Source organism: Crocuta crocuta, unplaced genomic scaffold (genome assembly GCF_008692635.1).
Source record: "Crocuta crocuta isolate KB4526 unplaced genomic scaffold, BGI_CrCroc_1.0 scaffold884, whole genome shotgun sequence".
NCBI classification, from domain to species: Eukaryota; Metazoa; Chordata; class Mammalia; order Carnivora; family Hyaenidae; genus Crocuta; species Crocuta crocuta.
Window position 1 is genome coordinate 2,015,834 of NW_027529549.1, and position 142,449 is coordinate 2,158,282.

Below are 142,449 nucleotides of genomic sequence, written 5' to 3' on the forward strand. Positions count from 1 at the left end.
ATCATCATCCATCAATCTATTTTAAAAGCTGGCAGGGGGTATTTAATGCCAAAATAAGCCAAAATGGCTTCATCTTAGAATAAAAGATGGCCCTTTAGGTGACCAAAGAAGTCTTCCTTAAAAATCATGACATTGCCCCTCAGTTTCATATTCACCTACAATTCATCACACAGGCAGGTAGGAAGCAACATCCTTCTATCAGATGGTTTTTCTGACTAAAAATTTTTAAAACTCAGAGACTATGGGTGCTCTAACCAGATACAAACTCTTTTAGTTTCTCTGAAACCATCAAATTCTACAATAGAATTATCCCTTCTAGGTAACATTTGACCAAGTGCCTCTTCCACCAATCAACACTACCTTCAATAACAAAAAGAGCCAGCATTCAGTGCTAGGCACGGTAGCAAATAATTCATATACCTTATCCTCTCAACAATCAGAAAACATAGACACCATTGCTATTCTCATTTTACAGAGCTGGAAGTGGAAGCGCTTCAACATGACCTAGCAGAGCAGTCAAGCCAGAATTCAACCACGCAGGCAGCCCATCTCCAAATGCTGCCTCCATAATCACTACCCCATAATGCTTTAAAAAACAGAAAACCTGTCAGGTACTAACAAATTATTTTAAGAAATGTTCTAATACCATCCACTTACCCAGGAAATTTATCCTGTATGAATGGGTGTTTCATTTGGTTTGGTAGAGAGTGAAGCCATTTATATAACTAAAACATGTATTGCATCGTTTTTCCACCTTAATTTTTCATCGTGTATGAGGAAGAAAAAAAAAAAGAAAGGAAAAATCTCAGGAAAATGTCTGATAGCAGTAATGAGGCTTTCTAAGGGCCCTACAATGTTGGTAATTATAGTTTACAACAGTGTGGTGAAAATCACCACTAGATCACTTACCCTTGTCACAGGTGTTAATATCGTTTGTTCCCAACGTTCTCGTGTGACTACTAAACACTTACAAGTAACTCCAGGCCTAAATATCATGTTTGCAAATCCTGTCTCTGTGTGATGGACCTCTTGCTTGGCAGTACCTTACCCAGTCTTTGCACTGAAACCAGGAGCAGGGAGTGATGGGGGGAGGGGAGGTTTTGAAGGGGAGGCTGAGGGTGAGACACTAAAAACCTGGGTGCACAATCTGCCTGTTTTGTTTGGTTACTGACTAGGTTTAATTTCAAATACCAGCCCCCCTCCCCATTTGATTTTGGTTCTTCTGTTGTTTCCACCCAATATTTAGGCAGCAACATGAGCCATAAAGTTTGGAATGGATCTCAAATTTGGGGGATGGCAAGGCTAAAATGTTTGGCCCAGAGTGCAAACTGCCACTTATGTGGCTGAGCCAGGACAACCAATGTAAACATGTAAGTTAGTCCAAATATACACACACTCGTTTTTATTTTAAAACTCATTTTGCATCTTAGTAATTTCTTCCTTAAAAATAGCCAAGGAACCCTACTGTTTTGGCCAATTTTTTTTAATAAATTGCTATTTTGAAAAGAAATCATAATCATCCATGCATGTGAGACAGACCAATGACATGCTATTTTCTAGCACTGAAAAAAAAGTTTCAAAATGGTACCTAGCAGCAATCATTAAAGTCAATGATCTCCATAAAATGCACTTTCTACAAAGTGCTTTATAATAAACAGTGACTTAAAATTGAGACAGAGTGGCTTTTTTTTGCTGAGTGCCATCTGATCAGGTATTTCCTGCAAAGAACAGGAATTAGATCTGTCCTTCCAATCTTTGTCATGCTAGGCATGGAAAAAAGATGCTACTTCTCGAGTCTACAGATTTTTACTTGAGTCTCATCTGAGTTGTGTGTTTGTGTGTGTTGATGCTAAAAGAAGCCAGAGAGATAACCTGTTCATCCGTCCCCATCTTGCCCCCAGACCTTGTACTGATGAGTGAATCTAAGGCCCAAAAAGGGGACAGTTGCTTTTGTTCCAAGCCACACAACCAGAATCAAAACAAAATCTAGGTCTCAGCATTTCCTGCATTCTTCCCAATACAAACTGGTAATTAATGTGTATTACATACAAAATGTAAGTCTAAGACAAATACAAGGCGGCAAAACAAATGCAAATCTATAAAGATCATCTATTTTCCTTACCTAAGAACTAAAGAATGTATAGCAATGGTTCTCAACCAGGGGTAATTCTGTCCCCTGGGAGACATTTGGCAATGTCTGGAGATATTTTTAGTTGTCACAACTGGAGAGGTGAGGGTTGTTACTGGCATCTAGTGAACAGAGGCCAGGGATGGGGCTAAACTTCCTATGATGTCCAGACAGGCCCTGTGATGGTGAATTTTATGTGTCAATTTGACTGGGTTACAAGGTGCCCAGATAGTTGGGTAAACATTATTCTGGACGTGTCTGTGAGGATGCTTTTGAATGAGATTAACATTTGAATCTGCAGACTGAGTAAAGTTGATTACTCTCCCCAGTGTGGGTGAGCCTTGCCTGATCTGTTGAAGGTCTGAAGAGAACAAAAAGGCAGAATAAGGGGAACTGTTCTCTCTGCATATCTTCAGGCTGGGACACCAATCTTCTCCTGCCGTGGAATCTAGATTCAGACCAGAACTATACTATCAGTTCTTCTGGGTCTCTAGATTGCCGATCACATCTCTTGGGACTTCTCAGCCTCTATAACTACAAGAGTCAATTCCTTATAATAAATGTCTTCTATATATCCTACTGGGTTCTGTTTCTCTGGAGAATTCAGATAATATAGGCAAACTGTAGGTGCTAAGGCTGAAAAATTCTGACAGATAAGAATGCTGACATCTTTATAATAAAGATGCTTGTTATATGAACCATAAAATTTATCATTTCAATCACTTTTTGGTATACAGTCCAGTGGCATTAAGTATATTCCCAATGTTGTGCAACCAGCACAATCCACCACAGGACTCTTCTTCATCCTTCAAAACTGGAACTCTGTACCCATTAAATAATAATTCTCCACTCCCTACTTCCCTGCCTCCAGTCTCTGAAGACCTCCATTCTACTTTCTGTCTCTATGAATCTGACTACTCTAGGTACTGCATATGAATGGAATCATACAACATTTTTTCTTTTGTGACTGGCTCTTTTCACTTAACATAATGTCTTCAAGTTCATCCACACTGTAGCCTGTGTGTCAGAATTTCTTTCCTTTTTAAGGCCGCATGATATTCCATTCACACTTCGTTATCCATCTATATTGATGGACACTTTGCTGTCTTCTGCTTTTGACTACTGTCAATAATGCTACTATGAACATGTGTGTGCAAATATCTCTTCAAGACTCTGTTTTCAAATCTTTAGGTAGATACTTGGTAGTAGAATTGGTGGGTCTTATGGTTCGTTTTTAAATTGTTGAGGACCAAAGTAGCTCAGTCAGTTAAGCATCAACTCTTGATTTCAGCTCAGGTCATGATCTCACGGTTCATGAGATCAAACTCCACATCAGGCTCTGCGCTGATAGCATGGAGCCTGCTTGGGATTCATTCTCTCTCTCTGTCTCTCTCTCTCTCTCTCTGCCTCTCCCCATCTCACATGCATGCATACTCTTTCTCTCTCTCAAATAAATAAACTTTAAATAAATAAATTCTTGAGAACTATCATACTGTTTAGTATGATACATACATACATACATAGTAGCTACACCATTTTACATTTCTTCAAGTGCATTTTGAATTGTCAAGACCACCAACTTCTGAAGGTTACTACTATTTACTTCTCTCTGCTCTACTTCACTCCTGTATCTTGGTCCTTTCACAAAGCAGGTAGTGAATCAATATTTTTAAAATTGGAGTACCTTTAAAGAAACCCTAGGGAATGATATTTTAATTACGATGAGTCACTTTCCATTTTCCTTGAAGTACAATTTCTATAATACATCTTAACCAGGATGAAGGGGTGTGAAGAGACATGGAAAACAAAAAGAAATACATCTGTATGCCCAGCAGATGACCCTTCCCCAAATTCATTCTTTTTTTTTTTAAGATTTATTTTTAAGTGGGGTGCCTGGGTGGCTCAGGCAGTTAAGCATTCAACTTCAGCTCAGGTCATGATCTCACAGTTTCTGAGTTTGAGCCCCACTTCAGGCTCTTTGCTGACAGCTCAGAGCCTGAAGCCTGCTTAGGATTCTGTGTCTCCCTCTCTCTTTCTGCCCCTTGCCCACTTATACTCTTTTTCTCTCTCCTTCTCAAAAATAAACATTAAAAAATAAATAAAAAATATTTTATTTTTAGGTAATCTCTACACCCAACATGGGGCTCAAACTTACAACCCCAAGATCAAGAGTCACGTGTTCTACTGACCAAGCCAGTCAGGCACGCCACCCCAAATCCATTCTGAAAGCCACCTCTGACTCCAGTCTATAAAACCTGATAGACTTAATTCCCATATAATTTTGAGTTATCTATGTGGCACCTCCTTTGAGAAAAAGTCAAAATATTTTTGAGATCTCATACGTACATGCACCTTGAAGATTCTGGTTTTATAAGGCACAGTACTACTACTGAGTGTTCAAATTTGGTCATTTCCAGGAGTTAATTCTTAGAGAAATGTAGTTTGACATACTTACCTATGGCACCACAGGTCCAAGATGTTCAGAAAGAGTTTGAATTCTAATTAATGCATAATTTTGTTCCCAAAGACCTTTAGGCTTGTCCTGATTTTTAACTAAAAAGCATGGTTAACATAACTACATAAAAGAGGGAAGAGTAATGAGGTCATCTTTCACAAACCTAGAACTGAAAGCACTGGCTCCTAAAGTGTGCTCTCAGGGTGAGCAGCATCAGTATCACCTGGGAATTTACAAGAAATGCAAATAACTGGGTCCCAACCCAGGTCCACCAAACCAAAAACTTGAGGAGGGGGCGGCTGAGTTTTCCTCAGCCTACCTCCTGGTGATTCAAATGCACATTAAAGGAACACAGTTGTCTAGACCTTACACAGCACTTTTACATCCTGCTATTATTTGTATTTCACAACGACCTTGTAAAGCAGGCAGGGCTAGGTAGTGTCCCTTTTTAAAAATGGGGAAACTGATGTCCAGATCACTGGACTTTGTCTAAAGTGACACAGCTAAGGCAATGGAGAGTTAGAACAAATTAGTTTTAGTATTATGTGTAGGGCTAGGAAAAAACTTGGTATCACATAGCCATGCAATCTCATTACATAGATGAGGCAGGTAGAACCCCAGAAGGCTTCACCATCTGAATAAGATCACAGGGCATCATAACAGAAAGTTCATTCTCCAACAAACCATTTCAGCTGAGCAGTGAGCCTCTGATAATAAGTACCTCCTCAAACGATATGAATTGGCTTTTTTCCCCTGAGGCGTGTATAGTAAGAACTCAGTTTGGGGCCTACCAGATCTTTCACAAAAAAGCAGCAAGGATGACTAAGTAGCTCTCATCATTAAACAAAAAGTCACCTTTGATAAGACAACTGGATAAGAAGATTGAGGACACTGGCAAGAGATTGAAGTAATGAATGGATAGTGAACCTTAATCTTGCCAGAGAAAGGAATGAATAAATGGAGAGAAAGTAATGAATCAAGAGACGTGAGGACATCATGAGGTTGAAAAATTAGCCTAGTGACAGGCATGGAGAAACTGAGCTAACAGCAACAGGTATGTGGCAGTTTTGGATACTAGCAAGGTCCAGGATGCAGCCATGAGGAATGGCCGACGTGGCATTGAAATGGGGCTCACCAATATGTTGGAGAGAAAAAAAGTGAGAGGTAAGAGCATTGAGAGGATTACCCATGTGGGGTAAATAATACAACCTATCGTAGTGTAGAGGTGGAAGAAATGAGAAGACCATGAGCTCAACACCTAATTCTTTTCGAACAGGGACCAACAGAGAAGCCACTAGATGACTGTACTAGCAAGGCATAGACTGTACTAGTAAGTACCAGAACTGCTGCATCCCACAGGACAAACAGGGGTTGTTAAGTGAAAAGAGAAGCTTAGTGATCTACCAGCAGCAATGATGAGTGGCAAGAACTTCAATGCTAAGATCTTAATGGTGTGGGAAGATAAGTAACACAAAACCAAAAGGCTGCAGGGTAACAGCGTCCTCAAGGAAGAACCAGTGAAGAGGCTGTGGATGTAGGAAGGAGTATCAACATGAGGAGAGTTTCAAAGAACATGGAGCAAGGATTAGGGATGGAGAGGAGGAGTGGAAAATCAAATCAGAGGATAAGAGGCATAAAACCCATTGCAACACCACGTCTTCTGGCAAGTCTACAATCACGGCAAAATTACTTACTTTCCCATGGGGATGAAAATGCTATCTGAAGATTCTAGTACCTAACAGACTGAATATCTTTAAACAGTTTGTTCAACTGAAACTGCAGCTACACAACTAAGTTACCTAGGTTATCACAATAATGTATTTTGGTCTATAATTTTGGGGACCTCACCTTTCCATTTTAATGTAGGGGTCCTACAGAGTTCTTTAAACCTGCCGAGGATGTAATCACTTCAAGACATACCTGAAAGTGGGTAAGGAGTTAAGTGTTAGTATGGCTATGTTGCCAATAAAGAAAGAGAGAAATTGAGCTTTCTCAGGGTTATGTGGAGCAAGACGGAACCAGGCCTGAGAAGACTCTTAAATGAATTGCAACAGTGGCTCTCAAAGACCAAGTCAGTACTCCAGGCTGTTGGCAGACACTACAATGCAGACAGGGGTCATGGTGGTTCTGTCCTAGGCCAATGAAGAAGAGAAGGCTCCAGAGGGAAACCATTTATTCTCATTAACTTATAATCCCTGGAAACTCAACCCTCTCCTACTTGAAAATCCAGTAAGAAAAAAATTCATTGGGTAAGAAGCCCAGCTGCTAGACTCTTGTCCCTTGGCTTCAGTTTTAGGTATTAGGGGCCACCCAGCCAAAAAGAAAGGGAGTTCACACAGATTAAACATTTTCTGTGTTTCAGGCACTGTGCTGGACATGTCCATGCTCAATCATGTATTTAATCCTCACGACCATTCTGAAAGACAGGTATTTTAAACTCCACAACTCAGGGAAGAAGCTCAGAAAGGTTAAGAGACTTGCCCAAGGAGCCTGGACACAGTGCTTTGTCCCCTACACCAGCATGCTGCAAAAGATAAAAAGGAAAATGCAGAATTTTACTGGGGGAAATCATGGCTGACCCCAGGGACCCCAAAAGCATATCCGAGTAGAGTAGATCCTGAGAGCTGATCTCTGTGCCCCTCTTCCAGCTACACCCCATTATTACACATCCATTTAATACCAAGGCACATGGAGGAGTCATCTCCAGTTACATTCCTACCACTGAATGCTGGAGAGGCCAGAAGTCTGCACTAATGGGTAGGTGGTCTCTGAGACCCATTTGTCTCCCCTAAATAGTCTATATATCAAAATAGCTTGAGACCCAGGCAACACCATTGTGCCTTACCAATTACTTACTCTGCAACTTTAACAAGTCATGGAATGTGGCGAACTTAAAACTGGGGAAAGTTGAAGCAACTTACAAATGTACATATTAACAAATATATAACTTCAGTGTTGGAATCCCATACATAAAGAGCTGTGTAAAATGTGTACAAATATGTATTACACACACACTCACACACGTTATTATTAAAGGGAGAACTGGTACAGCCCGAACATTAAAATCATCCTTTCATGATAAATTCCAGGGCATATTCATAACAGGAGTCAGACAGATTTTGTTTTCCACCACATAGTTCTATAAAAATAAACTGTCATCACAACATCCTTGTGGTAGTAAAAGGCCATATTTGCCTGCAGTTAAATCCAACAGCAGCTGCTCTATGGAAAAAGACGGCCCAATAATTGGCTTCTTTCACCTCTGTTAATCACGAACAAAAGTGTCATTCAGTTTCAAAATGGACAAAATGCTCCAATGGATGGTCAGCTAGCTGAGCCAATGGGGTGGAATAACAATAACCCTGTAGCATTTTCCTTTTTCCTTTTGTTTGGGCTTTCAAAGCCCTTAATTAAGACCTGCACAAAGCACCCCCACAGGCTTTTCTCAATGAGGCATTACACGCCTGTTTTCTTGTATTTAAAGAAAAAAAATAGCAGGGATTTTCTGAAACACATTAAACAGAATACACAATTTCCATTTATTTGCAACTGAAATACTGTTAAAATTTTAGAGCTTAAATATTATCATCAGTAACAAAGCAAGTTCTTTCCATTTCAGGCTTGGGGAGTGGACAGTGAATGAGGGGTTGTTCAGAAGGGAGGTGGGGAAAGGAGGAGCTGGGGGAGGAGAGGAGAGTGCCAACTTGAAGAAGCAGCGCAAAACCATTTCCCCAGAAATAAAACTGTTAGCAGACATAATTTAGAAAGATCTAGATTGATCTCTCAAACCTTTCAATAGCTTAACGTACACACACTGAAAGAAACAGCAAAACTCGTGAGACATTATTCAAACAAACAGCTAGACAACAGAGATAAAGAGTAATATGAGTCGTAACTGAATCTGCTCTTTACACATTCCTTGAAAATCGCATAGAAAAAGATAAAGTACTTTCACAATTAAACAATCTCTGTAAGAACTCTGTACAGTTCTATAATAGATTTCTGCCTCTGAAGTTTTCTTTCCCCCCATCTTGGCCTTCACAAAGCTTCACGTAATTACGGTGGATAAGAATCAGAATGTCCAGCTTTAAAAATATCCATAGCCTAATTAACTTTTCATTATTCAATTTTCTTTTTGCACAACTTAAAAAAGGCTGTTGTGTTCATTTTCAAATGCTCTGAAATACAATCTTTCCGGGTTTTAGGCTGTTCTGAAAATATCTAGGTGTGCCCTTAATTTGTTCCTCCCTCCCCCTCTCACAAATATCCTGACTGACAGCTTAATGTGACAGCTTTCTTGCCACAATTCACCAAAGGGGAGTGGCAGGTAGGGTTCTTGGAGAATAAATACCTAACAAAGCCATCATTCTGGAGAGTTACTTCCAAACTGTCAATCCAATCCATCAAGTGGAATGTGCGCCACTATTCTCTTGTAAATGTGCTTATTTCAAACAAGGCAGAACTCCGGCAGCTGCCCCACAGAAGACTGAATGACCCAGCTCAAATGTCACCTCTGCTGCGAAGCCTTCCAGCTTCTCAAAGCAGAGTAAGTTCCTTTCCTTTTTGCTCCCACAGCCTTTGTTCATCCCACCTTATGGCACTCCCACACTGTATCCTGTGTTTAGGTCTGTCTTTTCCGCCAAAGCTGATCCCCCATGGACGCTCGTGAGCCACCGCGGTGGAGTGGAGGGTGACGACGCAGGCTCTGGAAGAAACTACTTGGGTTCCAGTCCTGGTTAGAGATTATAAAACATATGTCCTTGGACCTGTTACTTAAACATTTTGTGCCTCAGTGTTGTCCGCTTAAAATGAGAACAAATGAAGAGTACTTTCTCCTATTGATGTGATGATCCAGCAACAACGTAAACGTGAAGCTCTTTGCCTGGCACACCAAGAGTGTTAGAAGAGGAAGCAGAGTCCGCATCTTTTCTCCCCCAATGAATACAGTAGCGCGGCTGGAAGGATGATAGGCACAGGCTCCGTGTTTGTGGTAACAACTTTCACTGAGCAAGTTATTAATAAAATGTCACCAGTTAAAATACAATTTCCAAAAGAAATTGTTCCATGTCCTTCAATCTATTCAACTATGTAAGAGTATGTTTCACGCAAAGCACAAATATAGGCAAGGGAATAGCTACGAACATGTTAAGTGAGATTTGATTCCTACCCTCAGGGAGCTTACAAGCAATTCTGAGCATGAGGCGTTGGGAAATACATGTCTGTTACATGAATAGCTGATCGTGTTTCACAATATATTTGACTAATGTGCATTTTCTCAACAGTGTATTAAGCCATCACATATTTAAACTTTTTTTTTTTTGAGAGAAAGAGAAAGCAAGAGCACACAGGTGGGAGAGAGCCAGAAAGAAAGAGACACAGGATCTGAAGCAGGCTCCAGACTCTGAGCTGTCAGCACAGAGCCTGACATGGGGCTCAAACACACAAACCGTGAGATCAAGACCTGAGCTGAAGTCGGACACTTAACCGACTGAGCCACCCAGGCGCCCTTAAACCATCACATATTCAGAAGACCACGTACAACCAATGGGTCTCATTTAGCTAAGAGAAGAGAGTAAGAGTTGAAAGATGTTATATTTTACATACTTCAATGAACCCTATAATTCTTACTAATTTTCCACATTGATAAAGCGCAAGCACTGGGTCCAGGTCCATGCCCTCTGGTTCTGTGAAAATGGTTATTGCTCTCTGGAGCACTCTGAGGGTCAAAACTACTTATGCATGAAATCTTAAAATCTGGGTCATGAACAAATGTGTGGCAAAATCAGTGTTTCCATTATACTCTTTTCAAAGACTTTATTATCATTAAAAAGAGAATTAATTTGTTTAAATGTTGCAAATTTAGGCAGACCTGCTTTAATGAAATCACGACTAATTTAAAACCCTTACTGACTTCAAATTATCCAGAACTGCAGTTGTTCTTTAGTTGAAAAGAATGTTACGGAAACAAAATGATTTTGCTACATATTTGTTCATGACCCAAATCCTTTTGTCAACAAACACTAATTTCATGAAAATCTGAATAACGCATGACAGCTGTCTGTACATATTTGCATTTGACAACATCAAGGCACATTTCTGTATCCTGTTGTTAGAGAGTAGCAACAGACCAACAGAAATTGGCTCCTTAAGCCAACAGCTAGAGTAAGCTCCCTGAAGGCAGGTAGGGGCACGGCCTCTTACCTCCTCTCACCAGACTAGATCGCAAACAGACACCTTTTCTCATGCTCTCGTGGATACTTACAACAAAACCAACAAAATCCACCATGATAAATTTTGGTTGCTTTTCTTATTTTTCCATGGAAGCATACAAACGTAGGAGGGAAATCTCATCTAGGTGACAATATCTAATGATTCTAAGTTAACTAAGTGGTAACAACAAATCAATCTATGTCAAGAGCCTATCTTAATCCAAGAGAAAGTGGTATCCATCCTCTGAACACTGTCCAGATACTTACTGGCTGTCTATAAAATACTCAATGCCTACTTAAGTATACTGAATCTTTAACAACCCCTAGAGTTTAAGAAGGATAGTATTGAATGTATTATTGTATCAGAATAAAGCTTAACAGAAATCTATTTCAATCATTGCATGAAATTTTGAAAATATTGTTTATGAGCAAAATTCTGTTACTTGAGACAGTACTTACAGAAATCAAATCAAATAGCAAATGTCTGGATTATCCTGAGTATTTTAAACTCTAAAAAATACTTTAGGAAACATATTACAGAAGGGTTCCAATTGTTTCTGCTGTGCTTTCTGACCAATTCTTCAATAATTGCAACTGTTTTATTACCTACCCCTCTCCTTAGTAAGTATTCCTTCAATTTAGTTCTTATGTTAACAAAATTAGATGCTTCTCCTAAAAATTGATAATTTAAAGCAAAAATGTCTTTAAAGCACAGCAAGTGAAAGGTGGAATCTGGTACATAAAATACCTCCTATAAAAACATTTTTTTACGTTTATTTATTTTGAGAGAGACAGAGACAGCATGAGTGGGGGAGGGGCTGAGAGGTGGGGGAGAGTGGAGGGGTAAAGAGAGAATCCCAAGTAGGCTCCACACTGCCGGCACAGAATCTGATGTGGGGCTCAAACCCACAAAGCTGGAAAGCTGGAAGATCATGACCTGAGTCAAAACTAAGAGTCAGACGCTTATCTGACTGAGCCACTCAGGTGCCCCAAACATTTTTAATTAGTGTGATGAATGCAATATTATTCTACTTCCTAATGAAGTAGCTGTACCTCTAACAGACTGGCATGTAAGTATTTTTATTGTAAAATATCCAATTACTCTATGATGCCATTGTTATTCTAGATCTTCTCTGAGAAAAACAGAGCAGTTAATATTGTTCAAGGAAATGGGAAGGGATAGAATTTTTTTTTAATATTTTATTTTTTTTAATTTTTTTAATGTTTTTTTTTATATTTTTATTTATTTCTAGGATAGAGAGAGACAGCATGAGCAGGGGAGGGTCAGAGAGAGAGGGAGACACAGACTCCGAAACAGGCTCCAGGCTCTGAGCTGGCTGTCAGCACAGAGCCCGACATGGGGCTCAAACCCACGAACCGCGAGATCATGACCTAAGCTAAAGTCGGATGCTTAACCGACTAAGCCACCCAGGCACCCCGGGAAGGGATAGAATTTTGAAGCTGGGTGACAGGGGCCTTAGGGGTAAAGTGCTGAAACTATGCTGTTTCCCCTCCTTCCCCAAAAATGGTATTAACTAAGCCTTATAAAATGCCTATAAAGACACAGAAATATTACTTTACTTGAAACAAAGCCCTGGGTAGAATTAATACTTTCAAACTCCTCCTGGCAGAATATTTTCAATTCCCTTGCAGAAAATAGACACTTTTAATTCCACAAACCTCCATTTGGAAAATGAAACAGGACTTCCCGTAATGTTGCCGGGAAATAAGAAATACTCTCATGGAAAATTTTTCTCTCATCTCCATCCTTTGCTTTAGGGGTCTAGATCAACTATGCCTATATTAAAAGGTAACTGAAATGAAACAAAGACATCTCTTTGCCAAGCCTGGCAAATTTCATCAATTTTAATTTCATCCAGCAAGTCTGAGCCTCATATTGACAGAGACACCTTCTCCAGTGACTTCTTCTACACTGTAACTATCACTGCATGTGTAACTATCATTGCACATGACTGCCTTACAAAAACACTTCTTTAAAACACTAAAGTTTTTTTTTTTTTTTAGGAACCTAATGTTATACCCAAAGTTGGCATAAGAGTTCAGTTAAAATAAGGAAATGTTAGATTGAGAGAGAGAGACCAGAAGAGAACTCTTCAGTACTGTTCAGTCATGAACTTTTCTTCTTGTAACCTTCAGATACATGTATCACCTCACTGCTCTAATGAAGAGCATCAACCAGTCACACCACCCAAGCACTGAGGCCTCAGTCACTATGTCAAAGGTATAAATTATGGCCCAGAGACAGCTCCAGGCACTGCTAAGCTTGGAAATGCTTTCTGAGCAACAATGTTGTTCCAAACAAACTAAATGCTTAAGAGGCTAAAGGACAGTGGAGGCAATTATTGGAAGGAAATTTCTCACTAGGCCAGAAAGGAATAATTAAGTCTTTGCACGCTAACTCACATCACTGGGGTTAACAATGAAGTAATCAAGTGTAAATGGTGACAAAGCCCATCTATAGGACTCATGAAAGGAAATTAAGGTTGTGGGTAATCTAGACTATTGTTGCTTAAATACCACAAAAATTAGTCCCTAAAACTTCATTCATTTACCCTCTCTTTACACAAATGTGTGTGCTTTTTGTGGGAGGCAAGAAATTGGTTAATCCAGCAATTAAGGCAAATATACTGAATCATCAGAAGTAAAACACCACTCAGCTACTAATTCACAGGCAGAGATCCAACATCATGCTAGTTAGATTATACTAGGCGCTCAGAAACAAAATGCCTCCATAATAGAAGAGGCAGAGGGGTTTTCTCTTCAAATACACGGCTAAAATCCTTGAAATGGTAAACCCAGTGCATACTTTGTATCTTACACTTCTCTATGCTGCAGGACATAGAAGAGTTCACACACACACACACACACACACACACACACACACGGAGGGGACTTGAGGAAGGGAGCTAGGGAGAAAGATGCAGTACACAAGCATAATCTCCCAACAGCTGCTTAAAAGCAATTAAAACCAGCTATGTTCTAAGGGAGCTATTAATGTTGACTCAAAAGTTAAAAGATCTAGATTCAGACTCTAGTTCTGTAACCTCTTTATCCTCTCACTTCAGAGACTCAGTTTCCCCATCTTATTTTTTAAATTATTTTTTAAAACTTTTTTTTAAGTCTATTTACTTTGAGAGAGAGAGAGACAGAGACAGAGAGAGAGAGAGCAGCGCATGAGCAGGGGACAGGCAGAGGAGAGAGGGAGGAGAGAATCCAAGCTGCTTCCACACTGCCAGCGTGGAGCCCAATGTGAGGCTTACACCCACAAACTATGAGATTATGACCTGAGCCGAAACCAAGAGTCAGACACTTAACTGACTGAGCGACCCAGGCTCTCCCCTGCCCATCTTATTTAAGGAGTGAGGCCAAGACAAAGATTTTTCAAGACCTTAAACTGATTTAGTGTGTTGTTTTTAAATAAAACTCAGCAAAATTTGAAAAACTAGTAGAGTTCCTATGCATTCTTGACCCAGTTTTTCCCTGTGACAACACCTCATGTAACCATAATACATTAGCTAAACCAGGATATTTACTTTGGTGCACTATTAAATACAGATCCTACTCAGATTTCACTACTTTTTACATGCACTCATGTTTTAATCACATGCACAGTTTCAAGTAGTCAGCACTACAATCATAAGAAACTGCTCCAAGGGGCACCTGGGTGGCTTAGTCGGTTAAGCGTCTGACTTTCGCTTAGGTCATGATCTCATGGTTCGTGGGTTCGAGCCCCGTGTCGGGCTCTGTGCTGACAGCCAGCTCAGAGCCTGGAGCCTGTTTCAGTCTGTGACTCCCTCTCTCTAACCCTCCCTTGCTCACGCTGTCTCTCTCTCCTAGAAATAAATAAAACACTTAAAAAAAAAAAGAAAAGAAACTGCTCCATTACCACAAAAAAAAAAAAAAAATCAACAACAACAACAAAAACATGGGCACATTACTCTACCTGAAATGAAGCCCTGGATGGAATTAATGCATCCAATTCCTCCTGGCTGAGTATTTTCGATTCTTAGAAGAAAACAGACACCTTCAATCCCACAAACTTCTACTTGGAAAATGAAACAGAACTTCCCATAATGTGTTGCCGTGAAATAATAATAATAATAAAAAAAAATACTCTCAAGGACAATTTTGTTCTCTCTTCCATTCCTTGCTTTGGGCTCCAGATCAACTACACCTATATTAAAAATGAAGCAAAATAAAATGAAGACAGCCCCTTGCCACTGCTACTCCATCACTCCCTCCTGCTACGCCTCCAAAGTCACACTGCAGTCCACTCACCTCTAACCTACCAACCACTGACCTGTTCCCCATTTCTAGAGTTTTGTCATTTCTAGAGTGTCTTAAATGGAATTGTATGCCATGTGGAACCTAATGAAACTGGCTTTTTCACTCAGCATAATACGCTCACGATCTATTCATGTTGTTGCATGTATTAATAATTTGATTTTTTTTTTAGTATTTTTAATGTTTTTTAATTTATTTCTGAGAGAGAGAGACAGCGTGAGCAGGGGAGGGTCAGAGAGAGAGGGAGACACAGAATCCAAAACAGGCTCCAGGCTCTGAGCTAGCTGTCAGCACAGAGCCCAATGTAGGGTTCGAACCCACAAACCGTGAGATCATGACCTGAGCCGAAGCTGGAGGCTTAACCAACCGAGCCACCCAGGCGCCCAATAATTTGATCTTTTATTGCTGTGTACTACTCCACTGCATTGGCATACCAGTTTATTAAGGAATGCTGATTTTATTCTTTTTATGTTTTATTTATCACAACGGGGTGAGGAGAAACTTTTTAAATCTTGTTTTGCCATTGCTTAAGATGGTTCATTTTCCAACAGATACTATTTTAATCAGTAATTATCTTAATCACCCCATTCAAACCTACCCTGCTTAGTGAGACCCCTTCACCCTGCTTTCTTTTTCTTCAGTTCCTAATATTACCTGACCTCATATGTTTGTTATGTTTTTTTAAACTTCTAATGTTTATTTTTGAGAGAGAGACAGAGCGGGAGACAGAAAGACAGGGTGTGAGTAGGGGAGAGACAGAATTTGAAGCAGGCTCCAGGCTCTGAGCTGTCTGCCCAGAGCCCAACATGGGGCTCAAACTCAAGAACCAAGAAATCATGACCTGAGGTAAAGTCAGATACTTAACCACCTGAGCCTCACAGGCGCCCCTTACTGTATTTATTTCTTAACTATCTACCACCACCCCTACCCTATACCATGCCAGGTAAATTACAGGTATTTTACCTGATAACTCTGTCTCCAGAACCAACAACAGTTCCGAACACATAAAGCACTTAATAAATGCTAAATTAAATTTTTAAGTATTGACTTATTGCCTCAATAATTATTACTTTAAAGCTGAAAGACTACTAATTCAGGGTACCTGAGTGGCTCAGTCAGTTGAGCATCCAGCTTTGGCTCAGGTCATTCTCTCACAGTTTGTGAATTTGAGCCCCACATCAGGCTTGAGGCTGCCAGGGCAGCGCCCACTTTGGATCCTCTGTACCTCTCTCTCTGACTCCCCCTCAGCCTCCCTTGCACTCTCTCAAAAATAAAGTTAAAAAAAAAAAAGACTACTGATTCCATGAATCACGATGCAAATACAGTATTAGTAGCTCTCAATAAATCGGTTTGAACTGATAAAATCTGTGTGAAAGCTTTTTATTCACCTCCACAAAATATATACATTTCAACAAAGTACTGGGCCCATGAAAAATTGGACAAAGCACAAGGAAAAAGCACAGAATATCTTACCATCTGACAAGCTTAAGCCACAAGCAACTGAAGTCAAGAGTCTTTTCAAATGTTAAAGGCTTATATCATCAAAGAAAAGGCCACCTTTTCTGATAATATATTTTAGTCTTTTTTTAACATTTATTTTTGAGAGAGAGATAGAGTGTGAGTGGGGGAGGGGCAGAGGGAGAGGGAGACAGAATCTGAAGCAGGCTCCAGGCTCTGAGCTGTCAGCACAGAGCCTGACATGGGGCTTGAACCCACGAACCGCGAGATCATGACCTGAGCTGAAGTCCAGCGTTAACCTACTGAGCCACCCAGGCTCCTCTCCTTTGTTTTGTTTTTAACATACTGTGGAGGGCTACCAATGGTTCTGGGCAAGACATACGACTAAATGTAACTGGACTTCTGCCCAGTTAATGGAGAATTTAAACCAGACCAACTGTTTTCTACCAGTCTTAAAAGAAATGGACTGAGAAGGGAGGAAAGGTCTAAAAAATAGAAGATGCTGGTGTTACCAATTTATGTAACTGAAAGGTTTAGAAAATAATAAATAGATACCAGGTCTAAAAACATGTAAAATATATATCCTTGGGAAAAATGGCCTTTTCATCTCCCCCACAGAAAGAAAGACCTAGCCCCTTTGATGAGTGGCCCATAACACCCAGAAGAGTGTTAGCCCCACAGTACCAGATGACCTTTAAGATTTAGAAGGGTCCAAGTCTATAGTCTAAGAGGCTGAGAATATGTCAAGCAGAGAACAAAACAGATCCAACCTCTCCAGAGAGAACGAATTCCTCATCTATAAAATGAGCAGTTCATAACATCCATGACACGCAACATAGATGAACGCCTACATCTAGGAGAAACACGGCAGAACACTGTCGTACGGCACTCAACCAAATAACGTTGGCCTGAAAAACCAAGATCCTACACCCCATTTACAAAACTTCGTTCATTACCTATGTGACCTTCCCCTCTGTGGTTTCTTCATCTAAAATGGAGAGAATAATGGCATGTGCTTTAGAAGGCTATTAACAGTATTAAATAGATAACACATGTAAATCACTTCACATAATGCCTGGTCCTCAATAACATTTATAATTATTAGCATCTAAGTTAATAACAAGTTGAAGATGATGGTTTATCTGAACAGAAAGCCAGACCATAAAGAAGACCAAGACCGCAACATGAATTAGATGAAAAAGGAAAATGCTTCCCGAAGAAGACCTTTAGAGTCACCCAATAACAGTCCAGCTGGCTGTCACCCCATTCAAAGTCAAAACTGTGGCCACAGATTCAATCACGAACAACTCTGCTGCTAAAGAAAAGAGCACACAGATCCAAATAGGAGCCCATCCAGTCTGTAAAATATTAACAGCTTAATAAACATCAGCCCGCACAATCAACAAACACAGTGTTCAAGTCAACTAAAGAGTACCAACTAAATTAATACCAAGTTGGCTAAATGAAATGCCTTGGGGGGAAAAAGGCTCATGGGTGATGCACTTTTATGCTGACTTGCCTATAAAAACATCTTCAACAGGAGAGGCAGGAAATTCCAGTGAGTGAGAGGGAGCAGCTATATGGAAACCATCATAAGCACACACTTCGCTTTTTCATTTACTTCATGGTCTTGGTTCAAAGAGGCACATTCAGACATTTGCTCTGTGAGAAGCAGGAAAGTCAGTATGCTAATGGAGCCTCATATACCATCTAAGTGAATTCCACAAAAGAAACAGCAAGTCAAAAGGCACACAACTGATACTTATTTTGCTGACACAGAAAAACACTATTGACATAGAAAATGATGTGAAAGCTTTCAAACAAAATGCAAAAGGCAAAGAGACTGACACATACTTTGCAAAAAAATTTTGCTGTGAATAAAAGATAACTTAATTTTACACAGTAAATAGATTGTTTCCTGTAAGTTACTCCTAAACCAACTCACAGTCTCTGACTGTATGCACATACATGTAGGTGTCTGTGTGCTTTTGCCGGATACTTTGTGTTCGGTTCTGATCTTTACCCCCTCCCCCGCCATGAGAACCTGTGGCTCCTCACCATTTTGTTTCTCATTTTACCTTCTCCTCTTCTAATAAACTGTCAACTATCCAAGTAAACTAAAGGAGCTACAAACAAATAGTGAATGCCGGAGCTTCACAAACTACCACCCACTAACCATGGGACGTTTGAGCAAGTTACTGAACCCTTTTGGGTCTCCAGATACACAGCTATGAAATGTGAACCATGTCAGGGACCTAGGATGATTACCATGCAAATTACAGTTAACACATGCAACACACTTGATACACAGTAGGCCCAGCAATTCCCTACCAAATTTCTATTTTTTTGAATCAGACTTTCCAAACATGGACATGCTAAAAATCCAAAATTTTGTCACCGTAAACAAAATGCTCCACATTGAGAGCAGTTCTCCACGAGTTCTTGGGGATATCAGAGTAACTGTCAGATACCAAAAAGGGGGCTAAGAATTCTCTTTTGGGGCACCTGGCTAAGTCACTAGAGCATGGCACTCTCAATCTCAGAATTATGAGTTCAAGCCCCATGGTGGGCATAGGGCTTACTTAAAATAATAATAACAACAATAATAATTACACTCCTTTAAAAAGTAGAGCCATTTAAACAAAATCCGTTTTTAACAGCTTTTGCTATTACTAATATGTATCACGCTAATAGTATATTGAGGCTATAAGTAATTAGTAGTATCAAACCTCACTATAGCTCTAAGACATTAAAACCTAAACCGACATTTTATTAACATACACTTTCAACGTGACCCAGGATCTCACTCCTAAGTGTTTATAAAAGCGAAATGAAAACCTATGTTCATACGAAACCTCTGTGTAATTATATTGGCTTTATTTATAACTGCCAAAAACTAAAAGCAAGGCAAGTATTCCTCAACTGGGAAATGGACAAATCAGTTGTGGCACATCCATATCATGGAATGCTCCTCAGCAATAAAAAGGAATATTATGTAATAATATGTGTGGCAATATGAGAATCTCAAAAGCATTATGGTAAGTGAAAGAAGCCAGGCACAAGAGTACATTCTGTTTCACTCAATTTCTAGAACATTCTGGTAAATGCAAAACAATAGAAGAGACCCAAGGTAGAAAAGAGTCTACCAGATGCCAAGGACTAGGGATGGGGAGACAGGAGGACTACAACATGCATGGGCAGAAGCAAAGAGATGGAAATGTTCTAGATCTGGACAGTAGTAGTGGTCAGATTACAGGATCCACTTCAACACCGGCAAAGCTATACACAAAAAAAGGTGCATTTTAGAATTGAGAGGTTTGAGGAGAGTTTTCTTATGAATTCAAAGCTATGAAAGTTAGTTAAGTAGTCAAAGAAAGATGGAACACACAAGATTAAACTAGTTATTTTAGGATAAGAATATGAAGGCACTAAAAGAAAGCAGAGGACCTCAAATAGACTCATTTGTGAAGAACTATAAACCCTAAGCTTTTAAAAATGTAACCTGCCAAAAGCCAACACATTGAAAAGAAATCTATGCTACTCAAGAACTAAAAAAGGAATTATACTTATGAGAAACCGTGAAAGGCAATAATTCCTTTCAGCGCACTGTTTTACAATTAATGTTTGGTGATGATACCAAGAACCACCACAAATTCCTTCTAGATATGATGTATACATACATTACAGAAAAAAATGTATACATACATTTAAGTATTTGGCTATAGTTGGGTAATATAGGAACTTTTATTTCCTTTTTCATAAATCAACTCCCATCAAAACCAGCCCACATGTCTAGGAAACAATAAAACTAGAATTTCAGGCTGGGGTAACTTAGTAGAAAGGACCCTGACGAAATGTATGTCATTATCTCCTTCACCAAAGTCATGAATCCTCTCATCTTGGGATGTCACAGAGTTTTGTTTTTGTATTTTCTCCTTCTGGAATGCCACCGCAGCCAAGGCTGTGCCAAGGGCAAATTCTTTTAACACAGAAGAAGGCAACTGATTTACCCCTCTTCTTCACATTCTTGGCCCCTCCTGCAACCCCCGCTGATAAGCTTCCACACTGTAGATTCAGATGCCACAAGGCAAAGCCTCTAATGCTAGCAGAACTGAAACACAGTCCCCAAGTAGAAGGCTGGTACTTTGCAAGAGAAACGTATAAAGGTCAGTGCAGCAGTACTTGGCTAGTAGGCAATGATCAATTGATCTTGAACTGACAATAAGATAAACATAGGGGCAGACAGTCCTCAAGGCACGTTCTACTGGGAATCAAGCATCCTCCTTCCAACATGTATATCCATTAAACACACCATGTATTAATCCTGGGAGAACAGCATCCAAATGTCCTGAATGTGCGTGCACACACGCACACGCACACACACACACACACACACACACACACACACACACACACAAGTTCCCTTTAGTGAAATATACGATTAAGTTGGAAACCCACCATGGAATCAGGTCATACAAACTTAATTCAAAATGATAGTGGAAACTGATTTATCCAAAACACAAGAGTCCTTTTCCACAGAATGTAACGGGGCTTTGGAAAACACATCTGATTGCTAGCAGCACAGCCTGTGGTTAGCACACAAACTTGCCAACCTACCATGAAGTATGAAGCCTTCTGCTGCATGCCCTCACAGCCCCAGACTGTTTGCAAAGGCCAGGAATGAAATATTCCATATGTTTTCTTTGTCAGTGACATGGCTATTGAAAGCAAGGCCACGGTAGTCTCCCTGCTGAGGGACTGGGTCAAGCTATTCATGTGTAACCAGGCAGATGTCAAGATGGTAATGAGAAAAACATCCCAAACATTTTTTTTTTTTTTAAGGAGAGGGACCCCAAGTAGAAAATGCACAACTGTATTTGAAACACTCAGACAATCTAAATAGGTTGTGAGCGCCGCTGCATATGTTAGCTGCTGCTCTGGCTTTATCATTCATTTTCAGATCAGGTCTGGATCAAAACCCGGAAAAGTTTTTAAAGTTTCTGAGAAGGATTTAACTGCTTAACAAGAATGCCATGTAACTTTTTAGAAATACAAAAGATCTTAAAGAATGTATTCGGGCTCTAAAACTACCTTTATGATAATAAGCTTTTCTTTATCTACAAACCTCAAGCATTAATCTCAAATGTAAAAAGGAATAGACAGGTATCCAAATAACCAATAAAATGCCATTTTCAAAGTACTTGAAAAGTTCTCTCATAATCTGATTATTTCTAGAAAGAAAGTGATGTGAAGAAACAAGAATGTAGCTAAACTGTCAATCTTGAGTAAATCTTATCTATCCCCAACATGGAAAATGATCTGAGAAACTACAGAAGGCACACTTTGGCATGAGGCTTCCCAAAGATTTAGGCATGGCTTAATGAAAATCCAGTGTTCCAAAATCTGGAAGTAGAAAATTTGAATCTGAAGATCACACTGACACTGCCTAAGGTTACACGCCTATTTGCTGTGCAGAGAAAAAACTGTGTTCCTTGTTAGGACAGCACCTTTCTACCTGACCAGCCATCTGAGGAAACCAGGGCTGGATCACAGAGACCCAGAAGAGCCAACACGATTTCCCCTGAGCTCTCCCCTCAGGAGAATCTCTAAGTCCTTCCCTCACCCCGCAAATCAGGCTCTCTTGTTAGAAAGGGAGTAGCACCACCTATGATAAGGGATCTTGACAAAATGTATATACCACTTTCTCTCCACCACGATCTTTATGGTTTTTTGAATGAAAAAAATCTGCCAGATACATAGACTTTTTCCCATCAGCACAACAGCTTACCTGTGAAGTCTACAATACCTGTGGACCTGGTGTACATTCAAAGAACCAGAGAAGTAGGATTCACACACACATGCAATGGGTTAGTCGCTCCCAAAATAAAGGACAATAAAACGGGCCCTCACAGTCACTCAAACAGGTCATGCTGAAGCTTCCTACGTGTGACCCTTGAAGATAAAGCTACCTCTTTTTGTAGCTGGAAAAGCCAACGTTCAAAGTGGCTACATGACATGCCCGCACTGATTGGGAACTCAGGGGTCAGGATTCCCTGTGCCATACTCTCAAAAACAAAATCATTTTTGAAGGCCTATTCATAAAGACAGTCCTATAAAAAGAAGACCCGGGAATAGTGACATAAAGAGCTGGATTAGTGACCAGGGACTCAAAATGACCTTGGAAAGAACAGAAGGACAACAAGAAAATTTTTCGTTCTTACAAAGATAGGAAAATATTGAGATATTTTAAAAACTGGATGAAATGAAAAAAAATTAAAAATTTGTAACTAAATAATTAAATAAGTAAAAATTAAATAAACTAATCAAATGAGATGAACTAGCAGAAGTAGCACAGAAAGGATGAAACCTGATTATGATAAATGGCTAAATATCAGTAAGCCCCTAATATGAATTTTTTAAAACATGATACTAAAGTACTGGAAGTGTATTAAATTCACTTAATATCCCCTAATTAATTCTGATCACACTGTATACAAATTATTTCAGTGCTTCAATTTATGTGAGACAAAGAGAGTTGAAGAGAATTAATGGGGAGCTATCACTTTGGAAAATGCAAAGACTGGGTGGATCTAGTGCCTAAAACAGAAGAGTATATGAAGAGTCTTTAAGAACGATAAGAAACCTAAAGGGTAGTTGAGATTGTTTTCTTACCCCCCCAAAAAGTCAACACTTTTATATATATATATAATACATATATNGGGCTTGAACTTACAACTCTGAGATCAAGAGTCTCATGCTCTACCGAGTGAGCCAGCCAGGCACCCCAAGAGTTGGCAGGCTTTAAAACAGAGTTCCTAAGGTATAAATCATTCAAGAGCTTGTGCTCTCTTGCTCTGGAGAATTCTCCCATAGAAAAGCAGTTATCTGAGATAGCTTCCACCACACAGGAAGGGTGACAACCTAGAATTGAGTGGTGACCACAGGTCTCCTCTCTCCTGGGAAAATCTCATCTGCCGAACCCNGTTTCAGAGAAAAGACTGCCAACTTGGAAGCACACGCCCTATCCCACACCTTGAAAACAAGAACCCTGACAGGAGTGAGAATGAGACCTCCATGTATCTTCCTGGAAAACAGTTCTAATCAAGCTCTTTAGGGATGTTGTGATGTCACCCACTTGTACCAAGTTACTGTCTGCAGTTCCTACTAGGAGCTGCTTGTGTGAACTTCGCCGCCTGAGGGGAATGGAGATGTGAGACTCATTCCTCCGCCCAGCCTAGAACAGCTCCGAGGTAAAGCAACTGTCTCTTGGCCAAGTTTACATCACTCTTCTTAGGAGGGAAAATTTTTCCTCAAATAAAACCTTAAAAATGTACGGGACTATGAAGACTTAACTCATGATTTTTCTGGATATGGGCTTCTAAAACCTGATTCCTGCATCAAATATATTTTGTTGTCTGGGTGCACTAAGATTTTCATTCTTCCAATGGTCAACTTTATATTTAAAACTTTGTTAAAAAAATAAATAAATAAAAGTCTACATTCTATTGTTAAAATGGAGGAAAAGAAAAAACTAGCCAATGGGACTTACATAATCTTTTGCTTGTCTTGATTCTGAATACTTTAACACAAATTAAATATGAAGGATAAAGTGTCATCAAATAACTTGAAATATATTAGATATGCTTCCTCCACAAGTTTCTCAGTAGCACAGATAACCCAGCCGTCTCCTAAAACATCTATGGTTTATATTTCCTTATAAANTTTTTTTTATGTTTTATTTCTGAGAGAGAGAGAGACACAACATGAGCAGGGGAGGGTCAAAGAGGGAGGGAGACACAGAATCAGAAGCAGGCTCCAGGCTCTGAGCTGGCAGTCAGCACAGAGCCCAATGTGGGGCTCGAACCCACGAACCATGAAATCATGACCTGAACCGAAGTCGGTCGCTTAACCGACTGAGCCACCCAGGTGCCCCATTTACAAGGCTATGCTCACATTCTTATGGGCCAACATGTTGCCAGAGGGGTGGTCCGATGCCTTCGCCATCAGGTCTTTCAGTACAGAAATGCTAGGAGAACCAGAAAAATATATTTTTCAAAGACGTTCACTTATTGGACGTGGACTCTTATAAGGGCATTCTGGAACCTCAGTCATTTGCATCTAAACAAAGAGATGCCCGATGCCAAAGCTTGCTGTCAACTCAGTACCTAGGGGGAGTGCTTTTTTGACAATTAGTAGAGGTAATGGTATCAAAACACACTTTAGAGACTGAAAACAACCACCCCAAACCTGCAGAATTTTAACTTCATTACACTTAAAGAACCACGCTAAACACGGTGCCAGCCGTCTACACTGTTTAACAACAAATACTTGTCTATTGATGGGTGAATACAGAGTAGACTACCTCATAATTACATCTTGCCATTTAAAAGGGGGTATTTGAGTACAAACTCGCTAAAGTCTTTACAAATTGAGGTTATTAAATGTATATGAACTATAAAATGACGATCTGTCTCTTGCTAAGCCTGATTTCTAAACTCAATTTGTAACTCACCCCATTTCAGACAGTAGGGCTGCTACCTGGCCTAGTTTGACCAACAAGTACGTAAACACAAAAGAAATGCCTAGAAAAGCAGACGAATTGGCCATTTGCGTGAGAGTACCTACCGATTTGCTAAATGCCCTGGTATTTTATTCTTTACTGGCAGAACTTAAAAGTAGAGGATTTTATCATCTTAATGAAGCTCTGAAAAAACTACAGCTCACTGAACGAAGTTGGGGGCAAAAAGGAAAAAGTTATCCATATTCTTTTATATATGTGAAAAGCTGTTAGCATTGCCAAAAACTTAAGGCTGCCCGAGACAGTCAAGGGCAAGCTGGATAACACCCTTCTAAAGCCAAAACCTTGAGATCTAGCTTTTAAAATTAAAAGAGCAAAGCTGTCTTATCAAGTACACTCTGAGTCATATTAGTTACATTTTTCAGAGTGAAAGGCACATCTGGCAGGGTTTAACTTTTAACCCAGGTATACCAACAAACATTGTACTTTTATGGAAATTTATATCTTTTTTATAGAGAAAAAGTGAGAGTCATAGAAAAAAATTCAATGAATCACTAAAGGATTCCTAGAACTTTACTTGCTTAATAGTTTACGCAGGTTCAGAGAAATTCAAAGCAGTGAGAGAACTTGTGTAGTTCAATATCCATCATGTACTGATCAGAAAAATGGGAATGAAAAGATAGGTGCAAACAGGGAGACCAGAAACCAAAATCCAAACTTGCAGGCTGTCTGTACTTTTGCTATTATAAAGATGACTAAAATAAGTATTTGAGAGATAGACTGACAGAGGCCAAGAAAATGCCCAAACTTGCCTGGATCCACCTACCAGTACAAAACTTTGATCTTCCCTAAGAGATTAAGTTGTCAAATGTTACCTTACAATTCTAATGCTGAGAGCCAAGTGCCTGGACTTTAAATGCTTGTGATACCATAACTGTCACTAGCAGTTGGTTCGACTAGAAATCATAAAACATTAGTGGTTACTGCAAAACCTTTAGGGGCACCAAATGAGAATTATGGGTTCAAGTCCGAGGTATTGTTCAGACCACACCCAGCACATTGTTGCCTCCTGAAGGCAGTGAGCTCCCCATTCAATGGAAATATTCCAGGAGAGTTGGGACAACTGGAGAAGTTTCCCGGGTGGGTGAGCGATTCCATGATTTAGACAATATACTTCCCTTAACACAACGGAGAGGATGCAAGAAATGCATAAAAAATAATAATCAAATTCAAGAGAAAGAATCTGGCAGTAAAGAGTTGTTTATTTCCTTGTTCTACAGGTGAAGAAACCAAGGCCCTGAGGGGTTAAGCATGTCACCCATTCAAGGTCACTCGTGTGATTTATTGACAGGTCTGGAAACCAGCTCTCCATATGCCCAGCAGAATGAGCTTTCTTCTCTTTTATTTAAAGAGAACCCAGCAGTTCACCAGAGAATACAGTAGACATCGGAGGAAGCAAAAGAAAATACTTTCAAATGATACTATTAAGAGGAGAAAGGTATTTGGTGTAGTGGGGGAAAAAAAGCACATCTTAAGGAAGAATCTGAGATGACGCTTCCAACAGAAGAAAAAGCAACAGATTAATTTTAAAAACACTTCAAGGCCTCTCAGGTAACTGTGAATTCCTTACGGAAAGCTCAATAACCTGCCCAATGTACAGGGTACACACATGCTGTGAAGGCTGGAGAGATTATGAGTAATTATATGGAAGTGAGGACATTGAGTAACTTTTTGTACAGTATCCAAATTACTGAAACCGAACGATTTTATTTTCCAAGTGTTAAGCCATACCCACAGGAAACAAGCAAGGCTATTCTACCCTAGCAAAGCGCCTTAGCCAGTCATGCATTCTGCAACAAGTCTCCATGGCAAATTTCCTAACACACACTTCTAAACACAAAGAACTCCTCCTCCAAGTGAGTGGTAATGAAGACGCTTGAGCAACTTCACCTAGAATGAAATCCTGCTGCTCCTGGGATCTTTTACGAGAGGATCATAATATTATCGTCACCTTGCCATCCTAAAATTATAGAAGAATTATAAAATCAGAACTTCTGGGAGCTACAAGCAGTCTTTGATGTAATCTAGCCAATCTAATTATTTCATTTTTCAGATAAGGAAATGGTTACTAAATAAAAAAAGAAAAGGAAAAAAAAGGGAGAATGACTTGCCCAAGGCCACATAATCACTTAGTGGCATGGTAAAGACTAGGCCCAAGGGATCAAAGCCACAAAAACAGCCTGTGTAATGTTAAAACTGGTCACCAGACATATCTAGGATGTGGAAACCTGTGCTATGGGTCTATGGCTCCCAAATGTCTAGGCAACGACACATAAACCAGAAGACACACATGTGCAAACCCCTCCCCACCACCTCTGTGACTTCATCCCTTTCTCACCATAGTTCAGATTCTGGGAGTGTAGGTGATTCAAAGTGATCTATTACCATTAATATATGAATAACCTTGAATCCCTCCGATAAAATAAACTTTGGAATTTTAATACTAGTAAGATTACTTCCCTCAAAGCACCTCAGGGTGAATTGTGACAAGCCAGTGCATTGTGACACAGGATTGAGAACTGCTGTTGCAAAACATAAATAATCACTACAGGTGCAGCAAATAGTGTGAACACAAGAATCCCATCAACAGTACTGAGATTACGTGTGCCTCTGCCCCCAGACTCGGATAAAGCAGCTTTCAGCAGGAAATAGACACTGTTGGACTGAACAAGTTTAAACGAGCCTGAAGGAGAAGCAGCAGGTATCCTCTCTCTGGGGCCTTCTCAAATCTGGACAAAAGACTAAATGCTGAGAATGCTGACTTTGGCAATCCTGTGTGGGAATGATGTCTGAATTCCAAGCCCCGATTCTTCCCTCAATGTGGCCTTAAGTTCCTCTCTAATCACTGCAACATTTTTAAGTGCCTCCTGTGTACCAGGCTCTGTGGACTCCAAGTTGAATAAAATAAAAGCTCTACTCTTTGTCAGTCTAGGGTCTCCAAGGTGGGATTCAATTACCCCTGGCAGAGGTGAGGATGCTACATACAACACTGAGCCATGAGACAAAAATAAAAGCACTCTTATTAAGCAATCAGTCCCATCTTTTTAACTTGTATCTGTGTAATTTTACATACAATAGGCATGGGTGTACATACATGTTCCAGAAATTAGGAATGGGTAAACAAAAGTTTCGGACCATGGATCTAAACCCTTGGTGTGTAACTGTAGCTCACTAAGGCTATAATGGGACAACAGATCAGACATACCTGGGAAAAGACCCCAGCTGATCCCAAATCAATTGCAGTGTGCAACCAACAGCACCTGCCCGTCTTCAACATGGCCTTGAACTAGCTGGTTTCCCAAAACGCAAACACACTGCCCTTGAAATGCCCTTTAAATGGAGTAATCACATAATATATACTTTTGAGGATGAAATGAAGAGTACTGGGAATCGAATAAGGAGTTCTCTGTATACTCTGGCTATAGGTCACAAGTGGAAGAGGAAAACGTTACACATTTGTTCACCACAGCAGCTCAGGAAGTGCCATGATGGTGCTAGTTTAGGCAATCTAATCTGGACAGGCACCAATGATTTCTGTTTCCCATGCCTTGAATGGTAAGTTCTGTAAAGGCTCCAAATCGAGAATAGAGCATTTTACTACCTCCAGGGAGTTCTCAAGGAGGATGCCCTACAGGCAGCAGTGTGCTCTCCTAAAAATGTAATATTTCTTTGTGGTTTTAGGTTCTAATGTAAAACAGTCCTTTTCCTTATAGGACAAGCCTACCCATCAAAACTGGAAGAACCAGGGGTGCCTGGGTGGCTTAGTTGGTTGAGCGTCGACTTTCACTTAGGTCATGATCTCACGGTTCGTGGGTTCGAGCCCCGCGTCGGGCTCTGTGCTGACTGCCAGCCCAGGGCCTGGAGCCTGTTTTAGTCTGTGACTCCCTCTCTCTCTGACCCTCCCCTGTTCATGCTGTCTCTCTCTCTCTCTCTCTCCTAGAAATAAATAAAAATATTAAAAAAAAAAACTGGAAGAATCTACTAAACAAGGTCTTTACAACTGGTCAAAATAGTGCAAACATGGCTTTCTATGCACAGAGAGGCTTGAGTGGCTTCCAGTAAAGAAACCTCTGCTGCACGAACTTCTACGTTTCGTGAGAATGGGGGACGGGTGGGGGGAACCAGTCCTATCTCCTCTACTCAATCTTCTTTCCCTCACTGCTCCCGGCTCCCACGCAAACCTGACCGAGGAATGTACCTGCTTGTGGGCAAACCGCTCTTCGCTGCAAAATTAATTTCTTTCAGTGAAAAGTCAAATTCCACCTTGCTGGAGGAAAATGACTTCAAATACATAAAGAACACACTAGGCAGGAAAAATAAAGAGGGGGAGCTGGAGGCAAAGAATGAGACAGGTTTGGGGCAACAGGCTGCAATCCTCAATAAAACCCCACCGGCAGAGAGCAACCAGCTGAACGCCTTCCACCACCCACCTGGAAATACAGCAATGCTCTGGCCGGCACAGAAAGGATTTCTTTGCAGGGTCAGTTACTCCTTTAAAATTGTTTACTTCTCAGAGTTCCCTTTCCTTGGTTTTAAGGTAAAAGGAAATTCCCTTCACCCAAGGACCTCTCAGAATCCCTTCCTCTCTCAAACAGTTCTTTCATGGCTCTTGATTGAATCACTCTGGCCACGCAACACCAGAGCAAGCACACACACCAAGCCCTGCATTCAATTACCCTATTCTTTCTCTATTGGTGGCCTTTGCCTATACCACCTACAACACCTATTTCAGATTCCTCTGCTTTTCTGAAGGCAATGTCTAAAGCCTCAGGTCCCCCTTGAGGAGGGGGATTTTAGAAGTCAGAGCCATCTGAGTGGTGTTCCCAGCCCCAGGCAGCTCAAAATTAAAGTTGTGCTGATTAAGGTACAGGAGAAAACTGCTGCCTTCCATTCTGGTTGGGCAGAGACTATGCTCTGGAACTTTGGTTTTCTTCCAATAGCCTGTACTTCAGGTCAGCGTTCCTTCTTTAAAAGGCCTAGTTGGGTAAGAAGAGTGTTTTCACCAAAAGAAACCTGCAGTTTCCCCCTCTGACTTGTTTTTACCCGATTCCCCCGCGCGATCCAGAACCCTGGGCGTTAGTCGGTGAGTCCAGAGTGGAACTGGACCGAGGTGCCAAGTCGCTCTACCTGGATGAGGCCAACCTGGAAAGGGATTCGCCCTGACTGAGGCACAAGTGTTTCTTCTCCCCACATGCTGGAACCCTTGAAGGCTCCAGGTGTTTCCCCACGAAGCGTGCCTAGGTCTGCAGACTCAGGCCAAGTTCTAGGCGCCCTCAGCCTGCTCATTGCAAAGCTCTCGCCAGCTGAGCGGGGCCCCGCGTGAGAAGCGAAGGTCTCCTGAAAAGGCTGCCAGGGGCGAGCGTTTCCAGATTCCTCCCTCCTGCTTGGCCCCAGATGCACTTGGGAGGCTGGGGGACGGGGAGGGGTGACTGTGCCCCCCAAAAACCTGAGAAAAAGAGCTACTCGCGGCTCGGACCCGGGCTGGCACAGTATGTAAAGCCCGCCGTGCAGGAATGAGTGCCGAGCACCCCACACACACACAGGTGACCCGCGTCTCCGTCTTCGGGACACTTGTGGGTGGGGTGGGATAGAGCCNTCCCGCCGCAGCCGCTCTTCAAGGTTGCGGAGCGCAGCCTTCAGCCATGCCGGCCCCTGGCCCCAGCCCCCGCCCGGCTCTCGGACAAACACCCAGGCTCCCGCTCGCTCTCTCGCCGCCGCCGCCGCGGCTCTATCGCCTCCCGTCCCTTTCCCTTCTAGGGTTGCACGCTCGGGTTCCCAAGCCCCCAGCCGCTGGGTTATGCAAATCACTTAGGTACATGTAAAACTAACCCTTCTCCCGGAGTGCCATTGGCCCGCGAAGGTCTCGANGAGGGGCGTGTTTATCGGGCGTGAGTGACAAGGTGGCGGCGGCGGCGGCGGCGGCGGCGGTGCTGGTGCTGGTGCTGGTGCTGGTGCTGGTGCTGGTGGTTGGTGGTTCAAGGCAAAAATCCCTGATTTGGCTAGATGTGTGTGGCAGGTTGTGGATGGAAGGTAGAAGGATCTGAATATGTAGAGTATTTTTCCCTCCCCCACCCGTCTTCTTCCCTCTGCGGAAACTGGATCTCCTAAATTGGATGACCTGAAAAGTAGAACTTGCCTCCAGCATTCAGTTAAGTTTCAAATGACTCTCCACTGTTCCAAAGGGTGAGGATTGTGGGAGCTGTGGAAATGGAAAAAAGAATTCGAAGAGCAGGGGGTAAGTCTCCCTTAATCTGACATGTATAGGTGTTAGCTGTATACTGAAATAAAGCAGTGGCCCTCCACAAGCCTCTCCCTTCACCTGAGATCTTTATTCCTGTGTTGACACCCACAACATAGTAATGCGGGTGGCTACATCTGAGCAATTAACCAGCATCATTAAAAAGTTTTGGTGATCTCAATTCAGACTGTTTTCTCACGTGCTGTAAAATCCTAAAACCCAGGAATCTTGTAAGGGGCAAAAGAGGTGATGTTTCTGCACACAGGACAGTTTCTCCAGACAAGAAAACATTTGAGTGCTAGATGACTACCACCGAAAAGCTGGCAGCAACTTTGGTGTCAGGTAATTATCAGCATTCCTTCCTCTTGTGGACTTTTGTGGCTTAACAGACCCTGTAGAATCATTATTTGCACCAAGGTTTGCTTTATGGGCCCCTCATTTCTTACTTTCTACTATGCCTTCAGGTTATTTTACTTTATATTAGAGACATTTTTCGTGAATACCTCTAAGGCAGACAGGTTTAAAATGCCACTGTCATAAAGCTTACCACTCATGTCACCTAAGTAAAATTAAGGAAAATGGAAGTAAATTGATACAGACCTAAGAAGTTTAAAAGGAAACCTTGCCATTATCTTTGCATTTGAGAGTTTATCTTTAAAAAATAATGCCCGGTTAGACACATGACTAATATATAATAAATTTATTTATATGCTAGAGAGTCAATAAATACAAATATGCCTTGACTTTGAGATTTTAAGAATGATGTATTTCCTCTCATTGTGGGTCTGAAAGAGAAGATAAAGACAGATGGACAACCCTCTGGTTTTATAGATAAAAAATCTGAAGCTCTCAGAGACTGTGCTCTGCCTAAGATCATCACAGAACAAGCTGCGCTCCTGTCTCCTTGTCTGAGGCCCTTGGAGCCTTCCCTAAATTGGTGCCCATTGTCTAAATCATTTCCATTATTTTCTAGCAGCTTTAATGAGCAAGTGAAGTGAGGCAAAATTATAAATTTTGTTTCTTTAATCAATCCTTTTAAGACTGCTCTTTTATAACAATGCGGAAAGGTGACAGAATTTCTCTTGCCAATATTTCACTTTCTTATACTGCCTTAAAATGAGAATTATATATTATACTGATTTATTATTATTATTATTATTTTTGCCCAAATGTAGAGACTGTATAACTCTATGTAGAGGCTCTGCCTGTTGGGCCAAAATGCCCCATTACATAAAAATGGGGAGGTTGTGGGGGCTCTCCCATAATGTTATAATGATTTAAAGTCCTCAAACATACATAATTTCATTTTGTATGAATTACTTCTGACTTACAGAAAGAATAAAAATTGGAATTCACAGCAATCAGCTTAAGAAACAAAATGTTACCTGGGGTGCCTGAGTGGTTCGTTGGTTAAGCATCTGACTTTGGCTCAGGTCATTTCTGCCTTGTGAATTCAAGCCCCACATCAGGTTGTCTGCTGTCAGCACAAGGCCCATCTCAATCCTCTTTCTTCCTCTCTCTCTGCCCCTTCCCTGCTTGAGCAAGCTCTCTCTCTCTCTCTCAAAAAAAGTAAATTAAAATAAATATTAAAGAAAAAAAGAAACAGAATGTTATACATGTCTTCAAAGCTCCCTTTATGTTTCTCTCCAATCTTTTTCCACCTGGAAAGTCAGCTACTTTCCTAAACTTTGTAATTAATTCCCATGCATATTTTCAGCATTTTCATGCTTTTCCTCTGTGTCCCTAAGTAACATACAACATTGTTTTGCAAATATAAATAATATCATTCTGTACTCCTGCGCAACTTGCTTTTTTCATGCAGCCTGTCATCTTTACGAAATACGCGGTTATTATGAGCTCATTCTTATTACTATACATAGTGTTCCATTTAAAAACTGTACCCAGTATATATCCTTTCTATTGTTAATATTAAGCTTATTTCTATTTTTCTAACAACGCTGCAAGAATATTCTTGTATCCTTTGTTTAGACCCCCAAAAGTTTCTCCAACGTGTATTTCCTTTATATGTGTGTGTATGTGTTTGTGTGTATGTGTCTAGGAGTGGATTATATGCACTCACCATTATTGGATGTTGTCAAATTGTTTTCAAACGTGATTGTACTTCCTTGTGCTTCTGGCAGCAGCAAATAAGAATTCCCATTACTCTATATCCTACCAACACCTGATATCGTAAGACTTAAATATTTGCAGATCTGATGCATATAAAATGCAATCTCAGTGTAGTTTAAATCTGAATTCCCCTGATTACAGCTGCATCTTTTCATGCACTTATTGGACATTCCAGTGTGCTCTTCGGTACATTGCCTATTCGTTTCCTTTGCCTATTTGTTTTCTGTTGGGTTGTTCATATTTGCTTTTATTGTTTAGGGACAGATAGTAAATATTTTGGGCTTTGTCAGCCATATGGTCTCTGTCACAACTATTCAGCTCTGTCATTGTAGCATAAAAGCTGGCATAAATAGTACATAAACAAATAGAAGTAGCTGTGTTCCAATAAAACTTTTTGGGCAAAAATAGATGTTGGACTAGTTGTGGCCCATGGGCCATAGTTTACCAGCTCTGTTTTATAGGTGCTAATCCCTTATCGAGATCTGATCATTTTTGAAAACCATTTGTAGGATTATGTAAAATTCACAGGGACATACCTCAAAGGTGACCATCTTTTCTTACAAGCTGAGAGCAAGCACTTTATGATTTGTGGTCTCAGAAGTGAACTTGTGCTGATGATTATATTGCAGAATGAGCTTTTATTTTTTTAAATGTTTTATTTATTTTTGAGAGAGAGAGAGACCGTGTGAGCAGGGGAGGGTTAGAGAAACAGGGAGACACAGAATCCGAAGACAGTCTCCAGGCTCTGAGCTAACTGTCAGCACAGAGCCTGATGTGGGGCTGGAACCCACAAACTGTGAGATCATGACCTGAGCCAAAGTCAGACGCTTAACCGACTGAACCACCCAGGCGCCCCCAGAATGAGCTTTTAAAAAGAACCAATTGCAAGCCAAAAAATGACCCTTTTTCTAGAATGAATGTCAGAAAGAGTCCTAGGCACTTAGGATTTATCTAATTTTCCATCTAAGAGGCCCCCCAAATATTTTTGACCTGAGGCAATCACATGACCGATGAAAAACAGCTATCGACTTTATAAAAGCAAAGGTGCCAAACTACCACTCAAAGTTAGAAGCTGAATATGTATACTAAAAATATATGTGTTTTTATATACATATACCTGAGTATCTTTATATACATATACATATATGAACATTTCAAAACATGAGCATTTCAGGGGATAAAGAAAGCATATCACACCCATCAGATATCTGGTATGTATCCACTTTGAATCCTCAAGATAAATGCTATTGTTTGTATGCTGTGATTTCTCCACATTTGCATCTGGGGCTTTAGGATGGAGGAGCTCCCATACTGGCCCAGAGGCTTGCAGTCTTTCTACCTGGGTCTCAGATAGGTGCTTTCACCCCTTTGTCCTTTTCTTCTGTGTTTCAGTGTCCTTAGAGTTGGCCTCTTGTGCAGGGGACCTATTTTGTAGGGATAATTTAAAAGAACAATCATTTTGAAGGACAAAAATAACAATGTAAAATTGTTGACAAATTAAAAACATCCTTTTAAGTTGCACCTGTGGCCAAATTTGGGCTTCTGGGTCCCCTTTCCTCTTGCCACATGTGCAGAACTGATAGATCTTGGAATGTGAGGACCGGCAGTAAGGCTTCTGGTGTGACTGACTGACGGCCATGCTGGAAGCCACCCCTTTTCAAGATGTCGCCAAAGAGTTCTTAGTTTCCTGACGTGGTTGCATGTCCTGGGGTCAGAGGTCCTTTCCGGTAGTTCTGAAGACCCATATTGATCCCAAATTTCAAAACATTTCGATAAATATCAGAAATGTTTTCCTATTCATGCCCAATCCTTTCTAAATCTAATTTTCTTATCCTGACCTTTCCGTTTCAAATCTAACCCAAGAGAAGAATGACACTCAAGGGAACAATTTCTGAATGACAGAATCACATATGGATCCCAAGGCCTGAGCACTACCAGAAGGGAACAGAACTAGGCAAAGGTAAATACCATGACAGAAGCCAGACACTGTAATAGATAGAAAAGTTAAGGTAAAAAAAATCAGAATAGAAATCCAGAATGATCATCACCTATTCACACTGAGAATTTGTTTGGACCAAAGAATTAACACAAAGTTCAGTCACAAAATTGGGCTCCTTTTTACTCTCTCAGAACTCCATATAAAACTTTGAATATTTTAAGAAGACTGTAGCATGAAACATTATTTCAAAGAACTTCATGCAGAATGTCTGAATCCCACAAAACATGCTTATGGAAGACCAGAACTTGGGGGTAACTCTGCTGTGGCCACTGACCTAGCCTGGAAAGCTCTTCTTTGTGTGCATGAATGTATTTGGAAAGAAATCTAGAGAAAGGAGCACCTGATGACTCAGTTGGTTAAGCATTTGACTTTGGCTCCAGTCATGATCTCATGGTTCATGAGTTCAAGCCTCACATCAGGCTCTGTACTCATAGTGCAGAGCCCGCTTGGAATTCTCTCTTTCTCTCACCCTCTCTCTACCCCTCCCCAAATCATGCTTTCTCTTTCTCTCAAAATAAATATATAAACTTAAAAACATCTAGAGAAAATGGCCATAAGAGAATTTAGGCTCAAAGAGAAGCTGTGTGTAGACAGGGAGAGGAGATATCACATTCTGTAGTTTCTTTTTCTTCCTGACCTGGACACCTAATACTGTGTGTCAAAAAAGACACTATTAAACACCTCCTAGATAATTTCAAAACCTTTCTTTTTGTCTAATGATGGTTACCATGACTCTTCAAAATAAGTAGTGACAATCACAATGAAAACTTTAACAATCCTGGGGTTTTTGAAAATGTTTTTAAAATATTTGTTTGAAAAGAAAATCGGAGGCAATGCTTTTAAAACCACAGGCATACTACCAACCATCTGTAATTTTCAAGATTACCTGAGAAAGGAGCAAAGAAAACCACGGAGACTAGATCAACAGTGTTGAACGTTAGGATGATGTCAAAAATGCTATTTTTGGGGTCTGGTTGGCAAAATCTGGTACTATTTATTAAACTCTCTCTTTTTTTGGTCTCATGTTGGTATTAAAATCTATGAACTCAGTTTGTAGAACGCAATGAGGAAAGCTTAAAAATTTTTCAATATGAAAGAAAAAATGGAGCACCTGGAGGTGACAAAGAAACATGGTAACACTGCCAGTTTGCCCCTTTTATGCCAATATAACACAAACTTGTCAAGCTTTTCAACATTTTCTGCATTTTTTTCAAGGAATTTTTACCATGTACCTACTCCTCAGAATCTACCCTTTTAGGGAACAAAAAGGATAGATTAAGGCAGGCCAGTCTACATGTAAGTCACTTGGGGAAGATTTTAAAAATAAAAATTCCACCTCCACTGATTCTGCTATCATAGGTCTGGGATGAGGCCCTGGATTCTCAATACTTAAAAAGTTCCTGAATCTGATGTGGTCTCCACCCAAGTTTATGACTCTCTCCTAGAAGATTGTGAAACTCTGGATCCTTTGAGAAGCAAACACCGATAACAGGATTGCTCATGCAGGAGATTTACCAGGGAAAATGATTCTGAGGGAAAATCGGGAGGGGCTGGAGGGAGACATTTAGAGCCGTGAAACTGAGATGCAGGTTTGACTCCAGGTCAGGAGAGAAGGAAGGACAAGAGGTTGGGTGAGTCTTAGACAAAAGTACAGTTCTATCGAGGTTTAGTGAGACCGATGGGGAGACCCCAAGAGAAAATCACCATTAGAAGAGTCTCATATCTCCTGAGCACACCTGCCTTAGTGCTTTGCTGTTGTGCTCAGTCACTGACTGGGCTCAGCCTGGGGAAAATGTGGTGAAGGATTTTCCAGTAGGGCTGTCAGTTGTTAGCCTCCCTACAATCAGAGGTGTGTTTCACAAAAGAAGATATGACAGGGAGTCCCTCCCTTCAAGCAGCTTCCAATCCAACTTAATTTATGGAATTCAGAAGGTTTAGGATTAGACAGGACCTGAAGACAGTTACCTGCCTGAGGCTGAAGAATGTGCAACACGTGTCTGTTACTCTTGGATATATCAAGGGTTAAGTATATATATTTACGTCCTCACTGGTAGCAGAGTCCATCTTTGAGCAGTTTGGGCTGTTAGCTCCATCAGTGGTGGGTGGGGGGGCAAACTCTTTCTCCTTGATCCTTTAAAATACTCAGAAAGAAATTTGGAGAGCATATGTTAAATCCCCTGATTTAACAGTGGGAAATCAGACCCACAGAGGACAGCTAATGGGAGTGGGAGATCTAGAGCCAGTATCTAGGTCAATTCCTCTTTCCACTCTATAATTGGCTTAACTTGTGTTTGTAATTTTTATAGAAAAGAGAAAAATTTTCACAAATTTAGTATCAAACAAAGCAAGATAATCTCAATGCCTCAGATGGTCATTGGTTTATTTAAGGAACGTGCCGTGTCCTCTATGAAAGGACTTTTCTCTTGATCAAACATCCTGTTTGGGTTCGGGTGAAGATAACTAAGAGGCAGAAAGCCAAAGATAATTTCCAGTCAACTATGGTTGCTCATACTTCGTAGAAGCCATAAAATGATACTAAATGAATCCTCCCTCCACACAGTCCCTGACAACCTATATACTGAATGGTAGGTAGATATTGGTGTAATTTGGTAATATGTAAAGGTTTGTTTTGTTTTCTTTTAGGGTATGTTTGGAAGAGTTTCTTCATTTACAAAGCTTTGAATTTTATAAAATACATTTAAATATTAATTTTGGATTTAAAAGAAAAGATTGGGTACATTTCCCCCCCAAACAATAAAAGAGATTATCATCTCACTGCAGAAAGTCTGCAGAGAGGTCAGGCCTCCGGGCAGGTTGATTTAGCCACTCAGTGATGTCATCAAGAACCCAAGGTTCTTTCCATTTCTTCTCTGTGCTCTTTTCTGTATTGACTTCATCCTCAGGCGATCACATGGCTATAGCAGCAGTTAGGTTCCGAAGAGGGAGTTATTGCATGACACACAGGGTCACAGGGAAAGACATCGGGGTGGTCTGGAGGCAGAAGACCACAGCAAGGGGAGTGCTTAGGCAGGGCTAGATTACAGAACTCAGGAAGAGCCAGACAGAAGACATGCACAGGGCACCATATGGAGAAAGGTTGTGGAGCCTCCATGCCCTCTCTAAGGGTTCTGGTCTACTAGTACTTCCACCTGCTCCCCAACCCGAGAGCCACATCAGATACATTTTTAAGTCTTTGGCCTGGTCTTTAGTTAGGCAGTACTGATAGAAATTTCTAAAATAGAAACAACAGCACTTTGGTGCCATCTTGTGGTAAAATATAAAAGGGAAGGAGAAAAAGATGATCCTTATACAATAATAAACCTGTGAGTTCTATATATTTACAGAAAGAGGGAGGTGGGAATGGTGCGTGTGTGCTGTTGTTGACCCCTTCCCTCCTTAATAAGCTTTAAAATGAAAATGTTTATGGTAAAATTCCAATTTTGCCAATATTTGCAAATTTTAAAAACAGTTTAAATGATACCTTAAAATTGTTTCCAACCATTCTTCTCATAAAATTATTTATACGTTCAGGGGGCCTGGGTGGTTCGGTCTGTTGACTGTCCGACTTCAGCTCAGGTCATGATCTCACAGTTAGTGAGCGTGAGCCCCACATCGAGCTCTGTGCGTGCTGACAGCTCAGAGCCTGGAGCCTGCTTCAGATTCTGGGTCTCCCTCTCTCCTTTGCCCCTCCCTGACTTACACACACTCTCTGAGTTTCAAAAGTGAATAAATGTTAACAAAAAAATTTTTTAAATTATTTATATGTTCATGATTGTATCTTGCTAGGGGGACACCACACTCTCTAGGTCTTAAATCTCAGTGGCTACTTCTTCTGCTTCTACCTATGGAAACACCTACTCTATGGGAGATGGAGTGAGGATCCAGTTTGTCATCTGGGAAGAAGAAGCATTTATGTCTTGGCTCTGCCCATATCCATCTAGTGAGTGAGCAAGCTCTGCCCCTGCAGGATGGAAAGTTGAGAACTGAGTCATGGTCCAGACTAGGTGGGTCAGTCTGGCTAACTTGGGGAACCATACTTGTTTCTCAAGCCTAAGGTGTGTGCACCTGCCCAGTCTTTAATAGAAAGTCAGCTTCATGAAGCAAGGGCTTCATTTTGTTCCCCACTATACCCTTGCCCCCTAGAACATGATTGGCACATACATGATAGACATTCAATAACATTTGTATTATGAAAAAATAATAAAGGGGACATTTTGGTCCCCAATTGCTAACCCATTTGTTTTACTTCCTGCCATATTCAGAACCATTTATTGAGCCCTGTCAAAAATCCACCTCCCCAGATAGTCACAGGGGTGGCTTTCAGTTCACACCATTCAGGTTTCTCTTCAAATGTCATCTCCTCAGAGATCTTTTCTGTCCTCACTTGCTAAAATAGCATTCTTCCATTTTGTTCTCTCAACATTGTCTGCTGTATGCTAGACACTGTTCTCAGCTCTGGATATTCGGTAGTGAACAAAGTCCTGCCTGTCCTCGAGATATTTATGATGTTGGGGAGATGGTGAGCTGACAAAATAGTTAAATACAGATCAGCAGGGGTAAAGGAAATTCCAGGCAGAGGGAACAGCAAGTGTAAAGGCTGCTCATGTTTGGAGACACATGAAGAGTGGAGACAGAGGAGTAAACATTTGTTGTCCTCCACAAAGGGGACCCAGCATGTTAAATAGAAGGAGGTAATAAAAGATTGATGATTATTATCCCTTTCGTATCTTGGTCCTTCCTGGACTAGTTGTTTTAACATCAAGATCAGCTGGCAGATTGTTGTTTTTATATGGTTCCTATGTAAGTTCTTGATATACTTGTGGAATTGTGGAACATAAGCTAATTCCACAAGGTAGAATGAATCACCATACAGTTTCAGGCACCGTGCCAAGGTGACAGGGGTACAAATGTAAAAGACACAGTTGTGTTCCTTCTGGTTGTCATAGAACTTAAATTTTAATGGGAAAAATAAAATTAAGTGCATAATATAAACAAGGTGTTGCTATATTAACAGAGGAAGCGGAACCAGTCTTTAGATGGAGTGAACAGAAGCCTCCACAGAGATGGTGGCTTCAGTTTACACCTGAATGAGCAGCAGCTGGGAGTGGGAGAGCATGAGGGAGAACCTGCCAGCAAGGGGCATCTGGTGTGGGGTAGACAAGTGGGGCTTGAGAGGAAGTAGGGAATGAATTATGCAGAACCTTTTCAATAATGGCAAGATTTTTAGATTCTATCCCAAGCACAATGAAGAATTTTCAGGAGGGAGCAACACAATGGGTTCTGGCTGAATTTATGCTTTGTATCAGGCACACGGGCGCTAAGGAAGCCAGCCCAAATCTTTACAGGGTGAAACACCGCTGGCTAAGGGCAAATTCTCTTCACGTTCTATTTGGAGCAAGGGCTAGTGCACAAAGTGTCTCCTCGGTGCTAATCGTCTCCTGCCACTGCCAACTCCTACAAAGCCCTTGAGTTGAGAAAGATGCAGCCAGGCAACAGCTGGCAGCCTTAAACGAAGGAAAAAGCGAAGTTCCGAGGGGCCAATAAGCCCAGATGGCCATTTGGAGGTGCAAGCTCAGTAACAGAGGGCATAGGAGTTTAAGGAAGTGTTTCAAATACAGAAAGCAAAGAACCCAGCATTCCCCTTGCCCTCAAAGAATGAGGAATCTCATTCTCTTTTAGTCAAAACCACTTCTGACACCTTTTTGTCACACATGCGAGAAGTCACATTTAATTTTGCTTCTGTACCTGTTTTTGGTGGTGCCACTAAAACAAGGATTCTCCTGTGCATTTGTTTGCAAGCGCTGCTGTAACAAAGTACCACAAACTGTGTGGCTTAAGTAAGAGAATTTATTCTCACAGCTCTGGAGACTAAAGTCCAAGATCAGCATGTCCACAGGTCTGTTTTCTTCTAAGGACTGAGGGAGAATCTGTTGATGGCTTTCTCCTTGGTTCTGGTGGTTTGCTGGCTTTTTTGGGGTGTTCTTTGGCCTACAGAAGCATTGCCCCATTCATCTTCCCATGGTGTTCTCCCTGTGCCTGTATTCAAATTTCCCTTTTTAAATAAAAACACTAGCCATGTTGGATTAAGCTCCATCCACCCTAATGACTTCACTTTAACTGGATTACCTCTGTACAGACTCCATCTCCAAACAAGGTCACATTCTGAGGTACTGGGGGTTAGGACTCCGAGGTGTCTTTTTTGGGAAGCACACATTCTATAATATGGATTCATTAAATTCCAAAGTCAAAGTTGGAGAGCATCTAAACTCTGGGCTCAAATGTAGGTCAAATAAGAGATACCAGAAATTAAAATTTCCACCTACTTCATGCTTTCAGATTGCATGTTCTGCCAAATAAAATACAAAATTAAAGTTTGGGTTTTTGTTACCTTCTGATTAGCATTACTACCTCTAACTGCCAAATAAGAGGAGCTTATCAGCTACCAATAGCTAAATTTTCTTTTTATCGTGTTGGTTACAATTCTGGAGACAGTTATCAAATTAGAATTTGTCCATCTTTCCCTCCCTAGAGAAAACATTAACTACACACGCACACACACACACTTTTAAAGGACCAAATCTTGACTGCCCAAAATAAACTTCTGTAGTTGATGAGACTTAGGAGAGCTCTCACACATACCTTACTGACATAAAGCACTGCCCTGTTTAAAATATTAAAATTTAAGGAATTTACAAATCGGTTGTTTTGAATTTACCTTTTGCTTACTATACAGTCTTAAAAATTCCAGCACAGAGGTTACCTGCCACTAAATAAATAAATGTACAAAAAACTGGGTCTCAGAATAATTAACGATAGTGAATGTAACAAAAGCAGAACGTAAAGATATAGAGAATGGGTAAAGATTTAGAGAATTCCGGCTTACAAATATTTTGAAGAAACTTGAGTGCTAACAATAAATGCTTTTTGTTGTACCCCTTGTGACTTAGTACATTTTCCTGCATTTAAAAAATTCATGATGAATTATGCCTAGTATTTGTCTGACACTCATTCCAGCAATCCATTGCCTCTAGAGCTAAGCTCATATCCTTCCTACAAATTGCTTTTCTGATTGAACAAATCCCTTACTTGAACTTAGTATGATTTCCATTCTCATTGTGGCCTCCAACCTCAGACCCCAAAACACCACAAATTTTAGAATTCTATTAGTTTCTTTGATCCAGTGGACAGAAATCTGAAAATTCCTTATAAGTCTCACTCCTTATAAAGTTTTCAAGCATAATTTGTTTCCTAGGCATCAAAAATAAGTTGATTTTAATTATGCGGCCACATATCTTCCTTCAGCTAATAAGGTCCCTGAAGCTTTTACACCCAAATAATAGCAAGCACAAATAGCACTAACTATGCCAGGCACCCTTCTAAGGGTTTTACAGATAATGACCTAACAATTACAGACATTCTTACCACACAGGACAGAGGAGGTAAGTAAGTGATGTAAGATTACACGGTAATGGTGGATCTAACATTCACACTAGGGTAGTGAGCCTGCAGATGCTGTGCTGTCAATCACACGCCAAACTGCCTCTCTCAAAATAACACAAGAGAATTTTTTCTAAAGTTATATTTTATGAGAGACAAAGCAAAATATAGGAAGTCAAAGTTTCAATCCAGTAACCACCATGGATTGTGCTTTTTACCTTATTTAAAAGTTATTTTATACAGAGCTTTCAGAAACACATTTATTGTGTAGTTATACCAATTTTTTTTTCAAATCCAAATAACAAGAATACAAGTTTATTTCAGATAAACCTTAGAATCAGAATTAAGTTGGTAATAAATGAAGTCATCTACTGAAGAAGTGTTAAATCCATTTTGGGTATTTTTTGTTGCCTTACACTAAGGAATTAAAGTAGAAGTGTACTGTTCGCTAATATTTTTAAAAACTATGTCCAGATACAAATTAGTTCGGAAGTTCTTGAAAATTAATGAACAAGCAATTTGATTTTTTCCCACTATTTAACCATTAAAGAACTGCAACAACTGTTGAACAAACATGATTAGTGAAACTTTGGACAATAAAAAGTGTAAAACCAGATTGTTAGGAGACAACAAAATGTAAGTTAGAAAAGTCATAAATGTACATTTATTCAGGAAATACAATTACCAGAGTCCTTGATATTTCAATGATCATTCCACATTATAAAATATTCACAACATGTATTCTTTTAAGTCTACACCAAGTCATGCTGACATTCTTTTCAGATAAGCCATAGCCATTTCTCCTACTAAATGCTATAATATCCATTTTAATTGTAAGTAAAGTACTTGAGCCAAACTACTTAAGTACTTGAACAAAATAACTAAAAAGCTTGGTAGAGGAAGACAATGATTTTTTAAAAACACATCTGAATTCTCAACCTCCAACGAACTTGGCCATTATAATCTAGTATAGTAACGGACAAAGTGGCCATATTAAAACAGCACATAATAACCAATGACAGTATTTCTCATCTGCAGTTTTTAAACATGCTTTCTCAACTAATAAACATTTATTTCTGTAAGTTTTAAAGACAAAGGGGGCAGAAAGATGACAAACATTAAAATCTTACATTTAAACTACTGACAGAAAAAAAACCAACTATAATTACTTCCAAATAATGAATGGCAAGTACCTTTTATTCCTAAAGAAATAACTAAATAAGATAACAATTATTATATTTGCAACTACTTGTCAGTAGCTGTAAATTGAATCTTTCTATTCTGATACTTCCAAATATATTATGCACTTAATTGTGTTTTTCCCCATTAGAATTTAAGTTCATGACAGGAGTGTGATTAGAGCATTTTGTAAAGGAGAAAACAAGTGGTTCTCTACCCTAGATGTCCTTTAGAACCAATTGGAAAGCTTTAAAAAAAAAAAAAGTATCTGGCCCCACCCTCAGAGATTCTCATCTTACTTGATAAAGAATGGGACTCATGTACTAATAAATAGTTTTTAAATCTCTGCAGGAGTTTTAATGTACAGATAAGGTTGGGAATCACTGAATCGAACCATTTTGAAATACCAGAAAATATATGGAAATTGAGTAGTTTATAATTTACAAATCAAAACCCTATTAAATACTTACTATGTGCCTAGTTACGTTCATGAATCACATATTTATTTATAAGATGACAACTCCCTTCATTTCCTTGCTATACTAGACCACCTACTGTACATCTCTGCCACCAAATGACTGAATCTCTATGGTCAAGATTTAAAATTCTGGGATACACTCTGAAAACTGCATTAACAGAAACAAACTACTGCTACTCATGCTCAACAGTAGCAAGCAAAACTACTGTATTTGGCTCCTTTAAGCTATCCTTATTTTAAGAATTATAAATAAGTGCCAACCCACACAAAGAACAGATTGTGGATTACTGTAGAAGAAAAAAAAAACTGCTTACTCAACTTACTAAGTTTCAACGCCAAAAAAGATTGAACTTGGCTGAAAGTTCTGAAACAGCAGAGATACTGAACCAGGAAGCTATAATTTATAATGAAATGTTGACACACCCTTGCAAGCTACTACAGCTGTAGCTATACTAAAAATAGTATTTCTTCAGGATTTACTTACCCTGTAATGCAAGAATACGAGCATAATAATATTACTTTTTTTATATGCACCAAGATCTTTCTTTAATATGTAAAGCTCTACAACAAATACCTCTAATAATTTTACAATTAAATTAAAATAAATTCATAATTCTTCTACTCTACTTTGGTCTCAACATTTTAAAAACATCAATTAATTTTGAAAATACACAATTTAACAACATGATCCTATCGATACAAGCACGTTTTGTAATGGACTAAAGACACATTCGACCATGCAATCCAGTGTTCAATACCTAAATGATAAATAACAATGCTGATTGACTTTTATTCTGAAAATCACTGAAAACTGGAATAATCTGGTAAGACTCACAGTGCTCACAAACATGCAGGAAAAGGTATACGTTTCTATTCTTCCTGAAGGAATGTTACAGAATGCCCACTTTTTTTACACAGGGTCAGTAATTAGGCTAAATTCCTTATATATTTCAAAACATTATCTTCTTTTTAGCATCTGTCACTTAAAAGTCTTGAAAATCATACAAACGTTCCTAGAAGTTGGGACTGAAAATGAACCTCAACTCTTAATTTCCACCTTTAAAAAGGCCTCAGTCACAGTCCTACCCTAGTAGCTGCCTTTCAGTAAGAGTGACATCCAGTGGACAAATCAAAGTGTCTCGCAGACTTCCCAGCATTTCAATCAAAGATCACATCTCTAAATTCAGCCATTTCAATATGAATGAATGCCTACTCATTTTGACTAAGAGCCTGCAGATTCTTACAAACATATCACCTCATCATTTCTACCTATTTTAAGTATATCCTTCTATCTTCTTCCTAAGTTAAATCAACTCTTTTAAGGTGAGCTAGTAAAGAGTGTGTAACTCTTGAGGCCAGTGAGGTTAAAGGTATTACTTCTTCGTCTTCGCTTCCGCTGCTTCCCAACACAAACTAACTGGCTCATCCCTAGGAATGGAAAAACCAAAATATAGAAATATATTCAAATAAAAATAGCCTTAAAAATTTGCAAAAGAAATGAAGCCTGAAACTGTTTCTGCGTTTGTAATTTATGATATATTGTTGAACATAAAGAGATGTAACCAGTAATGCCAACAATCAAATTACACCCTCTTGCCTCACTGCTCAAATATTATGGAAGAATATATATTTTAGCAATGATTGTTTCAGTGTTTAAAAACTTTTATAAATCAGTATAAATGAATATTCATTATACAGTATGTTTAAATAAAAGTAAAAAATTTCCACTCTGTTGAGTTATGATTTACCATTGATAATATATATTACGCATGTGTTCAAAGTACAAAATGCAGCAGTGGTGTTAACACTGATAGTGTAAAGAACTGCTGTAGCTGAGACTGTTATGTTTAATTTCTTGGAAAAACCGTAAAGAAATTTTACAGGTTAAAAAAAATAGAGTAAGCAAAAAAAGAATTGGAGAATTGTTATTTTTAAATAAGCAGCCAAATGAAGAAAAGGTTTTCTTTTCTAAAAAAAGATTAAGAATGTAAAAGTACATTTTAATATTAAAAAAGCAGTTTTAAAAATCTATAACAACTTTATGACAAAATCTGCATTTGAAAAAGGCCAGTAAAAACAGCAGGACAGAACTGCCCTCGTCACCTTTCACTTTTTCTTGTCAGAAAAAAGTGTATGCATCTCTGGAACCATAAATGATGTTAAAATAGGTGTTTATAAAATGGCAAGAAGGATTTCACGGGAAGTTTCTGTTTGTTTTTTACAATCACTGGCACTGAGGCCATCAGTAGGTCACAAGTAAAACTTTTCTAGCTAAAAGCAAAATGGAATATAAAGTTCTGAATTGCATTAGGTCTGTTGCCTGCGTTTTGCTGATCTCATTTTTTCAAAGCGCGACTCCATCTCTTCAAGGACCTTGGGTGTGTACCGCACTACTAATTTAACCTTCCCCTGAGCTGCTTTCAGCAGTTCTACAGCCTTTTCGTGATGTTCTCCTTCAACGCTCTGGGAAAAAAGTAGACACACACACAATTAGTATCCAGGTTTTGTAACCAGCTAGAAATGCAAAAATGTTTAAAATATACAAAAGCAAAAAGAGTTTTAACTTCGTATCATCACAACACTATAAACCTATGAAATAACCTAACTTTATCATTTCAATCAGTGTGAAATCCTCTGCTAAGTCAAATCCAGCAACTGTGGTTTTACCAAATAATTACTCTCAATACCAATACATATGCCCTATTACCTCACTAGGTCTGAAGTAAATTAAGCAGCTGGCATTCTGTACAAAAATGAGGGCGGACTTCTCCAATTTAACGTACTGCCTTAACTACTAAAGAGCTTAATTACTTCATAAAAGTCACACTAAGCGTTGCTAATTTACTTTGGAAAAGAAGCAAAACACACTTAAAGTGCTTTAAAAAGTATCACTGTATTAATACTGACCAGGATTCCCTCAAGGGATTTCTAAACTACAAAGCTTCTTTGGTTTTCCCTCAGCATCTTGTTTCTGTAACTCAAATGCATCCCCAAGTGGTTACAATGCATTACTACAAGTACAAATAAAATTCATCCATACCACTCCATTAACAGAAAGAAGTTGATCTCCTCGCTTGAGGCCCCCATGTCTATCAGCAATTCCACCTGGAATTATTCGAGATATATAGATTGGAGAGTTTTGTTCTTTGCCTCCCATAATATTGAAGCCAAGGCCTTCTTCTGTTTTTGGTAGCTCAACAACTCGAGGATGAGAATGTCCTTCGCTGGCAGCAAATGCAGCGACAGTAGCCTCGAAAAAAATTTCACATTTTAAAAATATGATCTTTGTTTGCTTCAGTTCTTTTGTTTCTTCTTCTAAACTTTTGCCCTACACACTCTTTTAAAAAAATTTTTTTTATGTCTTTCAGAGACAGAGAGCGAGCAGGGGAGGGGCAGAGAGAGAGGGAGACACAGAATCTGAAGCAGGTTCCAGGCTCTGAGCTGTCAGCACAGAGGCCGACACGGGGATCAAACCCACGGACTGTGAGATCACGACTTGTGCCGAAGTCGGACACTTAACTGACTAAGCCACCCAGGTGCCCCCTGTCAATACACACTTTTGACGTCTGAATGCTCACAAGTTCACTGGCAGTTTGGAAGAGAAGGTAAGTTGAGCAGATGGGGCGATGATGACCAGAAAGCAAACCCTGGGCCCATGCAGGAGGTGTTCAGATTGTCAGGTCACTCAGTCCACCCAGCACCCAGAACTTCTGTGCAGCAAATGGCATGCGGGCTTGCTTGGCAGATGAACACGGGGGGATGTTACAGAGAAAACCCCTGACCCTGCACACCAGCAGCCCTGAGCTTTGGGCTGGAATGCCTGGCTCCTTTAAGAGCCTTTGTGCAAGACACAACCTATCTACATAATTAACTGTAAGGAGGTAGGTATCCTTACATGCAATCATTTGGGCTGCTGTACTATCTGTACTATATACTACATAACTAATTAAGGAAATGATTCAATATTGAGAAAGACGGATACATATAACCAACATGAACTTTTTTTGTTGCTTTTTTTGTTGTCAACTACCCAGTTACTCCTAAAACCTCACAGATGAAAACAGAGTGACATCACATCTTCTTTTATACTTTTAAATTTAGACTAATCTACACTAATTCTAACACAAAGTTGAAATTTTTGGTTTCTTTCTGCTTTTAAAAGCAGATAATTAAGTAATCTGTTACCATTTTTCATGATAGATCAAGGTGCATGAGCAAAAATGGGAAGGGGGAAAGGAAGGAAATCATGATTTGTTGAATACTATTAGGTTCCAAGCTCTGAAAGAAGCCCCATTTTACAGATAATAGAACTAAGGTTCAGAAATTCAGGAAGCCGTGAGGTCATATAACTCAGGAATTTCAAGCCAAGTTTCTATGTCTTTTTTATACTGTTCCAAACTGTACTCACGTGTTTAAGTGTTTATATTCAACAGAGAATCACTATTTCCTTTTATGGATCAGTAACTATCAAGGCAAAATTACCTGCTAATGACTAATTCTAGTATAAGTCACCTACTGCTGATACTAGTTTATTCTAACAAGATATGTTGAACACTGAGGTCAATCTGGAAATAATCGGAGGAAGCCACTGGTACAGAAAAGCACATAAGATTTGCTGTATACAGCTCTGAAGAGCCAACCTACTAGTGACATCACCCCACATTTGTAGAGTTAAGATAAAGGAGAAAAGCAAAGAGCAACTCAGGGGAGTACCCAGTTCGAACATTTACTGTTTGTGTGATTTGAGAAAATTAACCAATATAATGCTTCCTCACCAATAAAATCAGGATAATATATATATCAGAGTTTTTGGAAAATTTACATAATGACATATGTATATCATTTATAACAAATACATATTACATGTGTATTTTTTTAATTTATGTTTATTCTGAGAAAGAGAGAGACAGACAGACAAGATATGGGAGAGGCAGAGAGAGAGGAAGAGAGAGAATCCCAAGCAGGCTCCTGTAACATAGGACTCGAACTCACATACTATGAGATCATGAACCTGAGCTGAAACCAAGAGTTGGATGCTTAACCAACTGAGCCACCCAGGAGCACCAAGAGGTGTATTATTGTTTCTGTGCAAGTGTATTTTTAATGCATTATCTAAACTGCATGATAAAATACCTCTTGTAAAGTCAATTAAAAAATGTCTTAGTACTTGAGAAGTTTAGTGTAGCTCAAGAGATACTATATGTTAGTTTTCAAAACTAGCTTATCAAATATCTAATAATTGCACATTTTAAACCTTTAACTTATGTTTTTATATTTTATTTTTGAGACAGAGAGAGAGAGTGTGCACCAAGTGCACATGAGTGGGGAAGGGGCAGAGAGAGAGGGAGACACAGAATCGGACACTTAACTGACTGAGTCATCCAGGAGCCCCTAAACCCCTCATTTATAATGAAGCCTCTTTCAGTAAATGGAAGAAAAAACAAAAACGAAAAAAAATACCTTTGCAGTCGCATTAGCTCTCACTTCAGGACTGCTACTGATGTCCACAGTCTCATAGACATGTTCATATACCTGTAAAACCCAAAGTTATCATCAAGATTTAAAATCTCAGAATATACCATGCTTAAGTTCTAAGTCAAGTTAAGGAGTGTGCCTAAATTTTAGACAAAGTCATGCACCCTGGTAAAATATCATTGTTTTTTTAATATATATATTTTTTATGTTTATTTTTGAGAGTGAGCGAGTAAGAGACAGACTGAGTGCGAACTACAAGAGGGGCAGACAGACACAGAATCCGAAGCAGGCTCCAGGATCTGAGCTGTCAGCACAGAGCCGATGTGGAGCTCAACTCATAAACTGTGGGATCATACCCTAAGCTGAAGTCGGATGCTTAACCAACTGAGCCACCCAGGCATCCAGTAAAATGTTTTTCTATTAAAAATCCCAAAAAATGAAGAGGTACAAAATTTCAGTTACAAGTCACGGACATGAAAAGTACAGCATAGGGAACACAGTCTTAGAATTGTAACAACATGTTTGCTGACAGATGGCGACTACACTTACTGTGGTGAGCACCGAATAATGAATAGAATTGCTGGATCACTATTCTGTACACATGAAACTAATAAAACATTGTATGTTAATTATACTTAACATATATGCTTTTTTTATATACTTAACATCATACTTTTTTTTTCAAAAAAGAGAGAGATGGGTTCTAATATTGTTCTTCTTTTTGTTTTAAGTAAGATAGAAGGATTTTAAAATTTATTTATTTTGAGAGAGAGTAAGTGTGAGCAGGGGAAGGGCAGAGAAAGAGGGAGAGAGAATCCCAAGCAGGCTCCATGCTGTCAGTATAGAGCCCAACGTGGGGCTCGAATTCACAAACCAGGAGATCATGACCTGAGCTGAAATCAAGAGTCGGATGCATAACCAACTGAGCCTCCTAGGTGACCCGGTTCTAATATTTTTCTAAAGTTTGTTTTCTTAAAAACTTCTAAACCTAAATGTCAGAGTACTATCTTACCTAATTCAAGTTTTTAGTAAATTTAATCCCATTTACTCACCTCTCTTACAGCATTGCAGAATTCACTCTGAAGGACTCTTTGTAAAGCCTGAAGTTTCTGAGGTGGGACCTCTCCACTCCTTTGCAGTTTTTCCAACAATTCAATTGCTCTACAAATATCTACAGTTAAACACACACAAACTGATAAATAATTTTCTCTGAAGATTGTCTAAATGCCTTGTAACAGGATTCAATCCTCAAGGATTTACCAGAAATATGTAGAATACGGAGGGAAAAAAAGCATAAGAGTGTGAGCTTGTGGGTGTATGGTTGGCGGGGGCGGGTAATGTGAATGCAGATATGAGGGAGGGAGGGAATGCAAAATCTGAGAATGCCAAATTTTATGTAGGTTAGAAACAAACACTAATGTTGCACACATGCAGGATCTGGAAAACAGTATCTATGAGAAACAGGAAAACTGAATATAAAATACTAAATGTCACAGGAAAGAATGGGTTCAAATGCGATAGACACCTGAACATTGTACGGCCTCAAAAAGCTGACGGTTCTATTTGAAAAGTAGTCAAAAAATTTATCTATCATGATTAGTATTCAAAGCATTGAGTAGTACAAAACACCATGTGCTGGTAAAATCTTTTTTCATTTTCCAAAGAAAATCACATTTGTAAGTAGAAGTCACTAGAATGACTGGTGAATAGGGGCTGGTAGTTCATTGATTATTTTGACTTACAAAATTACAATATACAAGCCATATAAATATTTCCAATTAACCAAAAATTGAAACAAAATGAAAAGACTCTTTACTGAACCTGAACTGTACCTAATATGTGTTTAAACATAACCCACTGAATGTTTTGATGATTTTAAAGACATTCAGGATCTTGATCATATGCACTAATTTTATATTGTAGGGTTATTGAAAGTGTTTGTTAATAGAATTTGTTAAAGAGAATTCTAAATAAGAACAGGTGATGTAATCCTTCTTATCCTGCTAAATGGCAACCTCTAGTAATTCATCCTACTAGGTGGCTGAGCATTCTACTGTGGAACTGTAAAGAACTCTGGAAAAACAAAAAAGCCATGACTACCAAAACTAAATGCCAGAGGTGAAGTTTCACATTTTGTGCTGCACTTAAAAACACAAAAGCCCGTCAACATATTAGAATCCTACAACTGGCTTTCAAAGAAAAACACCTACTCCTGTTAACAAGGAACAGATTTGTTCCCATGTACAAAGCACAGCGCCATTGTGCTCAGGAGGGAGACGTCAGTCTTAGGCCTAACTTAGTAAGTATTCCCAGAGTAGCTACTCCTCTGTCAAAAATGATGCTTTAATTAACAGTCTGGTGGGCTGGAGGGAAACAATGCCATTTATAAAGAGGCTTGCTAACAAATAGTGAACACCATAGGGAATAAATAACATTAAGTGAGCATTTATTTGTATGAAGGTTTCTCTAAATACAATATTAAGAGAAGTTACTTAACATTCAGGCTGTAACCGCAAAAGCAAATATTTGGAATGTATTTACAATCTCCACCCTATATTTTGTTTACCACTAGCACTCAAAATACTGTTTCTGACTTAGCAATGACTTCTAATAATGGTGTGTCCAAAGCATGCTTGAAATTGTCTTGAAATAAAGGTTTTGGGAAAGGAAGAGTGAAATGCTGAAACTCTGTAACAGGACCCTGACAGGAGCACAGGCATACATTTTCGCTGGCTTTTCGGTATCTAATTACTCAGCAGAACAGATTTTACTTTTCCTTGACAGTCTGCTCCAAAAAGCAAGCAACCAGCCACAGTCAGCAGTTGTAAGGTTTGTAAAGATGAAATAAGACTACACGTTCAAGCATTTTACAACCTACCACTCACTATTCCAAATAGTTATGTAACCTTCCGAAGAGCAAATCAGTAGGAAGGTATTCAAAGCATCTTCTCCGTACCTGGGAGAGGCACCAAAGCCAGGAAATAGCCCAAAACAAACACAAGTGAGGCTGTGGTGAAAGTAATGACGGAGTTTGTGCGTAAATAAGGACTCTGTGGTGAATGCACTGGGTCCGGGACCTCTGCAATGTGGGGGAGTGAAGGCGGGGACACCGGATTTATGCGTACATAAGTAAGGGCAGTGCGTGTAGTCTGTCCGAACTGGGGGAGTGATGTTTGCTGCTGGGGTTGACACATCTCAGGACGCCGCGACTGCCGTGAGCACCCAGGGAGAGCGTCTGCGGCGGGTGTCTACGAACGCGGACATGTGGTAATTAACTGTGCTGTCCCCCGGCACAGTCCATGTGAATAGAGCAGGGGTCTGAGTATCAGTCAAGGGACCGCAAACGCCCTCCCAGGGGCCAGAGCAGCGACTTCGGCGCGAGGGACACCTGGATCTGGGTCTCGGAGCCGGGGTCGCCCCTCCTCCCCTCCGTCCACACAGCACTCCTCCACCCCCTCCGCCCACCTCGGTCCCGGCCTCAGCCACACTCACCCCTCTCCAGCCGCACAGGTTCCCCCAGGGCCGCCATCTTCTCCCTTTGCCTGCAGACCCACAGGAAATGACGACATACGGCTGCGGTGGAGGGGCGGGGCCTGCCAGGCCCTGGCAGGGCGACGGCTTGCCAGTATCGCGAGAGTAGGAGCGGTGGCTTAGGAAGCGCTAGAGGCTACCTGGGCGCGAGGCCCTCGAGGTTGGTGTTACCTGGCACTTTCCGCGGTCCCGAGGGTAGCCAACACCCTAACCTCGGAAGGTGGAAAAAAACGCCTTTCACGACTCTTGCACCCTGCGGCAGATTCAAGCCTTATCCTAGCCGCTTGGAACCCTTGGCTCCAAGCGGAAGTCTGGATTCTTGTGTCGGCTTGACCCTTAACTGCTCTGAGTCTGGAATGCTCAGTTAACCCCTTTCAGCCTCAGTGTCCCTATCTGGGCGATGATGGGTCCTATCTCGGAGGTCTTTTACACTCTTAAACTCTGGGGTTCTGTGACAAATCTGTAACGGGGTACAGTCTCTTTGTGGCAGCATCATTTTAACTTTAAAAATCAAGGCATAAGTCTTCCCTGCCAACCTGTTTGAGTAAAGATGGAAAAGTACGAAAAACATGAAACGCCAGGGTAAGCAAGAGAACAAGAAACGATTGCACCACAGAGGAACAGGTTTTTAAAAAAGATCCCAAGTCTTATGTAAATGAGATATTAATATGCCCAGTATTTAGATTCCACTGACATTTATTCAAGCCCTAGTCTCTGCTGATACGGTGTTAGATGCTTTCATACACAAGTTTTCAACACTTCCTGATTGTCCTCAGCCCACTCTTTCCATTCAAGAATAGTATTTTTTCTAAGCCATCATGAATGTCATCATTATACTCTTTCCCCCTTGAACCCTGATTTCATTATCAAAAGTTTCTGTTAAGAAACTCTGAGTTATTTGTCCCCCACCATTTTCTATTCCTAAAGGCTTGCACACTCTTACCCTTAACTTACCCATTTAACTTCATTTCTCATTATCCCTCCAGTGCAACCACCTCTCTCGTTGAGGTGATATATTCGAAAGCATATTTATTCTTGCTTCCAAGTATTCATTTAGGTTGTTCTTATGTGGAATATCCTTGTTCATCTCCTCCAGTTCTCCAAACCGTACACACCTTCAAATTGAACCCATTCCAGGTCTGCTAAAGAAGTACCACTTCTAAGCCCTTCCTTCAAACTGTTCTTCCTTGGTCCCTGATGGTCCTTATACCCTGCAATAGCATTCATGTGCTTATCTGTACTCATTGTTAAGCCACAAATATTTTCAAGAAGTGTTTACTAAATGTCTCATATCTACCAGGTAGCCTACTAGGCACTGAGAATACCATACCAAGACAAATGCAGACATTGCCTCTATTTCTTCAAATATTTTCTTTCCCCCCATCCTCCAGTTCCTCTCTTTTAAGGACCCCACTTTCATGTACATTCCATTGCCTGATGCTGTCTTACAGCTCACTGGGGTTCTATTCATTTTGTTTTTTCAAGCCTTTCTCTGTTTTTCCTTTTTTCGACACCTAATATTCTGTTAATCCCAATCGTTCACTTTTCATCTCAGAGGTTATAGTTTTTATCTGTAGCAGTTAGATTTAAGGGTGTGTGTGTGTGTGTGTGTGTGCGCGCGCGCACGTGTTTCTAAATCTTCCATGTCCTTATTTACCATGCCCAACCTTTTCCACAGCTTCTTGAACATATAAAATGCAATTATAATGACAGTTTTAATGTTTTCATCTTAATTCTATCATCTGCGGTATTTCTGGCACTGTTTCTATAGATTGATTTTTCTCTTCATTACAGCTTATAATTTCCTGTTTGTTTCCTGACCAACTATATATATATATATATATATAGTGCCAGGCACTGTGAAATTTTCTTTTTTGGGTGCTGGATATTTTTGTATCTCTGAATATTTTTGAAATTTGTTTTGAAATACAGATGGTATTCTTGGGGGAAAAATTTGTCCTTTGAGGCTTCATTTTAAGCTTTGTTAGGTGGAACCAGTTCAGCCTTTTGTGTATGGCTAATTATGTCCCACTACTGAGTCAGTATCCTTCTAAGTTCTTTACCCCTTCTCCATGAATTATGTGATTCTATTCTGACTGGCAGGAATGGGAACAATTCTCAGGAACTGGGACTGTATTTGCTCCTTTTGAGTGAACCTTTCCTTGTTCTTGGTAGTTTCTGAACATACATAATCATCATAAAATTTCAGAATTCCAGAGATAAGTAGGAGATCCTAAAAGTTTTCAGAGAAAATAGAAATATTAAAAAGTCACATTCTAAGAACTGGGAATCAGAACAGTTACAGATCATTATTTAAGCATAGGAAAGGAAGAAAAAAGTTTTAGGAGCTACTGAGAAGGGAAAATATGAATGAATTAACAACCTATTTGTTTTCAATGCACAAAAGAGAAGAATCAGTTTTTGTGAAAGGAGAGATCCCCTAAAACATCACTCCATAAGTCACAAATTTCTGACTACTGGAGTTGAGAGAGAATAGAGTCCAGCTCCTTCATTTTCCAGAAGCGGGGACTGATTGCTGCCCTAAGTGTCAAAGGAGGCAATTGTGAGCACAGATAAGGCAGAGCTGCTTTTGGTTTTATGCCTCCATCAGGTTATTGACTCACCAGGTTATTAGGACTCACTTCCTAATCAAGAATTGCTCTTCCTATGGAAGAACTCCTCTTCACCTTTTGCTTCCTCATATTGCTTCCTGCCTCAGAGATTGAAAGGAAGACTCAAATTAGAATAGAAACTCTGAGACAAATCCCCATGAAGCTAAATTATGCAAATTTTGTCTTCCAATAAGGAATGAAAGTCCTAAGTAGGCTGCCAGGTTGTGAAAGCTCTCCTAACCCAAGATGTTGCAAATACAATGTACTAAGCCAGCATCAAGTAAGAGAAAAAGGGAGTAGGTGGGGAAAATTGGGGGTAGGAGGCTGTCTAGAGAAGGAAAGTGGAAAATGGAGAGTAATATGAGGAAGCCAGACACCCCCAAGTGGAACATTTTGCTTTTTTTTTTTTTTTTTTTTTTTTTTTTTCTTTTTTTTTCCTTTTTTTTTTTTTTNTTTTTGTTTTTTTTTTTTTTGCATTTTACTGTTTTATTGCTATTTTATTGTTTTAGTGCACACATACGCATTACTATACAGGATAGATATTTAAAACAGTGATGCCTTATTACAGAGTAAAATACTGCTCTTAAGCAAAAGGTTCTATGAGCACAATTAAAGTCTGAATTTTCTTTCTTTTTCTAATAGAGATCCTGTCAGATGCTCCTCAGTAAAGTAAAATTTTAGACAATTGGCTTCCTTGATTTGAAGGGAATGATATTGTCAAATGCGAAATAGCCTACGTTTTAAATAAATTAGACAACATATAAAAACACGAGTCTAATCAATTCAACGCAGCCATATGGGGGAGTCTCTTTAAGAACACCTGTTGTCGAAGATCTCAGGTGAGAACATAAAACCCCATCCTGGAGTACCAGAGGTCTAAAGAAAACCCACTTGTTGTGAGGATGAGCTGCGGATTATATTAAAGTGTAAGGGTTTACTTTTTTAATGTCAACTGTTTCATCATCACTCCACAGTACATGTAAAGGCACAGATTGATGTATTTTTCTGGCATCTTTCTGACGCACCCTTGCCCTAAATAAATCTGTTTGCCAGGATCTTGTCGCTTAAATTAGCCATCTCAAGCTCTTGGTCCTGCCAACACAGGCGATTGTGCCAATGTTCTCAGCATTTACTGGCACACGAGCTGTTGCCTTTTCTTTGGCTTTCTGTGTGTACCTGGGGCCATCATCCTTCCTCCACAAGACAGCAGTCTGGCTTATGTGTCCCTGAGACAGACCTCAGGATTGTTTGGACTCACTCTGGTTCTCTCCAGGGTGTGCATCCTGCATGATATATTTTCAGCCACATAATATATTGTTCAGAATTTGTCATGCACATACTTGCAGATTGGCAGAGCCACCTGCCAGAGATGAGAACCTTTTAAGTTGTTGTCAAACGTCATAAAATGTGTTCCATGATTAATTTTGTGGGCACAGATTGGTTTTTGCACAGAGTCCAAAATTTGGGATATGTCACAGTGACTAAATGGCACCGGCATGCTGAATGAATTTGGAATTTGTTTTGTCAAGTGTGGGAGCAGGCACACAGATGGGCTTTGATCCAGTGGTGCTGCTTGGAATTCTCATTATAGCAATGATGTCATTTGTCACGTAGAGTGGGTAATAGTGCTGCCAAATTGTGGACAAAGCATGGCAAATAGCAAAGTACACAGACCAAGGGAAAACACTGATGGAAGCACAGGAAGTTTTCACTCCTAGCTGACCTCTACTGACAGGACACAAACATTGTGTAAGGGCTGCCAAAAAATATGCTTAGTAGAAATACAGGCAGAGAAGGAAACTTCCAGCTGAAACGGCCCTTTAAGGAGGGCCCATAGAGCCTAGGAAATCTTCATTTTACAGAGAAAAATCAAGTAAAACAAACGTGACTTTGCTTTTTACATTAGGCTCTGAAAAGAATCTTTGAGCTGCAAGCAAGAGGCTTTCTGCAGATCCAACCAAACCCAAGCCAAGGCATTTTGCTTTGTAAGAAAAGCTTTGTCTACTCAAAAGTTTAGCACCACGTTGGAAATTGGAAAACACACACACACACACACACACACACACACAGCCCCCAAAATCTTGTAATGGTGAAAAAGTACAGCATATTCTCACCAAGTATACACACAATATTTCTCTGTAGAGCTTTAAAAATACATTCATGATGCAGCTAAAGCAGTGTTTAGAGGGAAGCTTATAGCTAAAAAATGCCTATATTAGAAAAGAAGGCCTCAAATCAAAAACCTAAACTTTTATCTTAAGACACTCAAAAAAGAGAAAACTAAACCCAAGCAAGTAGGAAGAAGGAAAAATAAAGTTTAGAGCAAGAAATAGAGTTAAAGAACAAAAACCAGCATAGAATAGAAAAAAGAATAGAAATAAAAACAAGCAAGAAAATCAATGAAACCAAAACTGGGTTTCTTGAAAAGATCAGCAAAATTGACAAACCTTTAGCCAAACTGGCCAGGAAATAATGGGTAAAAATTTAAACTACTAAAGTCAAGAATTACGACCAACCTTACAGAAATAAAAAGGAGTATAAGGGAATACTATGAAAAACTATACGTGTATGTGTATGTTACATACATGTAATATTTACTAAATGTAATATATATTATATATAACTATATATTACATATAACTATGTATATTCGTATATCTAGCTTATCTAATTTGTTGACATTTATAATAGTGTGTGTATATATTAAATTTTCTTCATACAAAAGCCCACCACGTAAATTTTGCTTCAGGAAGTCTTGAGTATGACATGAACATTTCCATTTTCTGAAAATTATGAAAGTATTGTGATGTGCCCTACTTGTTGGGAACTTCTGACCTACCACATATTAGTCATTCAAAAATATTGTTGAATTACAATGAAGTATTTATGTATTAGTTAATATTAGATGCAGCTTCATAAAAACATGAAAGTCCAGGGGCATCTGGGTGGCTCAGTTGGGTAAGTGTTGACTTTGGCTCAGGTCATGATCTTTCAGTCTGTGAGTCTGAGCCCTGCGTTGGACTCTGTGCTGACAGCTCAGAGCCTGGAGCCTGCTTCAGATTCTGTGTCCCTCTCTCTCTCTGCCCCTCCCCCACTTATGCTGTGTCTCTGTTTCTCTCTCAAAAAAGAATAAACATTAAAAACTGTTTTAAAGCATAAAGTCCAAAATAATAGTGCATTTATAAGTAAAAGAAATCCAGAGATAGGTAATTTGGGGCAAATGTGACAGTTCCACAGTTTCATTAGAGATCCCAGCCTCTGTCATTATGTAACACCATCCTAGGACATGGCTTTCTTTGATCATTGAATTTACTCATGATTTTAAAAGGCTGCAAGAAGGGGCTCCTGGGTGGTTCAGTCGGTTGGGCGTCTGACTTCGGCTCAGGTCATGATCTCACAGTTTGTGGGTTCGGTCCCCGCGTCAGGCTCTGTGCTGACAGCCAGCTCAGAGCCTGGAGCCTGTTTCAGATTCTGTGTCTCCCTCTCTCTATGACCCTCCCCTTCTCATGCTGTCTCTCTCTCTCTCTCAGAAATAAATAAAACGTTAAAAAACTTTAAAAAAAGAAGGCTGCAAGAGTTCCAGTTATTACATGTGAGTCGTAAGCCAGGAAAAAAGAGTAAGTTTTTGCAAAGAAGTAACAATCATCCTTCCCAATCAAGTCAGCCTCCTTTTTTCCTTTTTTGAAAAAATGTTTTATTTATTTCTGAGAGAGAGAGAGACAGCATGAGAAGGGGAGGATCAGAGAGAGAGGGAGATAAAGAACATGAAACAAGCTCCAGGCTCTGAGCTGGCTGTCAGCACAGAGACTGACGTGGGGCTCGAACCCACGAACTGCGAGATCATGACCTGAGCTGATGCTTAACTGACTGAGCCACTCAGGCACCCCATTTTTTTTTCTTTAAGTTTGTATATCTGTTTATTTAGAGAGAGAACGTGCACATGCACACATGAGCAGGGGAGGGGCAGAGAGAGAGGGAGAGAGAATCCCACGCAGGCTCCATGCTCAGTGTGGAGCCTGACATACGGCTCAATCCCATGACCATGAGATCGTGACCAGAGCTGATACCAAGAGTTGGCCATCCAATCAACAGAGTCACCCAGGCACCCCTCAAGTCAGCATCTTTTTAGCCAGCTGTCTAAGAGGTCCCACATAATATTTTGACCTATATGTCATTGGGCAGAACTCAATTACGTGGCCCCATCTTGCTGCAGTGGAACCAGTAAATAAAGTGTTTTACTTTGAATGACAAAGTGCTCAGCTACAAAATCTCAACTCTGACCCTAGGGAGGAAGAGGGAAATAGATGCTGAGATAATCCTCTAGGAATCTTTGCTATACCTTATCACAGCTTCTAAAACTTATCTCAAAACTTAGTTCTTAGAGCATTCTAGGCCAATACATTTATTTACCCCCTTTAGAAAGGTTCTGCCAGTTAACTTAAATGTATCCACTTACCATGTGCTATCCTGAGGGGAGAAATGCTGGATGTGTTCCTACCCCCAGGAACTTTCAAGTGATTTGGGTGAATGAAACCTATATAAATGAACCAATCCAGAATGCTTTCCACCAGTATCTATTGAAGCTCTATGTTTGATAGTTTGGACCACCACTTTGTATTTACATCTTAAACTTAAGAAAATCATACAGTGTACAAACTTACTCAAACTAAAGTACTGAAATGAACCACATTACTTTGCTAACCTAAACTGAATTGGAAAATTAATCTTAACTACAAACCATTCCAAAATATAAATATCAAATAACAAAAACCAAACTTTCCAGGATCCACTGTTCTTAATGCTTCTCATCACTTGCCAGGTATGCACAGAACCTTGTGAAACACCATTAGAATCGTCAGCTTCTCAGTCTTGCAAGTGATGTGGTCACCAAATGGGTAGTCAGAAGACAGACGGTGACAATAGTGTTACCACATCAACTCAGCATATTTGTCATGATTACACACTGTATTAAGGCATTGTGCTGGGTCCTAGAGATACAGGGAAGATACTCTGATCTCAGAGAGCTCACAGATCCACAGAAGGGAACAGTCATATAAGCAATCACAGGAACAAAGCAGAAATAATACTGTTGTTATTGTTGCTTTAATTGCAAGGGTATCAATAGAGGGCAAAGTGGAGTGGAGTAGAGTGGGGTGCAATGATTTCTCATCGGACTAACCAGAGGAAGCTTTAAAGAGCAGTGGTTCTCAACCCTAGGGTGATTTTGAAGCCAAGAAAACATTTGACAATGTCTGGAGACATTTTTAATTGTCAGATAGTGGGTTGAGGGTGAGAGTTGCTACTGGCATCTAGTGGGTAGAGACCAGAGATGCTGCTAAACACCTCACATTGCACAGGACAGCTCCCCACCCTCCAAGAAATAATTGTCCATCACAAAATGCCAATAGCACCCTGGTTGATAAAACTGGCTTTGGCAAAAAGGAAACATGATTAGATTATTAGATTTTTAACACTTGGGTAAGTGGAAACAGAATGCCAGAGAGAGGGCTGTGTGAATAGAGCCATGCCGGCAGAAAATGTATGTCCTGTTTAGGAAATGAGGAGGGCTTTAGCGGGGTAAAGGGTGTGCACCTGGGGATGGGGAAAGTGTGGAAGTAAATGGAGCCTAACATTTTGGTTGGGATGGATTATAGAGGCTCCCGGATACTTGGATTTATTCTTTGGGCTAGAGTGAGCCACTGAAGGATTTTAAAAATTTGAAGCACTAGAATTAGAACTCTATTTTAGAACTATAGTCCGAGGGAGAAGCTTTGATTATTATAGCAGATAGTAAGAAAATTCCTTTAAGGGAGAGTGTTATATTTGTTTGGGTGTTGTCTGTCATTAGGCTCTGATGGTTGGAAAGCACCAAAACCTCAGAGAAGAAAGGAGAAATTCTCTGTACTTGGACTAGGTATGGTGATGTTGGTGTGGGCTGTTGTGGGATGGGTATTCCAGAGGTGAGGAGGGGCAAAGGGGTGAGAGACAGTACATCATTGAATGTTATGTTTTAAGATTCTTCCTGCTGGCCTCTTCATCTGCAGTCATGTTTTAAGACATCACAACATACTTGTATTTGGATTTCTTGTGGAAGAGGACTATATTTGCTTGACTGGCTGTGAGGAGGAGGACAGTGAGAAAGGGGCAATCATGGCTAGAAGTGGGGAAAAGGATTTGGAAGCTTCATAGTAATTTCACTTCCCACACCCTCCTTTCAAGTCCTACAGCTTGCCCCCCAGAACTGCTCATGCTCCCCAAATACTCTACACTTACCTGCTCTTCTTTCCACTTGGCATACTTTTCTTCTCTGTTTAGCAAATTCCTGCTTACTCTTCAAATCCACTTCAAATGTTCCATTCTTTGTGCTGCACTTTATACAAATTACCAATATTGTATTATGTTTACTCAAGTGTTTATTTTCTCCAATCAGATAATGGGCTCTTAGGTGAACCCTCTTACCCTTAGGTTCTCTGGAAGGGTAAGGATGGCATTTTATTCTCCAATTCTCCAGTAGGTAGCAAAGTATCTGGCATATTCCCCATGCCCAGTGATCATTCATTGAATGAAGTGGAGTGAGGTCACTGAGTGGCAGAAAGATTGTAGCTCTGGGCCTACAATGCCTTTGCATAGCTATTATTAAAACTACACCTTTCCATCTTATTAATTTTATGTTTTAAACTTTATCTTGTAGCTTAAAAATTTCCTTCTGATAGATGATATTCTATCAGGAGGAAAAAACCCCAGAGTATGGCTTTAAGCCTTGAGTGAATGGGCTAAAATCATGTTTCAATGTGCTTTTTAGAATGCCTGCACATTATTAATTTAACATCGACCTGCTTATTAAGATTCCATTATTAAGGAAACAATTGTAAAAATCATTAAGAGCACTTCTACAGATTTTAACCACTGACTCATCCTGCTGGGTTTCAATTCATTTGACCTGAACATCCCTCATTCAGAGTATCAGGTAAAATTTTATTCTTGTAATCATTAATAAATGATTAATAGGCTGATTTTTATGTGTTTTTATTGTTGCTGCTGATCTGGAGAAGGTTCTCTACAGGAACAGCTGTATATATGGGACAATGCCATATATTGGTTTAAAAGAACCTTTTCCAAAACATCTTTCCCACACTGGTGGTATGCAATGCCTCTGGTCTCAGCAATTAGTAAGTATTTCCTTTGAGTGAAAGCATGAAGCTTCTAATCACACTAGCTTCTTTGGAAACAGGATAACTCTTGTGGCATCAAAAACCTATAACTGGAATATGAATTTGGAATAGAATTCTGGACCTGGGGAGGGGAGGATTTCTCTTTGGTTTCTACTGCATCTACCAGATCAAGTTCTTTTCTTTCTTAAAGCACTTTGGCATGAAGCTTACAACCTTACTACCAGCAATCCCTTATTATGGCAGTCATCTGTTGACTTAGAGGCACTCTTCCACAATTATTTAAGTTTTAAGCTCTGAGCTCAGCCTCACTCTTTCCAACAATGTGCCTGTCACAATTCTTGGCAATTTCAGTCTCCATATTGATGATCATTTCAATATCCCGGCATCTGACTTCCTTGGCCTCTTCTTCTCTAATGATCTCCTTCTCTCCCAACCTCAGCTACTCATCCCCATAGATGGGCCACTCACTCCCTACTGTAGACCTGGTCTTTGTCAGTAACAGCGATCCTTCCATAATCATAAGCATTGCACTCTAGAACCACATCCCATATCTTTCCAATGCAATGTCTCTGGCACTCTGACTTTAACATTTGTTGACCAGACAATGAATTTTTCTTACCATCTTTTCACTGCCCCTCCTACCCCACATGTCCTATGCACCTCTTTATCCATCCTAGATTTTATAGTCTATCCTAGTAATCACTTACTTCACACACCTTTAACTCCCTGGATCTTCTCTCACTTGTTTGTCCCTCTGCATCTGTTTTCTGTTTGCTGAACTTGGCTGGAGGAAAATACCCAGCTTTACTGCATGGCCTTCCTTGAAACTCATGAACCATTCCACTCAAGTAGACCCAACAATTCTCTTTCCCTAATCTATTGGTTCTTATTTCATATTTTCTTCAGTCTCCTAGAACTTTCAACACTTTTTCTTCCTTCATCATTTTCAGCTGACAGACCTTGATTTCTTTTCACTAACAAAATGAAAGCAACCAGAAGAGACCTTCCACATATTGCTTCCATCACTTCTACCAGCCTACCTCTCTCTATACCCATGTTCCATCTTGCATAAACAACTATTCATGTTCCTATCTAAGGCACACCTCTCCTCTTATGCACTAGGTCCCAGGACCTCACATCTACTCAAGGAGATTACTCAAGCAAGTTTACTGTAACCATCTTAGAGAAGTGGTCTTCTTCTTTATCAGTTTATTTCCATCAGCATATAAACATGCTATATTTCTCATAGTAAAATACTCCCCTTGATGCCATGCTTCCTTTCAGTTACCTTCCCATTTTTCTTATCATTTCTATAACAGAACTCCTTTAAAGACTTGTTCATATTTGTGGTCTCCATGTATGCTTTCCATGCTCTCCCCTGAACCACTATAACTTGACTTTTATCTACACTATTCCACCAGAACAGCCCTGGTCAATGTGTCCAGTAATTTCCCTGTTGTCAAAGCTAATTGTCAGTTCTGTCTTTATCTCACATGAAACAATTGATTATTCCCTCACTGAAGCACCTGCATTTGGCTCTCTAATCTTCTCTGACCTCAGTGGACACTCCCTGTCCCCTTTAATGGTTCCTCTTTATCTGCTTGACCTCTTATTTATGCAGGGCCCCCAGAATTCTATCTATAGACTTCTGTCCTCAGTCTACATCACTTCCTAAATGGTCTCATCCAGTCTTAAAGCTGTATACTATCAGGGCGCCTGGGTGACTCTATTGGTTGAGTGTTCACTCTTGATTCTGGCTCAGGTCATGGACTCATGGTTTGTGAGATCAAGCCCCATGTTGGGCTTCACATTGACAGCATGGAGTTGGCTTTGGATCCTTTCTCTCCTTCTCTCTCTGCTCCTACCTCCCTCATGGACACACACCCTCTCTATCTCAAACAACAACAACAACAACAACAACAACAACGACAAAAACCTCTATACTATCGATCACAGCACTGTCCAATAGGAATATAATGTGGGCCACAAATATGAGTCATGGATGTAATGACTAGTAGCCAAATTCTAAAAAGTAAAAACAAACAGATTATCCTTAATAATATATTTTATTTTACTCAATATAGCCAAAATTTTAACATTTCTATATATAATCAATATAAAATTACTGATGTTTTCCATTCTTTTCATACCAAGTCTTTGAAACCTAGTGTGCCTATTACTCTTAGAGCACATCTCAATTTCGACTAGCCACATTTTAAGTGCTCAGAAGCCACGTATGGTCAGTGGCTACTGTACTCTATAGCGTGGATCTAGATGGTAGACACTGGCTTTTACTGAACCAGATAAGGAGTCACTGCGAAGTTCTGAGGTGAGAAATACCTTGACTTGACTTTCTTTTTAAATTTTTCTTGCATTTATTTATTTTTGAGGGACAGACAGAGCGTGAGCAGGGGAGGGACAGAGAGAGAAGGAGACACAGAATTCAAAGCAGGCTCCAGGCTCTGAGGAAGTGTTCACACAGAGCTTGATGCGGGGCTCAAACTGTGAGATCATGACCTGAGCCAAAGTCAGACACTTAAATGACTGAGCCACCCCGGTGCCCTGACTTGACTTATTTTTAAAAAGGTTACCCTGGCTGTGGTATTGAAAATAGACTAAGCGGGAGAAAGGAGGAAGTAGAAGACTCAGGAAGGAGGTGAATGCAGGTGAAAGAGAGGGAAATGGTGAGGGAGTTATAAGAAATACAACAAGTGAAGATAGAATTCCACCTGGATTGCCATGGAAAGAAGGGGTCCAGGGTGATCCTAGGTTTTGATCTGTGCCACCACAATAACAGGAAGAGCTACTTCTCTTTTTTTTAATGTTTATTTTTTTTATTTTTGAGGAAGAGACCATGGGTAGGGGAGGGTCAGAGAGAGAGAGAGGGCCAGAGGATCTGAAGCAGGCTTGTACTGACAACAGAGAGCCTAATGTGGGGCTCAAATTTATAAACCATGAGATTATGACCTGATCCAAAGTCAGATGCTTTACTGACTGAGCCACCCAAGTGCCCCAAGACTCATACTTTTATGAGATACAAGGAAGACAGTCAATAGAGCAGGTTTCCAGATGGCAGATCAGTAGATTGATTTGGGATTTCTGAAGTTTGAAGTTTCTGTTAGACAAATAAAAAATAATAAAGATAGTTTCAGCTAGTGACATGTGTCATGAAGAAAAGAAAATAGCTGTGGAGGGACTGGGGAAGTGCTCCTTAGACAGACTTGTCAGTAAAAGCATCTCTGAAAAGGGGCATTTAAACAGAGTCCTGAACAATGAAATGAGGCCAGCCACGCACAATCTAGAAGAGCATTTCAGTCAGAGGGTACTATAAAGCTAAAAGCCCTGAGGCAAGAATGTCTGAAGAACAGAAAAGCAGTCAATGTGTCTGCAGTGAGTATGAGGGAAAGGTAGGCAAGTACCAGCCACATAGTGCTATGCCAGTCATGGTGAAGGAGTTTGGATTCTTTTATGTGCCCTGAGAAGCCTTTGGGAGGTTTTAAAGTAGAAGTGGCATGATCTGATTTATGTCTTACAAAGAAAACTCTGGTTCCTGAATGGTGGATAGATTTATATTGTATTATATTATACTATATACTATACTGTACTCTACTATATTATATTATTGTTGTTTTTATTATTCCAAGAGATAGGAGCAGAAGCAGGGAGAGCAGTTCGAAGCTTTGACAGTGACTGAGCTCTACCCATCTTGTCTCTTATGTCTTTTCTTGAGTTCAAGGGATTTCTGGAGGAAGAAAATGCATATTCATCATCCCCATACCCCTCTGCATACCCAGCTATACACACTATGTCCTGCTCACAGTAGAAGACTCAGTACATGCTGTTGAGTGAATTATAAGGCTGTTCTCATTGAGGCTCAGGAGAATTTTTCATATATTTGTCTTTCTTATATATCATATTTTGCCTGTCCCTTAGTAAAGACTTAAACAATGTTTGTTGCATTGAGGCAAGGCCTCACTTCAGATAATCAGTGTACTGAGAGGGATCTTTGGATAGCCAGAGGCAGTCAGGAGGGTTTGGACCTTGCTGGAGTGGAAAGTAGGGAGAAGGCAGAGAAGGTGGAGCATGCTGAAAGAAAGGAGGCAGGTAGGGACACCCAGCTTTAAGGACACCAAGACAGATTTGTCCTACTTTTTAATTTGGCCTAGGGCTGGCCTGCTTCCATTGATGGGGATATGATCCCTGTGTGTGGGAATGGCTGAAATGGTTTGATCACCATGGGACCGTAATCTATCATCCAAATCCTTCATTAAGGGGATCTTTCTGCTGGCCTTATTCAAAGCCAAGTGTACAGGAATTTGCCATCCAACATCAAAATTCTCTGTGTCGATACCAATGCTGCAAGTCCCAGCAAACACAGGACGGCAGGCTGAATTCAGACTTTCTGGCACTCCTCCTTTCCTGGCTGGGACAGATGTCCTCAGGGCTAATCTCAGGCTGGCAGAGAGTTAAGTGCTGGGCTAGGTCTCCGCTGTGCTGCATATGCTGGTCTTGAGTTTGATTCTGTCCCAGAGAAGTCTATGGACCAGGGGGATGACATTTGGCACTCAGGAAGCAACCCAGGTGTCTGGCTGTTTTTCAGTCTCAAAAGCCTTATTCTTTTCCTTCAAGTCACTGCAACCATTTGAAATCCATCATTCATCACCCAAAAGTTTCAGAGCCTTTAGATTAGTGATCTACACCCGTAACTGATGATCCACTGGACTCCCATCCTTGGCATCTGAACAGAGCCAGCAGAACTGGTTACAAATTCGTTGTTAATTACTGCATGTAATCACATTATACCCAAGGTTGGAGACACTCTACTTTGTTGTTATTTTGTATCTGAAACATGCATTTTTGTTTTTTCTAAAGCATGTCATTTTTGCTTTCTAATTAGGACATGGGGGGTTGGAGTGCATCCTTGTGTTGTTATTTAATGATGCTTTTCCTGGGGAGGGAGGAAAGGAAAAGATTTTCCTTTTTCTATCAACAATTGTTGTCATTTCTGCATTAAGAGGGTGGAAACTTGGTTCCTCCCTCTTCCCCTTTAGGCAAAGAGTCCATGGCTCCAATTCACAAAGGTTGTTGATTTTGACTTTGGGTTGCCCCACTCTGTTTTTCCCCTCTAACACAATAGGTGAGTTCTTCTAGCCAACACTCCCTAAGGGTGGGGTAAGAAAGAGCCCATTTCAGTTGTGGGTTTTTTTTTTTTTTAAGCTTTGGGTAATTTGCTTTTATATTCACCCAAATAAATCAGATTGGTGGCACATTCTCCTTTGTCCTTGTACCTGAGCCAAATTTACAGTTTAAATGGTGCCAGAATGAATTACATTGCTTATATTCTAGTAACTAGCTGCGAAACATACCAGGCTGGAGCCAAGGAACCCATGGAAGTAGCATGTAGGTAGACACCACTGCTGCCATATATTAGCCACTTCCCACCTGGCTAAAAACGTGCATTTATTATATACTGCCCCATCCCTATAAAAGAACTGATGTCCTTTCCATATAAATAAAATGGGGATAATAAGAAAGACCTGCCGTGCCACGTCTGAATTACTGACAAATAAGATCATGGCTATAAAAGTGCTTTATTTCCACAAATGTAGGCTATGGGTAACATCATTTCCTTACTGTTTTTTGTTAGCTAGCCACCCAACATGGGATAGCCTACCTTGTGTTTCTTTCTTTTTTTTTTTTTTTTATGTTTTATTTTATTTCTAAGAGAGAGAGACACAGCGTGAGCAGGGGAGGGTCAGAGAGAGAAGGAGATAAAGAATCTGAAGCATGCTCCAGGCTATGAGCTAGCTGTCAACACAGAGCCCAACACGGGGCTTGAACCCACAAACTGTGAGATCATGACCTGAGCCAAAGTCAGACGCTTAACTGACTGAGCTACCCAGGCACCCCATCCTACCTTGTGTTTCAAGGAAAACTGTTGGTCTTGGTGAGTTGAAGACCCAGTTCCAAATCCGAAGAAAATGACTGAAAATGAATAAATATAAGAAAAAATTATTTTGAGTAGTCATTCAATTATTATGTAAGTTATTTATATTCTTTTCATTGAGATTTAGGTTGAATTTGGCAGCCAGTGCTGTGGAATAAAAGGCAACATTTTAAGTCTTTCGGTAATCAGGCATTTCCATCCAAATGGCCACCACTCATAATGTGATTTCCCCTTGCTTTTCAATAAACAGAGGACAAGAGAACGTAGTTCATTCTAATTATATCACATTCTAATATATATTCTAAGCATTGCCTTACAAATAGCTGCTTTTATGTCATAAAGATGAGCTTTGAGGGGAAGAACGTTAAGCCTTTTTCTATATTCTTTGTTTTCTCTATTTGATCCCTGTGAGGAAGGTGGATAGACCAAGGCATAAAGATGAGCACAAACTCTTCAAAGCCACAGAACTGTTGTCTGAGTTGTGACAGCTCCTCACCTCCTTCTTTTTCATTTACATATTTTAAATGTTTTCTACAAGCTTTACGAAAAATAACTGAATATGTCTATGTTTATAATTTTCACACTGACTCTTAATTTATTTTATTTTTGGTTAGTGTTCACTCTAGGTTTCTGAGGGTTTAAAGCTGCCTGCTAAAAGCTGCTTTCTCTGTCCCCAAAGAATATTTAAACCATTTCTGTGCAATGAGAATCTGCTTGGGAAGCCCATCTTTATACAGGAAAAAGCAAAAAGAACTAATATTTAGTGAGTGCCTACGTTGTGCTAGGTCTCCTGCTAGGCTCTTTACACAGGTCATTTTATTTAATCTTTGTATCAACTCAATATATATATAAAATTTTCCTTATTTTATTGATAAGTAATTGAAACCAGTGAGTTGGTTTCATCAGCAGGATGTAAACATACCTGTGCTATCTGTTCCTGTTTACAGCATTTTCATTTTGAAACATTTAACCTTTCTAAAATTATAGTCACATCCCCCACATTGACAAACTCTACTGTCTGATTTAAAAAAAAAATTTTTTTTAATGTTCATTTATTTTGGAGAGAGAGACCTAGAGAGACAGAGTGTGAGCAGGGAAGGGCCAGAGAGAGACAAAGACACAGAATCTGAAGCGGACTCCGGGCTCTGAACTGTCAGCACAAGGGGGCTTAAACCCATGAACCGTGAGATCATGACCTGAGCTGAAGTTGGATGCTTAACTGACTGTGCCACATAGGTGCCCCTGATTTTTTTTTAAAAGCGGTGTCCCTCCATCTGCAAAGTAGTAAATATTTAATTATATTTAAAATGTATACATATATATAATTTGTAAAATGTTAATCCAAATATTTTATTAATGATTTGTAATCAAGATATAAAAAGAAAATAAAATATTAGCGTTCCTGCATATGCCCTTGTATGAAGATGTATAATTGTGACTTCTATCAGAGACCTCAAGTTGCGTTATATGGCTTTAATGGAATATATAAATAGTACCCATAATTGTTCTTTGAATTAAAGGATTCTCTGGATAGAAAAATTTCCTGGTGGCTGGGGGAACTACCAGCATGCACACTAACCAAAATGCACTAAGAAGTGTAGACTATCCTGTGGTCTGCAGTTTTCATCACTGAAGTTATATAAGTGCATATATCTGCCTTTTCACAGGCAGGAAAGTTGTTTCCTCATTGCCCAAGGTGAGGCCCAGGGAGGATTTAGAACTCCTTTATAGGTAGTGTTAACTTTTTCAGCCAAGTCTGAGCTTCTTGAAAATAAAATACTACTCTGAGCACAGTGTGATCACTCCCTAGTGGAAACTTGCCAATGGTACCCAAACCAAGAAGCTAAAGGGCAGAGGGGCAGATGGACCCTTTACAATTGTTTTTTCAGAGAAGCCCGAAACTCGAATTTGCTGGACAAATACTATATGCCTGCCTTTACAAATGACATTATCTGATTTATATTTATATTATAATGGATCTAAAAAGGAAGATATAATTATCTCCATTTTTTAGACAGGAAGTGCTTAGATATCTTACCCAAAATCATGTGGAGACTGAGTTTCAGACCTAGGACAGCTTTTTTTCCTACCATGCCAATAGGTCCTCCTTGGGGAAATAATTCCCAGGATTTTTTTCATTGAAAAGTTAACAAATATAATAGAACAATTAGTTTTAAAAATATATAAAAATGTTTACAGAAAACATTTCTAGTCAATTATTGGACTTTTTGAAGTTCTGGCTTAATATTAGGTAGGCCTTTTATAAATCCATTTTATTTCCTTTGGTCTGCCACCAGCTGGAGCTACTGTATAAAGGCCATTCACTTAGAGTTCAGCATGTAACTCTGGAATGTGGAGCTAGACTGCCTTGACCTCAAATATCTTAGGATAAACTCTGAAGAATTAATGGTTGAGAAATTCAGTGTCATAATAGGCTAAGTAATTGGACAGGGTCACTTACTAGTTATGTGATTTGGGGCAAGTTATTTTGACTTTAATCCCTAGTTTCATTAGTTATAAAATGGAGATAACAGTACCAATCTCGTGCGCACCATTGTGGTGAGCAGTATATGTTAAGAGCTTAGTATAGACCTTACCACATAGTAGAGACTCCACATATGGTCATTAATATCACTGATAATCATTATATTCTTTCTCTCATCAGTATCACAACCCAAGTTTCACTCACACCATTGTAGTTACAATTCACATCATTACTCATCATTGTGTACTAGTACATTGCCTAGCAAATGGAAAGTGCTGCTTGATTCCCTGTTACTTGGTGTATATTTTGGGGTGGATGGTTTGAATGTTGTATGGTAAGACACTATCATACTGTTGGGTTTGAAAATGACCAGAGCATTCTCTATTTTAGGGGTTAGGATCACACCTGAACAGTGAACTCATTTGTCACGTCAATCATTCAATAAGGTTGGAACCCCAATGAGTGGCAGGACCCAGAGAAGAACAAAGTAAAATAAGTTTCTCTTGGACTAAATGTGCTAGCTTACCAGGAGATGACTTCAGTGTGGTGGGTGGGTGGGTAAGATAGCACTCACTCATGGAGGTATTCAACTCGGATATCAAAGGAAAGGAAGCTGCTAATGGTGTTTTTGAGGTGGGTTGGATCCTTTTGGGCAAGAGCAGTGTTTCCCAATATGTATTATGTAGAATTATAGTCTCATGTAGATTATGTTTCCAGGGTCAAATAAGAATGGGAAGTGTACCATGTTATATTCGTTTCTCACTTTAGGAAGTCACATGCCTATGAGATATTTAAGGCTCTAAAAATATTGTGAGAATCAACTCTTCTCCTGTTCATGCTTGCTCATGGGTGATTCCTTCATTTTCCCATAGAAAAGATTTTTTTTTAATGTTTATTTATTTACTTTGAGAGAGAGAGAGAGAGAGAGAGAGAGAAGGAGGAGCAGAGAGAGAATCCAACCAGGCTCTGTGCTGACAGCATGGAGCCTGACACGGGGCTTGAACTCATAACCTGTGAGATCACATCCTGAGCCGAAATCAAGAGTCAGATGCTTAACCAACTGAGCCACCCAGTCTCCCCACCATGAAAAGGGCTTTTTTAAAAGATGTGGGGGCTCATGGGTGCCTGGGTGGATCAGTCAGTTGAGTGACTTTTGATTTCAGCTCAGGTCATGATCCCAGGGTCGTGGGATCGAGCCGCCCATCAAGCTCCATGCTGAGGATGGGAGCCTGCTTAAGATTCTCTCTCGCACATACACTCTCTCTATCCTTTTTTTTTTTCCTCTCTCTCTCTCAAAATAAAAAAAAATTTAATTAAAGTATTTGGGGGTGCATATATATATCAACTTTGGACATGCGTGAAATAGTAAAATGCTTATTTATAATATTTAACTTATAAATTTAAATGAACATAGGTATTCATAATGACATACATTAGAAAAATCTATATATTTAGAAGTACTACTCCTTTCTTGAACTCAAATTTCTCAAGTTTTTTTCCCTGCTCACACTTTATGAGAAAGGCATCAGTGTTTTCCTCATTACTGGGATTGCTTTATGGGCCTCTAACAGCTTTCTAGAGCACTTATCTCCTGACTAGTTTGAGGCATAGCATGTTTTGAGTGTGTATCATTGGCCACATTCAAATCTTTAAAAGACATTTTCTTAAAACAATTGAATTTGTGAGGGTGTATTCCTAGGAATAATTACTAATTTTTGTTAAATTTACTTGCCTTCTATTCAATGGTTTTGTCAGGTAACCTCTACAAATTAGGCACCTCAAATTAGCAATGATTCAGCTAATGGGTCTATCTTAAGTAGAACATTGTTATTTAAACTGCAACAATTATCAGAGAGCCCAATAATAGAAAAGGCTGTGTAAGAATCGGAATATATAACAATTCTTTCTTTTCTGAGGGATAGCTTGAAATAAAATGGTCTCGTATATGTATTTTCTATCCTAGCATTCCGTGTGTGTGTGTGTGTGTGTGTGTGCGCGCGCGCGCACCTGCGTGCACACTCAGGCACACAAGTTGAAAAACCCATTTACATCTGGGATTGACTCTCTCGGCAATGATAGGCTAGTGGATTGCTGTGGTCATCAGGTTTTTGGTGGGAACAGGCTGCCAGTAAGTGCTACAGTTGAGAGCTTACGGTCAAAGATTTTCACATATAACCTTATTTATTTCTTGTGTTTTCTTGGTCATTTTATTTTGGTTCTCCCTCAAAATTTAGCAAGTCTTTAAAAAAATCACGGCTGAATCATTCCCATGACTTGAGACACTTGACGCAGAGCTTTAAGGGAGGATGGATCCTCCATCAAGGTCAGGATGGCAGTGGGTTGGGAGCAAGACTACAGAAGAACTGTTAGGGAAGAGTAAGGGCTAGTGGATACAGAGTGGCCCCTCTTACTCTGTCATCACTTTCTCCTTGGAGTCTCAACACTGACTTCCCATTGCAGTCTCCCTGGAGATTACTACGTGATGCTGCCTGAAAACATTTAAGTCACAATCTGTAGGAGTGGACCCCAGGCATTAGTAATTTGCAGTCTTCCCTAGGGTTGACAGGGATCAAAACTCTAAGAAGGCCATCAGTCCCCTTGTATCATCCCCCTGAAAATGTGGGGAGTATGAACTGTTGGAACTAGAGGTCGGATCTGCACTGGGAAAGCATCTGTATAACGTGTTCTCTTCCTCGGTGTATCTCTTCCCCCTCCCAGTCACTCTTAATGTTCCCGTCATAGAGTTAGATGCAGAAAGCCCTGGCATTGCCAGGGTGGAGAAGCTGCACACTCCTGATTGGATGGGATGTTATTGGTAATAGGCAGTCTCATTTCTGAATTGGAGTGCTGGGAAAGCATATTGGCTAATGTTTCAGTCTTTTAGTTACATTTGTATCTTTGACAAGTGCTTGCAGTTGGGGCTATACAATCCCTTGTGTCTCCATTTCCCTTCACTGGAGCAAGCTTCCTCTCTGTATTATTTCCTCTGATGGGAAAGAGAATCTGCAGTGGCCCTTTTTCTCAGCCACCCGTTGCCTCCTTGTGAGTTGTAAAGAGGGCACAAGAGAGAAAAGGAAGGGAAGACTAGAGTCCTTCTCCAACTGAAGTGGCTTGTTCAGAAGGCAGTCAGTTTTAGAGACAAAAGCCAGGGACACCAGTGGGGAGCAATAATAATAATGCTTTACAAGTATTGGATGTGTTCCAACTTTTAAAACATTCATAACTTTTCCTTTGAACATTCCAAAGTGATTGATGGAATAAGTATCAACAGCCTCATTTTAGGATGAAGAGACAACAGAGATGCTGTGATGATAAATCAGTTCCCTATTAGAACATGAACAAGGACAAAGGAAGGACTGATACCTGGATGTTCAGGTATTATTCAACCCAGTAGTCCCCAAATCTGGTTACTTACTAGAATAACCTGAGAAGGTTATAAAATAACACAATTACCCCAACTCACCTCTGGGACTCTAATTCAATAAGCCTAGGTTGGAGCTCAGAGAATCTGTAACTTAAAGTAATTTTCCCCATAGTTGTTCTCAATTCGGAATTAAGAATTCTGAAGAATCACTGGGGAGCCTTAAAAAAACCCATTGTCCAGGGGTGCCTGGCTGGTTTAGTCAGTAGAGCATGTAACTCTTGATCTCAGGGGTATGAGTTCAAGCCCCATGTTGGGTGTAGAGATTACTTGAAACAAACTAACTAACAAAAAACCCCATTGTTCAGATTATGCCCAGACCAATTAAGTCAGAATTTCTAGTGTTGGCAACCAGACATCACAGTTTTTAGATATCTCCAAGTGCTTTCAAATGCAACCAAAGTTGAGAAACACTGCTCTAGACCAGAACTTTCCAGTTTTCCAGAATCCCATTACAGCAAGTAGGAGAAGATGAGTATAGGATTGGGAGTGAAAAGAAGAAAATTCAAGTCCTGTTTCTGCCTCTGGGGAAAGTCACTTAATCTCTCTGAGTCCCAGTTTTCTATTTTATCAAATAAAGAAAGTGAGAGCACATATTTCTCAGGGATGCTGTGAGGATTAGATGAGATAGCATATGTGACATCACCAAATCCCATAATGTTACCACCAAATTCCCAAAAAGCTTGCTTGCTTGTTTATTTGTTTTTTTGTTTGTTTTTGAGAGAGACAGAGACAAAGAGAGAGCATGTAACTGTGTGAGTAGGCGAGGGGCAGAGGGACACAGAGAATCCTAAGCAAACTCCATGCCCAGCGCAGAGCCTGGCTCAGTGCTTGATCCCATGACCATGAGATCATGACCTGAGCTAGAGTCAGACACATCTCTGACTGAGCCACCCAGGTGCCCCCCAAATAGCTCCTTTAAAGAACGCATGGTGTTTTCCTCCAGATGTCTCTTTGTGTCTAAGTTTCCACCCTCGACCTTACACAGTCAGACTTCCAGGGCATGAAGCGGCACTCCAAAGTTTCCACTAATGAAATAAAGTTTAGAAATTGGAGGTATGTCCTCAAGGCTTCTTTTTGCCATTGCTATTGGTGTGGTCAGCCCTCTGCATGCTAGAGTTATGAATCTGCCAGTTTGCTAAATGTTTACTCAGAAGGGCAATTTTGTTTTCATAATACAGGAACACTTCAGCTATTACTATTCACCTTCTCCATTCCTCCATCTAGCTCTTTGAGTTCCTCTGAATGTGCCCCCAAGCACCTCTTGTTTAGTCCCATTCAGCATATTAGTGAAGGTTCTAGTATGTGTTTCTTATTCAGTAAATGCTGAGTTCACTGTAACCCTGGCCCACTGGAGAGCAAATAAGCCATACTATAAACACCCACTCCCTGGCCTAACAATTTGTACTGGTTGGAACAGAATCTTCTAATATTAGGAATTGTAGTGTGAGGATCATTTCATAACCACAAACACAGGCAAAAGCAGTCATGAGATTATGGATGACTCATTGTCAAAGGAACACTTGAATCATCTTGATCAACCTCCTAGATGGATCAAAACTTCTGCACCAAACACACTGTGCCATTAGTCTTCTAATTGAGTGTTATTGCCGGTTTGTCTTGACCACATCAGACCTATTTTTAAACCTCTCACAGTTCCCTCCTCACTAAGTAAAATATTTTTTTTGTGGATACCTTTCTCTTATTTCTTACATGTTTACTTGATCCTTTCTCAAACTAGACAGAGAGCTGAGGACTCGGATTATTTCTTATTTATCTTAAAGTAGTACCTGATACATGATAGGTGCTGGTACACACATATTACATAAACCACTAACCCTATGTTCTCTCCCAATGAAGGGGGGGGGGGTTGTTTCTAATAGACTAAGGAAACTAAGATCAGCTTTATACCACTTTCTCTAGGTTCCATCAATCCAGAAATTCTGTCATGATGTGTATACTACATACATATTTTAGGGAGGGAGAGAGGAGAGGAGAAGGAATAGAGAGGGAGGGAAGAGGAGGGGAGAGAGGAGAGGATAAGAGAGAGTAGAGAAGAATAAGGCAGAGCAGAAGAGCAAGAGAAGGTGAGAGAGAATACCATGTGCTAGATCCCATTCTAGAATCGGGGATGCAACAATGAACAAAACAACCAAAAATACCTTCTCTCATGGAGTTCTCATGTCTGGGTGTGTGTGAGAGTGTGTGTTGGAGGAACAGAGAGCAACACTAAAAAGTAGAGAAGTACAACATATCACTGTTACAGAGAAAGGTAAGTAGGATAAGGGGGTAGAGTACTACATGGAGAGTTGGAGGGCTGTTGGAGCTTTTAAATGTAGTGGGGAGGGAAGGCTTTGCTAAGATGAAATTTGGGAAAAGACTTAAAGGAAGTGATGTAGGAAGGCTTCAAGCTATTTGGCTAAAGAACATTCCAAGTGGAGAGAATGGAAAGTATAAGGTCACTCAGGTGGAAGAGAACCTGGAGAGTTCCCAGAACGGCATGGAGGCTGGTGGACCTGGAGTAGAGCAGGTGCAGGAAACACATAGGAGAAGAGACTGTAGGTGCAGCTGAGGGGGTAGGATGGGTGGCAAGGGTGGTTACAGGGAGTTACAGGGAGACTCAAAAATTACCCCCGAATGGTTTGATCTGAGCAACCGAGAGAATGGACCGAATTGCTGGCATTGAGAAGGAGACACCTACAGGAGAGGTTTCATGGTGGTGAAGGGGAAGATGATCTGTCTGCCTTCATCTATCATATATCTATGCCCTATTTTATATGAGATCAAAACTCAGAGAGGGTAAGTAATTTGCAGAAGTTCTCATAGCTAATATGTGCTGATATTGGGTTAGAAGCCAAAATCTTAGATGTCAACCCCCCCTACTTTCCCTACCCAACAAAGCCCTTTTCATATATTATCACATTTAATCCTCACAACAACTTATCCCCATTTTTAATTTAAAAAAAACACACAAAAACCCTAAGTTCAGGGAATTTAAAAAACTGGCTTAAGTCATGTTGAGAAAGAGAGCAGAGATTCAAATTTGCTTTCTGTTTCCACAACCTATATTCTTCCTATGAAACCATCCTCCAAATTTTCTATACCTTACAGGATGATGATAAGGATTAAGTGTATATAAAGTATACAGCACATGCAATGTCTGGCACACAGTATGTTTTAGATAAATGATAGTGGTTACTGATTGATGTAGATCTCATCTGTATATACTGTGTTCACCCCTAAGTTAATTAAAATATAGAGCTTAAATGAATTTCCCTCAGTCACACCAGAAATATCTATCAATATTTACTGAGTGAATCATGTAGGGTGCAATTGAATATATTATAAACAACACTGCGTGGATACTTTCACAATGTATATTGGTGTTTCCAAGCAGAAGAAGCATAAAAGTAGGTGTACGTGTGACTGAGGAAAATGCATAAAGCTGTCAGAGTGCCTTTCAGTAAAAAAGATCAAGAGACTTGCCGAAGAGGCTTCTGCTCTGTTGCAGAGGATGCTTTGTCCATTTTTTGCTCCCTGGGAGCTCTTGCCTGTTATTACCCTGTGATTAATTCTGCAGCGAACCATTTGGAGAGTTGGCATGGAATCATTTGTTCCCCTCTCTGAAATGGGGTGATGGATTCATTAATTATTGTCTATATTCAAATTAAATTTTATGCATCCTCCTGCCAGGTCTGAGTATTTTTCTACCACACAGACTTTTCCATAAAAATTTTTAAAAATCCATAGAATTAGATGCTTTTCTAAGAAAAGAAGAGAGGTCTCAAATCAATAACCTAAGCTTCCATTAAAAAAAGAAAAACGAGGGGTGCCTGGGTCGCTCAGTTGGTTAAGCACCCGACTCTTGGTTTTGGCTCAGGTCACAATCCCAGGGTTATGGGAACAAGCCCTGCTTGGGGCTCTGTGCTGAGAATGGAGCCGGCTTAATATTCTTGCTCTCTCTCCCTCCACCCTTCTCCCTCTCTTGCGTGCACTCTCTTTATCTCTCTCTCTCTCTCAGAATAAAAAAAATTAATTTTTAAAAAAGAAAAACTGGAAAAATAGGAATAAAACAAACCCAAAACAAGTATAAAGAAGGAAATAATAAAGATAACAATAGAGACCAATGAAATGAAAAAGAAAATGGAGAAAATCAGTGAAAACAGAAGCTGATTGTTTGAGGTTAATAATATTGATTAGCCTTTAGTCATACTGACAAAGAAAAAAGAGATAAGCCATAAATTACCAATATTAGGAATGAAAGAGGGGATATCACTACAAATCCCACAGACATTAAAAAGATATTAAGGGAATACTAAGAACAACTCTATTGACACAAATTTGAAAACAGATGAAATAAAATAATTCCTTGTAAATGACACACTACCAAAACTCACCCAAGATATAATAGATAACTCAAATAATTCTGTAACAAAGAAATGGAATTTGCAATTAAAAGTTTCCAAAAAAGCAATCTCTAGGCACATATGGTTGCATTGGCAAATTATACCAAATATTTAAAGAAGAATTAACACTTATTCTACACAATCTCTTCCAGAAATTAGAAGAGGAAAGGACATTCTCAATTTATTAAGCCAACATTACCCAAATACCAAACCAAGACAAGGATAGCACTAGAAAAAAAAACAAAACAAAAAACCACTATAAGCCAAATATGGCTCATGACCAGAAATATAATAAAACTCAATAAAATATTAAGGAATTGTGTATTTCAATATGCAAAATAAAATAATACACCATGACCAAGTGGAGATTGTGTGGAAATGTGAGATTGGTTCAATACTGGAAAGTCAGTTAATTGTAATCCATCATATTAACAATGTAACAAAGAAAAAAAATCACATAATTATATCAATTGATGCAGAAAAAGTATTTGACAAAATTCAACATTGTTTCTTGAGAAAGACTCTCAACAAACTCAGAATAGAAGAAAATTTTCTTAACCCTGTAAAGGATATCTATAAGACACGTAGCTAACGTCATATTTAATGGTGAAAGACTGAGTGCTTTTTTCGTAAATTTGGGGAAAAGGCAGGGATATCCACTTTCACCACTCAACATTGTATTGGATTTTCCAGGCTATATAATACAGTAAGACGAAGAAGTAAAAGTCAAACATATTTTCAGATGACATGATTATCTGTGCAGAAAATCTCAAGGAATCCATGACAGAGCTTTTAAACTAGTGAGTTTAATGAGGTTGCAGGGTACAAGGTCAACATACAAGAACCAAATGTATTTCTTTATACTAGCAATCAACAAAACTTTAAAAATTACATTGGTTCCAAATAAATACGTAGGTATAAGTCTAAAAAAACATGAACAGAGTCTATGCTGAAAACCACAAAAATAAATGATAAATAAGTAATAAAATAAAGAAGACATAAATAAGTGAAAAGATATACTATTTATGGTTTGAAAGAATCAGCATAGCAAAGATGTAACTCTCCCCATGTTGATCTGCAGATCAAATCTCATTCTTATTTTTATAGACACACATAAGCTGATTTTAAAATTTATATGGAGGGGCACCTGGGTGGCTCATTCAGTTGAGTGACTTACTCTTGATTTTGGCTCATCCAATGAGGGGCTCGATCCCATGACCTTAGGACCTGACATGAGCCAAAATCAAGAGTAAGACACTCAACCAACTGAGTCTGCTTAAGACTCTCTCTCTCTCTCTCTCTCTCTCTCCCCACCTCTGCTTCTCTCCTCTGTTCTCCTTCTCTCTAAAAAAATAAAAATAATTTTAAAAAATAATAAAATTTATGACATTTTAAAGAAAAAAAGGCAGAAAAATCTTTATGACTTGGGGTTAGACAAAGAGTCCTTAGATGTGATACTAAAAGCACAATCCATAAAATACTGGTGAATTCTATTTGAGCAAAATAAAAACCTTTTGCTCTGTCAAAAGACACTATTTGGAGAAAGAAAAGACAAGCTACAGACTGGGAGAAAATATTTGTGAATTACATATCCAACAAAGGGCGTGTATCTAGAATATAAAAAGGACTCTTCATAAGAAAACTACACAATTTTTAAAAAAAAAACACTGTGTATATGAATTGGGAGACTCAGCATAGCAAAAATTTAATTCTCAAATTTGTCTAGATTTTACTCAATTCAAATAAAAATTCCAATAGATCTGAAGGTATATAAAAGTTCATTCTAAAATTGATGCGGGAAAACAAAGGAACTAAAATCTTTCAAATCATTTCTACAGAAGGATAGGAAATATGCATATAAATAGTTAATTAGCCATTTGGGAAATACAGACTAAGACCACAATGAGATACTATTGCACATCTATCAGAGTAGGTAAAATTTTTAAAAAATATATTGATTGGTGCTGGTGAGGGTGTAGAGCAACTGGAACTCAATACATTGTTGGTAGCAAAAGAAAATAGCTACTCCAGACAGCAGTTTGGTGGTTTCTTACAAAGTTAAGCATATATATACCATATGGCCCAGCGATCCCATTCCTAGGTATTTGCCCTAGAGAAATGTGAACTTACGTTCACATAAAAATCTGTCCATGAATATTTATAGAAGCTCTGTTCATAATCACCAACAACTGGAAACACCCAAATGTCCTTCAAAGTGCGAATATATAAACAATATTGCATCTGTACAACAAAATACTATTCAGGGGTGCCTGGGTGGCTCAGTTGTTTAAGCATCTGACTCTTGATTTCGGCTCAGTTCACGATCTCATGGTTTGTGAGCTTGAGCCCCTCATCAGGCTCTGCACTAGCAGTGTGGAGCCTGCTTGGGTTTCTCTTTCTCCCTCTCTCTCTCTGCCCCTCCTCTGTTGTCTCTCTCTCTCTTTGTCTCTCTCTCCTTCCCAATAAATAAATAAACATTTAAAAAAAACCCAAAATACTATTCAGCAATAAAAGGAATGAATTATTTGTACACAAAATAACTTGGATTGATCTAAAAGGCATTATACCTATTTAAAGAAGCAAGAGTTTACATACTATATAATTTTATTCATATGTCATTCTATAAAAAAACAGAACTATAGTGACAAGGAAAAGGTCAGTTATTTCCAGGGCTAAGGAGAAGGAAAGTGACTCACTACAAAGGGATAACAGAAGGAAAATGTTTTGGAGCAAAATGTGGAACTATTTTCTACTTTTATTGTGGAGGTAGGTAGATGCAGAGATCCATACATGTGTTAAAACTCATAGAACTGTATGCAAAAAGGCAATTATATATGTTAATTTAAACATAAAGTAAAATAATTACTTGAAGAATCTTTGGTGCTGAAGTATTTAAATAGTGGGAACTTGAAATAAGGTTTCCCAAAATTTGGTTGTGTTTATTTCCTAGATTGCCTATATTCATCTATCACCTAGAGAAAAGGAGAAAAAGAACACGGTGATGGGGAAGATGATTAGTTTATATGCATGTACATGTATTTTTTAATGTTTATTTTTGAGAGAGAGAGAGAGGGAGGGTGCTGTCAGTACAGAGCCTGATCTGGGGCTTTAACTCACAAACCATGAGATCATGACTAGACCCAAAATTAAAAGCTGGGTGCTTAACCGACAGAGCCACCCAGGGACCCTGATATGCATGTACGTATATTAATGAAATTGGAATATATCTTTTGGATGAAATATAATGATTTAGTTCTGTATATATTGGCCTTAAGGTATTTGTGGGATATTTCTGGTATAGGTATTTGTTATATACACATCTGAAATATAGGAGAGCTGAGGATGAGAAATTCTGTTTAGGAAATTAGGAGTTTAGGTGAGATAGCTCAGGGAGAATGCATAGATTGAGACAAGGACTGAGGATTGAGCCCAGGAACTCTAATATTTACAGGAAAATATGAGAAAAAATTCATGAAGGAGATTAGAAGGAAAAATAAGGCATTGGTGGAGAGAAAAGGGTCATGCAGACCGAGAGAGCTTAGTAAGAAAGGAAGAGGCAGAAATCCCCATGGCATGTCAAGTAGAAGACAGGGTTTGAAAAGACATCACTGTGTTTGGCAACTGGGAAGTCATTGGTGATTTTGCAGAAACACTTTTAGGGTTGTGGTGGGGGCAAGAGCTAGAGGGACCTAGTTGTAGGAGTAAATGAGAGGAACGAAAGTACCTTCACAAAGCTTTAGCTTATCTGGATTTGGAGTCTTTTTTTTTTTTAAATTTTTAAAAATATTTAAATTTACTTTTGAGAGAGAGACAGAGCATGAGCATGAGCATGAACATGAGCAGGGGAGGGGCAAAGAGAGAGGGGGACACAGAATCTGAAGCAGGCTCCAGGCTCTGAGCTGTCAGCACAGAGCCTGATGCAGAGCTCGAACCCACGACCATGAACCATGAGATCATGACTTGAGCCAAAGTTAAATGTTTAACTACCTACTGAGCCACCCAGGTGCTCCTGGATTTGGATTATTGAGTAAAGTTTTGGTGTGAAGATTATTCTCACATCAAATCACTAAGCCAAGGTAAATCAGAATTTCAACTGAGTTTTGCACTTCTGGCAAAACTTGAAGCCAATTAGTAGCTATGTGTCATTAGGGTTTCGATACCTCTTTTTGTTGCAAGACTCAAAGTTAGTAAGTCAGTTCAGGACTGCCAGTTGAGTACCTACAGTGCTGCAGACAATGGAAGTTAAATACTGTGCGAGGAATAAGAACTGAGTTTATTTCACCTAACCTCTTCATTTGAAAGACGATGGAAACTGAGGCTCAGAAATGAAGTCATTTGGCCAAGGTTATGCTAAATCTACTCCCTCACCCACTGCCATATTTTGCTGGTTCCCAAATCTTCCTGTTAACATAAAGCTATTCTCCATCACAAGTATAGTACACATAGAGCAGATACTCATAACCTCACATCTGGTCCCTTTCTAAATGCATTTGTGTAGTTGGGGGAACCAGAAATTATGGGAAAAGGGGAGTTACCTTACCTGATGGTAAATGGGCTGCAAATACACAGAGGGCATGAGTATGATCTTGAGAGATGGGTAGACTTGGTATAAGCAGAAAGAAGAGGTATAAAGAAACAGACTGACTTTTTAAAAATGTTTGTTTTCGAGAGAGAGAGAGAGAGAGAGAATGGGCTGGGAAGGGGCAGAGAGAGAAGGGGACAGAGGATCTGAATCAGGCTCTGTGCTGACAGCAGAAAGCCCAATGAAGGCTCAAAGTCACAAGATCACGGCCTGAACCAAAGTCAGACACTCAACCGCTCAACCGATTGAACCACCCAGGCACCCCTTGACAGCCTTTTGAAAACAAAACAAGGCTGGGCTGCCTGGTGTCTCAGTTAAGCGTCTGACTTCAGCTTGGGTCATGATCTTGTGGTCCATGAGTTTGAGCCCCACACTGGGTTCTGTGCTGACAGCTCAAAGCCTGGAGCCTGCTTCAGATTCTGTGTCTCCCTCTCTTTCTGCCCCTCCCCTGCTTATACTCTGTCTCTCTCTCAAAAAAATAAATAAATATTTTTAAAAGGTTGAAAACAAAACAAGGCCTCTGGCAGAAAAACATTAGGGTGAGCAGATACCTATGACAGATATTTTATTCTCCTCTGACCTGGATACTATCCTTCTAGAGTTTTCTAGTAAAACTCTGAAAGTTTCTGTAGTTTACTCTAGTGAAAGACTGTTCCCTTGCCATAATTCCAGATGGTGTTTGGGGAGAACAGGGAGTAGGATAATTTGGCTGGAGTTTGGCTAGAAGATAAATTAGAGGGGAGAATGGATGGCCTTCAAAACTAAGTTTAGGCACATAATCAAGAAGCATGGGGGTCTTTAAGTTAGACGATGTATCTCTGCTTGAATTCATTCAGTTATCTACTAGTGGTATAACCTTAAATAAGTTCCTTGACCTCTCTAAGTCTCAATTTCCTTACCTGAAAAATAAGTAATATGTGAATGCTGAAGAGAATACATATTATGCACTTCCTGGAGTGCCAGGCTTAGTAAAGGAAATGTTAGATGCTAGATTTTACTTTTATTATTAATTAAGGTATAGCTCTATTCTTTAGGAAATGGTTAAAGACAATACAAGCCAACATTTTTGGACACAAATAGTTCCTGTCATTTGTAAGTTGATCTTTATCTGGTTTCAGCTGATATGGTCAGGCCCCTCATGGGAATTGTAGAGATATTTACAGTTGAATGAGGAGGCCTGAACTCAACTGGGATACCTGATGAGACAATACTAAAGATATAAATGGAAAGGCACATTATATAGGAGATTGGGGGGCAGGGCACAGGCATTATTTGTCAAGTGGCATCAATGTCCACAGCAGACTAGGTCAGTGGGAGGAGGTAAGACTGGAAGGCAGAAAGGACAGGGAGAAAGCAGTTACTGAAGCAAAAGGGTCTTAGAAACAGCATGAGTAAGCCACTGATTGAATTTCTCTAGGATGATGAGGGGATTATAATGTTCTGAGCGATGACCTAAGCTCAGAAAGAGGAAGTAGTAGGATCTCCCGTCTTCCTGCCCCTGAGAATTTATGATGTTGGAGACCGTGTTTCCAGTGCTTTTTATTCATCCATTCCTTTTTTAAAAATTACTAAGTAAAGATGACAAAACAGAGCTGGAAAATGCCTACCTCCTTTGTTTGTTGCAGATTTACTTGTGGACTCCATAGTCAGGAAGGGCGTGACGGGGCAAGGAGTGCACATTATATTCCTTGCATCAATCCTTGCTGTTAACTTAGATATTTAGTGTACGTGCACATAGAGATGCACATGAACAGAAGGTACTCTATAAAACTCATTTGTGAGGAATTGTGGTTGCATCTCTCAAAAAAAGTTTCTGTTCCAGTCATTATGCTTTTTTAAAAATTTGTTAATGGGATTGTAATTCAGTTACCTCTTCTCTGGAAGTAAAATTCCTGGGTAGACCTGGAAGCTCACTAACAAGCCCCAGTGGCCCGCAGCCCTAGCTGGACTGTAAATTCAGCTACAGAACTTAAAAAAGTGTATGTCCCTGGCCTGGGCTCCACTCCAGAGCATTTAAATTAGACTCTCCAGAAGTAATTTCCTTTCATTTACTCTAAAGGAATCTAAGATTTTAAAAAATAGAGTTGGCACAACATTTCTAGCTCTTCTAATGAAATTCTTAGCTAAGCCGTGGCCCCACTACTAGGCCAATATTATATTTTTGCTGGGCTGCCACAGGGTTAGCATTAAAGGTTTATTAAAATATATATTTAAGGTGTATTATAATGCTAATATGGGGGTGCCTGGGTGGCTCAGTCAGTTAAGCAGCTGACTTTGGCTTAGGTCATGATCTTGTGGTCTGTGAGTTTGAGCCCCACATCAGGCTCTGTGCTGACAGCTTAGAGCCTGGAGCCTGCTTCAGATTCTGTGTTTCTGCTCTCTCTCTGTCCCTCTCTTGTTCATGCTTTGTCTCTCTGTCTCTCAAAAATAAACATTTAAAAAATGCTACTATGCCTTTAGAACAGACTAAAACCTATCTTTAAAGATTTCACTTTCTTCTCTCCCTCTCCCAAGATATTTATTTATGCAAACATACTCAAGCTTCCCTATGTATATACATAAGGTAGAATAACATTATCTAGAAAGATATACGTGCATTAAGCTATCATAAAGTTTATATGAACTTAAAGGCATATTTTGTGTGTGTGTATAATGTACTATGAGTCTATATGCATACCTTACATATTATTCTATCACTCATCAGGAATTTCTGGCTCCCCACAGAAGATGACTCTGTATTTTGTGATCAATGGAAGGACAAAAGATTTGCATATTTAAACTGTAGTCCCGCACATAGTCTATGAATAAAAATGCCATAAGTTAAAATACTGCCTTTGGTATTTGCATAATATCTTCATTACTGTTGAACAAAAACTGATCAACACATTCATTTTGTGGAGATATGTTTTATAAATGTGATGAATGGGGTATTTTTTCTTTAGTCCTTAAAATGACAATGTAAAGAAATGAGATCTCTTTTCCCTGGAGATGAGACTACCCCAGGGGTATAATATTTCCAGAATGGATACAAGAGAAGGGGTGAGAAGCTGCCATATCTCATTTCCAATGAGGCCACAAGACAAAAGGATTGTAGCAAGAAGATGTGGTTAGGCTTTAAAATGCCTTTCTTGTGAGGTAGTATAGAAGGAATGGGCCATTAAAGGAGTTTGTGTATTCTCTCTCTCTCTCTCTCTCTCTCTCTCTCTCTTTCTCTCTCTCTTTGATGTTTCAAAAGGGCAACCAGTTATCTGAAATTAATTAAATCAATCTATTCCATAGCCCATTCTAAGAAGACATGTCTTCTTCCTACCCTCAATAATCTTCTGGTGAGATGGTGGATAGGTCTAGGGAGCCAGTCTTATATCACCATGAACCCAGTGCCTGTCTTCCTCTCCCAACACCAACTGGGTGGACCAGGGATGGGAATTGTAACCACAGGGAACCAATAAGAAACATTAGAGACACCATGTGGTCTGGCCTTAAAATATAAGCTGGACCTATCCTATGTACTCTCTCAAGAAATCACTAGACAATAGCATTTTTAACAGTGGGAACAGAAGTTGAAAAGCAGCCGTGAAATAGAGAAGGGTTGTGACTGGCCATTAGCTTAAAAAGGAACAGACAAGCGAGTAAGCAGAGGAAGCGGTGACAGAAGACAAGATTGTCTAGATTCAGGAGAGAGAAAGCGAATAAAATGTTCATGTGACTAATGAGGGAGCTACATAAATTGGTGATGGGTTTTCAGACTGGTGTCAAGCAACCTAGCCTTTCCTTTTTGAAGAAGCTTGAGTCTCCATATCAATTGGATGATTTTGGCCACAAGGAGCAAAAAATTCAAGTGAAAGCAATTTATTTATTTGTATATTTTTTTCTTAAAGAATGATGCTGTAGGAGTTTTGTTTTACATTTTTTTTAAATGTTTTATTTATTTCTGGGAGAGAGAGAGAGAGAGAGACAGCGTGAGCAGGGGAGGGTCAGAGAGAGAGGGAGCCACAGACTGAAACAGGCTCCAGGCTCTGAGCTGGCAGTCAGCACAGAGCCGGACGCGGGGCTCAAACCCACGAACCGCGAGATCATGACCTAAGCGAAAGTCGGACGCTTAACCGACTAAGCCACCCAGGCATCCCTTGTTTTACATTTTTTTAAGGTTTACTTATTTATTTTAAGAGAGAGAGAGAGAGCATGTGAATGAGGAAGGAAGGGGCAGAGGGAGAGAGAGAGAATCCTAAGCAGGCTCTGTGATGTCAGCACAGAGCCCTGTGTGTGGCTCCTTCTTACAAACTGTAAGATCATGACCTGAACCGAAATCAAGAGTCAGACACAACAGACTGAGCCACCCAGGCACCCCTCAAGTGAAAGCAATTTAAAGTAGGGGAGCATTTATTATCTCATACAGCACAAAGTCAGGAGACCAGGGTAGTTTTAGGGATGACTCCATGATACTGTCAAGATCCATTCCAAGTTCCATTCCACATTTCTTATTTTATCACCCTTGTTTTCTCAGAGATACATCTCCTGGAGCCTTCTAAACTGTCCCAGTTTGGACCAACTTCTCCCTGAACTTGCTGCTCAGGAAGCACCCTGAGGCCTCCTCTGTCATGCTGGGTCTATTTGTTGTGTTGAAGCTCCTGCTTCCCAGATTTCCTGTTTTTACTTTTCTTGGTTTATTCCCTTGTTTCAGTGGAGTAAATTCTGTGGTGGCTTTCTGAGGAAGGGTACATGGGAAACAAATTTTTGGAGAGATTGATAGTTGAAAACATCTTCATTTTATCCTAATATTTGATTGATAATTTGGCTAAGTATAGATTATAGTTCAGAAGTAATTTTCACTCTGAGGCTTGACGGCATTACTCTCCAACTTCCCAGCTTCCTGTGTTACTGTAGAGAAGTCAAGTGTCATTCTGATTCTTGATTCTTAGTATGTAATTGAGGTGTTCCTCACCNGGAAGTAATTTTCACTCTGAGGCTTGGCATTACTCTCCAACTTCCCAGCTTCCTGTGTTACTGTAGAGAAGTCAAGTGTCATTCTGATTCTTGATTCTTAGTATGTAATTGAGGTGTTCCTCACCTTTATAATAGACTCTCTTTGTCTCCAGTGTTTTGAAATTTCATAATGATGTGCCTTGGTGGGTTGGTGTGAACCTTTTTTATAAGTATCTTTTGGCACTCAGTAAAACCCTTAGGTCTGGAAACTTATTACCTTAAGTACTGGGACTTTCTAAAAAAATTCTTTCATTATATCTACCCCTATAGGTTTTCTTTCTCTTTTCTAGAAATTTGATTACTTGGATGTTGGATCTTTTTTGCTGTATTGCCCCTCCTCCATCTTTTTTTTTTTTTTTTTACTTTTTGCTCTATTTTTAGGAGGATTTCCTTAGCTTTATTATCTTACCTTTTTATTGAAAATTTTCATCTGTCTTATTTTGAATTTTCAAGAGATCTTTCCTGTTCTTTGACTCTCTCCCTTGCCTCTTTGGTAAAAATGAAACAAAAAAGACAAACAAACAAAAGCCCATCTTTTCTTATTGTATAGATGCAAAATGCACTTTTATCTCTCTGAGGACATCAGGGATAGTTCTTTGAAATCTTTTCTCCCTGTATCATAGCTGTGTCTTCCGAATTGATTTTCGATATTTGCCTGGACTCTGCCCTTCATATCAGAGCCTTCCTCAAATGTCTGATGATGTTTTGCAGCCTAATCTTACTGAAGAACAGACCACTGAAAAGTTAACTAGAAACACTTTGCATGTGTGTGGGCATTGTCAGTTGTGAACTGCACTGCTGCACGATCAGGCTGCGTAGGCTGACTAGAGCAATCCTTGATAACATGATCATTGATTTTTCCCCCCTTAGTTGGACAGATTATCCAAAGAAGAATCTTCCAGTCTCCTGCCTGAAGGGAATAATTCTGAGCGCCAGCATTTGGTTAATCCAATTTATGGAAGAGGTCTGAGGATCTTAATCTGCAGGATTTCACCCTGTCTCCTTGTTTTCAATACGCCAGCGTGTCCTCAGCTTTGCTCAGTGTTCCTTAAGTGAGAGATCCCCTGATGCCTTCTACAATGTGACCTCTCAGTGTGGGGAGAGGAAATTACAAGATGTGCAGAGGGGGGTTGCAGATATCTTTTTTTTTTTCCTTCAATAGATTTTTTAAAATCCTTTTGTGTTCAGCCTGGTCTTTCCCCCATGGCTAGCATTTCCACTTTCTGATACTTTGGGGTGTTACTGTGAAATTGTTTTTTTTTTCCAACTTTCTGCACTGATGGCTTAGGATTCAGCTTTCTTAGGTCTGCTATGTCAGTTCCTACATTTAAAAATTTTAGCTTTAAAAATTTTGTTGATCTTCTTTCTTCTCTTAGTTTTTTGTTCTTACAGATCTATGCCTTAAAGGAATTTTCATTTACTGTCTTTTTACTGGGGATTTGGAAAGGGCCAATGGGGAATATATGTATTTAATCTGCCAACTTTATTGTGAAGCCCTTTGGATTTCTCTTTTAAATACTAAAGATATTTTCCCAGAACCTATTCCACTAGACTTACTACAGGGGGCTACATGTGAATGCCTAAACCAATCAATGGCAAAGGGAACGAGGTCACTTTGGCTAGAAAAATTGCAATTCACTCATAGCAGTGAGGAGGGGCTACTTCCCTGAGCACAGGACCATATAGAGGGTGGATGACTACAGAGTGATATTCAAAATATTCAACACCAGATAAAGCATAGCACCAAATAATCAGAATGGAAACATTGCCTAAAAGGGCAAATAAAGCCCTATAAATACCAAGTGAAATCTGATTCTACCAGCAAAGAAAAATATAGGAAAGGATTTGTGTTGGCCTCCAATGGGCTGCAAACCTTGGTTCCTAGTACCTAAACAGCAAACATAGAAAATAAAGTGGAGAATTGCCTTGGAGAAAGGACAAAATCACCTCATAAGGACCATTTCAGCTTATAAATTTTCACCCAAAACAGAATTGCTCCATTTAATAATCTCTTCTTAGAGCAATCTTCCAATCTGAACTGCACACCATCAAAGGGAGCCAGAGTACATATAAATTACAGAGTGAAGGCCACTTTCCAATTCTGGCACAACAGAAGGCTTTATATAAAAGGTTGCTCGAGTACTTTAAGACTGAACCTTGGGAGAAAGGTTCTGCCTCACTGGTATTTACAACTAATTGGCTTTATCTCACTTGCCAGCTCTTGATTGATGAAGGCTGTCTGGAGCATTGGCCTGAGTAGAACTCTGAGTTCGGGCTAGGATCAGCTGGAAAGAGCGATGTGCTCATTTAGCAGTGGGCATGGGGGTTTTGGCACGGGGAGTGCCAGCACATGAGCTGTGTATTTTCTCTCTTCTTTCAGGTTTTTCCCATGTGGGCCAAGCCTCCATGGAATGACCCAGGTTAGAGCCTTCCGGGTTACAAACTGTACCTAAGACAAAGGGACGACCTTTCTTCTCGAATGATATTCTCAGTCTATGAAAAGGAACATCCTGGAGGAAGAGTTCTCAGGGATTGTGCTAACATCAGGGTCAAAAGGAAAAGGAAGTTTTGTTGAGCTTCACCTTTGAGAAGAGAGCTAGAAGACAGAGATGTAAGATGGTTTCAGTTACTTGAAATGAACCTTTGATGGGAAGAGTATAAAATGTTTCCACAGCTCTGGGATTGGTAACACCAAGTTTGCTATTTTTGCTTCTTGGAGGTAATTAGCAGTCAATGCTTTCTGTCATCAAATATGATCGTGGGTAGGGAGAGCAACCAGCCTTGGAGAAACACGATTCCAAGGGATTGAGTGAGTGGCAGGGTTGTGGGTTGTCAAGCACAAGGGTCAAGAAAGAATTCTTGAGACGTTGTATAGTGTACCTTAGTAGGTTTAAGTAGCCCGAGGCAGAGATACCTGCACTTTGGCTGTTTATCTGCTTGGTGCTCAAGGGGGAGGGGATGTGCAGGGAGTATTAGATCATAACTGTCTTCTTCGAATTTCTACTGGTAAAAACTACTTTCATAAGGTTTCTCTGGTGCTTATTATTCAGCTTGATATTAACTTTTGGTGAGATATACAGTCAGTGATGTGACCCAATGTAGCTAAGAGGAATACCTGGCTGGCTCAGTCAATGAAGTCAATGAAAGCTGAGCTGGTTTCAGCTCAGGTCATGCATAATCTCACAGCTTCATGGGTTCAAGCCCCACATTGGGCTCTGTGCTGACTGTGTGGAGCCTGCTTGGGATTCTCTCTTTCTCCATCTCTCTGCCCCTCCCCCACTTGCACTATCTCTGTCTCTCTCAAAATAAATAAATAAACTTAAAAAATAAAAAAGGAACAATCATTTTTTGTCTGTATTTGATCCCTATCAGAACTATGCAGTCCATAGTTCAGCCTTCTGGGCTAAAGGTGAACATTTTTCTGTTTCTCCCCCTGGTCAATGGCAGTTATCACAGGAGGGGAAAGCAAGTTGAATCTCTGGCACCTGTTGTGAAGAGGAAACGAGCATGTGAGGAACAGCCTGAGAGGGAACTTTGGGGTGAGACTAGAAAGATTCTTGTGGAGGTTTCCAAATATAGTGCCTTCTGCTCTTCAAAGCACTTTTAACTGTTTTCTCCTAGAATTCTCTGACTGCTCTTTGGGTTAGGTACAGGTGACATTTCTAGCTGTTTTCCTAACACGTCAAATAATTTTCAGAGGAGATAAAGTAACCCAAAATACACAGTTAGATAGAGGTTGATTGAGGACTAGAAACAAGTTCACCTGGCCTACAGACTAAGGCATTCTCCTTACACCATAATGCCACTGGAACATAAAATGACATTTCCTGGTGTGGAGGCTGTCTCTAAGTATACTAAGCAAAGGTGAAAGTGGGGATAAGGAAGAGTGTTCCAGGCAAAAGGAATAGCACTTGCAAGACCCTGAGGAAGTAGAGGAAAGGGTGCTCCCTGAGAATCAAAAGTAGGCCAGTGAGGCTAGAGCCAGGAAAGCCACGCTGACGCTGCTGTGAGATGAAGCTGAATGCATAGCAGGGCAGATCATGAAGGGCATCGAGGGCTTGTTTTCTACTTCTTCAGTGAGATCTGCCACTTCCTTCCTAAATAGCATCAGCACACTCTCTTTGGACTTTTGTTTACCCCAAATGGCACGGACCTTGGAACCGCTGGTGTTCAGGGTTGAGGAGGGATGGGATTGTTGTGAATCCGTAAATCTGTTTGCATGCCAATCTTAGCCTGAATAAAACCATGTTTTGCATGTTTCTGTACTACTGTTTTCGAAATGAATATAGATGTTGTTGTGAATAAGACTCCAATTCAGTTCAAAGCACTCCTGAATTCCTAGAAGCTTTTGGCTGTTATATGAGTAAATAGCCCCACTGTCTCTGGCCGCATTAGCCAGTGACAACAAATATAATTTCAACTCCTTTCACTCTACAGATTGTTAAGGCTTGAATGTTGGCCCACTCCAAGTGTCATCCAGCTATTTCTGACTGTTTCCATGGGCACAGGATAGGTCTCTGGGGTTCTTCCTACTTGAGCTTTTCATCTTCATCGTTGCACTGTTTCCTGCCCTGCTTCCCTCATGGTTTACTGCTCTTATGAGCCCATCTTTGCTCATCGCCACCTTCTGTGACCCCGCCACCCTCTTTATGTATTCCCACTGCTCTGGTCTCCCACTGGCCCTGGCAGCACGGCTACTGTGAGGTGCAAATAGCTTGATTTCTAGTTCTAGTTCTAGTTTCTAGTTCTAGCATCAGCTCCTGCAGCTGGAGGGTGGCCTGATCACTTCTCTCTGCTCACCCTCCCTGCTAGGTGTCATCTTCTGCGCTTCTACAGCAACAGAATCCTGCCTTCTCCCTGTACAAGGACAGCTTACTCTCAGCAGTGGAGCTCCTCTGAGTGTCTTTGCATGCAGGATTCCGGTCCAACTGGTCTCACAGAGAGAAAGGCTTTTATTCCCATGGTCCCGGCATCAGCAAACTATGACTCAGGGGCCAAACCCATTGTCCGTCAGTTTTTGTAAATAAAATTTTACTGGAACCCAGCCACGCTCATTTATTTACATATTGTCTATGACTGCTTTCGCACTACAGCGGCAGAACTGAAAGGTTGTGACAGAGGCAGTATGGCCTACAGAGCCAAAAATATTTACTATCTGGATCTTTACAGGAAAAGTTTCTCAACCTTTTATCTAGTCCTAAAGCCTGCTCCGTATTTCTTGCCTGGAGATTAACATCTGCCTAGTGGAAACATCATTCCCCTTGGGGGAGAAATGATATTTCTCACTGCTAAGTAGTGGTCTTGCCGTACAAAGTCTACCTAACAACCACACCCTAAAAATACAAGGATAATTTTTGTAGAAACTGTGCTATTCAGTCTTATGTCGGTAGCTTTGTTATATATCCTCTATGTATAAGTCAGAAATAGTACAATCATGTTCTTAGTTTTTCTGTTACTTAACTATCTATCTACATAAACAGAATTTGGATTATATATACATATATATCTATGTAATGCAGTATATGCATAAAAATATGTAACTTCAGGGGTACCTGGGTGGCTCAGTCAGTTGAGTGCTTCATTCCTGATTTCCGCTCAGGTCATGATCTCACAGTTGGTGACTTCGAACTCTCTGTCAGGCTGTGTGCTGACAGTGCAGAGCCTGCTTGGGATGTTTGCTTGCTCTCTCTTTCTTTCTCTCTCAAAATAAATAAATAAACTTTAAAAAATTATGTAACATCAGTCACTGAACAATCAATCAGAGATATCATTATTTTAAATGGTTTCATTATTTATTTATTTCACAAGTCATCTATTAGTCTATATTTAGGTAGATCACAATTGTAGCCTTCTTTGTGCTAATTTATACTATCTACAGAAAGACTTCATTTTTGCTCCAGCAAAAGTCCTGTGGAAGGCTCTCATTGGGTCATCTAAGGTCATGTGAGCTTTAATGGAGCATAAGGAATAGCATATTCTAATTGGTCATGTGGGTGTCCCAACCTTAGAGTTTGACTGTGGTATCAATCCCACATAATACAAACTAGAAAAGAGAGGTCTCTAATATAAGATGACATAAGACCTCTATAGGCAGACACAAACTTATTTTTTTCCTGAGGCTTATGCAGTGAAGAAAAGGATACAAAGACACTAGGGTTTGAGCAATCCTTCTTTCTCTTTAGTTAGAGCTCCCCACCGTTACCATCCTAACTCCACCTCAGTCACTGTACTAAATCAGTTGTAATGGAGAGGGTACCTTCCAGCCATAACCCATGATTTTGTAGTTGAACGGGAAAATGAAGTATTTGGAACACCTAGGTGGCTCAGTCAGTTAAGCCTCCAACTCTTGATTTCGGCTCAGGTCATGAACCTACGGTCATGAGATCAAGCCCTGCTCAGGCTCTGCTCTGACAGCATGGAGCCTGCTTGGGACTCTCTTTTCCCCTCCCTCTCTCCCCTTCCTTCGCATTCTCTCTCTCTCTCTCTCAAAATAAATAAATAAACATTTAAAAAAATATTTAAGGGGATCCTGCGTGGCTCAGTCGGTTAAGCATCTGACTTCAGCTCAGGTCATGATCTTGCAGTTTGTGAGTTTGAGCCCTGCATTGGGCTCTGTGCTGACAGCTCAGAACCTGGATCCTGCTTCAGATTCTGTGTCTCCCTCTCTCTCTGTCTCACCTCTGCTTGCACTCTGCCTCTCTCTGTGTCTCAAAAATGAATAAATGTTAAAAAATTAAAAATTAATTAATACATCTTTAAAACTTAAAAAAAAAAAGAAAATGAAGTATTCAAACAACAAATAGGTACAGACCATTTTAAGATATCAGGGTAAGTGCTGAGGATAAAATGGTAAACAAACAGGCCTTATTGTCCTGAAAGCTGGAGTGCATCGAGGAGAGAGCCAGAGAGAATTACAATAGTACAGGACAGTGTATCACAGAAAATGTGTGATGCTCTGGGAGCATGTGGCTAAGACACTCGACTCGTTCTGGTTTATATGGAAGTGATATCTCAGCCGAGATGCAAGGAGAGCAGGAATCCCCCTAAAAGAAGAAATTGGAAAGTACTCTAGGCAGGGGAAGCAGTTTGCAAAGACCTCGAGGAGAGGTAAAGTTTAGAGAATGGCTCATTATTTAGTTTGTCTGGGCCACTGATTATTAGGCAACATGTGGTAAGAAACAGAATTACAAAGGTGAATGGGGACCAGCTCATAAAAATCTTACGGGGTCACATTAAGGATTCAGACTTTATCACATGACAAAGAGGGTTACAGGGAATGGTTTTAAAGTGGAAAGTGGGTGTGATATGGTCAGATTTATACTTTTAAAGGGTTACCCCAGTTGCAGTGACAAGAGTGAATTCAAGATGAGAGAACAAAACTGTAGGAGTGATCCAGTAAGAGGTTGTTTCAGTAATTCAGGCAAGAGGTGATGGTGACCTGAACCAAAACAGCAGCAACGAAAATGAAGAGGTCATGGGTTTGAATACTATTGAGGAAGTATTTTATTAGGTGTTTTACTACCTCTTATCTGAGATCTAGCCCCAAAGCCCCAGGTCCGACCGTTCTGATAGTACATTGTCTCCCTTGTTTCTGGATTCTTCCCATTGCTGGTGCTCCTAACTGAATCTTCTTCTAATCTAATCTCCAAATTTTGCCTGATCCCTGGGGTGCTGCTACCTCCTGATGACTCTCTATGAAGCAATTGGGGAATCTCTCCATCTCTCTCTCTCTCTTTGGTCCACATATGAAAGATACTGCTTACTTGGATTTGCATTCTCCTTTGATATCATGGACTGAACCTCTGTGAGATTCCATGATCTCTCTCTCTCTCTCTCTCTCTCTCTCTCTCTCTCAGACTGAGCTTTATGCTAGCAGTTAATGCATTTCAGAGAATGAACCCAGTTCCAAATCCAACTTCTCAGGTTACATGGTTATTTTGTCAGAACTTTAGATGTGCTGAGCCAGTTTCAAGATACAACAAAGATAAAGAAGGGTAGTGGGTGTTCTGTGACTTCATGATATTAAAAAAATGCCAACTCTGTGATCTGTATTCATTTATCTGAACTGAAAAATTTTTCATGGAATTAAAAGTGATAACTTTCTCCTGATCTCCCCTTTAGAGTTCTTTCTCTGTTCATTCTATATCTCTATATGTTGTTGATGACTCCCAAATTTATAGTTTCTGTCCTGAAACCTACTGTATATACACTGCCCACTAGATTCTTCCATCTGGATGTCTCCCAAACACTTAAAGTTCAATCTATCTAAAAGCTGAGCTCTTTGCCTTATTGCTCCTTTTCCTTCTTTTCCTCCCATGTTTTTGTGCTGATTAATGGCCCTATCAATCACCTCTGTCAATAAGCAAAAAATAAATAAATAAATAAATAAAAATAAATAAAATAAAAAATAAAAAAATGTAAGAATCATTCTGGAATTATAAAAATAATCTTGTATCCTTACTTTACAATAGATCAGAATTCTGTTTCTAAAATACATTTTAAAACCTTCCTTATTCCTTTTACATTCTTACTGCCTTAGTTTGGTCTTTGTATGTTTCATAACTATTCATTCCTTGGCTCCTATCTCTGTCTCTAGTCTTGTTCTAAGCCTACCTCCTGGTGACTCTCTATGAAGCAATTGGGGAATCTCTCCATCTCTCTCTCTCTCTTTTTTTTTGGTCCACATATGAATAGGATAGGAACCAATTCACCATCATCTCTCCATCCTCAGAACTAAGTATAAGGTGAGCACATGGAGGTTCCTTTCTGAATTCAACTTTGAATAAAGGGGACATGTGTGTCCCTTCCTTTTAAAACTCCCTCTGAACTAAGGTCTTCTTTTATCAATATTTTCCTTCTGGGTCCTAGAAAATTCCTCCTGTTCTATGGAAAACCTCAAGTGAGGTTTCTACCAAGACTTTGAGAGGATTTGAGGCTCTTTTTAAATAAAAAGCTTAGCTTTTTCACAGGCACTACTATGGCTCACTTTGGGGGGTGAGAAGGCCTTCTGCTGGGGTGAGAATACAAGTCAGGTTCCTGAATTTTTATAACAGAATGTCAGCCTTGCCACCTGACAGTCTAAAACATATGCCTAAAGCATATGGATCTCTTTTCAATCAACACAATGTCTTCACTTCCTCTAAAGAGCTCAATCTTGGACTGACTGAAATTTAGCCCTGTCAAAAAGCTTAACTGAGAAGAGTGATATTTGAGGGATATTTGAAGCTAACCATTCAGTCTCTACATTTTAACCTTAAACCAAGTTTAAAAATTTATTTAGACCACAACTCTAATTCCATTAGAAATGTCATCATTGAATGACATTTAAGTACTATGCTATCTGGTTTTGTGCAGGAATGGTAAAGAAATGTCTACTTGGGAAGAGCCACCTCTAAAGTATTTTTCCATTGTCTTACTAAGTGTATCTTTAAAAAATGTTTCTAAATATGTGGAGTACATTTTATACTGGCTAATGAGATCTATTGTAATTCTCTTCAAGACAAAGTTTCAACATTTGAGCTACCCCCTTCTTTGGGTAACAGTTATTATAGAAAAAAATGATAAGGGAGAAAATTTAAAGGATAACAATACTCTAAGGGACAAAATAAGTGCTTTTTTTGGGCCAGAATGCAAACAGGAATGCAAAGCAATAAGTGGGGCTGTAGTTGAGGGTCCACTAGGCTCTGGCTCTGTAAAGAGGCAGAGGCCACTAATTTTCAATTCTCATGGGGTGACAGGGTCTAAAGGTGCCAAGCAAGTGGGGATCAGAACTGAGATTATTGTTTGACTTTAGAGCATGGGGTACAGTACCATTCCATAAATGAAAGCTTTAAAAAAAAAAAAACCCAAACTTCTGTCTACTATTACCTGATTATCCAAGAAGGGAAGATCCAGACATACGTTTGAAGCCAGGAGATTAACCAGTGACTAGAGCTCTAATGTCATGATTCCTATCACATTAGCCTATCCTTATGGGGCATATTATCTGATATAACAACATATGATTTCATTTTAGCTTGGGAGGCTGGCTGGATTGGATGAAGGCAACCAAAAAACAGCTGAAAAGGAAAGAAAAGAGAGAGACTGGATGGAGGAAGAAACCCCTAAATGATTGACAAAGCTTCCTCCTACTCAAGGTAAATCTAAAAATCTAATTAATTTAATTTACATAATTTACAAAGAAAAAAAATGCTAAGAAAAGATAGCTACCAAAATAAATTAGTGAAATTCTTTTTCAGATGAAGTGAAGATAGTTGAACAATCTGAAAAAGCTTTTATCATGAGATACTTAGGCTTTTACCAACAAGATAAAGGAAAGAAAACATTTATAATAAAGAATAAGAAAATATGGAACAAAACATGCCAAAAAAACAAATAATAAGCAGATCTAGAAATAGGCTGTTGGAGATTCTGGAGATAAGTTTGTATAAACTTTATAAAAGACACAATCAGAGAGAATTTGTAAATAATAAAGTAGAACTGAAGAAAGAAATTTGGAGAATTAGAGGATGGATTAAGGTGGTAAAATTTAGGTCTAGTAGAAGCTCCAAAAATTAGAATAGAGGAAAGAGTGGAGTAACAATAGTTGAAGAGACATTGGCTAAGCGTTTTTTAGAATTGATGATGCAAATCCTTAGATTAAAAATGTAACCCTTGTCTTAAGAAGGATAAATAGGGGCACCTGGATGGTTCAGTCGGTTAAGCCTCCAACTTCAGTTCAGGTCATGATCTCACGGTTTGTGGGTTCGAGCCCCGCATCAGGCTCTGTGCTGACTGCCAGCTCACAGCCTGGAGCCTGCTTCAGATTCTGTATCTCCCTATCTCTCTGACCCTCCCCTGCTCACGCTATCTCTCTCTCTCAGAAATAAATAAAACATTTTTTAAAAAAATAAGGATAAATAAAAATAAATGAATACTTAGATGCATCATTATGCAATTAAAAATCAGAAATTAAAAATAAATTTTTCTAAAAAATATTAAAATCTATTAGAAAAATCAGTCTTATAGGCATGACCATTAGGCAGACAGCTGACTTCACATCAGCAACTATAGATACTAGTTGACAATGGAGCAATATCTACCAATTGCTGAGGGGAAATCACTCTCAACCTAGAATCCTATGCCTTGCAAAACCACCTCTGAGATCAGGTCCAGAACCTAAGCAGAAAAAGGCTTTCCTGGGAAGAAAGGTTTCAGTTCTTCCTTCTTATGGCATCATTTCCTTGGACACAGGCTGAGTTAAGACAAATGTGGAATGTTACATATAAGAGACAATAATCTATCTAATTTACTGTTAAATTTCTGATTAGTGAGAGTTCTTCACTGAGGATGCTATAGGTAGGCAGACAAGCATTGGGCTTATATGATAGGAACAATATAAAAGGGTTAAAGCAGTGGCTTCTCTGTGCCAAGTTAAACTACATACATGTTGAAGTTATTCCTATTTGTTGCACATATCCTTGATAGGTAAGGGGAGAGACAAGAAGCTGTGTACATACATAGCTTTAGAGCTTCCCACTGGGAAAAATACTATCTTTCTTGACTTCTATCCTTCTATAAATCTAAATAAATGTAATGACAGATTCAATCCTATTGTGTTATGTGAGTTTGATTGCCAGTCCTAACTTATGATCACTGCTAGTGTGAGACACTCTCATTATAGGGAAATAAAAACATTTTTCCACATATAAGGCTAAGAGAATTTTTCACTCACAAACGATCACTTAAAAAATTATAAAGAACATACTTTAGCAAGAAGAGATTTTAACTGTGATGCAAGATCCAAAACTAAGCAGAAAAACTGAAAAAAAAATAAGTCACAAGGTATCCAAAAACATGAAACTAAATCTCTGAACAAGAATAATAGAAAAGGATATGGAGCCTTCACTGAATATTCAGCATATCAACATCTATGTCCTGTTTGGGAGAAGGATAGAGGTCCTAAAGCTGAACAACTTTACACTCTTTTTGAAACATTTATAAAGTATATACTTTTTAAATTTAAGAATAACTATTGAAATGATGGAAATAATCTCTCCACTTCTGAATTCATAGAGAAAAAAAGAATACAAAAATTTTAACAGTTCATCTGAAAGTAGAAAAGAAGATAAAAAGAAGGAAAGAGAAAGGGTGAGATCTAGATAATCAATGTATTTCCTTTTTTGCTGTGGCTGTCAGGAAACCCAGATAAATTTTTTCTCAATTATTACATTGTATTCCTAATATGGTTTATCTTCCCTTCTCATAAGATAATTTTTATCTCTTTTGCTTTCATTTACAATGTCCAGATATTGAAGTTAACTTCCTTTTTGTATTAGAATTACAGGAAGTTTGAACTAGAAAAGTTCTTAGAGATCTTCTAGTCTAAGGATAAAAAAACAAAGCAGGTATGCTACTATGATCCTATCTTGTGCATTAAGCAGACATTCCTAACAAAATACTGTGTTCCTTCTTACTAAGCCTAATCATGGTCTTTTTTTTTTTTTTTTTTTTTTTAGATTNTTTTTTTTTTTTTTTTGGCGTGGTGTATTTTTTTTTCACAAATAGTTTATTGTCACAATAAATTTCCATATAACACCCAGTGCTCCCAACAAGTGCCTAATCATGGTCTTAAAGTACTTCTCAAAAAGCTTTCTTATTTGATTCTGTTGGCTCAAGAGGTAAAACCTATCTACGAATCCAGATCAAGTCAAATTACATCTTTGAGGGATGAAGAGATTGAGACATGGACAGGTGAGACAATTTGCCCAAGGTCACATAAAAACTGAGACAAAAACTGTGCCTACCAAGCCATGTTTTCTATACCAGACTGAGTCAATAAATCCTGGATGTGTTCCCCAATCAAGAAAACTTCTGTCGCCTGAGAATGCTGCTGTTACCCTTCTGGAATCTTACTTTTAATTTAATTTAATTTAATTTATTTATTTTTTAAAATTTATTTCTGAGAGAGAGACAGCATTAACAGGGGAGGGTCAGAGAGAGAGGGAGACACAGAATTGGAAACAAGCTCCAGTCTCTGAGCTGGCTGTCAGCACAGAGCCCGACGCGGGGCTTGAACCCACAAACCGTGAGATCATGACCTGAGCCGAAGTCAGATGCTTAACCGACTGAGCCACCCAGGCGCCCCTAATTTTGTTTTTTAAAAAGCCAGTTGCAGTTTACAGTTTTAGACAGGATTAAGGAAACATTCCATTTTGCTCCTCCCACAAATCACAACAGCAACAACAAAAGAAACCTGGACAAAATACATAAGTCCAAAAACTGGAGAAGAGAAGGTGGTTAGACTAGGAGCTTGGGACTTGAGTAATTACTTGGAAGTGAATTCCCGAGGTTTTTTTTTTTCTTGCCTCCTATTTGTCCTGAGCTTGGCACTAGATAAGCCTACAATTTGAAAACAGGTAAAGACCAAAAATTAGCCAGAAGAGGAGTCTAGGCTTTCTATACAAATAATGTGAAAAGTTCTTTGTGGAAAGGACAGCCTAATGGGTCAGAAACCTTTATCTATACCTACTTACTCATAGGGCTCAGACCATGAGCCCCTCCGTCACCCTGACAGGCATTGTGGGATGGAGTCCCTCAGGCAGAACCCTGTGGCCCATCCTCTTTGCAGTAAGGAGGTGGGGACGCTCCCCTACAGAAGGGTTGTTTCTGCTCTCTATGAGTCCGTTCGAGTTGCCATAGCAGGAGACAGCAGGTTGGGTGGCTTAGACGACAGAAAATTATTTTCTCACGGTTCTGGAGGCTGAAGCCTGAGTTAGGCTGCCTTTGGATTGGTTTCTGGTGAGATCTCAGTTCCTGGCTTGTAGATGGGCTGCCTTCTCACTGCATCTTCATGTGATCTTTTCTCCAGCACACACCGAGAGACCAAGGTGTCTCTTCCTAGTCCTATCAGATTAGGGCCTTATCTTTATGACCTCATTTACCCTTAATTACCCTAAATATTTACCCTTAATTATCTGGAGGCACTATCTCCAGATACAATCACATTGGGGGTTAGGACTTCAGTGTATGAATTTTTGGAGGTGAGTGACAAGTCAGTCCGTGACAAATCTTATCCTGCGGTAATGAGGAGGTGTGGCCCTCTGGCAGAGCCCTCTGCATGGAACCCTGACTTCCATCCCTGCCCTGCACTAATGAGGAAACAAAATGGATACAAATGAAAACCTTCCATCAAATGAAAACCTTTTGCTTTTGATAAAATCCTTGCTAAAAGGATGAAAAAAAATAAGGCACAGATTGGGAGAAAATATTTTCAGATCACTATCTCATAATGAACTTGTATTTAGGATAATAAAGAAGTCGCTAAGCTGAATAGTAAGAAAACAAACAATCCAATTAGAATATGGGCAAACGACTTAAATAGACACTTGCCTAAAGAGGACATGCCAATGGTAAATAAACATACATTTCCCTGCAGGGAAATACAAATTAAAGATGCATGATTTACATATTACACACATATAAAAAAATAACAAAAATTAAAAATATCAGTAGTGCCAAGTGCGGATGAGGAATGTAAAATGGTTTAGCCACTTTAGAAAATAGTTTCTCAGTTTCTTATAAAATTAAATATACATATACCATATGACCCAGCAATCTCTGTGATGGGTTATTTATCTTAGAGAAATGAAGAGTTATGTTCACACTAAAAACCTGTACCTAAATATTCATTGCAGCTTTCTTTGTTCTAGTCAAAAACTGGAGGCAGCCCAAATATCCTACACCAGGTGAATGGATAGACAAACTGGTAAATCCACACTGTGGAATAACTACTCAGTAATCAAATTAACGATTGACACACCTAACAATTTAGATGCATATCAAAGGAATTATGCTGAGGAAAAGAAGCTGATCTCAAAGGGTTATCACATCTGGTATAATTCCATTTATATAATATTCTAGAAGAGACAAAATCATAATGGTGAACAGGTCAGTGGTAGCCAGGAGTTAGGTTTGGGGGTGGGAAATAACCTGAAGGAATTTCTTTATAGTGATAGACCAGTTCTGTAACTTGACTAGGGTGATGGTTACACCAGTTACGGAACTATATACACACACACAGACATCTCACAAAATGTCCATGCCAGAACTTGTGAAATCCACATAAAGTCTGTACTTGATTTTTGAAAATGCACTATAATTATGTAAGATATTATCATTAGAGGAAACTGGGTGAGGTACATGAAATTTCTGTGTATTATTTCTAGAATTTTTTTGTGACCCCAAAACTATTTCAAAATAAGCAGCTATGATTTTAAAGATCTGTTGTAACAAAAATGTTTAAATGTTCCAGTTTCAAGCCTGTCTGACTTCAAACCAATGCTCTTATGCACTATACACTAGTAATGATCCATTGGAAAAATGGCTATAGACATAAATAAGTAAACACGAATATGAGACACTGAACTTCTTTTTGTTTCCTTAGACCCTAGGAGAACAAAACACAAAAGTAATGACATGAGAGAATTATGGCATTTGAAGCCGGATGGTTTCAGTAGATTTTATATACCAGCTCTCTTAGGACAAGTCTCACTTGCCTGTTATACAGTGATCTCATAACATATTATGAATTCTCTTTGCTAGGTTTTCATATCTATATTCAGCCATCACCTTATTTTAGATGTTTTTCCCTGGAATATTTTTGTGTTAAAATTTAATGCTCCCAAAAGCTATTATCATTTTAGTTAGTTAATTGAGAGCTAAGTGTAAGGGAAACCAATGAGTTTAAAACAAGCTTTTTAAAAGCTGGAGCCTGTATGCTTTTTATTATTTCTCTTGCCCTAGTATCTCATTAGTGTTATCACATTCCTAAAATACTTAAAATAGTTAAAAGTATAAGATACACAAGTATGGAGAGACCTTAAGAGACAGCATTTTGAAGCTCTCAAAAATGTTAACTGGGAAATACATAAAACAACTCTTTACTTGTCAGGGTTAAGGTCATGGGAAACACATCTGTTTGCATTTGTAGAGTATACTGTCACAGTAAACTATGCTGCATGAAGCCGTGGAGCAAAAAGCACAGCGGAATTGTGCAGTTACATCATCAGCTAAGCATGTATATCACAAATTGCTTGAAAGCAATCATCGCAATATTCTGAATCCCACCAAAATGTTATGATTAAACATCCACAACAAAGGCTGTGTCCAAAAGGCCCTGCTTTTGTTCTGAGCAGGGTTTATTTGAAGAAAATGGAATGTGATTGTAATAAGAAGCTTGGGCTGGCTCGCTCTTCAACTCATTAAGCTGCTGTAATGTGCAGGAGGCAGCAGGGTAGAGAGGGGCAGGCTCAGGAGAGGCTCATAAGTTTCACACACCACCCTGGGGCTGGACAAGAGAATGGGGGTGACAGGTGCACAGGGACGTACATGAAGTCCTCCATCAGATGACTCTCCTGGAGCTGGAACCCTAGCCTTCAGGGCAGAGCTCTCAGGAAGGTACACTCTATCATAGTCAAAAATTCCAGTGATACATTGTTCATGAGAAAAATCAGACAAGGCAATTACAGGAAAGAGCAGGAAGCCACTGCTGTCTTCCAATCAGATTTTCAATATTTAACCATCACTTCCTAAGTACAGTTGGGCTCTGTGAATTATGCAGCATGCACAAGGCTGTCCGAGGAGATTTGCTCCTAATAATGGATTTTTTGCATCACAAATGAATAGGGCTGTTCATCTTTGTATTCATCTCCTTTCCTGGGGCTGCTTTTGCCTAATTTGCATTTTTACCTGTGGCTTTGACTTTATTATAAGAAATGTGAAAAATACGAAGAATTCTGTCTTTACCGTGGCCCCTAAGTGCCTGAACTGGTTGATACTATATTAGTTAAATATGTTCATTTGTATATTTTGTTCTCACTTGCAAACAGGGCTGTAAATAGGTACAAGTCATATACATATACATATATACACATACACATACACAAATCCAAATATACTCTTTCCATCAAAAGAATAAAAACAGGTACTGGCCTGCTGAGAGCTGAAGGTGACAAAGAAATAGGTGTAGCTGAGATAGATCAAATAAAAAGTGGGAAGTCAAACACATAGAAACAGAGAGTAGAATGCTGGTCACCAGGGGCTGGGCAGTGGGGGACTTAGGAAGATGTTGGTCAAAGGGTACAAATTTGCAGTTAGAAGATGAATAAGTTCTAAAGATCTGATGCACAGCATAGTGCTTATAGTCAGCAATACTGTGTTATATACTTCAAAGTTGCTAAAAGCCTAGACCTTAAATGTTCTCACCACAAAAAAGAAATGATAATTCTATTATGTGATAGAAGTGTTGGTTAAGGCTAAGGTGGTAATCATGCTGCAATATATAAACGTATCAAATCAACATGTTATACACCTTAAACTTACACAATGTTTTGTGTCAAATATATCTAATTATATCTAAATACAAAAATTAGGTTATTTGACATTAAAGAAATAGTAGGAGCCAGTGGCATTTTTCACAGTACCTTAGAGTTGGTGGTGGCTGGGAATTGGCTACTGCCCTTTGGGCAGCTTTGAAGCTACAGGGAGGGCATTCACATTTAGCACAACACTTTCAGGCTGAAGGGTAAGGGTGGCTATCTTTTCTCCCAAGGAGGGAGAATGCTCACTTGTTAAGAGAATGCCTGGGTTTTGACCTTTTCCTGGCACAATTTAACTATTAGGATTTTCAGATCATACTTGGCATTAAGGATGTCATAATAAACTCTACTTTCTTTTTTTTTTTTTTTTAATTTCTAAGAGAGAGAGAGAGAGACAGCGTGAGCAGGGGAGGGTCAGAGAGAGAGGGAGACACAGAATCTGAAACAGGCTCCAGGCTCTGAGCCGGCAGTCAGCACAGAGCCCGACGCGGGGCTCGAACCCACGAACCGCGAGATCATGACCTAAGCGAAAGTCGGACGCTTAACCGACTAAGCCACCCAGGCGCCCCAATAAACTCTACTTTCTAAGGTTTCTGATCCTTAAGTATAATTCAAGGGAAGTAGTAGCTTATTTTCATCTAAATATATATATTTATATTTATATTATGTATATATTTCATCTGTATATGTATATATTTCATCTATATATTTATGCCTTAATTTTTCCAGTTTTATTTAGATATAATTGAAATACAACATTTTATAAATTTAAGGTATAAAACTGGTCAATTTGATATATTTGTATATTGCAAAGTGATTACCACTACAGTGTTAGTCAGCACTTCTATTATGTCACATAATTACCATTTCTTTTCTGTGGTAAGAACATTTAAGATCTACTCTCTTAGCAACTTTCAAGTATGTAATGCAGTACAGTAAAACCTTGGATCTGTAGTCTTGTTCTGCAAGTGTTCTGCAAGCTGAGCAAACATTTTTTTCTTTTTCTAATGTTTATTTGCTTTTGAGAGAGAGAGAGAGACCAAGGAGAGTGGGGGAGGGGCAGAGAAAGAGGGAGACACAGTATCTGAAGCTGGCTCCTGGCTCTGGGCTGTCAGTACAGAGCCCAAGGTGGGGCTTGAATACACGAGGCGGGAAATCAAGACCTGAGCTGAAGTCAGACACTTCACCAACTAGGCCACTCAGACAGCCTGATGAGCAAACATTTCTAATAAATTTTAACTTGATAAATGAATTTGCCTTGTAATAGGAGTAGTATATGACACTGAATGTCACATGATCACAACTGAGTCAATGGTTCTTCTCTCTCTGGCTGTCTCTTGCTGTGGACTTGTGGGTGATTGTCTCCCATGCTCAGCTGCTTGGTCTCATGCTGTGGCATTTGCAGAAATCAGTGATTTTTCAGAACGTTGGAAGGTGCCCTCCACTGGCACTGGTGTATTTTTTTTTTCTCACTTGAAAGTACCTATGGACAGTCCTTTGCTTTACCCTACAAGAGTAAGCTTAGGAATGCTTTGCTTCATCTAGGTCAGGCTGCATATAGACCCTTTCCTCCGCTGCCTTATTGCCAGTTACATTAAATACACTATATGACAAGAACTTACTAATACTGTACTGTAGTCAACCTCCGTGTGAGCATCTACAATGGCCTCCATGCAGAAGATTCCATTGAGCCAATAGATAGCAGTGATTCTGTTAGTGATAGTGAAAGTCGTCCTACACAATGATCCTCCTTTCTCTTGTCTCCCTCACACCAGCCACGAAAGTGTTCAAAGGTAAGTGTGGGTTAATTTGTTTATTTTTCTTTATATTTTATATTTTCTTTATTATTTTGCATTATATTACAGTATTATAATCATTTTTGTATGAATATTTTGGGGTTGTGGAATGAATCATCTGAGTTTCCATTATTTCTTACAGGAAACTTAGCTTTGATTACAAGTGCTTTGGATTACAAGCATTTTTCTGGAATGAATTATGCTTGCAAACCAAGGGTTTACTGTTTTGTTAATTATAATCATCATGCTGCACATTAGATTCTCAGAACTTATTTATCTTATAACTGGAGGTATACACTTTTTGACCAATAATCTCCATTCCTACCTGCTCCTCCACCCCCAATAACCACTACTCTACTCTGTTTCTATGATTTCACCTTTTTTAGATTCCACATATAAGTGATATCATATAGTACTTAGTAGTTATTTGTCTTTCTCTGTCAGAGTTATTTCACTTAGCATAATGCCCTGAAGTTTCATCCATGTTGTCCCAAATGGCAGGGTTATTTCCTTCTTTCTCATCGCTGAGTGATTATGTATATATAATCTCATTTCTCTATTCATTTGTTGATGGACACTTAGGTTGTTTTCATATCTTGACTGTTGTGAATAATATCACAACAAACCTGAGAGTTCATGCCTTTATTAGGGCTGTACCAATGAAAAACAAGAACACCTGTATAATGAGATTTCCTATCTTTCTTCCTTTTTCTCCTTTCTCTCTTTCTTCCTCTCTCTTTACACCTTTCTTCCTCCCTCCCTCCCTCCCTTCCTTCCTCTCTCCCTCCTTTCCTCCCTTCCTTCCTGCCCTCCACCATCCCTCTGTCCTTCTCTCCCTCAGCAGAAGTTTTTGAGTGCCAGCCATATTCCAGATAGACACTGTACTAGGCTCTCGGGAAATCATGCTAACAAGAAGTAGCCACTGTCGTATGGCTGACTTTACAATATAATGCGTTGATTGTAAAGTAAAGAGGCAATTGCAACTGAATGTAATAAGTGGAATAACGTGATGATGATGATGGCGACAATAGGGATTTATGTTAATTAGATCATTCTCTCAACCACCCCTTGAGCTAGGTACCAATCTTATTCCTATTTTACCAGTGAAAACCTGAGGCTGGGGGCGCCTGGGTGGCTTAGTCGGTTAAGCGTCCGACTTTCGCTTAGGTCATGATCTCGCGGCTCGTGGGTTCGGTCCCCGCGCCGGGCTCTGTGCTGACTGCCAGCTCAGAGCCTGGAGCCTGTTTCAGTCTGTGACTCCCTCTCTCTCGCCTAGAAATAAATAAAACATTAAAAAAAAAAAAAGAAAACCTGAGGCTAAGTCAATTTTGCATGTTTATGCACTTAGCAAATGTAAAGGTGGAATTTGAATTCTTTCTAGGAAGTCATACAAAGCAAGCACTTTGATCCTAATTGGTTGTATGGGACAAAATGGTGGTGGGAATGTGCAACCAAGGTAGTCTTGGAAGATTCAAGACTGGTCAGGGAAGGCTTCTTAGAGGAAGGTATAGCTAATCTGAAAACTGCATAAAGACAAATAGCGGAAAAAGTAAGTATTCTTAAAGAATAAGATAAATTTGGGTCTGAAATCTGGCTATTCCCACTTTGTAGCTTGGGTGCAATGTTTAATTTCTCAGCCCCAACTGCCTTATCTATTTAAAAAAATAAGGTGAGGACTGGATGGCTCAGTCAGTTAAATGTCCAACTTTGGCTCAGGTCATGGTCTCACAGGTCGTGAGTTTGAACCCTGAGTGAGGATCTGTGCTGACAGATCAGAACCTGGAGACTGCTTCAGATTCTGTGTCTTCTTCTCTCTCTGCCCCTCCCAGCTTGGTCTCTCTCTCTCTCAAAAATAAATAAACATTAATTTTTTTTAAATAAGGCTATTATATACCTATTTCAGAGTTGTTAGAATAACATGAGATAGCATATGTAAAAGTTCTAGCATAGGGCTTGGCATTAGGAAGATACCTAGTAACTATTTCCTTTCCACAATATACCTATTAATAATATTCTGCATTTCACTGTGTTTCAGGGAATATATAATCTGTATTAACCCCAAAGCCATGGGATAATTCAGATAGTTTAAAATGAGAGTTTAGATTATTTATTCTAACTTATATTAGCACTAACTCTGATATTTCCTTGGTTATTTTGGGTATTTCATTTATCTACTTGCTTAACAACTCATTCAGCTATTACTGGATATATTTTAAGATAAACATTCACGGGGGAGAAAAGATGTTTGGCTATTTCTCAGGAATAACAGAGCCTGAAAGGAACATTTATCAAAACAACCCAAATTAAAAAAAAAAATCACTGTGACTGGTTGCTGGGATAAAAGGAAGACATGAATCTAAAACATACTAACTTGCTAAATGTTTCTCAAGTTCATGGCTATTTGTAACATTTTTAAAAATTGTGTACTTTATGATAGAATGACTTCCAGATGTATGAAGCCCTCCTTTTCCACACCATTTAATAAAACATTAAATACTATTGAAATGATCTGATGCAGTCTATTTAAAACAAATGGATGTACCTACTTCAAGATGAGCTGTCCCAGGCAAGATTCATGATCTTTCTCATTAAACTTTTCCTATTGCATGTAATATCTCAATTAATGGATAGAACCTTAAATACTCAGACTAAAAATTTCGAGTCATCTTTGTATCAAACCATCTGTTAGATATGGTAGGCAGAGCTTGAAAGCAGCCTCCAGACTCCCACCCTCTGATGTAACACCTCCCGTATAATGTCTTCCTCCTTGAATGTGTGTAGAACCTGATGGATATCACTCCACTGATTAGGTTACACTATGTGGCAAAGATAAAGGGGTTTTGCAAATGTGATTAAGGTTCTCTAATCAGCTGGCTTTGAATTAATCAAAAGGGAATTCTCTGGGTATCAAATGAGTCCCTCCAAAAAAGGCATTTGGGCTTCCTTGACCTCAGGGACTTGAAGCAGCAGAGTTTCCCCTGATGGCCTTGAAGACATAAGCTGCAGTGTTTGAGAGGAGGAAGCAGGAGGCAAGAACATGAGAGTGACCTCTAGTAACTGAACGGTGTTCTCCAATGATAGCTACCAAGAACATGGAGAGCTCAGTCATATAACTACAAAGAAAGGAATTCTGCTAACATACGCTTGGCAGTAGATTCTTCCCCAGTTAAGCCTCTAGATAAGAATATAATCCAACTGACACCTTAACTGCAGCCTTGTGTGACCTTGAGCAGAGACCTAGCAGAGACCTAAGATCATGGGAAACTCATGATCCACAGAAACTGTGAGATAATGTATGATGCTTTAAGTGACTAAGTTTGTGTTAACTTGTTATGCAGCATAGAAAACTAATACATTAAGTTCTCTTACTTCTTCCAATGTTTTTAAATCTATCCTTTTGTCTTTATTGTTCTCATGTCTCATTTAGGCCCCTATTGTATCAACTAACAACTTTTTTTTTTTTACAGAGAATCTTTTTTAAATGTATTTTTTTTAAGTTTATTTATTTATTTGTGGCGGGGGGAGGGACAGAGAGATTGGGAGAGAGAGAGTCCCAAGCAGGCTTCGCACTGTCAGCACAGAGCCCGATGTGGGCCTTGAACTCACAAACCATGGGATCATGACCTGAGCCAAAATCAAGAGTCAGAAATTTAGCCGACTGAGCCACCTGCCCCCGAAGTAACAACTTTTTAACTAAACTTCCCACCTTCAGTTTCTCACTTCTCCTGGAAATCCATTGCCACTATATTATATCTTCCAGAAACTCAGTTTTAATTCTGTCTCCCTGTCAAAAAATGTTCATAGTTCCCATTTTCTCCATAATCAAGGATTAGAGTTTAGTCATTTTGTGGCTTTGGATTTGGATCTAAGTTCTAATCCTTCACTATCTGTGTGAAGTTGGGCATGTTAATAAACCTCTTAAGGCTTAGTTTGTAAAGTGGAGGTCATAACTCATTGGAAGAACAAAATGAGATAATGCATATAAAGTTTCTGTTACATAGTGTGTGTTCCATAAATTGTAGCTATTATTATTGTTATCTTAGAATTAAATTCAAGCTTCTTATTCTGGTATTTAAGCTACATATGAGCCTCAAAAGCTTTTCTAGCCATATCTTCTACATGATTCCCCAAATCATACTGTTCAGTCACACCAGTTTACCAATGAACTTGAAGTTCTTGGTTACATATTATGCAATCCATTTTTTTCTGTCCAGTGTTTATTTTCTTCCTTTAGACTAGAGGGGACTTTGTTTGTTTGTTTGTTGTTTTGTCATTCTACACCTATCAAAATTCCACAAATCTTTTGAGGAATAGCGTATAAGAGACCTCCCCTCTAACCACAACTAGCTTTCAACAGGCACCCACCAATACTTACCACCTGAGTCTATTCTGATTTGTCAGAGGCCCATTCTGATTGGTGGTATCATATAAGTCATTATGTGTTTTTAGTAGCAGCCCTGCCTACAGTCTTCTCTTTCTTTGAGCTCTCAACCCAGAGTTATTTCTTCTTTGTGTTCCTGTAGCAATTTGTTGGTACCTGTGTTTGATATATCAAACTATGTTTTGAACTTCAACCTGTTCACATGATTATCTTCCTCACTATATAGAAAGAAGAGATCGACTTTAGTTTTGTCACACAAAATAAATGCTCAAATCTTTGTTGGATGATTAAAAATTAGTTTCATTGAGCTACTTTTCAGTCTTTAGAAGGATGAAGCAGATTTTTATAATGGATGATGTCTATTAATGGTTGACTGGCTGTAGGAGCATCTTATTTGGCTTAAATAATTAAATATTCCATACAAGAATGCATCAAAGTAAAAACTATGTATGGTTTATAAAACCCAATAAAATCTATAAAGATTTGGATGGCCAATTTATTTCAATGAGTGTATCTCTATCTCCATATCAATATTTCTTTGTCAGAATAATTTCAGATCTTCATTGCTATAACAAATCCTTTTATGTCAAGCAATTGCATTTATGATCCTAGAAGAAATCTGAGACACTACTTTGTTGATGGATCTGGAGATTTGAATCCATGTAAAGTAGTAACTCTGTCTTCCCTTTCTCTCTTCTAACCCATCTTTTGGTACATCCTCTCTTTGCCTGGCTTCCTCTTTTTTTTTTTTTTTTTCCAGCTGTGGACCATTCTTCTGGGAAATATAGACCTCAAATAGAAACGATGTAGCTCTGCCTTCTTTTTTCCACTTGGTAACTTTGCACAATAGTCCCCAAAGAGTACATATATTCTGTGCTTCCTCTTCTTCCCTCAAAATGTGACTGAAGAAATCTTGTCTTTACAAACATAACTTCATTTCGTTTTGAGCATCATCCTTTTAAAACTCAGTTCTTAGAGGACTGTTTTTGTCCTTGGTGTTCATTCTTAATTATATCCTCATTCACTCCATCTTTTATTCGCTTTAAATCTGAGCTAGCTAGAATAGTTTCTTTCATGAATCCCTCACTTCTCTCTTAGAATTTTAGAGACTATAAAATATGTATATAATGTGTGTGCTTGTATTTTAAAAATGCTTACTGTTTACCAAACACAGTGTTAGATATTTCATGTGGTTTTCCTTTTCTTTAATGTTTAGTTTTATTTTTGAGAGGGAAAGACAGAGCATGAGCAGGAACAGACAGGGAGAGAGGAAGACACAGAATCCGAAGCAGGCTCCTCACCCCCCAAGCTGTCAGCACAGAGCCCAACAGGTGGCTTGAACTCACAAACCACAAGATCATAACCTGAGCCTGTCAGATGCTTTACCAGGTGAACCACCCAGGTGCCCCTTATGTGTGACCTTTCATAGTTAATTCTCCCAAAAAACCTATGCGGCATATGTAACTACTATCCGTGTGTGTGTGTGTGTGTGTGTGTGTGTGTGTGAGAGAGAGAGAGAGAGAGAGAGAGATTAAACAGGGTAGAGAGGTTAAGTAATTTTCCCAGGCAATTTGTAGCTCTTCCTTACTATCCTCACTTTCCAAGGAGAACTGAGATTCAGAAAGGTTGAATATCTTACTTAACGTCACAGGACTCATAAGTGGCACACCTAGGATTCAAACCTACATTTTTCTTGAGTCTGTAGTCTGAGCTCTTACCCCCACTTTCCTATAACTCCTGTGCTATAACTCCTTCCTTTCTTTGAAGCTCTTGACATCTGCTTTCTTAAAATCTTCAGCACATATCAGCCTCTGCAGTATATTTCCTTTCCTCATTATAAATGCCAAGATGATGTGGTAACCATTCAGTTCTTCCTTGTCAGAGAGAGGTTGGTCCAAAATAGCAGTCTTTTTACTGCAGCTTATATTATTTCAGAGATGATGTTCAGTAAGGTAAGTAAAATAATTTTTAACCACTTTACTTTGAAATCTAAAAGACTTCTAGTAGATGTCAAGAGAGTTGAGATTTTCCATCAACATACGGCTTGTCTCTGTGCCAATTTTGTCACAGAGGCACTCCATTATTTTAGTATATGATATTTCCCTAAGACTTGCAGGAAATCATATGTACAGGTATTAAATAGTAGACTGGGTATTACAATGGAGGACTGTGTTTCCAGAATAATAATTTTAAAAATCCTTAATTATATCACAAATTTTAGAGAAAAAAGTTGAAGCTAGTTCAGCTTTTTAATAAATTTTCCTTAATATTATTATTTTCCTTTACAGTAAGCATCAATGGAGAGCTTAACCCCAGTGAGATCAACTGACATCAAAGAATCCACTATTTTAGACACAATTAATGACTTCAATCTTGGTTTTAATTGTAATAAGCTTAGGAGACATGTATTACTTAGTAGTAGCATTGATATTCATCTGTCTATTTCCCACTCACATTTTAGAAAATAGTCACAGGGGTGCCGGGGTGGCTCAGTTGGTTGAGCATCTGACTTCAGCTCAGGTCATGCATTCTACCAAATGTCAGGAATACCTAGGAGTTATACTTCCCTTCTTATATTAAAATATTAAATTTGCCTTTGTTATCCATTTTAGTCAAGGTTCTTTATTTGCAACTAACAGAAATCAGCTTACATTAGCTTAAGCAAAAAGGGGGATTTATTGGAAAAGAACAAGGATGACTCATTAAACTCTAGGATAAGAAGTAAAAGCCAAGCTTTTTTGAACAGGTTGTTAATTCTCCTTTGGCTCTATGGGGTCCCTTGGTGGCTAAGTCTACCTCTTCTATTGGAGTCATAAGCAGTGAATCATTCTCAAAATGAATAGTTCAAAGATCCCATTAGATGCCTTGCCATTACCCTTATATAAACACTTATTGTTGTTGTAGTTAGTTTTTCACGTGTTTTCACAAACCCCATAATTTTCCAGGGAAGCATAGTGTCATGTACATAGTAGATGCTGACTGTATGTCTGTTGAATGAATAACTGTTATACTTCAAATTTTAGGTGATGTCACGTATTCCTTCTTGGCTATAAAGGAGATGTGACAGTGACATCTGTCACTCCATTGACTGGGAGGATTGATTTGACTGATCTGAAACTTCATCCTTATGTTTTGTTCAGACCCCAATTTTCTATATAATGCATGAACATCTTAGAAGATCAACTAACACTAGTTTGGGATAATTATCTTGGCAAACTATCTGATTAGTTTTCTTTGAAAGCCAGATTTTCTCATTTGAAAAATTGTGTTTTTTTAAGTAATTGAACAGTTTTAATTACAGATCTGAATTAAGGAAATCTTTGCAAGAATAGACATTATTTTACTTTTTTCATACAAATTTTACCTTCACTTGAATGTGAAAACTTAGTGCTTTAAGTGCCCTGGTGGTGAGACTAGGTCAATAAAGCTGGAGGAAACAGTAGGCAGATCCTTAGCTAAGTTGTCCTATACCAAACCCTTCCTGTCTGGGACCCTTCCCCTTACTGTTCCTGGCCAGGTTCAGCCCCTGGGACCCTGAGACCCTGGGACCCTGCTTTTCTCTTAGCATCTTAGCAAGTTCTGTCTGATTCCCAACCAAACTCATCCAATCCCATCCTCAACAACTCCAGTTTGGCTTTCTGGTGTTTCTCTTTAAATATCTCATGACATCCTCTTGTGAAAATATTAATTGTGATTCAACTACATGTTTAGCTTTCCACCCCACACCAAAGCCTGAGTCCCAATTACACACCCCTGCTATAGATTCTGTTCCCTCTTTTGAGGGTACAATTTTAATAATTAATATATTTTTAAGCATGGGTCTTTGCATCTGCTATAATGAAGAGATACAGCTCATTTATTAGTGTGAACATCAGTGGTAGAGTTATCATACAATGTATTGCCTATACTAGGACATGTCTGAACATGAAAGTAAGCACTATTAATAATTACTCTGGAATAACAAGTATACATCAAGATCACCCTGGGCAGACCAGAACTATTGTCCTCTTAATTATTAGTGATTGTCTGGTTTATCTAAGAAATTATTTTTTCTAAAAATTGAGATTCATTTATCTTTCTTGATGTGCTTAAATCTCTCTTTGACTTCACTAATTTTTGGAAATAAGTTATTCAAGAAATAGATTAAGGACCAGACTTATTAAAATGTTCCTTAAGCCTAGGTGTCCATCAACTGATGAAGGGATCAAGAAGATGTGGTTTATCTACACAATGGAATACTACATGGCAATGAGAAAGAATGATATATGGCCATTTGTAGCAACATGGATGGAACTTGAGGGTGTTATACTGAGTGAAATAAGTCAGGCAGAGAAGGACAAATACCATACGTTTGCACATATAGGCAGATTAGGAGGAACTTAACGGAGGACCATAGGGGAGGAGAAGAGGAAAAATAGTTGGGGAGAGGGAGGCAAACCATGAGAGACTCTTGAATGCTGAGAACAAACTTAGGACTGATGGGGGTGGGAGAGAGGGGAAGGGGCATGGGCATGGGGGAGGGCACTTGTTGGGATTAGCACTGGGTGTTATATGGAAACCAACTTGACAATAAACTATTTAAGAAAGAAAAAAATGTTCTTTAAAGCAAACGAACACTGTCCATCAATGGATGAATGGATAAAGAAGATGTGTAACACACACACACACACACATATATATTTATATACACACACTGGAAAATTATTCATCCATTAAAAGAATGAAATCTTGCCATTTGCAGGAACATGGATAGAGCTAGAGAATATAATGCTAAGTGAAATAAATCACTCAGAGAAAGACAATACCATATGTTTTCACTCATATATGAAATTTAAGAAACAGAACAAATGAACAAAGGGGAAATAGAGAGAGGGAGAGACAAACAAAGAAAAAGCTTCTTGACTATTGAGAACAAACAGATTATCAGAGGGGAGATGGGTGGGGAGGGGGTGAAATAGGTGAAGGGGTTAAGAGCACACTTATCATGATGAGCACTGAGTAATATATAGAATTGCTGAATCATGATACTGTATACCTCAAACTAATATAACATCGTATGCTAATTATACTGGAATTAAAATTTTTCTAACTTAATAAAATTTTTTAAAAAGCAAACCAACATCATCTCAAGGGCCTCAGGCTTTCAAAAAGAAGAGGCATTTGACATCACAAGTTCCTTTACAGGTTTGGGGACGCTTTAAAAAAAATAAGGAATTGATTACACTGTCAGTTGGAGTTATATACTTCTCTCTTCAGTCATGAGTAATTACCAGCTTCCTTACATTAGAATGGCATTAGTTCTTTAGGGGTTTTCTTGTTGTTTTTTGTTTGTTTGTTTGTTTGTTTTAGGAGCAGAAGGTTATTTAATCCAAAAAACATGGTCAACATAGTTACGGAAAAAGATTTGGAGGCAGCTGGCTGGGTAGCTGAATATTTTCTAGTGTAACATTTTTTTTTTTTTACAAATAGTTTATTGTCAAGTTGGTTTCCATATAACACCCAGTGCTCATCCCCACAAGTGCCCTCCATGTCCATCTCCCCCTTCCCCCCCACACCCATCAGTCCTCAGTTTGTTCTTAGCATCATTAGGGTTTCTTGAGAAGCCTCTGTTCCTTGGACCAGTGTGGACTGTAAGGTTTTGTTATAGAAACATACATCCAAAATGGACTAAGTAACCTCTGTTATATAGCAATTTCTAAATCTCTAAGTTTAAAATAATTTTTTACATCTCTCTATATAATCATAGAATATCTGAACTGATACTTACCTCAAAAATATCTAATCCAGAGGTTCTCCGCTGCAGCTACATATCCAAATGTTTGTGGAGCTTAAAAACAATACTTTTGTCTCTCCTCTTTCCAGATATTCTGATTTAAGTGGTCTGGGAGGGGACCCAGGCACAAGCATTTGAGGGGAAAATGTCTCAGGTGATTTTAATGAGTAGTCAGGCCTGAGAACCTCTGGTTTAATTCAACTACTTCATTTTCCTTTTGAGAAACCAAGGCCCTTTTACTTCAGCTGTCACTGTGGGTTAACAATCCAAATATCCCTGTGAATTGTGAGATGTTTTTAAAAGGGCTCTGTGAATGTGACATCACTTTCTTTATTTAGAACTGATCATAATTTTTATGGCTTCCAACAGATGTCTTGGTTTCTTGAATTATCCTTTTTTCGTCATGGAGCTTCTAAAGCACTTGCTGCCAAAGGAGCCGGAAGGTATGCTGGGTTTTTCATTGTTGTTGTTGTTCTCCAGGTAGTAGAACATATTTTAGCTTTTTAATTACTTGCCAGTATTTTTGCTTTGATTTCTTTGTTTATCTTTTTTGCCCACTGAAGTTTGTCTCCTAACGCTAGATTATGTGGATGTGTCTCTGAAGATCTCACAACTTAAAAAATAGTTTTCTTTTGCTTTGACACCTGGGTAATAATAGTTTAGCTCAGGGACAGCAAACTATGGCCCCTGTGTTAAAATCAGTCAGCTGCCTGTTTTTGTAAATAAAGTTTTATGGATTGTCTATGTCTGCTTTTTTTTGTAAATACAATTTTGTAAATAAAGTTTTATTAAAACACTGTCCTGACTACCCATTTATAGATTATCTATGTCTGCTTTCAAACACAACAGCAGAATTGCAACAAAGTGTATGACCCACACTGCTAAAGATATTTACTACTTGGTTCTTCACTGAAAAAGTTTTCTGACCTCTGGTTTAGCTAGTTCTAAGCTTCTTGGCCTGCAAGACATTTTTAGGCATTGTTCCTCTATCTTCTAATGTTAAATGATGCTGTGAGGATGTCAGAGGTCATCTTGGTTCCCATTCACCCTTTCTTTATCCACATTAATGACTTGGTCTTTTTGCCTGAATGCTGAAAGGATTCTATCTTTGAAATCTAGTATTCTGTATCTTGGCATCAAATATTTTACATTAATGTTCTTGGAACACTCTGTATTTGATTCTTTCTTTCCTTTTTTTTAAATCTATTTTGATTATATACAGAATTGAACACCTGTAATCCTAAGATACCAATTATGTACATTTTCACTTAACTTTGGCTTCTGTAGTGCTTTTCGCATATTTATTTCATTTTGTTCATTTCTTAAAAACTTGTCTTCTGTGTAACTTACAGTATTCTCAGTAATATCTATCCTTTCTTCCTTGGCTCTTGCATTCTGCTTCAGAGTGTTAAAAATTTTATTAAATTCTTGGGGCCTACATGAATATGTTTGGTCATAATTTTAACTGCTTGGTGGTAACATTTGGGGGGGCGGTGAATGTTCTTCACTTCCATTTGGTTTTTTTTTTCCTGTTTCTTTTCTCCTTTCTCTTGTAATATCTTTATGTACTGGTTCCTTTTTAATTGCTATTTATCTTTGAATGAAACAATTTCTTTCTCAACTAGCTATTTATAGGAAATTCATAGATACAGAACAAGATTGTATTTTTGAGTTATAAAGAATTCTTTCTAGTTCATAGCTCATTCTCCAACATTCATTTCTTTCTTCTTCTGTAACAACAGAAACCAGATTCTATTCATTGTCATCGTGTCCAGCTAAAACCCTAAAATGCCCAGTTTTCATTTTAGATGGTTATGGCTGTGTGACTAACTCTATCCACCAATATGTAAAGCCAAAGTGTTGAGTGTGGTTTCTGGATAAGGTCCTTGGATATAGGGCAGGAGGGAATACTTCTTATCCCTTCAGCCTGGAATATGATGTTAAGACTGAAGCTCCAGAAGCCATCTTAAACTTGAAATAACCTTGAAAGTGGAAGCCATGTACAGAGGGAAGCAGAGCAGAAAGTTAGGAGCTGGGTTCTCTGATGACACTATGAAGCTACCGTACAAATCTTATTTTAAAAATTTTTAATTCTTTTAAAAAGAATTTTTCTTTTAAAATTTTTAAAAATTCTTTTGGGGCACCTGGGTGGCAGTCATGCATCTGACTTTGACTCAGATCATGATCTTGTGGTTCATGAATATCAGCCTCACCTAAGGCACTGTGCTGACCGCTCAGAGCCTGGAGCCTGCTTTGAATTCTGTATTTCCCTCTCTCTCTGCCCCTCCCCTGCTCGCTCACTCTCTTTCTCACTCTCAAAAAAATAAATAAAAACATTTAAAAATTTTTAAAAAATTATTTTTAAGTGAATGAGAAACAAACATCTATTATGATGTTAAAGCTTTTGGGCTTTTCCTTCTTATATAGCTGAGCTTAACCTTAACTGACACAGTAATAAAACTTATAATGCAGGGTTGCATGAATGAGTGTGGGAATATGGGTGTGGGAGAGAATTGTTTTTGCCTTTGTTTTTTCAGGGCTAATGGAAGGTGGCGGCTGGCAGTTCAAGGTCTTTTTCACTCATCTCCCCAACGGATTGCTTCCTGTTAGGAGGTCATGTTTGTGTGATGCTGCTTTCACCCCCAGCTTCCCCACTTGTCTGGGGTGACACATGAGGACCGAAGAAGCTTCCATTACAAGACTGTGCGTTCCATCACCATTGTTCAAATATGGAATTGGTGGCCTCTCTTCTCAAGGTCTCATATTTCCTAGGGGAACCGGAGCTGTGCAGGGTCTGTCTGAGGTCTGTGTTTGCAGGTGGGTCTGGGCACTGCCTTCCCATGGGCATCCCTAGTGGCCTCTACATTGAGCAGCTCCTTCCTTACCTCCTGTGGTTCAGATTGGAGTTGTTTCCTAGTCTTGCCAAAGATGGAGCTTGCATTTCTCTTTTCCTTCTCTTTGTTGTTGCAGGGTGATTTTGGAGAAGAGAAGAGGCACAGGTATCTATACGCCACCATGTCAAAACCAGAAGTCTCCTTGCTTTATTTTTAAAACAACATTTTCATAAATTAGAAAGGGATGCATGTTCATTCTGGACATGTTAGAAAATTAAAAAAAAAAAAAAAAGAAGAAGGGAAAAACTTGCTGATAATTTTACCCATCAGTGGTGACTCCTGTTAACATTTTAGACAATATTTTTCCAAAATTTCTCTCTTTCATTTTCTCTATAAGTAAACTGATACATAGATAGGTTGTTTTTTAAATCTGGATGCTATTTTTTAACTGTATTCATGTAACTTTTTGTGAACATGATATGGAATACCATTGAATAGCCCACAACATTATTGTTCATTGCTCTTTGGCATTCCAAAGTATGAGTATAACATACGTTATTAACCAATCCCCTAGTTTGGACACTCCCCCCCCCCACTTTAAATAATATAAATAGTGCTGCAATGCATTTTTTTAACTTAAAAAAGGAAAAGGCTCAGCCTGCCCTATTTTTCACATTTCCTTAGTAAAATCTTTCTACTGTGAAATTTCAGCTCAGGTCAGATGGTCATTCATTAGGAATTAGTAGTGGACTATGAGATTCTTATTATTATTCAAGGTCAGTGCAAAGGCAGAATGGTAAATGGGAGCCCTGGAGCTCAGTAATTATTTTCAACACTGTGGCGGCCTCACGCCAAAGCTCTGTGTATGCACAAAGCCACAAAAGGCCACAGACTTTCAAGAATTGGGAGACCTGCCCGGCTGGGGATTCCTCACACCTTATGACCTAAAGGGACCTTCTATCTCCCATGAAGGTCTCTTTAAAAAGACTGCTTATTTTAAACTTATAAAATAGTTTCAAAAACAGTACAGTTTCCTTTTATCCCCTTGCCCCACGTCTCTTAATCATCTTATATAACTATAGAATGAGATATGATCATTGGCACAATCTAGGCAACTGAACTGCAGGCCTTATTTGAATTTTACTATTTTCCCCACTAATTTTTTTTTTTGTACTAGGATCCTAAGGATGATCCCACATCGTATTTAGCTGTTGCTTCTACTTACTCTTTCCTAAGTATAAGAGTTCCTCAGTCTTTCCTTGTCTTTTCTGACCTTAAAGTTTTTGATAAACACTGGTTAATACTTTGCAGATTTTCTCTCAGTTTGGGTCTATCTGACATTTTTTTCATGATAAGATTGAGGCTATGCATTTTGGGCTGGAATATTACAAAAATGCTCTTGTATCTCAGTGCATCATATTAAGGGGTTCATGAGGTTGATGTGTCTAACTGCTGGTGATTTTATCACCTTGATCACTTGGTTAAGTTGTTGTCTGACCAGTTTCTTCATTGTAAAATTATCACTTTTCCCTTTGTAATTGATAAATATCTTGGGAGTGATACTTTCAGATTATGCAAATCCTATTCTTCCTCGAACTCATGCCCAATAATCTTAGTTTCCATCAATGCCTCTTTCCTGCAACAATTTCTGTTATGTTTGTCTAATGATGATTCCGTATTTCCCTCTTCTCTTCTAGGTTTATTAATTGGAATCTGTTGTGAGAAAGAGCTATTGCATTCCCTATTTCTTTTTTTTTTTGATATTTTTATTTATTTTTGAGAGAGAGAGAGACAGCGTGAGCAGGGGAGAATCAGAGAGAGAGGGAGACATAGAATCCAAAGACAGGCTCCAGGCTCTGAGTTGTCAGCACAGAGCCTGATACAGGGCTCAAACCCATGAACCATGAGATCATGACCTGAGCCGAAGCCAGATGCTCAACCGACTGAGCCACCCAGGCGCCCCACATTCCCTATTTCCTTATAGGATAATATATTATATCAACATGGACACATGGGTATTTATTTTATTCTCTGGATTAAAATATCATGATATCATTATTTATTTTGTTCAAATTGTTCCAGTTTGAGCCATTCGAATCTCCTTCATGTTGCCTCCTGTTTCCTTTGACATGCTCCCATCTCACTTCAGGATTTTCTTGCTTTTTGCCACCACAGCAATTTCCAGGATCATCTTGTATTTACCCTACCCCTACTTTGAAAGCAACCACTTCTTGGGGTTCTTTTCATTGAAGGATGGTGTTTAGAGACCGAGTATGTTCATTATTGCTGGGCTATTATTGCTACCAACAGATAGAGCTAGAAAAATATATATGTATGCATACGAACCTACGTATATACATATATCTATATACTGGCACTTCTGATTCCACTCCAAAACCATGAGGTTTATTCTAGTATCCTCCTTTCCTTATTTATAGTTTTTTTTCCAACAGTAAGAAACCCAGCTCTCATTAACTACAATTTATCTATTTATTTGTTCAATTCCTTTTTTTAAAAAATGCTCAATTTATTTTTGAGAGAGAAGGATAGAGAGAGAGAGCAGGGGAGAGGCAGAGAGAGAGGGAGAGACAGAATCCCAAGCAGGGTTCTCACCATCAGTGCAGAGCCTGACATGAGGTTCAAACTCATGAATCATGAGATCATGACCTGAGCTGAAACCAAGAGTCAGATGTTTAACCAACTGAGCCACCTGTTCAATTCTTTTTTTTTTTTAAGGTTTATTTATTTATTTATTTTGAGAGAGAGAGAGCACACGTGTGCATGAGCATGAACAAGTGGGGGAGGGGCAGAGAGAGAGAGAGAGAGAACAAGAATCTTACAAACTGTGAGATCATAACCTGAGCCAAAATCAAGAGTTGGACTCTTAACCAACTCGGCCACCCAGGCACCCCGTATTTGTTCAGTTCTAATGTTTACCTAAAGTAGTTTCAGAATTGCTAATCTGCACCCCTGCGAGAAACACTTTTGCTAACTAGATCACAGCATTTATACACAGTTCTTTTTTTTTTTTTTTTTTTTTTAACCNTATACTTCCTTAGGTTAGTTCTTTTCTTCCCCATGCATTTCAGTGCACTTATGCTATTGATTTATAGTACAGCTATTCCATTCTGGGTTTTCTTTTCCTTACATACTGGTTGATTTTAACTATTTGTTTATTTTGAAGGGATGTGAAAGGTTTGTGAAACAATACCACAGTTCTAGGAGTCACTGATGTACAAAAAGATACACATAGAGAGTATCACTCAACCCTGCTACTCTGTTCCCATCCCCCACTCCTCCCACCTCTTTCCACTTACTTCCTATAGATAACTACTATTTAGCTTCTGGTTTATGTTTTCTTTATTTCTTTTGTATAAATGGGCAGATACCTGTATGTATTTTCTTATATCCCCTTCTTCTTCTATAAATGATAGCATTTTAGAGATGCTCTTTTAGGCTTTGCTTTTATTCACTTAACAATATGACCTGGAAATTACTTCATATTTGTTCATAGACATCTTCCTCACTTTTTTATAGCTGCATAGTATTCCACTGTATGAATGTTTCATGGGTATTTGGTGGTTTCCAGTATTTGACAACTACAAACAAAGAAGTATTCTTATGCATATGCAGTTTTGCATTTTAGCACTGCTAGGAATTTACCCAAGGGATACAGAAATGCTGATGCATAGGACCACATGTACCCCCATGTTCATAGCAGCACTCTCCNAATAAATAAAATAAAATAAATAATTAAAAAAAAAGAAAGAAAGAAAGTGTATCTTTAGGGTAGATTCCTAGAAGTGGGATTGCTGGGTTGAAAGGTAAATATGTATGTAGTTTCATTAGGTATTGCCAAATTTCTATCCGGAAAGGTTGTTCAAACTTGCATTTTCATCAGCAATTTATAAAACAACATTTTTCCTATAGCATCACCGACAGAATATGTTGTCATATTTTTAAAACTTTGCTGGTCTAATAGGTAGGACATAAGATCTCAGTGTTTTAATTTGTATTTTTCTAATTATGAGTGAATTTGAGCATTTTTATATGTGTGGGGCTTATTTTTATTATCTATTTTTTGTGTATTGCCTGTCCATTTTTTCCCTCATTTTTCGTTGACTTTTTCATCCTTAGTATCTCAATTATTAAGAGTTCTGTTTTCTTGTTTTTTTGAGAGAGAGAGAGAGCAGGGAAGGGGCAGAGAGATAGGGAGAGAGAGAATCTCAAACAGGCTCTACACCCAGCATGGAGCCTGATGTGAGGCTCAACCTCATGACCCAGAGATCATGACCTGAGCAGAAATCAAGAGTTGGATGCTTAACTGACTGAGCTATCCTGGCACCCCTATTAAGAGTTTTTTATATACTATAAATACTAGCCCTTTGTCTGTGGTATAAGTTATGAATCTGCCCTTTGTCTGTGGTATAAGTTATGAATCTTTTTTTTCCAGTTTGCCAATTGCTTCTTGACTTCATGGTGCTTTCATTATGTAAGATGGGGAAGAAAAGAGAGGAATGGATGGTGGTCTATTGACAGAAGTTTTATTTTTCCATATGACCCAAAATAAATCTCTGAGAAAATAGAGAACAATGTCTTGTCTAAAGGAATATTTGACATTAATTGATCTGCAAATGTTCAGGAATTTAATAGTGATTACAGCTGAACACAAGGAGAACGTAAGGAATGGCATGGACTGCTATCAGTCAGAAGAGAGTGTTGTACTTGGAGCCATGAGAAATATGTGTGTGTGGTCAGCATCCTGAAAGAATAGGACTGAAATGGACTGTCAAGAATGTATGAATTCTTAATATGTGAGTGCAGTGACATGGATTGAAATATACTGCACATTTGATTGAGTAGAAAAATAGAGGGTATCTAGTACCTATAAGTGTATGCAGGATTGTTTTAATATTGTACATTAATAGATACTAGCCAGATCCATTAAGAAATTGTCACCCAAACTCATAAATTTTTCTTACATTATATTTCTTATAGCCATACTTCTTTTTCATTTCCTCTGCTTTTTCTCTAGGTTAGAGTCAGCATGTCATGTCTTTGCTCTTGCAATGGTCTCCCAATTAATCAACTTGCCAGTCTTCACCAGATCAAGCTGACCACAATTACAACCACCAGATCAGTATTTCTAAAGCATCCCTTTAATTCTCTCAAACCTTCATTCTCCTTGTCCCTACTCCCACAGAATTGCCCAGAATAGTGGGTTTCAAACTGTGTTCTAGGGATCATACATAGTATCTTCCAGAAATATGCTGTTTATTGTTACTCAGCCATTGTCTTTCCAGTGTCTAGCATAATGTCTGGGGCAGAAAAAGTATCCAGTAAAAATTTGTAAAATGAATGAATGAGTGACTCATTGGTTGCTGGAAGATGTAATTTGAGATCGGAAGACTGGATTCTACTTCCTCTTAGATCAGCAGCCCCACTGTTATCCACTTATTATGTTGTCATTCCCAAGTTTTATTTGGAAGAGTCCAGTTTAAGTGTGTTTAAAAATCAACAAAGAGATAAAGATGTCTTATATCTTCTTACATTCAAAATCTTAAATTAATATTCCAAAGGTAATTGTTCCTACTCCCTAAAATGGAGAAGATATCATCAAGGTTTCTGCTTATGAATCCTCCCCAGAAACCTATGGCCTTATGGGGGCTGCCATGTTTGTTCTTCTATGATCCTATCTCTGAGAAACAGTTTTGACTCAAGTGTAGATGATTATAATATATTGACATCCAGGCCAGAGGTGACCTGAACCCAGATGGGCTCTGAAACTTAGATTTTTTTAGAAGCGGAACAACAACAATCTGTCCATTTCTGTGGCAAAAACTATGAGAAAGGTTTTGTGTTCAGGTCTCCCATTTCTTTTAAATTCAAAAGCAACATCTTTTGTTTGGGATTTCCTTTTTCATTTTTATTAAGTTTTTAACTTTAATTCCAGTGTAGTTAACATACAGTGTTATATTAGTTTCAGGTGTACAATTACTGATTCAACAGTTCCATGTATTAATCAGTCAGTGATCATCAGGATAAGTATACTCTTTTTTTCTTAAAATTTTTTTTAATGTTCATTTATTTTTGAGAGAGAGAGAGAGAGAGACAGGGAGAGTGGGGGAGGGGCAGAGAGCTGGAGACACAGAATCTGAAGCAGACTTCAGGGTCTGAGCTGTCAGCACAGAGCCTGACAGAGGGCTCAAATCCATGACCTGAGCAGTGAGTTGGATGCTTAACTGACTGAACCACCCAGGCGTCTCCAGGATAAATGTACTCTTAACCCTCATAACCTATTTCACCAATTCCCCCACTCACTTTCCCTCTGGTAACCACCAGTTTGTTTTCTGTAGTTAAGAGCCTGTTTCTTGGTTTGTTTCTCTCTCTCTCTTTTTTTTCCTTGTTTGTTTTGTTTCTTAAATTGACATATGTTTGAAATCATATGGTATTTCTCTTTGTCTGACTAACTTATTTCACTTGGCATTATACTTTCACCTCCAACCATGTTGCTGCAAACGACAAGCTTGCATTATTTTTTATGGCTGAATAATATTCCATTCCGTGTGTGTGTGTGTGTGTGTGTGTGTGTGTGTGTGTGTATGTGTGTATAAAGATTATATATATATGGGGCGCCTGGGTGGCTTAGTCAGTTAAGTGTCCGACTTTCGCTTAGGTCATGATCTTGCGGTTCGTGGGTTCAAGCCCCGTGTCGGGCTCTGTGCTGACTGCCAGCTCAGAGCCTGGAGCCTGTTTCAGTTGTGACTCCCTCTCTCTCTGACCCTCCCCTGCTCATGCTGTCTCTCTCTTTCTCTCCTAGANTGGGCTGCTTCCATAATTTGGCTATTGCAACTAATGCTACAATAAACAAAGCGGTATATATATCTTTTCAAATTAGTGTCCTTTGTTTTCTTTGGGTAAATACCTGGCAGTATGATTACTGGATCATAGGGTAATTCTATTTTTGAGGAACCTCCATACTATTTTCCACAGTGTCTGCAGCAGTTTGCATTCCCACCAACAGTGCACAAGGGTTCCTTTTTCTTCATACCCTCATCAACACTTGTTTCTTGTGTTTTGATTTTAGCCATTCTGATGATTGTGAAGTGATATCTCATCATATTTTTTTAAAAAACAATTTTAAGTATATTTATTTATTTTGAGAGAGAGAGAAAGCCTGAATGGGGAGCGGCAGAGAGAGAGGGAGAAAGGGAGGATCTCAAGCAGGCTCTGCCCTATCAGCACAGAGCCCGATGCTGGGCTTGAACCCACGAACAGTGAGATCATTACCTGAGTCAAAGTCAGATGCTTGACTGACTGAGCCACCCAGGAGTCCCTCTCACTGTAGTTTTGATTCGCATTTCCCTGATGATGAATGATGTTGAACATCTTTTCATGTTGGCCATCTTTATGTCTTCTGTTGGTCTTCCAATATTTGGAGAAAGTCAATCTAGAGTGGAAGAGACAGAAGCAAAGATGCAGAGAGGAGGGGAAATGAGAGACAAAGAAAACATCCTGGTGGCATTTGAGCCCTTTCCTCTACATGTTTCTTAGGCTGTCAAAGGTGGGTTCTATAAAACAAGACTCCAGGATGGAATTTGGGGTACAGTATGTTTATTAGGAAACAATACTTATGGAAAGGAAGGTAGGAAACAGGGTGAGTAGAGGGAGAAATTGAACAGCAACACAAGTCTAATAAAGCCATGGATGACCCCATAGAGAGCTCTGTAGTGTACATGACTCTTTGGAATTGTCCTGCATGGCCTGAGATGCCCTGGCCTTTCACTTCCCACAGTGACCAGTCACTGGATCTGGGTCCCCAGAGAAAGGAGTGGTCTTGGGCAAGGCAACTCTCTACAGCTGAGACATATCCTGAAGTAGCTGAGAGCTGATGGCTGTCTAATGACCACACAGCCAGCATCTGCAGAAATACATCCTTCTTTGAAAGTGATCTTGACAGCGCTTCTCATGTCCACCTCAGAAGCCCACTTTAAGCCTGCCTCCACTAATGTCCAACCCTTTATTTTAATTATGTGAGACACTTCAATATGCTTTCCATATGTTTCTATTTATGTCAAATCAAGGTCAAGTTAGATTTTTATCACTTACCACCAAAAAAGTCCAGACTAATACCTTCCAGACAGATTGTTCCCTGGAATGCCCTCTCTACTCCTTTGGCCATGAGATGCCTGTATTTTTTCTTCTTGACCCACTCACTCATGCAACAAACATTTCCTGACTATCCACTATGTGCCAGGCATGAATCTAAATCCTACTTTTCCCAAATCTCCAGCGGCTGCCCCACACCTTTAAAAAGACCTTCATGACCGATGACCCTCCCCCCCCCAAGCAGGTTCACTCTCCTCTGAAAGCCATGGTCTCTACCATTCACTCAGTGCTACTTTGCCTCTCACTGGACCACTGGCCACTGGTGGAACAGTTTTTGTGGGATATGGGCCTCACTGAGGAACGAGATGAGAAATTCCTATGGGACTTTTCCCAACCTCTAAGAGCATCGTTCATTACATTTCAGGGCTTTTTTTTTTCCCCAGGAGACGTTCAGGAGACATTTCTTTCCTATCTCAGTCTCAGTAACACATATGTTTCTTTTTTTTTTTAATATTTTTATTTATTTCTAGGAGAGAGAGAGAGAGACAGCATGAGCAGGGGAGGGTCAGAGAGAGAGGGAGATACAGACTCCGAAATAGGCTCCAGGCTCTGAGCTGGCAGTCAGCACAGAGCCCGACGCGGGGCTCGAACCCACGAACCGCGAGATCATGACCTAAGCGAAAGTTGGTAGCTTAACCGACTAAGCCACCCAGGCGCCCCTATAGCACATGTGTTTCTGAATAACTACTTGGTTTTTTATCTCACCCCCCTGTAAACTGTGTAACTGGCTAAGTTTCTCTTTTCACTTTGGTCACTAGGAAGCTCAATCCAAATGCATGACACCCTCTTAGCACTTGTGTAACATTCTCTGTCAGTATCACTGACTGGTATCTTCAGGTATTTGAAGCTGAGAATGTTGTTTTATTTGTTTAGCTTAGGTTTCTCAAAAATATTATCTGAATGTCTCTCAGTTGCTACAAACACACACCCACTCCCTATCGTAAGTACTTGTCACTTCACATGTGTTTGCTACCTGCTCGCCCTCTGAAAGTGTTTGATTTTATGTTCTTCATCTGGGGTGTGCATTCAAAAACACTTTTTATAATATGTTTTATTCCACTTACCATCTCCAAAATATTATCATTTCCAGAACTAATGCGGGTATTTTCTTGTACTAAGCCTTTGGAATCCAGTGTCTTTTTCTTTTATTGTGGTAAAATATATATGACCCAAAATCTACCAATCTAAGCTTTTTCAAATATACGGTTCAGTAGGCTGAAGTACACTCACATTGTTGTATAACAGCCACCACCATCCATCTCCAGAACTTTCCCATCTTCCCAACCTGAAACTCTGTATCCATTAAATAATGATATCTATTTCCCCCTCTCCCCAGCCAGTAGCAATAATCATTCTATTTTCTTCCCTGGGAATTTGATTACTCTAGGTATGCCGTGGAAGTAGAATCATAGTATTTGTCCTTTTGTGTCTATCTAATTTAACTCAGCATAATATCTTCAAGGTGCATCCATGTTGTTAGTGTGGATGTGTCAGAATTCCCTTTCTTTTTTTCTTTTATTTATTTATGTTGAGAGAGAAAGAGAGAGAGTGTGTGTGATAGAGAGTGGGGGAGGGGCAGAGAGAGAGAGAAAGAGAGAACCCCAAGTAAGCTCCATGCTGTCAGCACAGAGCCCGACACGGGGCTCAAACCCACCAACTGTGAGATCATGACCTGAGCAGAAATCAAGAGTCAGAAGCTTAACTGACTTAGCCACCCAGGCGCCCCTCCCTTCTTTTGTAAGGTTTAATAATATTCCACTGTATGTATATGCCACGTTTTGTTTATTCATTCATCTACGATCTGCAATTTTGAATTAGCCTCAGTTCATGTAATGCTTTCTGTTTCTAGATCAACTGCCTTTAATCCTGAACAGGACCCAGCATAAATAAATACATTCATATTTTTCATCCTCAACAAGACCATAAGCTCCTTCAAGGCAGTGCCCAGCACAAGCTTGGCACAAAGTGGATGTGTGATGCATGTAGTCCAAGCACAGGTCACACGGCATCTAAGCTGGAGTTGAGGTGACTCTGGAGGGGGCATGCAGGGGAGTGCCTGCTCCTTGGCTAGGATGCTGCAGGACACAAAACCAGGGTCAGCCTTTGGTGATCATGGCTATGTGTTTCATGGTCCTGCATTCACTTTGCTTCCTCCGTCTCTTCACGATAATCTTAGTAATAGCACTGTTCACGTATGTTACTTTAAAAACACTGGAATGGGCACCTCTGGGGAGATGCCTCTTTTCCCTGACTTCCTATTGCAACCTCACTGTTTGGTGGGGACAAGTACCGCCTGATCAGCAGGGACTTAAGTGTAAGCCTGCGTTAATGCTCAGACATTTCCCGATATTCAAATTCACTGAGAAATGCTTTTAAACTTTAAGAATAGAGATACAATTCAATGATGTTAGGGGAAAACTTTTAAAGTGTGCCTGTGTGGCTCCGTCAGTTAAGCGTCTGACTTTGGGTCAGGTCATGATCTCACAGTTCTGAGTTCAAACCCCGCGTCAGGCTCTCTGCTGTCAGCACAGAGCCTTCTTCTGATCCTCTGTCTCTGTCTCTCTCTCTCTGCTCCTTTCCTGCATTCTCTCTCTCTCTCTCTCTCTCTCAAAAACAAATCGACTTTTGAAAAGAAAAACAAATGTTTTAATTAAAAGAAAACCACAAACCTGTAAAGGAAACATGGTTATATGGAGTCCATGTTTTCTCTACAATGTAATTAAAGGGCGTTAAAAGTTTCCCCTACCCAAGCCCTAGGCCTGAGGGATTGTCCCTCCTGTGGTCACGCTTTTCACTGAAAGTGTTAAAAAGATAGCCTGAGAGGAGAGAAGCAGGGCCAGAGAGTGGTCCATCAGTGTAGATCCCCTTAGAATCCCTTAGAATCTGGAGAATTGAAAGTAGGGGCAGAGGCATCAAATCTAACTAGTAGAGGCCCATCTGTGACAAGGGGCCATGCAGGAATGGGAGCCCACCACCCATCCACCCCTCCCTCACCCGCGCAGCCCCCTCTGTGTTTAGACAGCCTTTTGAGAAGGGCTTTTGTTTTACTGAGACCAAAACATCATTCTCTCATATTATCACCTTTGGTTCACGACCTGCCTCAATATACATATGTCTAAACCTCAGTGTATACAGTCAGCTGGTCCGCACTTGGCCAATAGCCCTTGAGGGACCTCAAAACTGCTTTGGGGGATTTTCATAACATGGAAGGATTGATGCCATTCAGGGAGGCAAGTGTAAAGGAGACTCTGTGGGGGTTTGGCTGAGGATCAGGGGACAGCATTTGCTAGCAAACAGCAGGAGGGACTTGAATGATACCCGAGGATCCAAACAAAAAGAGTCCAGCGGGCCATCCCTACTTTCCCTGGATCTACCCTGCCCTGGGACCTTGGTAACCACAATGCACTGGGCTAGAAGTGAGGAGACATTCATCTGGTCCCAGCCTATCTTTACTGGGAAGATCATTTTAGCTCTTTGTACCCTCAGTTAATTTGTAAAATTTGTAAAATTGAGCTAATAATAACTACCTTTCCTAACTTTGTAGGGTTATGTTAAGAAACAAATGGGGTGATGCACATGAAGTCTGGTAGGGTCAAAGTGCCTTAAAGCATGTATATTGGTAACATAACCTGTCTCTGCTTCTATTTCATTTACTTCCTGCCTTCAGTTTTCTTTGCATTATATAAACACTTCTTTATAATCTTTTGTATAATGTTCAATTGTTTATACTTTTCAAGGTATTTCATATATTTTTTGAAATATGGAATGGAATAAATATAAAGATATACAAAACAAATATTTAATAGATTTTAATGATGACTATGTCTTCATATATTAGGAATATATTAGGAATTATATATGGACTATATTATATAAGGATATAATCAATTAAAACAATTTTTTCCCTATAATACTTAGAGTCTGGTTTTGAACCTCTAAATTATTTATTCTTAGGGACTTAGCAGGCAAGTGAAAACACAGTTACGTTGCATCAAAACAAACAAGTGAATATGTCTCTTTGTGTCTGATTTTACAAAGCAATGAGGACTAAGCCATTTAGTTGTCATTCTAATCAGGATTGTGCTGCAGCTTGTGAATCATGATTTGTGTGCAGGCTCTGAACCCAGCAGTCAGTAAGCTGAGCTTCCACAAGAACTTATTAGGAACCACCCCCTCCGCCAAACTCTACCCACATAGGGATGTGCACCTTGCACTTGGTTCTTGCCCTCTTTATGCTCATTGTGATACAGGTAATTTCACCCCACACTGCTGGATGAAAGGGTCCCCCTTCAATTTACAAAGACTCCCTTTACAGGAAATGTAAGAGCAACTCCAGGGCTTGATCTAAGGGGCTCTGCCGAATGCATCCACCCAGAAGTATCAGTCTCATTGCTGTGCCAGAGTTCCTGGAATTGTACCAGGGATCCAAACCTTTGGATTCACAGGACTGTATCTCCAAAGACTTTGAGAGAAGTGCAAATATTATGCAGTGTTCACAATATACCGCAATGCCTGTTTGCGTATGTTGTTTGGCCCACCCTATTGCAGGGCCCTTCGTGAACTCTGCCTGCTCACCTCTGCAACCTCTTCCTGTCCCACGCTGCCCCAGCTCACCCGGCCCCAGCCCTCCAGGCCTTCCTGTACTTTGGACAAACAAAGCTCAGCTAACCTCAGGATATTTACTCTTAATGATTACTTCTATTTAGGATTCTTTGCATGGCGCACGTTCCTTCCAGCAGGTCTCAGCCGGAATGCCACCTTCTTAGAGAAGCATTTCCTTACTGTCCCTCTCAATGGCAGCTTTTCTCAAGAGCACTCCCATTTTAACGCCTTCATAGCACTTCCCACAGTGCCTCAGTGACTTTAACTTATGGAGATGACTGAGTGACAACAGGGAGAGGTCAGCATTGAAAGAATGTACTACTTTCATTTCCTGAGAGAAGAGGGCATGCGGCACCACATCGGGCCACAGGAGAAATCTCCAGTTCGGGTAGGAGGCAGAAGCGGGAGTGAGGGAGAGCCCAGGCCAGGATCTTCGTTGGGGTTTCTTTGGGAAACTCAAAGCCGAGCAGAGAAAACTGTTTAAGATTGTCTAGTTTGAATAGTTGCAGTGGGCTTTGGGCTATAGGAGTGGTATCTAGTTGCCTGATACCTGGTCCCGGATGACCAAGGAAACAGGGACTTGGTGTGTGAGAATTAGGTGAGAGGGTGGTTAGAGGAAAGACACTAAGGATCAGTTGGTTTGCAGGGGAAAGGCATGCTCCAAGTTGAGCTCTCTACCATCTCTACAAATTGGTTAGCCCTGGGTAGGTCAGCTCTCCACTGCCTGCAAGATTTTTAACATGTTAAAAAAATCATATGATAAGGTGCAAACTTCAAGTTATAAAATAAATAAGTCATGGGGATGTACAACATGGTGGCTATAGTTAATAATACTGTATTGCATATTTGGAAGTTGCTAAGAGAGTGGAGCTTAAAAGTTCTCATCACAAGAAAAAAAATTTTTATGGGGTGCCTGGGTGGCTCAGTCGGTTAAGCGTCCGACTTTGGCTCAGGTCATGATCTCGCAGTTCATGAGTTTGAGCTCTGCATCAGGCTCTGTGGTGACAGCTCAGAGCCTGGAGCCTGCTTTGGATTCTGTGTCTCCCTTTCTCTCTGCCCCTCCCCTGCTCATACTCTGTCTCTGTCTCTCTCTCTAAAATAAATAAACCTTAAAAAAAGAAAACAAAATATAACTATGTATGATGACAGATGTTAACTATATTTACTATGGTGATTATTTTGCAATATATAAAATATCAGATCCTTACATTGTACACCTGAAACTATTATGGTATTGTATATCAATTATACCTCAATCAAAATTAATCTAAAAAATGATAAGATAAAGTAAAATACACAATTAACACAAGCTACCTGAAATAATCTCATTTACTTATGTATTTCTTTTGTCTACTTCAATAGAAGGTAAGCGCCATGAAGGGAGGGACTTTGTCCTTCCTGTTCTTTATTGCATTGCCAATACTTAGAATATAGTAGGTGTTCAATAAATATTTACTGCATGGATGAACACATATGAGCTTTTAGAGTCAGGAACTGTGTGGTCTTCACATTTGTATCTCCCTACCCCTCCTCATCCCTATGCTTCACCCAGCACAGTGCAAAATACATAGCACCTATTATAAATAAAAAGGGTGGTTAAATTAAATCAAACTGAGAATGGTAACATACCATTTTGATCTGTGTAGATTCAAGTAGTTTTAGCAAATGTATTTATTTGTTACAGATAAGGTGGATGGAATGGCCTCCCACTTAAGCTTTGGTGGGAAGAAATAAAATGAAACAGATTCAAGGCATATGCCCTTTTTAGTGAGGGATTGGCAACAGCTTCTTCAAATATCAATGACAACATATCACGGGTTATAAAACCACCCCCTCATCTCATTCAAGGGGTATTTAAACTTTAAAAAATACAAATGTAATACACCAAGAAGTTCAAACAATTTATGTCTGGACAGAGGGATTATGAGTATCTTTGGAGTTTTCTGCATTTTCTGTATTTTCTACAATGACATTAATATTTTGGTTACATTTTATTCTGACTTCCAGGCTAGAATATGCCAAAGGCTTATTGGAACTAACAAAGGAACCTAAAATTTGCAGTATTTTTTTTCTAGATCCTTCTTTATTTACTTAATGTCTCAGAATAAATATGAATTCCTAAATTATCCTTCATGAAATCTATTCAGAGTTTCGATTAACTCCGGCTAATGAGAGCATAGCACGTTACCAAGTCATGCAAGAATAGAAAATAGGCTGGTAAATTCTCCGTGTCCCTCCACCGATGTCAGCCCTGCCAACGTTCCTTACTGACGTCCCTGAAACTGACATTACCCTTTCATTGATGTCACTGAATCAGGAAGCTGCAAAGCTGTTGCAAAGTGACTGTTTCTATTGCAAAGGTTTAAAACTTTAGAGATTGAAAGGTTAAAGTTAAAAATATGTATTTTAATTTGAACAACAGATGGCCTTGGAGTGACTACAAGGCTGAATTAACTCTCAAGGCTCTATGGCTGTTTGTGGAAGAGAAAAAAAAAAAAAAAGACAACCAAAACCCTTAAAAAGCCCACACTGGAACACAGCTCAAGTGCTGGTGACATCAGCAGAATCTCTCTGTTGAATTAGAGTCCCGAATTTGGCTTCAGAGCCATCTGTTAGCTTCCAGATACAATAATCTTCTATGAAATCATACTGCATAGGTTCACTAATGAACCTTTCCAATGGACAGAGCCTCAGCCTCACAGCTGTCTCGCCTTCTGAAGCCGCTGTGTCTCCCCGAGACTCCTCGAGCCCCAAGCTCCAAGCCTCTTCAGCAAGACTGATCCTGCTTGCTGAAGTCCACTGTGGATCTGTCCTTTGGAAAGATGTTTCTTGTCCAAGATGGAAGTCTGTGGAGCCAGACTTTGGGATGGGGACTTGCAAGGAGAAGGTTTATTAGGTAGAATAGTGCTCTTTGAGGAAACGAGGAAGGTCATGTGGGGCAGAGGTGGGGAGCTCACCTGTAAGAGGTTCCAAGTCAGGCCTCAGCCAGCCTGTTGGACACTTGGTTGTTGGGAAGTCCCATCAAACTTGTCCCAAATTGAGGTAAGAAAGCCAGTCATTTTGTCCTCACATCAGCTGTCACTGGACATAGGCGGCTCCCTGAAAGCAGGCGTCACCTTGGATGAAATAGTTCCCTGTGGCTGAGAAAATGACCAGTGACAAGCTCAGTCCTCAGTATCTGAAGAGTGAGTATGTCAACCCAGAGAAGAGGATCTGAATGAAGCACTCCAGTCTCTACTCCACCCCCATCCACCCTGACCCTTCAGTCACAGTGACATCCACATCCCTGGAACTCCTTGTGACTCAATTCCTGCTTCTGCCCAGCACCATGGATCCTAGAGACAAACATTAGTTACCTGGAATATTTAGCACTTCTTTTTTAAAACAAGCTCTACACCCAACATGCAGCTTGAACTCATGACCCTAAGATCAAGAGTGGTGTGTTCTACTGACTGAGCCAGCCAGGCATCCCACTTACCTGCAATAATTAGATATTCATTCAACCAGTTACATTTTTAGTATTACCAACCCTATGCTGAGGATATGTCCCCGATTTCATGGAATTAAGGGAATAAGAAGCATTGTAGGAGGAAGAAGTGTCTTCCTTGTATGGAAGCCCATAGACAAGAAAGAGCATTGATGAGTTCAGAGAACTGGAAACAGGTCAGAGCAGAGGGAAAATGGTGAGAGAAAAGCAGAAGGAGGTTGTGAAGGATGCTGTTTCTCATACTATAGCGTTTGGCATTTGTCCTGTTATCATTGCATTATTCTTCCATTGCTTTGGCAAAACACTTTGGTGTCATCCTTGACTCATCTCTTTTACTCACCACACATCCAGTCTGTCATCAAACCCTGTCAGTTCCAAAATAAGACAATTTGTTTGTTTATTTGTTTATTTTCCAAACCCTTTTCACCACTCCCATTGCCCCCACTCTGGTTCAAGCTTCATCATCTCTTGCTTGGATTATTGGAATAGCTTCCTAATTGGTCTCTGTGGTTTTGACCCTGCCCCCCTTGCTAGTCCATTCTCAAGAAGCAGCTAGAGTGACCTTGTAAATGTAGCAATTCCAATCATTTAATGCAGAATAAAAGCTGAAGTTCTTAATATGACCTATAAGGCCCAACCTACCTGCACTGCCTCCCCCCCTCCCACATTACCGTCTAACTGATCCGTCTCTCCCCGCTGTCCCAGTACCACACTAACTGTGCCCCCCACTCCCACCCCTTGGCTCCACTGGTCTTGCTGCAACAAGACAGATATGCCCCTACTGGGGACATTTCCTCTTCTTTCATCCTAAGGTGATGCTACCCAAACATCAACAGATCCAGCTCCCTTACTTCCTTTATGTCTGTACACCAAAGTTACTCTCTAGTAAGGCTTTCCCTGGTCATTCTATTTAAAGTTTTAGCCCTCAACCCCAATATTTCCTAGCTCTTTCCCAGTTTCATTTTTCTCCTCATCACACTCTACTATACTACATATACTTACTTGACTTATTCCTTGCTTAAGGCCCCACAAAACTGTGAGCTTCATAAAAGCAGAACTTTTTATGTATTTTGTTCACTACTGTATTTCTAGCACCAAGACCAGTGTCTGGCAGCTGGTAGATGTCTCGATAATTATTGACTAAATGGATAGAAAGACTTTAGAAGACTTTTCTGGTGATTGAGTTGTTAGACAGCAGGTCTATCTTACTAGACAGCACATCTTTTCATTTTAAAATTTGAACATGGTTAGTGGATAGCTTTCTAAAACCTACTACACTATTATCTGTATTTTTGAACAAACATAACTAGTTCTCTGTGTTAAAGTAGGGACACTTAGAAGCTCTTGAGGTAGGGGCGCCTGGGTGGCTTAGTCGGTTGAGGGTCTGACTTTCGCTTAGGTCATGATCTCGCGGTTCGTGGGTTCGAGCCCCGCATCGGGCTCTGTGCTGACTGCCAGCTCAGAGCCTGGAGGCTGTTTCAGAGTCTGTGTCTCCCTCTCTCTCTGACCCTCCCCTGCTCACGCTGTCTCTCTCTCTCTCCTAGAAATAAATAAAAATATATTAAAAAAAAAAGAAGCTCTTGAGGTAGTTGCCCTAGTGTTAAATACCCTCTGTATATGTATCTTCTATCTAGTTTAGAGTGTTCCTCCTGTTTCTTCACTTACTAGTAGGCTTCAAGCTGTCAATGTGATTAAGACTTCTCCAACATTATCAAATGAGACAAGAGCCAAAGACATTGGCTTAGCGTATTATAATAAGCAGAAAGTCAAAAGATATCCAGGTCAACTAAAAAGCAAAGAGGAGTGTTAGTTACAAGAGCTAGGTTTTAGTACAGTCAATAATAAGCAAAGTGATATGGGGAAGGGAAGGAGCTGATACTTACAGAGCTGTTATTTTATCTGATTCACACAATAACTAATAAGGTTTGTATCATTTTCATCTTCCAGATAAGGGGAGCAGTCTATGGGAAATTAATCTGTTCAAGATCAGATGGCTTGCCAATAATAGGCCCAGGATTGATTCCAGGTTCCCTGATTCCAAATACTATGCTCTCTTTACCATATTGAGGTAAATCACTACTTATTTCTTCACCAGAGGCATCAAACCCATTAAATCAGAGTGACTATAATAAAAAAAAGTCTCGTATGCTATGAGTTGATTGCCTACAAGAATAGTGGTTAAGAGAAGGAGTAAATGTCAAGCAGACTCAGATTAATTTCTGGCCCCAAGTCATTTAAACTTTCTAAGCCACAGTTTCCTTATATGTAAAATGGAAACAATAATAATACCCAGATTAAAACACTGCTGTGAGCTCTTCTAGAGTAATGTATATAAAGCACTTACTTTAGTACCTGACATGTAATAAACACTAAAAATGATTGCATTCTTATTCTTTTATTCTTATTCTTTTTTTTAAAATGTGTTTTTTAAAATTTATTTCTGAGAAAGAGAGGGAGCGTGAGCTGTCAGAGAGGGTCAGAGAGAGAGGGAGACATAGAATCTGAAACAGGCTCCAGGCTCTAAGCCAGCTGTCAGCACAGAGCCTGGGGCTTGAACCCAGGAACTGTGAGATCATGACCTGAGCTGAAGTCGGAAGCTCAACTGACTGAGCCACCCAGGCACCTCTCTTATTCTTATTCTTATATTACCAAAATAAGTGAGTCTTTCCCCTCAATCAGGCACCTTCCCAGGAGCTTTTGGGCTATTTGTACAGGTGACTTCAAAGACATAAGTGTGGAAAATAGAACATGAGTCAGCTGTGAAGCAGCAGAGTTAACAGAAAGGCAATGTCATCCTGGTATGACTATAAACATATACAGAATATCAACACATGGGTATGAGCAAGCCACACTACCCAGCAGTGATGAAACCCTGGAGTCCACTGGCCTTAGCATCTCACTGCTTTTACCAGCAACTTCTCAGCCTGGGCTGCCATCAGAGTGGGTCTGAGCAATCTCTGTTTTAGACAGAACATTATGTGGATTAGATTACGTGGCTGTAAACTGATCTGTGCATATTCATATGCTGTCAAGCATCCGAGTTCAAACAATTGGACCATTTTAATAAGATTAGCAACCTGTCCCCTTCCTACAATGTTTCTCTCTGCAGCATTCCATGTAGAATTCTTTGGAGAAAAGTGTCTTAGAGAACAAGTAGGATTTTAGGTTGTCCTGCATCTTCCTTCCTGTGGCAGACACAGCTAAAAAAGACTTTTATGTCTAGGGCCCAGAACCACCTGTGCACCCAAAAATGTGGTAGGAAAAGCCCAAAGTCAAGGGGGTGGTAATGTGGACAGGAAGCTCAATGGGATGAGTATATATTTTTGAATGATCAACCTCACAATGGTCGTGCATGCAACTCACCCATGAGTTGAGAGCCAAGCTGTGTCTCCAAAGGCTAGAGTGTAGCAGATGGCCGCATGTCCAATAATGAAAGCAGAGTTTCCTGATAATATAATTGCTAAGGGATTGGTATAAAGTGTGTGGCATCACACAGATCTTACTTTTAAATCCCACTTCCTTCACTTACTAATTTCAGGAATTTGATGAAGTAATTTAACATGTCAAACCTTATTAGTTCCTTCCTCTTTAAAAGGGATCATAATACCTACTTTGTGGCAAATGGACTTTACCCTATTGCTTACTCAGAATTGTCAGATCCTCCAGGGATTATTCTTATTAGGCTCTTTTTGGTAGTAAATAAGTACCTTGTAATAGTTACATGGTTGGTAGGTAGGTAGATAAGAGCTGTAGGTTTCCTCCCCCAAAATCTCTCTATCAGGTGCTACTTTGCCGTGAAAACAAGTCTCCAGCCAAATTCTCAATTCTGCCACAGATAAGGAAGCATCAGTCACACAAACTGTTTTTGTAAGTATGACAAAATCTCAGCTTCCTGTGATTCTGTTTAGGTGACTATGACAATTTTTAAGGGTAGAATTCTGTTTAAATTTCTAGTAGGAGCCAGGTAACGTCATATTCTCTTCAGAATCCTAAACCTAGGGATTATTTTTGAAGCAGTTGGGCTATTGAGTGACTAGATTTTTATGTTCTGTTTTAGCAATGGACAGAGAGTGTTCCTGTATAGTACTACTAGCCAACCCAGCATCTGGAACTCTCTTCATTTCAACGACAAAAAATGCTTTCTAACATCCATTATGCTAATTGTGATTAGCAAACTTAATAAACTCTGGTGTTGACCAGAGATCATGATAGCAAAGAACTAAAATAGTTCTGTAGTAACTGCCTCTGAAATGTGGGATTCTAATGGAGTCTTTCAAATGCTAACTAGACATCCTCAGAGTGTGTTTTCCTGATAAGAGTCCTTTGAATATTAATTAATCTTCCTAAAGTGGTTTTAATTAGGGCAATTACCTAGGATAATTAACTACCCTAAGGTGTAGATTGAAACATACACACACATTACTACCTGTGTTGATATATTTCAAAGTTAAAGACTACACAGAACATCTCATAGCATTAAATGATGCATATTAGGGACTTAGTGACCACCACATGCTAAGTGGTAGCTATTAATGCTGTATAAACTTGTGTTTCTAATAATAACATTAACAGAGCTTGAGCTAATTAAGGCCATCCATCTTGGTGGTTGGCTCAGAATGGTGGAGCAAAGGCAAGTGGTAAGCGATAGCCTGTCCTGAATTGTGGGGTGAATGATATACCCTTGGTAGCCATTAGAAATATGTTGCTTGGTTATTCAAGGGATTGGAATTCTTGGGTGAACAGATAAGGGTAGATGTAGAGAGCTTTAGATTTTAATATTAATGTGACATTAATAGACAACACTAGGCAGTAAACTCCATAAGGATAGGAAATTGTTTCATT

The 142,449-nt window shown here is 39.4% G+C and overlaps 1 protein-coding gene and 1 long non-coding RNA gene across 2 annotated transcripts; one reads left to right on the top strand and one right to left on the bottom strand.

Moving 5' to 3' along the window:
- Nucleotides 1–43,574: 43,574 nt before the first annotated feature.
- Nucleotides 43,575–53,641, bottom strand: LIN7C (lin-7 cell polarity scaffold C). Its single transcript, XM_077761433.1, has 5 exons — nucleotides 53,562–53,641; nucleotides 51,122–51,240; nucleotides 50,055–50,126; nucleotides 47,635–47,844; nucleotides 43,575–47,057 (listed from the first exon to the last, which is right to left on the bottom strand). The coding sequence occupies exons 1-5, from the start codon at nucleotides 53,596–53,598 to the stop codon at nucleotides 46,902–46,904; spliced, it is 594 nt and encodes a 197-aa protein (XP_077617559.1). The 5' UTR covers nucleotides 53,599–53,641; the 3' UTR covers nucleotides 43,575–46,901.
- A 23,785-nt stretch (nucleotides 53,642–77,426) lies between these two features.
- On the top strand, nucleotides 77,427–121,516 carry LOC144229394 (uncharacterized). The gene is made up of 5 exons (XR_013334480.1): nucleotides 77,427–77,509; nucleotides 99,224–99,344; nucleotides 118,885–118,958; nucleotides 121,053–121,332; nucleotides 121,486–121,516. It is a non-coding gene; the product is annotated as an uncharacterized LOC144229394 (long non-coding RNA).
- Nucleotides 121,517–142,449: the final 20,933 nt, after the last annotated feature.

What these genes read in the sequence shown, in the direction of transcription:
- LIN7C (XM_077761433.1), bottom strand. Translation starts at nt 53,598, where the DNA reads ATGGCGGCCCTGGGGGAACCTGTGCGGCTGGAGAGGG. An exon ending in ACCTGTGCGGCTGGAGAGGG is followed by an intron (nt 51,241 to 53,561) that starts GTGAGTGTGGCT and finishes GTTTAACTGTAG; the next exon opens with ATATTTGTAGAGCAATTGAA. An exon ending in GAGCTAATGCGACTGCAAAG is followed by an intron (nt 47,845 to 50,054) that starts GTATTTTTTTTC and finishes ATTTTTTTCGAG; the next exon opens with GCTACTGTCGCTGCATTTGC.